Here is a 107,691-nt window from a genome sequence, read left to right on the forward strand (position 1 = left end):
GAAATGGAGCTAAAGTAAATAGCGGTAGTGCGGAAGCAAGGTGGGATGCATCAGTATGATCGCTTGCATATGAGTTACCTAAAATGCTGCTCCTACTCAAGGTACTACTGCGGCTATTTGGGAACATACTTGAAGACTTTTTCTCCCTAAGCTTGCCTGAGTGCGGTTGCCTTGGAGGCTGCTGAGCAAGAAACGTAGCTGTGTCAGATGGTTACTCTGGAGAGCATCTGGGATTTATTAAAACTTTAACAAAATGTATAGAGGAGAGAAGAGCATCTGCAAAGAAGAATTGGACACTGTGCAGCGTGTAGTAAAGAGCCTGCCATAACCCTGACTACATCCTTTGCAGAAAGGAGATGACTTGGCTCCCAATTCCTCTGCCTATGCCATGTGGCACAGTACAGGTTAGATAGTTTGAGGTGGCTCCAGAGAGCAACTGATTGGGATTTTTGGAAAGATTTCCATTAGGAAGCTTACAAATATCCTAGATCAGCTGGACTCGAGAGTAACCTTGAGTAACTTTCTTGAGTTTGCAGATGACAATAAATGGGGGAGGGGGTAAATAAGGAAGAAGTCACTGGTTCAGAGCAATCCAGATCACCTGGTAAACTGGACACAAGCGAACAATGTGTGTTAATACGGTGCAGAATAAATGTATACTAGGAACGAATGTAGACCATACTTACAGAATGGAGGAACACTATCCTGGGAAGCAGTGACTCTGAAAAAGATTTGGTGCAGGGCATGATGGATAATCAGCTGAACATGAGCTTGTGTGATTCTGTGGCCAAAAGAACTAATGCAATCTTGGGATGCAATAAACAGGAGACTCTTGAGTAGGAGTTAGGTAGGTTTTTACCTCAGTCTTTGGCACTGGTGTGACCATGGCTGCAGTACTATGTCCGGTTCTAGTGTCCACAATTCAATAAGTATGTTGATTTTTAAATTGGAGAGAGTTCAGGGAAGAACCACAAGGATGATTAGAAAAGATGCCTTCTAGTGATAGACCGATTGAACTCTGAGTTTAACAAAGAGAAGGTTCAAGGATGACTTGATTAGTCTGTAAGTACCTACATGGGGAACAAATATTTTATAATGTGCTCTTAGATCTAACAGAGAAAGATAGAGCATGATCCAATGGCTGGAAGTTGAACCTAGACAAATTTAGACTGGAAATAAGATGTACACTTTTAAAAGTGAGGGTAATTAACCACTGGAAAATTTACCAAGGGTCATGGTAGATTCTGCATTGCTGACAATTTTTGAAACAAGATAGGATGTTTTTTTAAGTGATCTGTTCTAGGAATTATTTTGGAGAAGTTCTCTGGCCTCTGTTAGAAAAGTGGTCAGACCAGGTGATCACAGTGATCCCTTCTGGCCTTGGAATCGATGAACCTCCAGTTCAATAGTCAGTTCTTTAAAAGTCTTCAATCATGGTTTGACTGCTGCCCATGATTAGGTAGTAGCACTTCAAACTGAATCTAAACAGACACAACAGGGTTTCTCACATGTAGCGGCTGGCATCTCAATAACCAAAGTTTAGACATGGACTGAGTCAATGTTCAGAAATCACTTAAGTGCTGAAAATGGCTAAGGGCGATTATTACTAATGTTGTTCTTCAGCAGTGCTGACCAGAAGTGATCCTCTATTCTGGTCCCGAAGTCACAGTGCATTGCCTTGACTGAGACCTTGTGGTCAAAACCTGTGTTCTGCCCTGAAAAAGGATGGGAAAGGTAAGTGCTCAAAGCATGGCATGCAATCTGAGCCTAATCCTTATCTCCGGCCTTATCGACAGCAGCAAAATTCAGATACTAACAAGCCTTCACCCTAGGCTGGCTCATCCTAGGGTTACTTTCTGCAAGCCCTTTTTACCCTTGCCTCTCCAACTTGTCTTTCTCTCTGAAGGGGGAAGAGAATGCTCCCCCACCTTCTTTACCCTGAATTGGAGCTAATGAGTAGAGATGCTCTAAAAATAAGGGGTAGAATCCAGTGTAAAATTGTTTGACCAGCTCAACTAATGTACGCCATCTGGACTTGGTTCAATATAGAGCAGAATGAATCAGCAGATGCTGTCCCCATGAGGTCCTAAAATCTGGAAGTCAATCATAAACACGTCATGGATATAGTCCCCTCAAGAGCATGTATCCATCTAATATCTCATAGTATGTTTGATCTTGCTGTTAAATACAGTGAATTTGTGATAAGGAACATCCAGAGGACTGGAAAGAGTCAGCCAGTAGAAAACTGCTCTGAGATGAGGGTACTTCAGTGGTTGTCTAAGATGGGATTGCAATATTTGGGGTGGGGAAGGAGGATGGGTTGTCTTGGGGCAGAATAAATGGTATTAACACTTCTTTCCCCCTTCCCCCCGGCCAAAAATTCCTAACTCCAAATAAAACTTTGGTGTGTGTTTTTGAACCTGGCCATAGCTCAAATGTCTTTGGCCTGGAAGTTGACTTTCAGCTGGAAAATATCTCCAGAGTGAATGTGGGAACACTGGCGGAAGACCTGCCATGTAAGTGCAGTGAGACCTGAGAATAGCCTCCTGTTGGCCAAACCCTTGTGTATCTAGTATCACTAACAATCCTGTGCCATTTTATATAAGCAGGCCAGAAGCAATGTGTCCTTTTGAGATGTAAAGGACTAGACCATACTCTACCAGAATACGAGTGGACGGTGTGGCTAATGTTTTCAAACATGAGTGTCTAAACTTTGATGCCTAAACAGGGACCTGGGTTAAATAAGTGGCCTAACTTTCAAAGGTGCTGTGAACCCTTAGCTCCCCTGGAGATCACTGAGTGCTGTGGGTGCTCAGCTCTGGAAAATGTGGCTGCTTATTTTAATGCCTCATTATGAAACAGGGTCCTTAACTTCAGGGAGTTGAGTTTTGCAATCATTGGCCTGTGATTCTGTGCAGTCTGGATTAGGCCCTGGTCATGCACATTTTTAAAAAGGTACAGAATTAACCAGATCACTTATTCAGTTGTCTCTCTCTAGCATTGTTGTGATTAACCAGTTCTCTAACCTGTTTTATTAGACCTAGCTGAATATTCTGAAGATGACACCAGTGATTGCACAAAGTGCTCTCACATATTTATTCTCAAAAAGTCATGTACATCAAGCTGGGAGCTTGCTTAACTGGTTGAACTTCTGATCACTTGCCAGCATGTGTGCACTGATGAAACCAACTTATGCCCAGATCATACTTAAGATTTATTCTTAGCAAATGCTATTTAAATTCCATTAAATGTATGTATTTAGCTGTAAATGTCTGCTGTAAATATCCAAGTGCAGCTGCTGGTGCACTCCTAAAGAAAGTGGTTTCATCTAAGATTTCCTTCTGTTATGTCAGAGCTGATTGACAAAATCCATGGAGTTATGGCTGAACTACTGATTTTAAAAATTCACAAAAAAGAAAAGGAGTACTTGTGGCACCTTAGAGACTAACAAATTTATTTGAGCATAAGCTTTCGTGAGTTACAGCTCACTTCATCGGATGCATTAGGTGGAAAATACAGTGGGGAGATTTTTATATATGTGTATACACATACACACACACACACACAGAGAGAGAGAGAGAACATGAAACAATGGATTTTATATACACACTGTTGTGCGTGTATAAATCTCCCCACTGTATTTTCCACTGAATGCATCCGATGAAGTGAGCTGTAGCTCACGAAAGCTGATGCTCAAATAAATTTTAGTCTCTAAGGTGCCACAAGTCCTCCTTTTCTTTTTTGCGAATACAGACTAACACGGCTGCTACTCTGAAACCTGTTAAAAATTTACAGTAAGAGTGAAGCACTTGTCCCTTCCCCCTGAGAGTGTTTTGGGTTTAAGTTTTATATACCCCTCTTCAACACCCCCCCCCCCATACACACACAGCTTTTTATAGTGAATTATTTATTCTGGTGCTTTTTGACATCCATCCATACTGTTGCCAGAAGAATAGCACCATTTCTGAAAAGGCTATTTGAAGTAATTGACTAACCTGAATAATACCAGTGGGCGCTTACTAGATCTCCAATTCTTGCACTGTCAAGGGCCGTGTGTATGCAGAAGGAGGGATGGAGATTAAGACAATTTTTGGATTCTTTGGTAACGGGATTTTTTTTATTTTTCTCCCCTTCTTGTGCATTCCCTTTCTCCGTACAGAAAGGGGCAGCAGGAACATTGCGATAGCCGGAAAATGCTCACTGCCAATTCACAACCATGTGACTGAACTCCATGCAGCCAGTGCATGGAAACATGGTATTTAGCTCAGCTGTCCAGAAGACAAGGGAAATACTTTTAGTTTCAGCCGTTCTGAATTCTCCTAAAAGGACACTGCCATGGGACTTCCATATAGCTGCCGACTCTTAACAGCCCTGTTACAGCTATGTTTCTCTACACACAAGCTTGTTGCTCGTGGTGACTGCTGGGCTTTAACGAGGTTCTCCTCTCTTTAATAATTTACCAGCATATTAACCTCTGTAAATCACAAAACTGTAAGGATTTTGATCTCGGTTGCTCATGTGTGTTTCCTTCGTCCCCAAGAAGGGGCAATATGCTCTGAGAAATCTATCAGTACAGTGCTGTATCTGTTCAGAGCTCTGAAACTACAGTAGAAAACCATACGTGATGGGAAATATTGTAGCATCTTGGTCCTTGAGGTTGCTTCTCTTCCCAGCTGTGTCCCGTGGTCCTGGCTGACAAGGGATATCGGTGCCAGAAGAGGGAGGAGGAGGTCTCACTAGTTGAGATCCGGGAACAAAAAATTAGCTTTGATGATCTTCCAATTTAGATGGAAGTAAAGAGTGTGTGTGTGTGTGTGTGTGTGTGTGTGTGTGTGGCTTTTTTTTTTGTTTTTTGTTTTTAAATAACAGGCCTCCCATATATTTGGGAACAGAGGCAGAGATAGATAGGCCTGGTGAAGTACACACTGGAGATCAATTTAGGCCATGTTTTGCAATGGTCTCTATAGTGTTGGACCCATGTGCCCCTGCTCAGCTCATTGCAGGATCAAGTGTAAATTATGCTCCCCATGCCCCCCTTGCTTGGGTGAAATGGCCCAAGAGTGAGACCTTTATAACTCTCTGGCATTCATTAATGTTACATTTCCTGAGCGAATAAGTCTGTCAGGTTTCCATCAGTTACTACTATGTCTATATATAGCTTTCCTTTATAAAAATAAAAGCTTATGGTACTTGAGCAGTGTTCTATTCCATGACCCCTGGCTTCATATGAAAAGGTACATAGGAAAAACTGCCAGAGGAGCGGGGAGCCATGCATGCAGGCACTAGGGACAAGTCATTCATGTGTGTAACTCTTCATGCAAATGGCTCTCTAAGAAATAAAAGCAGTTGAAATTACAATATTAATTTTTAGATTAGGTGGGAAGTCTGTTTCACTGCAGCTAAATAATTTCTTACCATCACTTTATGCTAAATGTGGAGCCTTGCACAGAATTTTTACTCACTAAAAGTATTTCTTGCTGTCATCTCTGGCTAGGAGATCAAATAAACAAAGCCTGTGACTGAGAGATAATGAAGCTTCAGTATTTCTGGTTTTGTTTATCTGATCTTATAGAAGAAAGGTACTCACAGCATTGCTATGAATAACTATGTGAAATGCATCAAATTATGAAAATATTTGTTTCTGAATGTAAAGTTACACACGCTACTCTAAAGCAAATGTAATGCTATTTTAATATTTCTCTAGCATCTTTAGGCAAGGAACTCAGTGTTTCCAGACTTAGGAACTGATCTTACCAGCTTGTCCATGCAGGCAGAGCCTATAGGGCTCTGCATGAGCAAGATTCCTGCCTGCGCAGAGCAGACCTCAGGAGTGGGGCTCAAGCACCTTAGGCAGTCCCACAATGCCCCTGTGAGGCAGGTAAAGTAGCTCGATGGTTAAAGAGAGGCACAGATTGTCGCTTGCCAAAGGCCAGACAAGGAGACGGTGGTAGAACTGAAGAGAGTGCTTGAGAGTCCTGCTCCCAGTGCTGTGCTTTAACCAAATGGCTCTGGAGGTATAATCACCCTAAGGCCGAGGGAGGCTCTCAAGGGCTGGAACATTGGGCCATGTCTGCATTTCTAAAACATTTTTCTCCTAAGGTCTGACTCAAAGATGCAACTAGCTGATGACTAGTCTGTAATCCTGTATGTAACTAGTGAGTGCTCTAACTGCAAGTCCTAACAGACAGGGCAGCACAAATAGCTTCCCCACCCTAATGGGCAAAGATGTGATGGAGACTGAACTTCCCCCTCATCTCTCCAGCATACAGAGCAGACTGGGGCACATGAGGAAGCTCTAGTGAATGTATTTCAGGGCTAAATAGAAGGCTTCAAGTTCCACTTCCCTGCATGTGGCACCTTTCCAAAGCAATCAGTAGATCTTATTTTTTAAAGATGATGATGTGCCGAGGAGTTTTGAAAATAGAGCTTGGCCCTTTTGATTCTGCGGTGTCTGAAAAAGGCTTGACAGGGTTTTGTTTAGGGTCGGGACTTCATTTGGTTTTTACTTTCAGGCAATGTCTAAACTATGCACTGGGGATACGATTCCCCTGCTCATGTACACGTATGCAAGCTGTCCTTGAACTAGTATGGGTATAAATAGTGACGCCGCAGCAGTGCGGGTAGCCGAAGGGGAACCATGGCTGAGCCAAACGGGTCTGTACTAGGCACAGCTCAGCTGTGCCTCCTTGCTACCACAGCTACGCTGCTGTTTATACTTGTGCTTGCTCCATGAGAGCTGGTGTCAGTGTGAATACATGAGCAGGGGCACAACATCCCTACCTCATAATGTAGACATAAGCCTCAGAAATATTGGGACTCTCAAAGCTGCTCTTCCCTTGTTTTGCTAGTGGACCTCTTGGGGAGGGGTGTGGGTGTGAGTGAGTGCATCTGTTCCGTGAGTTCTTGCACTTGAGAGGGGTGGGGCTGCTCAATCTGTGACATGTTTCCTCCAGAATGTATGTTAGTCATTGAAGTAAAGCAGGCATGAACAGAAACTAGCAAACCAGTGCGTTAAGCAGCCTGACTAACAATCCCTTGCCCCCTCAGCTGTTGTGGTGTGCATTTATCGAAATGCATCCGGTGAAGTGAGCTGTAGCTCACGAAAGCTTATGCTCAAATAAATGTTAGTCTCTACGGTGCCACAAGTACTCCTGTTCTTATTTCACTGTCATTCATTCATGACATTCAGGACTGATGAAACCTGAATTTCTAACACAAAAAACCCCCATGGGGCATGGGGGGAGACAACTGCCTGTCCAGACTTCTTTAGCCCCCAGAAGAAAGCATAAGCAAGGGATACAAACCCAATTTCCCACCCTTTGTGCAGGTCCCCTTTAAAGTAGGCTGTGTCTTGACAGTAAATGTAAATGCTGGGTGTGTCTTGCTAGCATTTGCCCAGCAGGGGGAGATGTACTAGAAGAGAGCAATGCATAGCAAGAGCAAAATAACATGCTGCTGCTAAATGCTAGCAGAGAAAAGTGATTGTTAGGGCCAAAGATGACAGGCAATGAATGGAACAAAAGTGAGCAGTGAGGTTAGGAAGTGATGCGTAGTTAGTCAGGGGAATAATCCCAAATGCACAAGGACAGGGCAGTTTCTCTCTCCTGTTGGACTATAATAGAGGACAAATGGCCCTAGACTGTATAAATGTCTAATGATCTGAATTAAATGATAAATTTAACTTCTGTAGCCTAGCTCATAACAAATTCATCCCTTTATATGTGTGTTTCTCTCTGTACACAGGCTGAAAAATTAGCAGTGCTATGAAGATGGTACTATTAGCTATTTTAAAACAAAGCCCTTAGAAACTCAGTCCTTAAACTAGCCCAGATTTGCCAGTGAAACAAAGAACTGAATGAAGTGTCTGGGGAAGTCTTGTAACAATGCCACTTAATACAAGGTACTTAAACTAACACAACAATATAAGGGATTGGATGCTGATTCAGCTGCATAAGGAAAATGGAAATTATACTGGCATGGTTACAGAGCTAACTGCCCCCTTGGCCCTGCTCCCCACATGCTCTACTCACCCCAGTATTTCTCATCAGTTGGGGCAGCCGTGAGGGGCTTGTCCCCCTGCAGAACAGGCCTTAGCCAAGCAATGCCTTTTGTAAATGAGGGGTCCCCAACTTTTGCTACGTGTGAAATCTCAAACCTTCCCCTGAGTTGAGTTCCATTCTCTGCCCCTCCCCTGAGTGGGGTCAGGATCCCCTCTGGCAACACCCCAGCTCCCCCAGTGAGGGGTGGCAGTGGACTAGCCCTTTGACTGCCTGGGCTTGCACCCCGCATGGAGGCTGTGGGGCCCCTTTGTTCCATATCTGCTGAGTAGAGGTGAGCCTGCTTCTTCTCCCATCTGACTCAAGGACGTTTCTATTGGGGATCTGGCTGTATTTTACTCACGGGGTGCAGCAGGATAGGTGCACAGATCTCTAAAGTATGAATTCAGTCACATGTGCATTTAACCTCCCCTTTGGGGCTATATCCTCATGATTAGCCTGCTGCATTGGAGGGCCAACATCCCAGCCCTCCTCTGGCCTGAATATCAATATGCTCACCTGCCAGGGCTCCATGCCAGTGTCTGAGCCCTGGGCAGTTGGCCTATTGGTGTCCTGATCCCTGGCAGCTAGAACACCTCAGATCTCTGGTCTGTTTCCTGCCACCTCAGTCCAGTGTTGGTCCTTGGTTCCTTTCCTGAGTGTCAGAATACATTGGATTAACTGATGTGGTCAGCTCTTGAGAATTGAGCTGCCTGTCAGCATAACTCCGCCTGCTGACTTTTCTTGAGTTGCTTGTAACTCATCCTTCATGTCCATCTTTTCCCTATTTTCTTCCTGGAAAAGAATATAGGGCTGTTTTTCTCTTTTCTTTTCTTCTGCAGTATTTGCTTTTACAGCTCTTGACACTTCACCACTGTCCCCATCTCACTGTTGCCTCCGAATATATCCCAGTTACGACACTAACTACACCTCTGGCCACTCCTGGTCCCTTGAAACAGCCCCCCCCCCCCCCCACACACACACCCACGCAAGGTCTTGGGCCTTTAGCCATCTGGAATCACACAATTCTCTCACGCTCAGAACGGCCTCTGGGTTGCAGTATATCAACAGAGATTATCTCAGCAGGTCTGACTTTGGTTCAGACCCTGCAGTTTTGTTCCCTCTAGAGCTAGGATGATAGTATCCAGATACCAAACAGCCCCCTTGGAGCAAAGTATTTATTTAGAACAAAAGCGTTTCAGAGAAAACAGACCTTAAAAATGATCAACCAGGCTATATGCATGACTGCCTTTCCCTAAGGCTTATCCTTCCCTGGATCTAGGAGCCAATGCTTTCCAACTCCTCCAGAGTCTCTCCCTGGGCAGCACCCAATTGACCTCATTTGTCCCAAGGAAGGTTTTTTAACGGTTTCCTTTTCTTTTGATGTCCAGTCTCCCAGTGTGGCAAAACAACTGTCACTTTGGCCTGGAGTCTGAAAGTAGGCCATTGTCATTGATGTGTATACTGGGGTGTTCTCATCTGGGGAGCCGTTTCATTGCCTTCCTGTTTGTTCTTCCCAGACCATCTATTAAACGAGATCAATGCATTTATACAGGCAAGTCTTACTACCCACTATACAATAACTTCACTGACCAGGTCACCTGCAGTGTTCATCAAATTATTACATCTCAGTATGCTTAGATTATTACGTGGCAGCTTCTCATCCATCTCATATACCCACCTTTGCTTATGGGATCAGATTCAGTTAAAACTTCCTTGTCTCTCTAATTATAAATTGTTCAATTACAAAATAAACACTGCAGTGGTATTCATCATTGTACCTACTGGACAGCACATGCATACATAGTTGCATACAATACACACAGTAAACCAGCTTATTTCTGGCTTTGGTAAAAGACTTGCCAAAGAAGAGTACATAAGATGCTATCAATCATTTTAGAAATTTCATTATAAAGGGTTGGTGTATTCTAGATGGTTGTATCTTGGTGAACAAGCAGATATTATTCAAATTAGGTTTGTATTATCACTACCATAATGACTCTTAACTCTGGATGTGCGTGATGGGCTAAATCTTCCAGTGCTTCATTGGGAGTTTTGACTATAAATGGACTGCAGGATTTGGGGACATAAGTCATACCTAGGGCACGGCCTAGGAAATAGCTGGGAACAAAATGGTAAAACGTGTCACATGATGTGACACTTGCATCTGAAATCAAAAGCATTTCACAGCTTCTCATGTGCAAAATGATCCTTAGGGTAGTTTCTCACGAAAAAAGACACTGTTTTAATCCTCCTTCATTTTAATGTCTGCTTAAGGAGTGATTTATCCATGGCAGGGTTTACCTAAAGCCTCCATTGTTAATGCTAAATCTCTCCCTTCATTATAACCGCTAATAAATATTTGATGGTGAAATTCACAAATTAGGTGACTGGGGCACAATAGATAACTTAGTTATTTCTCACCCTTGGGGGCAGAAATGTCAGATTGATGGAACCTATCCTGAACAGATGGCTGCTTGTCTCAGCTCAATTTGTGAGGGAGGGAATATAACCCACCATCCAGTATTATCAGGCTTTCCATCCATTCATCTGATGTTATTTGCATTTTATTTTTCTTTTCTCAAAGGAGATGGAGGACCAGGATTTCATGATTTAACATGCAAGACCTGCTGCCCTGAGCCCTGCACATGCAGTGGTTGGACAGTTGGTGTTGCCGGTCAGGTCCTGAATCACAAAGAAGGAAAGAGGTAGGTTTTACAGGTTATGACACATTTCTCTCCTCTTGGGCTGAGAGTCTCTAAGCAAAGGGAGAGGAGTAACCTTCACCGATGAACCAGTGTGTTGAGTGGCTGTCACTGTGGAACTGTTGGGAAGCCATCAATAGAGGTTGCTATGCTACCACCACTAGTAAGAGTCAGAGGAGGAAGGGTGTGCAAATAAAAGGACAATAATAGTAAGTGTTGATATCAACAAGGAGCTGGGATAAGCACCTGCCTCAGCCTGGTGCATAAAATCAAAAGCCCTTAGAGACCATCAGAAAACTTGGGGCCAAATGTAAATTTCATGGTTGGTTTTTTTTGTTTTTGTTTTTAAAAAGTGTTAACACATTCTTTTAAATTTAAGAAGAGAATCTTATGATTGGACTTATGGTTTTGCTATTCCCCTGTAACCAAGTATTGCAGCATTGTGCTAGTGCAGGAGAACCAGAAAGCAAAACTGAGTCTCTATGCACCATCCAACTTGAAGGTTGATTAAAAAGTCAAGCAAGTATTTAAAACTGTTTTGGTTGTTAACTAAAAGTAGTGCTGGTAACATAAGAATTTTAAAAATATCTTAATGGGTATATATCACATTGGCAAGAGAGAGAATTTGAGTTGCTAACTGACGAAGTCCTGTTCTTTTAGAGCGAACCTTAGCTTTTCTCATGAGTTCAATGTGTAATTTGTGTTTTACTTGCCTGACTTATCAGGCAACTATCACTGCAGTAATAACTTTCTTCACATGTTTAAAGACATGATTGTTTGTCTTAACATATTAACAGCACAGGGTTTCCTCTTTCTAGATGTATGGTAAATCTTAGTTACTTTTCCATCTAGTTTTAATCCTGTACGTTCATTTCCCTAGGCTCCAGAAGCCATCCCTTGTTTGAAAGACTAGAGAGGTGGTTGAGGCAACATGTTAATAACAACAAATTTCAAATTTATGATCTGACATGCATGCCTCGAACACCTGAAGCCTGATTTTTCTCATTGTCCTGCACCTTGGATCATCAGTTATATCGTGCAAAATGGGTGTGAAATGTACCAAAGTTAGCATGGTATTGTTTGTAAGTGATGTAGGGCAATTCAGAACCAGGCCCTCAAACTCTCTAGTTAATTGGAGCAAATGACAATTCCCTTGTCTGCCTGGGGAAATTTACCAGGATTACTACTAGTTTAATTATACCTGTATACATCCTTATGTGGACAGCTCAGAATATCAGTGACCTTTTCTTCTGTATAAGAAAAATCGATGAAGGGCCACTGTTCTTCTGGATAAGTGTGTCCATGTGGGAAGTAATTGTATTGGTATAGTAATGCTGGTAAATTTCCCCACGTAGACCAGCCCCTTTGTACAAGGAATGCAGAATTAGGCTTTAGACCTACAGAGAAAATAATCTGAGGCCATACAAGAAAGGTGCGTTTGTTTAACTAGATTGACTTAAAAATCGGTCCTGTTAGCACATTCAGCTGTGTTATTTGGAGACACTGGCCTGTCTGGAAGTAGGGATCAGCAAAATTCTAATTCGTGTAAATAAAACCTGCTTTGCAGCTAGATTTTTCTCCCCTAGGAGGATTCGGAGTTGTCTCCCTGTAAGCCTTCTAGTTTTAGGGTTTACATAAACTAAATCAAAGTAAGGTAAGGATTAAACTGATTTAAGCGTATCTGCATTGGGGGTTAGCACCAACAAGACTGATTTTTAAACTGATTTAGTTACTCCAGATGAGGCCTAAACCCACATGTAAGTGAGGAATTATTTTGGCTGGTGTTTTATGGTGGTCTCTCTCCCTGCTCCCCATTATAGTTAAATCAGACCAGTTTCAGTCGGGGGGCTTGAACAGAAGATCTCTCATGTCAGCAGGGCTCATATCCTGTCTGCTATGGAACTGCAGAGGCTGTACCATTTGGATCCCCCATCCTAAATTCTGCCATGGAAGTGGCCTTTTTACAGCAGATTGAAAATATCATCCTGAGGTCAGCTTTTGTCAAGGAACAAAGCAGAAATTTAAATGGATTCAGTTCTCAGCCCATCCTAATTATGCAGATGCACACAGAAAATAGAAGTACCCTCTCTGCTTCAGGAATTGGCTGGCAATCAAAATGTTACCCTGGGGGAAGAAAACAGAATTGAAATGTCTTCTTCAGACATAATGCTCTTACTTTAATGAGCAAGGGGGAAAAAAATCCCACCTAGCCACTTGCTGTTTTCATCCTGTCTTTACCGCAAGTGGAGGCAGAGGCACTTCTCTCCGCTTGAGCTCTTTGCTGTCTCGATTGTGGGTATAACATACACAGATTGCTCTGCCTGGAAATACTTCATCTCTCCCCCCCACCCTTCTTCTTCCCCCCACTTCTCTTGCTTTTTTGTGATGTCACGTTATAAAATGATCATGATTCATTTTGTGGTTGCCATGGTGATGCTTGCTATGCTGGTGTTCAGATCCACCACATTTGCAGCAGTCATTCACTGGGATGAGTCAGAGAATGTGGGTTGGAGGCCAAAGCCTGTGTCGGTGAGCAGCTGGGTGAAGCGCACGGACAGTGGCTGTGTTTGCTTCTGCAGGGAGTCATTTGAGCACCAGGTGATTTAAGGAGACTGCAAAGGTTCAGGAAGAAAAGGCCAAAAGTGCATTTACCTCCAGTAAGTTAATAGTATAGGTAAAATACCCTGCTACAGCGCTTTTCACCCAAGAGTCTTAAAGCACTCAGCTGTATATCTCCATGTGAGATGGGGAGTATTACCCACTTTTCGCAGATGGCAAAACAGGGCCAGGGAAGGTTGGGATGTGCCCCAGGTCTCTCAGATGGTCTGTGGCATAGCTGAAAGTAGAATACTGGTCTTGTGACTCCCAGTGCTGTCCTTCAGCCACAAGGCTACAGCTTGCGGTATCCCTGCTGCAAGAAAGAACAGGAAGCGGGAGAAGTGTGGTGCATGGAGAAATCTGTCGGTCAGGCCTTGATCCTTCATGGAAAGCCAGGCAGGTGGAAGACCTGTGAAGTCAGTCAGCCTCTGCAGGAGTGCTGGCCTCTGGCTGCCTGGTTCTCAATGCAGGATGAGGTGGTGACTTTGTACCTGATTTGCCTTCAAATCTTGACTTTTCGTCTCTAATCTTTCCCTGCCCTGTAGTTAAAATGAATAAATCAAAGGGGGGGGGATGGGAAGGGGCTATTCTGACTTGCTCAAAAGAAAAACTGTTCTTGTTTTTAAACTGTGGCTTAACCTTATACTCATGAAAGTGCAGGAGCTAATAACACGGGTTAGGGGAAGGCTTATCAGGAGTAGACGCTGTTACAGAATGTGGGGGAGTCAGGGCCCTGCAGCCCTCACTTCCTCCGATTCACCATCACTCCTGTCAGTCAATAAAACAGAAGGTTTATTAGATGACAGGAACACAGTCCAAAACAGATCTTGTAGATACAGAGAACAGGACCCCTCAGTCAGGTCCATATTGGGGGTGGGTAGGGAGCCAGGAGCCCAGACCTGGGTTCTGGGCCTCCCTCTGTTTCCCCAGCCAGCTCCAAACTGAAACCCCTGCAGCAGTATCCCCCAGCTACCCCCCCCCCCCCGGCGGCTCCTCCTCCAGTCTTTGTCCAGTTTCCTGGGCAGAAGGTGTCACCTGGCCCCAACCGTCTCCTGGGCTTAGGTTATGTGCTCAAGTATCATCTCTCAAGTGAAGTCACACCTTTGTATCCCACCATCATCTAGTATTAATGCAGACAGTAAACTAGTAAAACTCCCATGCAACATTACCAGGTTAATGCTCCCTATTCCATCACAGATGCCATTCTGTCTTCCTTCAGTATACATGAGCACCATCACTTTGCTGTGTAAAAGAGACTCTAAAACAAAATGGCCGGGGGGGGAGGGGAGGGGAGAAAAGAAAAGAAAAGCACAAGCAGGATCCAGCCACCAAGACTAAACATGTAGAGACAGTGATAAATGAAGAAGTAGGCTAAAAAAAGAACTCAGATTATTCCATATTTGGCCTCATTAGACAAATGTGCAGTGACCAAAAGACATTCAAATAAGCACTGAATGCATATCTGAAATGAACCTGAGGATATTGACTTGTTCTCTGTTTGGCACAGACCTGCCATTGTATAGTGCCATAAACACTTAGAGATGCAGTGGGTGAGGTAATAACTTCAGTTGGTAAAAGAGAGAAGCTATGGAGCTACACAGAGCTCTTCTTTAGGTCTCCTATATGTTTAAAGTACTTTATAAATGGTTGGTGATGAAAACCCAGGTGCAGTGAACCCAGAAGCTTTGCAGATATTTTTGGTTCCAAAACAAGTTACTTACCCAGAATGGAGGGGTCACAACTGACAATCAGGGCCAGACCTTGTTGTCCCAGTGCAGGCACAATTCTCAATCATTTTGATGGCAGTTTTGCCTGTATAAACCTCAGACTGTGCCATCTTGTTTATAACTGAGCAAAACTCATGCTATTTTTTTTACTGTGAAGTCTCCCCCAGTGAGGAGAATCCATCTATTCCATTGCACTTCAGTGGGGGTTAAAGTTATAAGCACCTCAGTAGTCTTCAAACATTGGCATCACTGTTTAAGGAGTGTTACAAATGCATCTTTTTATGGGCCTTTCCCTCAACCTCTTTATATATAATCTGGCTGTTTAAAGATGGGGAATGGCAGAACCATTGAGTTAAAAGATTTAGCTTCAGAATTGTATTTGTTCCTGGAGGTGTTCAGATCTGCAATATAATGTTTTTAAATACGGAGCAATATCTAAGTGTCCTATAACTAAGAAGGCTCTTGTACTACTCTGGACATAGACTTATCAGCCTTAGCTTGTCCTAGTCACTCAATGACTAATGTTGCAAATTAACATTTTCCTGTGGCAATAGATGTAACAGCGAAGGGCTCAGCCAGCAGCAAGCTGTCTATTGCAGTAAATGAATCTGCAAGCACCTAATAAAGGATGAAAATTCTGCCTTAGTGAATTAATGTGGTGGAGAGATGGCTTCAGAGTTGTCTTTGGTCTCCTATGAGGCAGTGTAACAGATGCAGCGTGGTTCCAGTAGGACATGTAAACTTCCTTACGTCATGCTTCCACTGAGTCTGCACTTCGTGTTGGAAGGATCTACCTCTAGGGGTTCATTCTCTGAGACTCCTTCAGTCCTTTTAGCTCAGATTGCCCATAAGGAAGAGTCAGCGCTTCTTTTGTGATGACAACATTCATCGAGTGGAAGCTGAGCTGACCCCATCAAACTCAATTCACCCAGCAAGCCATCAAACATCTGTCATATGGTTACTGCTAATCACTACTTGCCGGGGCTGAATTCAGACCCATCAAGTTAAGATGTAAGTTAAGGTTCTATCCAGTTACCCATCCCGGGAGCCAAGCCTGCCCTTCAGAGGAAAATATGTTGTTCGGTATTATATAACATGATCTGAAACATTGCAGCTCATCTTAGAGATCCTGCAGCAGCTAGGGCAGCTGCTGCCAAATACAGTAGTGTTTTTCATTAGGGTGTTCTCCCTTTTTATGTACTACCAAAAGATTTATTATATTAATAAATGGCCCCAGAGCAAGAGAAGGCTCAAATTCATTCTGAGGTCCTTGCTTATCTTTATAAACCACTTGAGCTAAACTCGCACACATTATGAAATCTATTGTTCCCCTGGAGTGAGCTCTAGTCTTATGCTCATGCTCCAGGGCCATTTGTTATCTACTATCTTATTCTCTGCTTAGGGAGTAATGCTATAGTGTAGAAATGGAACCCCATTCTTAGAAATACTGTATTGCATACATATCCCAGGCCATTATGGAAACTGATTACAAATGTAACAAATGTCTTGGTCAAATAAATCATCCATGTATCTTAGAGCATGTGCTTTCCCAAGATATGCCTGGAAAATTCTGTCTTCATTCATCCCACAGTAAGACTGGAACGTAGTGACCCCAGTTTTGTTCCCACGCTAACACCCACTTCTGTACAGAATTCTCCAGTGAATGCAAAATGTTTAAGTGAAAATAAATGTGGTACAAGCTTTAGAAAGATGTTGGTAGGAGACCACTCTTTCTAGATTAAGAAGAAGCAGAAAGCATACAGGGAGTGGAAGATGGGAGGGATCAGCAAGGAAAGCTACCTAATTGAGGTCAGAACATGTAGGGATAAAGTGAGACAGGCTAAAAGTCGAGTAGAGTTGGACCTTGCAAAGGGAATTAAAACCAATAGTAAAAGGTTCTATAGCCATATAAATAAGAAGAAAACTAAGAAAGAAGAAGTGGGGCCGCTTAACACTGAGGATGGAGTGGAGGTTAAAGATAATCTAGGCATGGCCCAATATCTAAACAAATACTTTGCCTCAGTCTTTAATAAGGCTAAAGAGGATCTTGGGGATAATGGTAGCATGACAAATGGGAAGGAGGATATAGAGGTAGATATTACCATATCTGAGGTAGAAGCAAAACTGAAACAGCTTAATGGGACTAAATCGGGGGGCCCAGATAATCTTCATCCAAGAATACTAAAGTAATTGGCACCTGAAATTGCAAGCCCATTAGCAAAAATTTTTAATGAATCTGTAAACTCAGGAGTAGTACCGAATGATTGGAGAATTGCTAATATAGTTCTTATTTTTAAGAAAGGAAAAAAAAGTGATCCGGGTAACTACAGGCCAGTTAGCTTGACATCTGTAGTATGCAAGGTCCTGGAAAAAATTTTGAAGGAGAAATTAGTTACGGACATTGAAGTCAATGGTGAATGGGACAAAATACAACATGGTTTTACAAAAGGTAGATCGTGCCAAACCAACCTAATCTCCTTTTTTGAAAAAGTAACAGATTTTTTAGATAAAGGAAATGCAGTGGATCTAATTTACCTAGATTTCAGTAAGGCATTTGATACTGTGCCACATGGGGAATTATTATTTAAATTGGAGAAGATGGGGATCAATATGAACATCAAAAGGTGGATAAGGAATTGGTTAAAGGGGAGACTGCAACGGGTCCTACTGAAAGGCGAACTGTCAGGTTGGAGGGAGGTTACCAGTGGAGTTCCTCAGGGATCGGTTTTGGGACCAATCTTATTTAATCTTTTTATTACTGACCTTGGCACAAAAAGTGGGAATGTGCTAATAAAGTTTGCAGATGATACAAAGCTGGGAGGTATTGCCAATTCGGAGAAGGATCGGGATATTATACAGGAGGATCTGGATTACCTTGTAAACTGGAGTAATAGTAATAGATGAAATTTAATAGTGAGAAGTGTAAGGTTATGCATTTAGGGATTAATAACAAGAATTTTAGCTATAAGTTGGGGACGCATCAATTAGAAGTAACGGAAGAGGAGAAGGACCTTGGAGTATTGGTTGATCATAGGATGACTGAGCTGCCAATGTGATATGGCTGTGAAAAAAGCTAATGCGGTTTTGGGATGCATCAGGAGAGGCATTTCCAGTAGGGATAAGGAGGTTTTAGTACTGTTATACAAGGCACTGGTGAGACCTCACCTAGAATACTGTGTGCAGTTCTGGTCTCCCATGTTTAAAAAGGATGAATTCAAACTGGAGCAGGTACAGAGAAGGGCTACTAGGATGATCCGAGGAATGGAAAACTTGTCTTATGAAAGGAGACTTAAGGAGCTTGGCTTGTTTAGCCTAACTAAAAGAAGGTTGAGGGGAGATATGATTGCTCTCTATAAATATATCAGAGGGATAAATACAGGAGAGGGAGAAGAATTATTTCAGCTCAGCACCAATGTGGACACAAGAACAAATGGGTATAAACTGGCCACCAGGAAGTTTAGACTTGAAATCAGACGAAGGTTTTTAACCATCAGAGGAGTGAAGTTTTGGAATAACCTTCCAAGGGAAGCAGTGGGGGCAAAAGATCTCTCTGGTTTTAAGATTCTACTCGATAAGTTTATGGAGGAGATGGTATGATGGGATAATGGGATTTTGGTAAGTAATTGATCTTTAAATATTCAGGGTAAATAGGCCAAATCCCCTGAGATGGGATATTAGATGGATGGGATCTGAGTTACTATAGAAAATTCTTTCCTGGGTATCTGGCTGGTGAATCTTGCCCATATGCTCAGGGTTTAGCTGATTGCCATATTTGGGGTTGGGAAGGAATTTTCCTCCAGGGCAGATTGGAGAGGCCCTGGAGGTTTTTCGCCTTCCTCTGTAGCATGGGGCATGGTTGACTTGAGGGAGGCTTCTCTGCTCCTTGAAGTCTTTGAACCATGATTTAAGGACTTCAATAGCTCAGACATGGGTGAGGTTTTTCATAGGAGTGGGTGGGTGAGATTCTGTGGCCTGCGCTGTGCAGGAGGTCGGACTAGATGATCAGAATGGTCCCTTCTGACCTTCGTATCTATGAATCTAAAGGTAATATTTTAGTGCAGTTTAGACCATTGTTGCTGAGAATACCAGGTATAAACATCTGATGCATGAGAGGGGTATGTGTTGTTTAACTGGAACTGAAATGTGCCAATGTCCTGAGACTTTTATACCTCTGTCCATGAAAGAGGTACTCCTAAATTGGCATGAAGATGCTGCTGTGTATATCAAAACATGCCAATTGTTATAATATGCCACCCAGATTGGAATGGACCTGAGCATGTGGGGGTTTAGCACTTCAGTGAGATTTTTCTTATTCATTTTTCTGCCCTTCCATTAATCATTGCATTCCAATAATATTTAAATAGTATAAAAGTTGGGAATAGTCATTTACAATATGGTGAAATTTTACTTTTCAAGGTATCTTTCAGGAAACAAGTGCTCTACAAGAAAACTATTTTTGTTTTTAAATATTGTGACAGGGCAGGGCCAGATGGCTACAGGAGAGTAATAGAAGGCAGATATATTAGCCCCAGGTAAAGTAGGTCCCTTTTTCCTTGGGTAAGGTAACAAGGAAGGTTCCTGATTGTTCTGGAACCTTCCGAGACAATTAAGACAGACAGGCTGATTGGCTGCAGGTGTTCTAATCAAGAAGCTGCTAGAATCAATTAAGGTAGGTTATCAGGGCACCTGGGTTTAAAAAGGAGCTCACTTCAGTTTGTGGGGCATGTGTAAGGAGCTGGGAGCAAGAGGCGCTAGGAGCTGAGAGAACGTGGACTGTTGGAGGACTGAGGAGTACAAGCATTATCAGACAGCAGGAGGAAGGCTCTATGATGAGGATAAAGAAGATGTTGGGAGGAGGCCATGGGGAAGTAGCCCAGGGAGTTGTAGCTGTCGCACAGCTGTTCCAGGAGGCTGTCTAGACAGCTGCATTCCACAGGGCCCTGGGCTGGAACCTGGAGTAGAGGGAGGGCCTGGGTTCCCCCCAAACCTCCCAACTCCTGGCCAGACACAGGATGAGTTGACCTGGACTGTGGGTTCACGAAAACGGCCAAACTGAGGGCTGCCGTGAAGCTCCAAGGCAAGCAAATCTGCCAATAAGCACAAGACCCACCAAGGTAGAGGAGGAACTTTGTCACAATATACAGTAAATGTAAAACAAATGAATAATTCCCACCAAAAAGCAGTTTGAAGTAGGTGGGATTTGTTTTCCCCATCTGAGAATTGTGTGTTTGATTTAATGTTTTTGATTAGATTGTGGCAACACCCAAAAAACTTTCCAAATGCCCTGTATCTCTGGGGCGGGACTGGAAAAACAAGAACAAAAGGCAAAGATAGGATGCTAAAAAATCTCTTATGGAAATCCAAACTAGTTTGTAAGTACTGTTGCACCATCATATCCCTGAAAAACATGATGTAACTCTGCAACTATAAGAAACACATGAACTGACTGTATGCAAGGTATTTTTATTTAATACTGTCCTATTTTAATTAAAAAAATTAAAACTCATGGACTTCACTAAAGCTCTAATTATTAAGTACTATCACAATTCTGAGTGAGAAATTGCAAATTCTTCATTTGGTAAATGAAACAGGAGAGGTGGAAGAACTGGGAGGCTTAAGAAAAGAATTAGAGGAAAAATAAGAAAAAGGACAGCCTCCCTGCCAATAACTGATTCATTCATGTTGGTTAAGCTCTTTGAAGATAAGTGCTTAGTAGTAATATTACTTTGAGTAAGATGACTATCATATTGGGGCAATGAGCAATAAATGGGTAAGATGCCCCTTTCTGTAACATGTTGGTAGTCAGCACCACACTCCGTATTCACTTACAAGTGAAGTCATCTCCCCTGATTTTCAATTAGAGTTAGCTTACAAGAGGAATGCTGGAGTGGGCCCATAGACTGCAACTTACAGACTGTTGGTGGGAAGTTCCACCAGCCTTAAAAACAGTGAAAATAGTTTTTTAAATAATACTGCTACTAGGATGACACTCTGAAATGCAACATATTTAAAGTGAGGGAAAATAGCATGCGTCTAGATAACTATATAGGTCCCATCAGTGTAGTTTCTGGGCTTTATTTACATTTTATATCAAAATTATTAAATGGATTAGGATACACTGTTTGTTTTGTCTTCATTATTAATAGAACATCACTTTATTTTTTCTGCAAAAGAATCTACTTGTTGCATGTGGCCTATTCTTATATCCCCAATGCATAAAGAAAACACGCGATCACGTATTTCTGATGCGTTATGGACCTGAAGCTAAGTAATCACTGATAATTGCATTACACTGTAGAAACTGTTCCTGTATTATTGATAATTGCACTATGACTGTTCCTGTATTACTAAGACTATTATTCTGATCTCTCTTCCTAAAGGATGGATACATAATGAACTGTCATGAGATAGGATTTTGTACCTGGGGGAGAAAAAGACATTTAAAAACTGTCCAGGCAACAGCTGAATTAAGGCCCTGCTTAATTCCTTATTTCATATTCACATCATATGGGATTATCAAGTCCCATTTCCCAATGTGCTGTCTTAAATACCATATTTTATTTATTTAAAATGTCCAGTAGGACAATATTACTGTATAATACTTTAATAACTATTTTTTAACTTGATTATGTTTTAGTTGCATTAAAACCTAAGGGCATGATGATGGAAAAAAATCTGTGGTTTTACTGGTTTCAGAGTAGCAGCCGTGTTAGTCTGTATTCGCAAAAAGAAAAGGAGTACTTTGTGGCACCTTAGAGACTAACAAATTTATTAGAGCATAAGCTTTCGTGAGCTACAGCTCACTTCATCGGATGCCTCTCCCATCCATCCATGACAGCATATAGGCAAGAACAATTGTGCAGAGATGAAGGCAGGGATACTGTTAAAACAACTTCCAGATAAAGCTAACTACCCTGGCATGCATAGGAGGATTGGCAGGCGGTCCCACAGAAATGCTAATGAGCCACACCAGCAGCAGACAGCTGATTTCCGGAAGAATGTGGGTTATAAATCAGCTGGAAGGAAGGGAGAGCTGGAGTATGAGACACCAACATGGTTTCTTCTTCTTTGCACTGTGGCCAAGCTGCCAGAAGCAAACCAACCTTTATACCATTTATAGCTTGGGTAGGGAAAACCTTGATATATTATGGACCATTTTTTTAAGGGATTAGGAGAGGAAAAACATCCCTACTCAGCCAGTGACTGGCTCTATTATTTTGGATTTCTTATCGTTCCTAATCCCTAAAATGGGGATAACACTTGCCTTTGGAGAAGTGTTTTGAGAGCTTCGTATAATAACCACACTTTATTAGCACTTTACATCAGTAGCTGTTAAAGCACTTTAAAAAGGAGATCAGTCTCGTTATCCTAATTTTACAGATAGGGAAATGGGCACAGAGCGGCAATGACTTACGCAAGGTCACTGAATAGAGCTGGTGGTGGAGCCAGGAGTAGAACCCAGGTGTCCCAGTCCAGTGTTCTGTCCTCCAGGCAACATGGCTTTAATATAGCCATAAAACAAAACCTGAATGAGAGCAGAGTGTTCTTATGAGGTGGTAGGCTATATGTGGTGCAGCTGCTATATTTACTAGCCAGAGTTACCCAGCATGACAAAATGCCCAAGTCACAAATCTTTCCTGCCCATTTTTGTGAATTTAGTGTTGGTGAAAGATGTGTGAGTGATAGCCCCAGCCACTGGAATCTTCTGCTTATCTATAGATCAGATGCTGGACAGACAGTGGCAGTATAAACTTTCCATGTCACCTTCCACCATAATGCTCCATCTCTGATCTGAAGCGATCTGTTTTAGAGCTGAGAGTTTTAATACCCCATTGCCTATTCGGTTTTTGGCTTCTCTAATGAGACTGCCAACAAAGATGCCGCTAGTGGGTGGGGTCAGTTCATTCTGTCTCTGCAGCTGAATGACCTATGACGGCAATATTGAAGATAGTCGCAGTGTGGCAGAATACCAATGTGTTGTATTGTGAATTTACCTCTGTGTGTCATTAGGCTGGTACGAGTTGATATTTTTGCCCTTTGGGAGAGCCAAACTGGTTTGTGTTTAAAAAAAGTAAAATTCCAAGCATTCTTCCAAAAAGGCAAGGAAATCAAGAGCATGGTTCTAGCTTTGCCATCTACAATATCACTGGGAAAGGTGCCATGTTTTGATACAAAGGTGGCACAGACTAGCTAATTATTTCAGAGTAGTCCTGAAAAAATGAGTTGCACAACAGTCCTCAGTGCATATTTACACCCACTCTGATGACAAAGAAATCAAGGAGAGCATCATAAAAATGATTTCATATGAAAAAGCAATAAACTAACACTTTTCAGCAACTAAGTCTTAACCAAAGTATTATAGCGCAGGATGGGGCTAGGAGCAATTGGTATGTGAATAATAACAGTTTGCTACTACTTAATACTGCAGAACACGGGATAGTCATTAACATTCTCATGGCAAAAGCAAACAAGTTTAACAACTCAGTGATATCCCTCCCATTTTAAATACAGGCTTTTCATCACTTATGTGGTTTTGAGGATGACAGTGTTACTAGAACATCAGGCAGTGTTGAGTGCCTGATAAGCCACTTAATCATCAGATCCAGAGCTTCTGCAAGCATCTATTTTTGTTTCCATGGTAGAACACAAGTTCCCTAAGTAAGGCAGTTACAAGATATTATCATGCAGGAAGAAGTCATAGTACATTTCGCATCAGGAGCAGAAGACAGCACAGGTAAAACTGCCTAGGCACTCAGAGCCCTACTGATTTCAACAGGGCTCCACATGAATGCAGGGATCTGTCCCTCAGATTGCAAGCTCTTCAGGACAAGAAATGGTATCTTTTTACTTGCCTTATGCTGCCTAAAAACTTACTGTAAAATAATAATTAATAAAATGGTAATTTTAGTGCAAGAAGCCAAAACACTATTCACCACTCCAAATTTTTGTAAAGCAATGAGATAACATTTTCTATCCCTGCTAGCAAAAGGCCTGTCACATAACAGGGCATAATCAATAAATTGTGATTGTTTTGCAGATCAAAACTATGTGTTTCTATATCCATGTCCAAACTGTAACAATGTTTGCATGATCTTGTTGGATTTTTCCAGTTTCTTGCTGCTAGTTTCATTTTTTAAATTCTCAATTCATAGTGACTGTAGGAGAAACCCAACTGCAATATAAGAATCAGCAGAAGACTCCATTTACCAAACCTCTCTCCCCTCCATGGCTTTGCGATGGAAACTCATGCTCAGGTGAACAAAATGCCTTTCTGCTAAGAAATGTGCAGAACGTGTTACCTAGTCACCATTAGGAAAAAACAAAGCCACCTTTGACATTGACAGATCATGCGCGTATTGGTAGTTGGAACATCCAAATAAAAAAAATTATTCTAGATAAATAACTTGATAATTCCAGTAGTTCTCTGTGTTCCATAAGAGGCAAGAGACCTTGAACTTGCAGTTAGGTACCTGATTTTACTTCAATGGGTCTATTCTTGTAGTTAGGTGTTTTCAGGTTCACTAGGTAAACCAAGGGTCAAAACTTTCAGAAACAGACACCTTGAAAACATATCCTGACATTAACAAACACGAAGTTATGATGACACTATAAGAATACGTGGAGATGTTTGAGTATAGCAGGCCTGTCAGACCAGCGGCCAAGCTCTCTCTGACTGGGTTAGGTTCCAGCACAAATCACCATTACAGCACAGATCCTGCAGTGGATCTACCAGAATGGATCCCTGAGCCCAGGCAAAACCCCAAAAGGTGCTAAAAGTACTGATTGAAGGACTGGGGCCTTAGTTACAGGTCACTTATGAAAATATACACAGGAGCAGAGGCACAAAATGATCAGTTCAACACTACTTTGAACCTATTTTAGCTTCCTGCTGGGCTTTGATACAATTATTGGCTATACTTTTTTAAACAAAACAATATTGGCAACACTAAATTCAAAAATCATGAGTCTGTTTCCAAAAGCCATAAGGTGGGCTTAAGAATCATTTTTTTTAAAAAAAAAATAAGATTTTTTATTGGCATTGGGGTTTTTGAGCAGGTAGAAATCACCTTTTGCAGCTTTACTCAGCAGCCACCATTTTCCTCCCTAGATAGGGAGCTAGGGCTTTAAGAAAAGCAGGGAATACTGATGGAGGAGGGTGACAGGGCCTGGCTGCAACCTGACCCACTTACTAGGCTGGGCACATTCAATCAAGTTTTGGGACAAGAATTTCCCAAAACCAACTTCCTTCTGGGTGCATCCATCCCTGCCGTGCCCATACAGCCCCAATGCTACCAGCCCCTGCTTGGGGTGGGGATGCCAGGACCTGGGTCCCAAGGTCACAGCAGACACACCCACCCAAAGACACCTGCTGGGACCCCGTATGTGCCCGGGAAGGCCGGAGACCTGAGCCGGCTCCTGGGGCACCTGCCCTGACACTCCACCCAGAGCCCTCCGCAGCACAGACGGCCCGGCGGGGGCCTGAGCAGGTCCTTATATATACAACGCCCCGCCCCTCTCATCGCTAGGGGACGGTTGGTGGGGGAAGACGAGGCGGCCAATGACAGGCTTTAGCCCTGGCGCCTGCGCAGGGCCCGACAGGCGGGGCGGTTGCCCACGCGAGAGCTGGAGCGCGAGCGCCGGTCCCGCTCCCTTTCCCCGAGCGCGGGCGCGAGCCGCCCCCGCCCCCGCCCCCGCCCCCCCCTTCCTCGCGAGCAGGCGGCGGGCAGCGCGCGCGCGATCTGGGGGGCTCGGGGCTGAGAGCGAGCGAGCGCGGGCGCGCGCCAGCCAGCCTCGGGCCGACGGCGGCTCATTCGTCCGTGTGAGCGGCGCACCCGGGACCCGGCCTTTTAGCCTCCCCGTCCCCTCAGCCCGCGCGCTGCGCCCGGGCCCGGGCATGAAGCTGCCGTAGCCCTGCGAGGTGAGCGCGGGCGGCCGGGCCTACAGGCCGCGGGGGCCGGGCCCAGGGCTCCATGGGGAGCAGCCTCCTGGCAGCCGGGTGGGTCGAAAGCCCCCGGGCCTCTCCGGCATCCCCGGGGCGCCTTCCTCATCCTCTGCCTGCCGGCGTCTGGGGCTGGTGGTGGCATCTCCTCGCGGGGAGGGGGAGAAATCTCAGCCCCTGACTCGGTGCCTGGCCTGGAAAGGAGCCTGCGGTGCCGCCCCCGGCCCCCCACCACAGCCCGGCAGGGATGCACGGGGGCCGCGAGCTAGGCGGCGGGACCAGCCTCCAGCAGCGGCTTGGTACCTGCTGGTGTTGTTAGGCTGTCACCGGGCCGGGGAGGACAGGGTGTCTGCGGCGGGCAGGAGCTGAAGGGTGCCTCGGGAGAGGGCTAGAGACTGAGCCTCAGCTTTTCTTTATCTGAACGGCTGTGATGGATATGGGAGTTGTGCCTCTGCCTTGCTGATCCTGGCTGGCAACAACTGCAAAGGGCTGTGGCTTTTTTAAGCAAAACTGAAATGCAGGGTTCAAAAGGAGAAGGTGGGCGTACGTGTCTTTCAGGCGTGGGTGAATTTTCAATTGCCAAATAGATGGAGCCAATACAAAATCTTTTGCGGGGCTAAAGGCCTGTGCTGTTCAGTCTACACTACGGTATTGTGCCTGGTGCGATGCATTTGAATGATCTGCTCAGGCAGCTAGTCTTTATGTGTGTGTTGTATTTTTTAAATGTAATGGAAACCATTGCATTGTTTTTGTTTTAGGTGGTGGATGTTGATGTTGATGCCATTGGAGATAGCACCAGAAGAAAAATGGATGCCCTGACAGATAGTGCAGTTGAGATTGTCCCTTTGGAGCTCTATGATTCAGCCAGAGCAAAAATAGCTGCTAATCTACAATGGATCTGTGCTAAAGCCTATGGAATAGGTAAAATCACTTTCATCGGGCGGTCGTTCTTGTCTCTATTTTTGCCCTTTCAATTTGCCCTGCCATCCCACAAGTAATTAAATCAGTCTTAAATAACCTTTGTTTTCATTATCAGTAATGTGTCAAACCTATTCCCATGAAATAATCCAGTATTTTATGATGCATCTAATAAGAATAAAACAAAGAATCAGAATAAACTGGTGTACCAGGAAACCTGACAGTGAACGCTCTCTATTGTCACTATGAATGATTTGTATTTCCAAAATCTTACTGCTTTTAGTAAATAGGATTTTCCTAAACCGAGCTTTTTTGTTACCACCTGCAAACCTTTAGCTCTTGTAGGCCTCAAAGGCTTTATCATGAATCCTTGTCTAGTCATCTTTGCAGATTGGTGCTAGGACCTTGATGCTGGTTTTTTAGCAGATTGTCATGTTAACTTAAAATTAAAATGAAAGAAGCTATGTCATTTATGAATCTGCTTGTAATGAGTAGCAGACTATTCCTTTTTTTTCAAAAATGCGAACAAATCTAATTTGAGTTACAAATGCATTTATCTACATTCTAAAGTACAGGGGAGGAGGTAGCATGTGATAAAGGAAGGGGAGATACTTCTATAAACTGGTCTTTGTCAGAAACCCTTGAAATCCAAAGAGTTTTCCTATGGCAATAACAAAGATTATGTTGGAACCTTGCAATACTTTCATAGGCATCTGTATCTACTGATTTTTTTGCATTGCAGTAGACCTGCTTGTATATTGTCTATTTTTGCTTGCTACCATTTGAACATAAATAGCCCTGCAGTCTATATAAACTTGACAGAATACTTGTCTTTTTAGACAAAACATATTGAAAAACATGCAAAATCTTGTTTTGGAAAATTAAATAGCCCTGTTAATCTAACTCTAATTTGCCAAACTGTAATATGCTTACTGGATTAACATTAGCTTATTTTGTGACAGGGCTGAGCAAAACAGTACATTCCTGCAATTAAATATTTTAGACTGTTTTCAACAAGAATATTGCTTTCTTCTAGTGTTTTCAGAACTGTCAACATTTTCTGTCACTTTTGCATATTTCTACAATGAAGAGTAGAAAGGGGATAGTGATCTTGTTACTTTAAAATGTATTTTCCTTTCTACAGAGTGTGAAGTTATTGCATTTTATGAGAGGAGTAAAGGGTAAAATAACAATAGTATAATTATCTAAACAAAAAAAATTCTGATGCAGCCTTTGGGGGTGTAGATGTAATATAAATGTTGACTACTGCTACCAATATTAATAATTGGAGACTCATGAAAACTAAACAGGCATTGTCCTGCATGAATATATTTCAAGTGCTTCAGTTGTTTGTAATGCCTCATTAAAGACATTTTTAGTGAGTAGAAATAAAGCATGCTTTGCAAGTTATAGAGGTTCATTGTTTATATTTTGGCTTTGTTTCAAAAGGCAGACCTAATCCTGCATTAGGATCCACTAGCATGTATCCTGTGGAGCAGAGGAAGGATGACTGACTGCCTCCCTCATGTTTACATTGGCATTAACCTCTGTGAGACTCCGTAGGCTCAAGGATCTGTGCTTATGCCTTAATCCTGCATCAATTTGCTAAATTTGTAGTGTATGCCAGTTAGAGAACTAGCTGCTGTTCAATCAGTTGCCCTTTTCTACACTAAAAACTTTGCCAAAAATTCTTATTTTTATTAAAAACAATACAGCATTGCCAGTGATAGACATAGCAGGAACACTTGTGTAGAGAAGACTCCTGTGGCTGCTGGCATTTTTTTCCTACTGTCATTTAGACCTGCTTGGATCAAATGTAAATAAGAGTTAAATGTCAGCAACAGCAGGAGCATTATTTTAACTAGGACTTTCATTGTTGCTACCATTGGTTGGCTTCAATGGGACTAGTTGCAGTGTGTAAAGTTAAGCACATGCAGAAATATTTGTAGGAGCTGGATCCGAGTGAATTTTAGTTAGGTTTTGCTGTGGTCTCTCCACACTGTAATGAAAATTAAGATCATTTTTCACAGAATTATAACTTGCATTTAAAAGAATAACTTGGTCTGAAATATAGCATGCAGAATCTTTGATCCAGGGACAAATGTGCTTTTTTTAACACTTCTGTGGGAGGATTATTAAAGTAGTAGTTTCAGGTGTGTCTCGTGTCTCTCTTAACTTAATATCCTTTAAAACTGAATATTTGCAGGCTATCCATCTATAATAGATCTGTGTCTTTTGGTTTCTGGTATTACTCGGTGGGTTTTTGAGGGGAGGTATAGAGAGGTCAAGATAATTTCATTTGGATTTTTGTTATGCTGACCTGATTTGTATATGCAGTATATTTTACATCATTCAGAGCAGTTTTGGTCAATTTGGTAGAAGAAATACACAGTTTCCAAACAGCTTTTTTATGGTCCTGAAATCACTCAGTAGACTTCCTTCATTTTTTTTTTTTAAAAAAATGAGTACTTAAGGAGAAGGTTTTTTTCTCACTTTTTCTGATCTTGCACATGCTTATGCAGGTGCTGAATTTTAATCACATGAGTAAAGTTTAAACACATGCTTAAATTTTTGCTGGATTGAAAATTTCAATTGGATTCCAATACTGATCATGTCATTTGTCAGCAGTATGCTCACAAATATCAATTTTAGTTTTTATTTTCTAATATATATTGCACTGGGTGTGTTTGAAGTGATTCTCATCATCTAAGTTTGTGGTGCTTATCAAAAATGATACTTATAAAAGAAGAAAATAACTTTGAGGGCATGACAGATAATCTGGAGTTCAACTGCACCTTTGTATCTCAGCACTGAAGTACACATGGATCCTAGATTACACCCTCTCATGAAAAGGGGGCGTGATTTCATGATGTACTTCCTCTGGAGTTTGCTTTTCACTGTTCCCCTTCAGTGGAGGGGTTTGGGTGGCCATAGATCATAGCAGCCTACTAATAACACTACACTAATACTATTACTAATAGGAGCCTCATTCTCCCCAACTCCATGCACCTGGAGCATTTGTGGGGAAAGGGCTCTCCTTTCTGCAGAGGAAGGAGTTGAGCTGTGTGGATTGTCTCTGCATTGCTGTCCCTCCTGTTTCTGACAGCACATCTCCTAGCTGCATCCCACAGTGAAATTTGGAAACAGCAGGGGATGGGGCTGTGGAGGGTAGCATTTCTCCTGTTCCAGTTGTCCCTGTTCTCTCTGCCCTCCTCACAATTTGGGAGCACTGTCTGAAAGAAGCCAGGATGTGGGTACAATAGTTTAGTAGTTCTCTGCAGAAATTCAGAGGTCTGTGTATGAATGTCTAGATGATTTCTGGCAACAGTCCTAAAGGATACCTTATTTAGGTGTAATTCAGTGGATCAAGGATGAAGTTTGACCTGAACTGAGCATCCTTTTTGTCAGCTGAAACCAAACATTAAAACTAAATTGTATTTTGTTCATCATGCCAATGATTTTATTGACATAGGTACTTTAACATTTCAGGATTAGAGTATGAAATCTGTTCATGGCCCTGCCAATCTGAAGATACTTAGAAATATTCTAAACAGTACAATTTGAAAAAGGTTTTATTTTTTAACCTGTTGTATTTCCCTATGCTTCTAACCAGATACTGTGCACAAAACTGACTAAGTGGTTAAGCCAACAATGGGACTTTGTCTCCATATAGTGATACAAAAAAAAGTTGCTTTGATGTATGTGTTTTTGTATTACTTTGCTTTTTTCTTTCCTAATCACGATCCATCTTTTTCTACATTGTCTTCAGTGACTGCTTTCCTCCATGGTTTTATCTCTTTCCTTACATGATGCTTGTTCTTTTTCTATTGTCTTCTTATAAAATCTGTATCATACTCCATTTCTAATTTTACGCCGTTCTCCTCTACTCCTCACTCCCACATGCTTATTATTTATTTTTGTTATGATGGCATCCAAGGGCCTCAATGAAAATTGACTCTACTCTGCTGGTGGTTTAGAGATACACAGGAGAACATCATCCTTGCCCCAAAGAGCTTAATTTTAGTTCTTGACTACACGATGGGGTAACGCGCATAACAGGCCTGTGATTTCTAAAGCACACTGATGTGCTGTGCATTAATTGGACTGTGTAGATCTTGCTGGTGCATTCTAAAGTTTACTTTGTTCACTTTAACATAATGCTGTTTGAAAAAGTACTACGTTAAAGCACACTAGGAACCTTCAGTGCACACCAGAATGGTCTACTCGGTTGAGTCAATGCACAGCACATCAGACCAATTACTGTGCTTTAGAAAACACAACCCTGCACTGCGCATTATCCTACCACATTGACAATACCTGATAAGTAAATGTAACAAAAAGTGGAGAGAGGGAAAATAACAGTGATAGGATTACACTGTTACCTAGGTTGACTGTATGCTTATGGTTCCAGATCAGTTAAACTTTTCACATTCACATAAATGGAGCTTAAAAATTTTCAAGACACCTACTTAAACAAACAGACATAATACAATGCACTAGGTGAGAGCCAAGCCCCACTGCTTGCAAGTAGCTGAGATTTCTACCACTGTGCTGTTGCAGTGGCTCCTACTTTGAGATTCTAAGTTTAGTGTTAGGCTGGCTAGTAGGTTTCAGAGTAGCAGCCGTGTTAGTCTGTATTCGCAAAAAGAAAAGGAGTACTTGTGGCACCTTAAAGACTAACAAATTTATTAGAGCATACGAAAGCTTATGCTCTAATAAATTTGTTAGTCTCTAAGGTGCCACAAGTACTCCTTTTCTTTTTGCTGGCTAGTAGATAACTGAGAAATAAGAAGTGCACCAACAGCCTCCTCTGGCTGCTGAAAGGAAGGACGTCTCTGGCTGTGGGGATGGATTTGTGAAAAAACAAGTTTTCACCGGGGGGGGGGGGAATAACCCCTTTTCTTTTTCCTTTTGAACAGCTATTTCACTGAAGTATTTACATGAATATAATATTTGAGAGCTGTCGATACTAAAAAAAAGTGTTCAGTTTTGTCTGAATATCAGCTGTAACTGTTTAAAAATGTTAAAAGGGAGATGTTGATAACATTAAGGTTCTTGTTATGCCTGTTCGTCTTGTTAGGAAACAATGAGAAAGTTGTCCAACTGTCTAGAAGCACAGAAGGAAAGGGGGAATGGGTGGAGTTGTTAGCCATTATAGGGATATGGCTAGTGGTTAGAATAAACTCTCATTGGATGTTGAAGAGGGGAGTAAATGGAGCTGTGAATTTTTATGTGGGCTTGGTTTACTAGAATCTAGAAAGGACTGGAAGGTGGGCAGAACATCTGACCACTTTTGTTTTATATATAAAGTTGTCAAGGTTATCTTATTGTTTCATGCTTCTGTGTTGAATTTACAAGGTGATGATTTCTCAGTCTAACTATGGTAAACGTGAAAGTCAATGATCAGTACTACAAATTGGTTAATGTTTAGTGATTACCAAATGTTAGCATATGAATTTATCTGAATTAGCATGGCTAAAGTTAAAAGAAATGGTAGGAGAAAAATTGAATGGACTAAAGTAATGAAAATCTAATTTGCAAGTAAAATGTACACACCATCAAGAGTTAGATGGATAACAAAGAGTTTTGCTCATTTGAAAGTGCAGGGAATTTTTTTTCGTATACTTCAAGATCAATTGGGCTGTTGAATGAAACTTTTCTGTTGAGAGTAGAAGAGCAGAAAGTTGATGAGATTGTTCTGTAAGTGAGATCTCTTTATGCCATTATCTTTAAAAACATAGCTGTGATCATTTAAGCCCCTATCTTGGGTTTATCATCATCATCATTCAGGAGCAGTCTGTGATGGTCTTTAGAACCTAAAATATAGTAAAGATCAATTTGTGATTATGCCTTAAACTGACAGGCAATACTCGAACTTGATAAGAAATTTTCAGCCTTTGTTCATGCTCGCACAAAATGAACAATTAAAAAAAAATTAGTGGAGCACTTTGCCCTTGATACATTCTTCCAGACTAATGTAAACTATCCGGACCATTACTAGAATAAGAAATAGGAAAAGCAAAAGCAAACTAATAGACTTTACATTGACATTCATTGGTGGAATGAGGAATAACCCAGTAATTGCTATATGCATCTATATAAGAAGAATACGTTGCTATTTAATGCTATCGATTCTTTATCTGACAAAAAGAAAAGGAGTACTTGTGGCACCTTAGAGACTAACAAATTAATTTGAGCATAAGCTAAGTGAGCTGTAGCTCATGAAAGCTTATGCTCAAATAAATTTGTTAGTCTCTAAGTTGCCACAAGTCCTCCTTTTCTTTTTGCGAATACAGACTAACACGGCTGCTACTCTACAAGTTTCTTGTCAGATAAATTTCAGAATACTGTTTCAGTTCCTGAAGATGTCATCACGAATGTAGAGTAGTATAATAATTAGATCTTTGCTATTTAACTCGAAGCATGTGAAGTTTGCAGTTGTCGTAAACTTCGATGTTTGAGTGTTCAACTGAAGTCACTCAAGTGCTTTTGAAAATCCCAACTTAACTTTCAAAAGCAATTGAAGGAACTTGGCAGTCTAAGGATGCTATTTTTGCAGACTCATTGCTTGATTTAAACAGTTGGCCCCATGCTGAAAAACACTTGCCAAACAGCAGAGTTAAATGGACCTGATCTTTGTCAGTTTTACTTTACTCTCAGGACTCTGAATAGCAGCAGTCAAAACTGACAAAATTGGTCAATTTTCATTTTGCTGAGTCTTGGAAAAACAAGGAGCAGCAATAAAGGTATTGGAGCTCTGCAGGTTTAGTAAGACAATATTACGTCACTTTACATTTGGAAAGTTATCTTCATAATCCTCAGGATGAGAAGCTTTAAATTCTTAAATGAAAACTCAGAATCTACAAAATAAATGGAAACTTTCCTTGGTGAGTGTCTACTTGCTAAAGCTAAGTGAATTTTTTTTTTTTCAAACTCTGGCCTATAAAAACATCATTGCCTCTGTTTAACCGATGGAGAAACAGAGCAAAAAAAAAAAAAAAGACTTGGTTGGAAACACTGTAGTCTGGTGGCTTACTCAGAGGACTTGTAGGGGAAGGGTCAGACCTGGTACCTAATTTTGGTTCTAGTACTAGTTGTTATGACCTTAGGCAAGTCAGATAGCCTCTGAGCCTTTGTTTTCCTGTCTGTGAAGTGGCAGTAATATTTACACACTAAATAATGTTTTATGGTGCTATATAGGGGCAAGTATTACAGGCAAACATGAAATGGAGCTTCTGGTTCCCAGTTCTATGCTAAATCCACTAGATCATTAGGCTTCAGAGGAGGTATCTTCAAAAATACAATTTTTTTTAAAGTAGCTCTTTGCTATTTTGCAAAGATTCTAAATTACAAAACATTTTTCTGAATATTTGTGAAATTACTACAATTTCATTGAAGTTTTACAATTTTAAAACATCCAAATTTCATGGAGGAAGGAAGTCCACAATTAATATTTTATGCACTTTACTTCTGTCTACATTTGTACTTTTTAGTTTGAGCACCAAATGCCATAAAAATTAACTTTTTTATTACATTTTGACAGTAAAATTGGATCTAGGTCCAGTCCACATCACTCTTGAGACTGCACACATCCGTGTATAAGGTTTCTAGCCTGGTTTCCCTGACTGAAGTGGGTAGGATTTTTTCCCTCCCAAATAACGTCATTATAGAAGACTTAGAGAAGTCTATAATATGGTTCTATAATACAATTATAAGGACAAAAATCTCTTCTAATTGGTCAGGGAAACATGCAGGAATGACTTCAGACCATCATGTGGACAAGGCCTTAATTGCAGAGCAGAAGTGATTAATGCTTTATTGCATTTTAATGCAGCTTAAAGTATACACATGCAGGGCTTACTTAAATTATTGTGTAGACTTACTAATCAATTAAAATTTGATATAAATGAAATTCTTGCTTGGATTTTGGTTCTCTATCCTGCCAGTTTTTCATGGTACCACACCTCAAACAGCATTATACTACTACCTGCTTTTGTAGTTTTAGATAAGTCAGATGTTTCAGACAGCTGCATTATTCCTTAACCATGGGGTGTGGGGGTAGGGGGTAGGGTAAGGAAATTGTATCTTGTGGGGATGGGAAGAACCTGGAAAATGCATAGCTGGCTGCTGTTAAATTTGAAGTTATTTTAAAAGTTAGTTAAGTAACTTTAAGTGATCTGTTGTATACCAAGTGATTGATTTACACTTAATACTGTTCACTTTTGGAAAAAAACAGAATTCATTAGCATGTGTTAGAATAAAAACTTTCTAATCAGGAATAATGCAGATTTACTTTTGAGTATTTCTTCTGTGAAAATAGCTCACCTATCTTTCTGCTATACTCACTCGAACAAGAGCACTTAAGATTCTATGCTGCTGAGACTTGAATGTTAAAATAGATTATTACCTCATTATAACTCTTACTTGCATATCAGATTAATTGAGAGAGATCAATTATCTTCTCTCCAGAGTGGGTTGTCTAGCAGCTTGTCCATGTAGTTACGCAGACAGGTATCTCCTTGTGAGATTTGCATAAAATCAACGTATGAGGGAAATTCAGCCATCTCTTACTTTTAATATAGTACATTGGATTTTTAGACAAAATAGTATTCACAGAACATGCTGAATAAGTGACTCACCCCCTCCCCATCTGATTTTGCAGATTGCACACTATAGATCTGCATATTTCTGTAAACAAACATGGTTTTTTGAGCACCTAAATTTGACTAAAACTAGCAATTGGAAGACTGTGAAATCCTCTGCCATTATATTATTAGGAACAACTGATCAAAAAGTTTGATATACAAAACAAGTTATTTGTGCAAAATTTTATGTGTAGCATTGCTTGTTACTTGAAAACTGGCAACTTTGGAGATTAATATGGTAGTATAGTGTTTTTTGTTTTTTTGTTTTGTTTTTTTAAAATATACTAAGTGTTTAGGGCTTCTTGTTTTACAAGGGTATAGATTAGTTATTAAACTAATGAGTTCAAATTAGGATTTTTATACTGTATCTTAGATGTAATTAACAGTTTTAGAGTTAACATTTTTTTTTTTTCCAGAGAAGTCAAAGGCTTTGTCTGCACTACCATTTATGCCGGCAAATTTTATGTTTGTTGGGTGTGGAAAAAAACACACCCCTGAGCAACATAAGTTTCGCAGCATAAGTGCTAGAGTGCACAGTGCTATGTCGGTGGGAGAACTTCTCCCACCGACATAGCTACCACAACTCATTGGGGTGGTTTTATTATGCTGATGGGAAAGCGGCTTTTAGTGGTGTAGCTGCATTGGTACAGCTGTACTTCTGTAAGCTCGCTAGTGTAGACGTAGCCTAAATGCATTCACAGTTTAAAAATGCTAATATGTGTAAAAGGACACTTACAAAAAGTGAAGTGGACTGTTTGGTTATCTAACTTGACTATTGTGTGTTATTAAAAAGCTGCTTATGAGCACTGGAGCACACTTTTTATTTAAAAAAAACATTGAATTTTTTAATGGGGAGGCAGAGTAAATACATATATGGTATTTTAAAGTTTATGCCATATATGAGGGGTTGTGATGGGAAAAGGTACCCTAAAATTTTAGAATGTTTTTTGTGTTGTTTAAGACTGTACCAGTAGGCTAATTCAATTGATCTAATTCTGTTAGCATATTCCCCACATTTGGGAGGTGTATGAATTTTTGAATCCATAAATATTGTGTGTGGGCGGGGGAGAAGGGGACAGGAGGTGTTTTTGTTGTTGTATATGGCTGTGTGCTACTTATAGAGATAATTGGCAGTTCAAGATGTAAGATTTTGACTTGTTAGGTGATCTGGCCAAGAGGACGCACTGCGTAAGGGTAAGGAGAAGAAGGAAAAGCAGGTCATCAGCTTGGGACTGCAGGTTGCCGAAGGGGAAAACATGTTTGGCGTCTGCCATATCTTCGCTTCCTTCAGTGACACTTTTGTCCATGTAACTGATCTCTCTGGCAAGGAAACCATCTGCCGAGTGACTGGTGGTATTCAGGTGAAGGCCGACAGAGACGAGTCTTCGCCCTATGCTGCCATGTTGGCAGCCCAGGATGTTGTCCAGCGGTGCAAGGAGCTGTACATCACAGCCCTTCACATCAAGTTGTGAGCTACAGGTAGAAATAGGACCAAGGCTCCTGGACCTGCTGCCCAGTCAGCCCTCGGAGCTCTCACTCATTCTGAAATGAAGATTGGGAGCATTGAGGATATCGCCCCCATCTCCTCTGACAGCACTCGCAGAAAGGGTGGTCACCAGGGTCATCATCTGTAAACCGTGGCTGGCTTTTGTTTCATCATTAAATCTCTCAAAGAAAGAAAAAAGGGCGGTGGGGGGGGAAGGTTGGACCTTAGCAGTGATGTTTGCTAAGGAAGACAGTCTCTTAGACCAAGGGATAACCTAAATTTGTAATAGTGTGATGATGCTAGGAAAGCTTTTATTGCCACATGTTTGAGATTAATACTTTACATGGTGCAGAGCAACAAGGGTATTATTCGAGTTTTCTGAAACTCGTGATAGTAAACATTATACCATTCATTCTGCATCACATTTTGTCCCACTTAAGTTTTTTTAGTTTCCAAATTTTCTGCTTCATTAATCAAGCTAGTTACTAAGGTTCCAGTATTCTTCCAATGGGTTTATTTTTATGATATCCACAAGAACAGTATAAAGTAAATCTGTATTATAAATACAAAAGCTTATATTGTTACAATTCTTAGTCGTTGACTCTAGCTATGAGAGTTGCCAAACAGATCCTGTAAAATTGGTTTAAATTTATAAAATAGCTTGAGAGACTTTGCTTCCAAATCTGTTATTACTAGAATCAGTGATTAAAAATCCTGTTGAGTTGAATGAGTGTAATATTAAGTCTATCAGGAGTTAAAGTTGCCTATTGTGAATATATGTTGTATGTTTCTATGTGTAATTTGTTAAAACTGTGATACGCCTTAGCATTTAGGCATTAAATCGATTAAACTTCCTTGCATTTTTTTCTGAAGGAATATTCTTACTTCTAACTCTGATATATATGGTACAAAAAATCCTAGAAAACTAGACTGGACAAACATTGCTATGAAATTAATCTAACATTAGAGAACAGCAGTAAACCTCAAATGATTTTGGTAGTATGTGCAGATTGAAATTATTTCTAGCTTTGACCTTCATGTTAATTGTTCAGAACAGCAGACAGTGATGTTTTTGAATGGGTTGTAGACTGCGTACTATACTACCCATCATAAACTGAGGCAAACTAATTGTTCAATTAGCTTTAAAATATTTTTCTTAAATTCAAACCAAAAATCTTAGGATAGCATTATAGAAAGCTAGGTAAACAGTGCTGCTATACCTTAAATTGCTGAATATGCAGTCTCTTTATTCAGATGGGGACTTGAAGGGATAGCATCAAATTGAAAACTACTCAGTTTCAAAAGTGAAGTGAAAAGTAGTTTCAAGTGCTACATTTATTGTGGGCCCTTCTGCCAGTTTTTGTAGTTGTACAATCACATTTTCATGTCTTTGAAATGTTTTTCTCTTCTATTGCCCTGTCAAAACCCACCAAAATTGTGAAGCTATATAAGGGAATCAGTGAAAAGAACTATACATAAAGTGCATTCAAATGCATAAAGAGAAAACAAGCAGAATTTTCTGCAATCTTTTATAGTAATCTTAGATGTTACTTGTAATGATGTTATAAAATAATATTAGGAAACTATTTGAACTGTCTGAATGAGACTTAACAACTAGAAACAAGGAGAGCCAGCACTACGTGACCAGCCAAAATGGTCTGTGGACCATATTTTGAGAAATGCTGATTTACTGTATATTTTTATTTCAGCACTGGATATCGGATGCAGTTTTGTTTACACACAGCACAAATATTCATTTTTTTAAACAGTGTACATGTTATGGATCATAGATAATTTGTGAAATCAAAATGGTTTATAATTTAATATTTAGTAAAGATAAAAACTATAGATAGCATTGGGGGGAAGTGTGAGTTAGTTCTTAAGAACTGGAAGAGTTCAGTGAATGTAAATACGTGTGAACAAAGTACAGAAATTCTGGAAACTCTAAGGGTATACATTTTTAAAATTGTTGAAGTTAATATAGGGAACAGTCTTCAGGGTGATTAAAAGTAACATGAAATGCAATCTATATTTAAAATAATAGAATGCCCGAGTTTTTATTTATAAAAACAAAACCAAAAAACTTTAAAATTTAGAAATTGTCTTCTCTGGGGCTGGAGGCAATCCCTGTTACTGGTGGGCTATTTAAAAGTTGTTAGCATCTGATTCAGTGAGCCAGATTTAAATTGCATGGATTAAAATGGCATATGTATCAAAAAATAATCTGTTTACTGCTATTACAGTAGCATAACTAAGGCTGGGTATACTTTAGAAATTTTTTTCCTAAAATTTTCCCCTATTGGTGTAACTGATTCAAATCTATCATTGGTAGCAGCATCATTGAGCATTAGCGTAGGCAGGGTTCCAGGTGGCTGCAAGGATTTTAAACACTGTCATGTAACCCTGCCTAGACACAGTGATGATGATATAGGTGATCACTGGTGCTTTGTCTATACTAGCACTGCTACTGTGGAGCTGCACTGATAGTAGCAAATGTAGGAATTTTAAGGGAAAAAATCCTACTGTAGACAAGGCTGAAGTCTTCTGCGTTCATAATTTAAAATGTATGTAAACTACTGTGCTCGGGGTCTCGTGTTCAAGTTTATAAAAACATTAAGATGTGGAAACTGTTTTCCATGCTGAAGGCAATGAGGTGATCATTGGCAATCCCAGTTAAATAACTTTTCCTTCACATATTAATAAAAAGGGCTTCAAGAGTAGTATAGTTTTAGCTTCCATGCCTTCATTATGTTGGAAAAAAAGTTATTTTAAAAAAAAAAAACAAGTACAAAAACTACTCTGTAAAGCAGCTGAGACCTTTTCTTTTTTTTAAAAAATCAGATTCTGGGCTTTCTTGTAACTGGTGCTATTTAAGCTTTACATATGTTTCCTGTCACATAACCCTTAATCCTGGGTTAAAGATTTTTTGATCCTCCTTTTTCATGTGATTGTGTTTACCCAACCCCTCTTAATAATTGAGCACTAAAATAATTTAGAATAAAGTGGAAGCATCTTTACTATGAGCAGATGCTTGTGGATGCTACTTGAATTAACCTACAGTTTTGCTTTGAAACTGTATTTTGTATATCTGTGATAAACTGCATCTATAGGCTGGATGCTCTGAATAAATGATTAACAATATTATTCTTAATTTTAATTGTAAATCTATCATGCACTACCCACCACGTACATAGACCTTGGTTCAGAAGAACCTTCCTATTCAGGAAGTACTTAAGCATGTGTTTAAGTCTAAATTAAATCATTGGGACTTAAATATGTGCTTAGGTGCTTTCCTGAATTGAGGCCCTTGTGATTTAAGAGAGAGAACTAGAAGTGCATTGGTTTTTAATGTAACAGTACTGTGTATAGAAGGAGGGAATTATGTATGTTGCTACTTTAATCAAGCGCATGCGGTTAAATATAATTGAAAACTATTCGGCATATAAAACCACAGACTTAATTTTTTTTCCCATTCAGTATTTTTATATACCCAGTTTGTTTTTAATGTATATGTGTTTTCTCTCTTTCTCGTGTTAGTTTTAAATTCAGGTACAAAGATTACACAAAGTTTACTTTTGCTTACAACTGAATCCACTTGTTTGAGACTCTTCATCTTTGTTTCAGATAATATCCCAGAAGAGCTGAAGGACCCATTTTACATAGACCAGTATGAGCAAGAACATATTAAACCACCTGTCATCAAGCTGTTGCAGTCCAGTGAGCTATATTGTCGTGTCTGTAGCCTCATTCTAAAAGGGGATCAGGTGGCTGCTCTGCAGGGACACCAGTCAGTGATTCAGGCTCTGTCTCGGAAAGGGATTTATGTCATGGAGAGTGATGATACCCCTGTGTCTGAATCTGATCTTGCCTGTGCACCAATCAAAATGGTTAGTTTAAAGTTCAAAGATGGATTTAATCATTAAATCTCACCCTTGACTTTGGGGATAGACAATGGAGTAAAGCGCATTTCACCTCTAGGTGGCTAGTCTCAGCAGTTTTTCATGCAAATATATTGTAAATACAGTTAGAATATGTAAAGGTGTTTATTTCTTGATGTATGTTTGACTGCAAATACTTTTTGGTTTGCTCCTTAGAGTTCTCATATGGCAATGATTGATGCTCTAATGATGGCATACACTGTAGAAATGATCAGCATTGAAAAGGTGGTTGCTAGTGTCAAACGTTTTTCTACGTTCAGTGCCTCGAAAGAACTACCCTATGATCTGGAAGATGCAATGGTTTTCTGGATTAATAAGGTAAAACTGATATTTAGAAAGGTTTGCTTACTTCTAGAAAATTGTAACTTCTAAAACTGATTGTTAAAAAGGGCTTGAACAGTGCTTTCTCCATCTTTTGTTAGGCTTCCATTGCTGGAAATGCCCTCTTCTGGTATGGAAGAAAACTATTTTTAATTACTTTAGAAGGTCTTGGCTCTGCACAATGGCAGTGAGCCAACTACCTGTATTCCTAGAGTTATATTGATACTAGTTATTGCTTCCTTTTTTTGCACCTGCAGCTTTTTTAGATTTCTTCCTTCTTGGCTTCCTCATCCCCTCTCAAAAGGCAAATCAATATTTGCCAAGAGGAAAAGGACAAGACTAGTAGGGGAAATGCATTTCCTTTTTTTCTTAGTGGCACAATGGTAGATTTTGTTATCTTTTCAATATAAATTTAAAATTCACAGGATGTTTACTAATCAAATTAGAAAATAGTGCAGTTGGTCTGTTTCCGCCTAAGCTACTTGACAACTCTTTCAGGAACACTGTGGGTAAATATATTTTTTTTTAAACATTTGTGGATTAAAATTGTAAATGGAAGTTGAACCAATATTTATTATCAGGTTAGAATCTGCCAAATAGGAGTTGGAAATAAAATTGATTGTAGATACTAATATACCAGATGATTTTTAGTAGTGGAAACTGTTGCTATTAAAAATACTGCTAATAATGCAATTTTTAAAAGTGTTAGGAGAGAGGGGTTTGGAAGAGATGGCTTATGTTTGTTTAATTTTTAAATCTGGAAGTAGTATATGCAACGTAAAAATAAAAATCACTTTTCTGAAGGGAATCTGGTAACTTTATGATGTTATATTTGTTTGGTAGATGAGGAAAGCATATGGTTTCATGTTCACTAGCCAGTTAGATTTGATTTTGAATATATTCTACTTCAACCACTTATGAAACTTTTCAGAGGCTATCAGTTTAGAGTTTATGCATGAAACCTTTGAATAGTAGTTTCCTTTACATTCCACACTTCTTCCTCCCACAGATTTTAGTGCAGTACTATAAATCTTGTATTGGATAGAAAGTTAATAGTAAATCTGTCTAGCAATGTGTTTTTGTTTTTTTTTTATTTTAATAAAAACAAATTTTCAAGAAATCGGGAAGCTGGTCTACATAACTGTTAAAGCAAAATTAGTTCTCAGATGTTTTTATTTGCACAAAACTTTTATTGAAAAGTAACTTCTCAGGTTATTAATCTGCAACTTATTCTAATAACCTTTGCATTCTGTCAGAATTGTGCTCTATTGCCAATGAGTAAAAAGTTCAGCTATATAGAGGAGTGGGAAGAGACCGTTTATTTAAGAGATTTGGGGACTATTCATTGAACTAACTGACCCTTGCTTTTGTTCTTGAACAACTAGTCTGTCTATGGCGGCACTGAAAGTATTTACAGAGAGTCAGTTTCTACAGTGCCAATTTTATAGTACAGACAACCCCAACACAACTAGAGGAGAATAGACTCCTTTATTGTGTAACAGTGGTATACACAATGAAAGATGAAAGATTAATTGAATTATTATAGTTTTATGTTGTAGAAACATACCTGCCTCTCGCAGGAGAACTAAGAATGTAAATTTACACTTACAACATTTTCATTTCCAAGTATTTATTTTAAATACATTTGAACATTTTTTGGAAGAAATTACTATGTTATGGCTATATTACTAATTAAGCAATTGTATTTGCAACGTGGTACCTTATGTCGCTGCAAAACTTAACTGTATCAGTGGAATGTCAGTTGAATTCAGAAGCAGAGTTTAAAAAAACCCAAAATCATGGGTATTATGAGTCGTATTTCTACAATGGTAGGAAATAAAGATTGATCATTATGTTAAGTGATGACTTCTGGAAATTGGTATGCAATTGCATTTTTATTATCTTTTCCCAACTATTTTAGGTGAACCTTAAAATGAGAGAGATAACAGAGAAAGAGGTCAAATTAAAACAGCAATTACTGGAAAGCCCAGGTCACCAAAAGGTAAAATATATTTAATTTTCTTAGTAGCTGAATTATGAATATTGTCAGTTAAAACTGAAATCATGCTGTGGAATCGGATATAAATGAGTTTCAGTACTTTTTTTATAAAATTCATATGAGGCATCTTCCCCAGTGAAATTCATTTGAGATTTTGTGTATACAGTTTGTTTTCTATTTATCTGCAATGCCCTTACTTCCCTTTAATCCTGTTAGTGCCTTTTGACTTATCTTAACTTATCTTAAGTTCTGGTTAGAATTGAAATAGCTTGTCCAAACTTTGAATGCTGTGATTTTGATAAATACAGTTCAGTTTCAATACCACAAAACATACAGCGTATGTTTTTTAAGTCCTTTCAGGCACAGAGTCTTTGTGCATAAAATGACTATAGCAAGGAAATTCAGGAGGTTAACCTAACTAATAAGTATGTTCTAAGCATTTGAATGGTATATTTGTGTGTGTGCAATTTTTATCCTGTTCCCCCCTTAACTTATGTCACAATGCACTAATGTTGCAAAGATATAGTACACTTTCATTACTGGAGAACGTAAAATGGATTTTCCTCAAATATAAATAAATATAATACTGATAAATTGAGATTGTCTTAATGAATCCTAAAAATAGCTTTCCCATACTTATCCCTCAAATTGGTACTGCTGAGTAAAGGGATACAATTGTAATATGCATAAATGAGGCAAAGATGTTTTACTTTCCATATTGAGGAAGAGTTACTATTTTTTTCAGATCCTTTGACACGATAACATGCTTCAATTTTGAAGGTTTATGTGGTTTTTTTAACTTACAAGTGGTCTTGAGGATCCTGTTACAATTTGGCTATCAGTTGAACATCTTGGATTTCACTGTAATACTTTAAAACTGATCTTTTGGATAAAATCCCTCTAAAATATGAAAGTGTTCATTGCTTAAGTGCGTTTAAGTATTGCTGTGTATAACTTGCTCTGGTGATGATCCTCTCCTATTCCTACATTCCTTTCCTTGCTTCCTGAGCAGTCTCCTTCCAAATGGTATTGGAAATTAGTACCTGTAAGTGAACTACTTTTTACACCAGTTGTCTTCCACAAAACCATTGCTTTTAAACTTTTTCAGAGTGCTTGCTTCCATTAAAATGCTGGTTAGACAAAAAAGTTAAAAACCTTTCTAGCTAAGGTTTTTGGAAATAAAGTTTAGTTTCCATAACATGATTTTACATACTGTATATACAGCATAATCATCACTATACAGCATTTCAGAACTTCAGAATTGTGTTAAAAATACAAGAGTGAGGGATGGGGTGAAATAAAATTACAGTAAGAGGAAAATTAGAATTAGGAATTGTGCTTTTTGCTCATGGTAGACAATTATTTATTACAGCACTAAGGTGATATAAAAACTGGTCAGTTTAAATGTAATAGGTACTTAAATTTTGTAAAAAGAAAAGGAGTACTTGTGGCACCTTAGAGACTAACAAATTTATTAGAGCATAAGCTTTAGTGAGCTACAGCTCACTTCATCGAAATGCATCCGATGAAGTGAGCTGTAGCTCACGAAAGCTTATGCTCTAATAAATTTGTTAGTCTCTAAGGTGCCACAAGTACTCCTTTTCTTTTTGTGAATACAGACTAACACGGCTGCTGCTCTGAAACCTTAAATTTTGTAGTAATTAATTAGATGCATTGCTTGCACTCCCTCATATAATGCTTTGTAGCTACAACTTTGCTAAAAAAAAAAAAATTCAAACTATTTATTAATTTTCTATGTATTTAACAATAACACCCTTAGAATCCTAACCCAGTTAACAGAAGGCTTGAGCCTTCCCTTGCCGGTGTTTACTCCGTTGGTAACCCAGCAAATGTAGGACACCATTGTCCAGTGAGGTGGGTTAGAAGACATGATGGTAAAACATTTGAACACTAAGTTACTGCAGCTGGTGGAAGTGCATCCTTGATGACTTAATGAAAGTAGAGGTAACATACTAGGGAGAAACATAATTAACATATTTTTAGGCCTGATCCAGGGAGACCTTCCTTCCACCTGTTGGCAGAAGTATCTGTGAAAAGAGAGTTTTTAATGGAATTGAACTTACATTGTACAAATCTACTTGCTTTTGGCTGGGGTAGCAAGCTATATGAATAGGCCCCTACCAAATTCACGGTCATGAAAAATGCATCATAGACTGTGAAATCTGGTCTCTTACCCCCCCTTCCCCCCATGAAATCTGTGTTTTGTGTGCTCTTACCCTATACTATACAGATTTCACAGGGGAGACCAGCGTTTCTCAGACTGGGGGTCCTGACCCAAAAGGGAGTTGAAGGGGGTCACAAGGTTTTTTAGGGGGGTCATATTATTGCCACTCTGACTTCTGCATTGACTTCAGAGCTGGGTGGCCAGAGAGCAGTGGCTGTTGGCTGGGCATCCAGCTCTGCAGGCAGTGCCCCGCCAGCGGCATCACAGAAGTAAGGGTGGCAATACCATACCATGTCATCCTTACTTCTGCGCTGCTGCCTTCAGAGCCAGGTAGCTGGAGAGTAGCAGCTGCTGACTGGGTGCCCAGCTCTGGAGGCAGTAGCGCAGAAGGGTGGCAGTATTATATCTTGCCATCCTCACTTCTGCACTGCTGCCTTCAGAGTTGGGCTCCCAGCCAGCAGTGGCTGCTCTCCAGCTGCTCAGCTCTGAAGGCAGCAGCACTGCCAGCAGCAGCACAGAAGTAAGGGTAGCAGTACCGCAACCTCCCCCCAATAACCTTGCGACCTTCTCTTCCCCCTCCCCTCCCATTCCTTTTTAGGTCAGGACCCCTACAATTACAACACCGTGAAATTTCAGATTTAAATAGTTGAATTTGTGAAATTTATGATTTTTAAAATCCCGTGACCATGAAATTTACCAAAATGGACTGTGAATTTGGTAGGGCTCTGTTTGTTAACATTCTGTGTTCTCCTGTTCCTCAGTTCCTCCTTGGCTGCAATATCCCTTCCCTGTCTCTTACAGTATTTGCTTTGTTCATCATTTTCATCATCTAGGGAGAATGGGAACCATCATCTTGGTTGTAAACTGGAAAGAGTGCCAAATTTGGGAGGGGCGGGCACAGTAAATGCAGTTGCTCATCCCTCAGTCATTCTTGTATTTCTGCAAAGAACTGCTGGTTTGCTCAGTCCCACACACACAATTCCCATATTTTATTTGTTTGAGCCAAATATGAGGTCCAAATTAAATTATTTAAATATCTAAAATAAAGAATTGTGTCATTCTTTGGTCAAATCTGTACTTTTACCCTCACACCCATGACTTGTCTGTCTGTACCACAAGTGACACTGTAGCCAGGTGTTTACCTAGTGCTTCATACCCAGACTAAAACAATGGTACTTCACACTAATGGCTCTTTGTTGAGAAGTGGCCTGAAAAGTAAAATAATTTGAAAGATCCTAAAACAGGAAAAAGTATGAAACTTTTAAAACCTAGTGCTGATCATGTCTATAGACTATCCTTAGCTTTCCCTGAACCTAAGTAATGTGTCCAGAAGACTTTCTGAGCTATATTCTCTGGTCTGGACCAGAAGGGTTTGGTGCAGGTCCAAAGGGATATACAAAGGTGGCTGTAAGTTGTCTTTTCCCCTTCCCAAGCCTCGGTCTACCAGGCTAGTTGCTGACAAATTAGAATGGCCTTTAGGATCAGCTGGATTCAGGGATAGGTGGCATAGGAGGGGCAGTGGCAACCCTGAATTCCCATACACTGTGGGAATTCTCCAGTGGCTGGATATGCTGCTTTTAGTGTTGCTTTATGCTACCAGACTTCATTAAACAGACGGATTTCATAGGAGAGTTAGGGGCCCCTATTTTTTCTGCCATAATGATGTTGCAGTCACCAAAAAATAGATTGAAAAACCCGTTTCAATTAATTATTTTATAAATATTTTCATTTTAGGATATAATATTTTATGCTTAATATCAGTCCAAACACGTGTTTGAATTTGACTTTGCTTATCTGAGATCTGTGCTCTGTGCTGCATCAAGAGAGCAGTCAAAATAACTATTGGTATCTCATTAATACCTAAAGGCACCAACTGAGATTGGGGCCCTATTGTGCAAGGCATTGTACAAACACACAGCAAGGAACAATCCCTGCCCAAAGAACTTGCAGTTTAAATATCAAGACATGCAAAAGGTGTGAAAAGAAACGGGCACAGAGAATGGAAGTGACTTGCCCAAAGTTTCAAAGCAAGTCAGTGGCAAAGTGAGGAATAGAATCTCCTTGACTACCAGTCCAGTGCCCTGTAGATCACCCTGGACTGTGAGACCTCCATTATGTAACTTTCAATGCTTTAATTTTATAGCAGGGATACTCCACTTTATACTGAAATTAAACAGTCATTTCAGCATGGAAGGCACGGGTTTAAGAGAATAATGGATTGAAAATAACAATTTAGAATGGAGTGGATTGTTCAGACTCTATTTTTTATTGTGAATGTAATGTCTTTCACTCCAGTAAAGGAAATGAGGAAGCCTATAGTTTGGAATGCTAAGGACTGCTAATGACTGGCTCAAATATAATAAAAATATATATATTGGCACTATATTTAAAATTGATATAAAACTTCTCCATTTTAGTAACCTTAGGTTTAAAGAGAAATCTTTGAAGTTCACCATTAAACTGTTTAAATCTACTGAATAATGTGTAAATAATACACTTTTTAAACTAACCAGATCACCTTAGTATAGGTACTCATTTTATTTGATTTAGCAACTACATTTCCAGTGCATAATAGATTTGATTGTTTCATGATTCTGATTCTTCATCATCATCATCATCATCATCTTACTATTTCTTTTTGTGTAAGCCTGATCTGATGCATGCCCTATCGCACTGCATGCTGGAACCAGTGGAGTATGCGCGTGTGGTACAGTATGATTAACATTATATTACATATGTATGGAGAGCTCCAGGCTGGGGAAAAAAACAAATCTGCACCTGGTAAAGAAAACAAATGGTCTGCCAAAAAAATTAAGATGGCTTTGCCTACAGTGTAGCAAATATTGTTTACCTCTCTCTTCATACAATATAGATATTATTTAACAGACTTAAAGAGCTATATATCTTTTGCAATGGAGACTTAAAGCTAAACTTTATGTATTAAATAACGTAACTTGAAATATGCTGTCACCTAGTTAATTTCTTGCATTTTAATTTTTTATTGAGTGACCTTTGTTCCATTGAACAGAATTTTTCTCAGCCGGTGCCATCCTCAAAAATATATATATTTGTAGAACGGCACACCTTTCCTGAGCTGTCTTGCAGAATGTATAGTATCATTCAGAAAAAAATGCATTTTATGTATATATTTAGAGTAGAATATAGTGGCATAGTAGACCAGATTATAGTAGTAGTCAAAATAGTTTCTCAAATGCAGATTTTTTTTTTCATGTATAAATGAATATTTTCATTCTAAAAAGGATTTCTGCTAGGATTCATAGTGTAATCACTTGTGATATCATTCCATTAATTAACTAGAACTTAAACAGCACACTCTTAAACTGATGAGGTACCTTACTAACCAGCAGGTGATTTCTTAATAATATTAACATTAAATAATTTTTAGATTAGAAAATTACCTAGCAGGAGTTCCAAATGATTTTACTTTCTGTAGTTAGATGACTTTGAGTAGTCAGCTCCTACTTCCCAAAATCTTTAGGGTGAGGTTTTCAGAAGTGCTCAGTATTGACTTGACTTGCTCATGCTGAAATCTTTGGGAGTTTTGCCATTAACTTCTGTGGCCTCTAATTTTGCTGTCATTTCTGAGCACTTTTGAAAATCCCACCCCAAATTTGTTTTTCTGCTGCATAAAACTCTGTTGATGAAATTTTCTGTGGTATTCAGTATCAATTCAAGAGAAGTTTGATCCAGATAACTCATTGCCTGTGAGGTCTGGGTTGATATTAGTAGGGGACAAATGAGAATCTGACACCCTTGCCATGACTAAGTTTTGCATTGGCTTTTCAAGTTTTAAGTGGGTTTGGCCTAGTAGTCTTTGTCTTTTGTATTTGATCGGTTGCACTCACACCTCTAAGTGGGTGGAGCTTGACTTAATCTGCTTTTAGTTTAGGTTAGATTTAGTGTTGGGGAGTGCTTCCAATTGTTACGGAAAAATGTTAAAAAGTAAGTATAATAGTATTCAAACTTGACTTCCATTGGGGTAAGAGGCTAACATTCTAAATGATTCAGGGTAGATATAACCAATTAAAACTAAAGATGCACCATCAGATATTTCAGTAATTATGCAATAAAACATTGTACCTCTTATTAGCATAATATGACTGTGTCTTTTATTTAGGTACGTTATCGACGAGACCATCTTTCAAGCAGGCAATTACCTTATTTTCCATTACTTGAAGACCTGATGAAGGATGGCAGTGATGGTGCTGCTCTTCTAGCTGTGATACACTATTATTGCCCAGAACAAATGAAGTTAGATGGTATGTGAAGAAACTTTTTTTAAAATTACTTTTAATTAAAAAAATTCAACTAGAAACATGGTCAGATATAAAAATATACAATTGATATATACAGTTGGTCATTTTTTGTGCTGCATTGTAGTATTTGTTAAAATATAGCATAACCCAATATTTAATCTGTTGTCCAAAATTAACTTCACATCAGGCAAATACAAATTTTTCATAAGATCAATATTTGGTGTTTCTAAAACAGCCTTTTGATTCATTACTTTGCATCCAAAGGCATTCTGAAGAATATAACAACTGTAGTTCCATATCTAATAAATTCTGATGTACATCTTTATTTTGTTTTACAAATCTAGGAATATCTGAGAATGTTTTTTGTTAAAAGGAGTTATTTTAGTAATTTGCCTTCGAACTTAGTCTTAGGAGAAGGAATAAGTATACAACTGTCCATTTATCTTTAATATTTTTGCCATTCATACATAATTTGGTAACATAATTTGTATATGTGGAGAAAATTTAATCAAACTTAAAAATATAAACTTTTTTGAAATGTTTCGGAATATACAAATCATAAACTTGTATATTTACCCTGAGATTTATTTTCCAGGTATTGTTTTCCTGTGTGATTCATTTTCTTTATTGAACTATACATATTTCTAAGTTTAACTCCTTTATTAAATTTTCTGCTCTCCTACCATGCAGAGTTATTTACATATGTGCAGATTGGCTTAAAATGCCAGCTGTTCAATTGATTCTTACATTTTAATAATCCAAGTCCTGGAGTTATCTCAATTTCATTCCTTTTGATCAATTTGTTCAAAGTAAAGAGTAATATCTTAATAGATAATGGCATATAAATACCAGATATTTAAAAGCCAGACAGCAGAATGTATTCCATTTTTTTAAACTCTAAATAAGTTCTGGAAAGAAAATGATAAAGATGATGTGATGGTAGCTCTTTTTTGTTTAATAATTGTCAGAGTATACACAGTTATTTAGCTAACAATTTGTAAAGTCTGACAGTGGATGGTGATGCACTAATCTGACACTCAAATACATAGTTTTTAAATGTTCTACTGCTTTAATACAATATCAGAGATTTTGTAGCTTTATAATGGAAACAATGGTTTTTTTCTTTGCAATAAAGTTTGCTGCTTCAGAACAAACAGCTTTTTATTCAGTTGGCATGGTTGTGTGTGTTCTGCTTACATTATTTTACCATGCCTGTCACTGCGGTTTACAAGCCCTTGTTTGAATCGGTGTTGCAAATTGAATACAAAACCATTTGTTATGCCCATGTTTGTTCCTTCCTCCTTTCATGTATATATGACTTCATTATGATGGTTGATTTCAATTTAGGACCAGTTCAGAGCGTCACCAAGGATTCCTCAACTTTTCATTCTGGAAACTGTTTTCTTCCAGTTAAATCCGTCTCCAAAGATGATTGTAGCTACCAGGGTGCTTAAAGTCCATCTGCCTGGTAGATAAATGTCATTACTAGTCCATAGGTTGGTCAAGGGGTTCAAGCAGTTTTCTGTATTGGAGTCTCCTATATCCCTATGCTGAAGCTGAGGGTTCTTTTTTTTTTTTTTCCCCCTCCATGTATTGTTTACAGTAGCTATGAAATAAACTGTGAAGCCAGTATTCAATTCACTAGGATAGTTTCAATAATACTTGACTTTATTTTTCCACACCAGATATCTGTTTGAAGGAGGTAACCTCAATTGCAGACAGCCTCTATAATATTCAGCTTCTGAGAGAATTCTCAAATGAGTATCTAAACAAATGTTTTTACCTTACATTGGAGGACATGCTATATGCTCCTTTAGTTCTGAAGGTAAGACATGTAATGGAAACACATTTTTAAGCAAAATGTAGGTAAGGCACTAACCTAAACTATTTTTTTTTTTTTTTTTAAAGCCTAATGTTATGGTTTTCATTGCGGAACTATTCTGGTGGTTTGAGAATGTCAAGCCAGACTTTGTACAGCCCAGGGACATTCAAGAAATAAAAGATGGTGAGATATTTTGACTTGTCGGTAAATATTAAGTCTATTCTATTTGTTTAAGCAAATATAAACTAATGAAATTGGTTGTTTTTACTGCATTGCTCTCTCCATTGATCGATTTCCACCAAAATATTTTGTTGTTTGAAGTTTCTTGAAAACGTGTACATTTTCAAAAAAAATTTGCCTTGAGATCCAGCTGTGGATTGAAAGATATGTGATTGTATCATGTGCTGTCATGTTTCACATTCTTTTAAATAGTTCTCTAGCAACTTCCAGTCTTTGAATGGAGAAGGATGTTAAAATTTTTCCTCATTATTAATTTTAATAATTAAAACTTCATAGACTCACCATCAAATCAGATACAATGAAGATAAGTCGACCACTAGATCATTTCCACTTATTATTATGAGTTTACATATAACTTTCTCCAGCTTTGGGAGTTTTTTGCTTGCTTTTGTTATAGAAGTGCTAATGGCTCACTTCCCTTCTTTTTGAAACTTTGGAGGGCGTTAAACTGTAGTATAATACAGTTTTGCTAAAGTGTAGTTGAGGATTTATTTCTGTCCTCTTGAGATGTTTTTCAAAGGGCAAAGATGAATTACTTTCTTTCATCATATCACGGATCCTCTGTAACTAAAGACCTAAAGCCTCACTTCTTTACCAGACTAATCTGAACTTCTGAATTCATCTGTTAGGTCTCTCTCATGTAATCTTAACTTCAGTTGGACTACTAAATTGAGACTACTTACACCATCTGCTTATGCCCGCAGAAATGAGGCAAGAGTGCTTGCTTAGGTCATTTCTTCTGCAGCATTGGAATCTTTTCCATTAAACATCTGTTGTTCTTGCTTGAATGTTCAGATGATACAGCCCTTTTAAAAACAAGTGTAGTAATTCAAAATACTTAAATTATTAAAAGAACAGGAGTACTTGTGGCACCTTAAAGACTAACAAATTTATTAGAGCATAAGCTTTCGTGGGCTACAGCCCACTTCATCGGATGCATAGAATGGAAAATCTAGTAAGAAGATATATACACTCACATATACAGATAAGTTGGAAGTTGCCATACAAACTGTGAGAGGTTAATTAGAAATGAGCTATTATCAGCAGGAGAAAAAAACTTTTGTAGTGATGATCAAGATGGCCCATTTAGACAGTTAACAAGAAAGTGTGAGGGTACTTAACTTAGGGAAATAGATTCAATATGTGTAATGACCCAGCCACTCCCAGTCTCTATTCAAACCCAAGTTAATGGTATCTAGTTTGCATATTAATTCAAGCTCAGCAGTTTCTCATTGAAGTATGTTTCTGAAGCTTTTCTGTTGCAAAATTGCCACCCTTAGATCTTTTACTGAGTGGCCAGAGAGGTTGAAGTGTTCTACTGGTTTTTGAATGTTATGATTCCTGATGTCAGATTTGTGTCCATTTATTCTTTTGCTTAGAGACTGTCCGGTTTGGCCAATGTACATGGCAGAGGGGCATCGTTGGCACATGGTGGCATATATCACATTGGTAGATGCGCAGGTGAATGAGCCCTAATGGCGTGGCTAATGTAATTAGGTTCTATGATGGTGTCACTTGAATAAATATATGGACAGAATTGGCATCAAGCTTTGTTGCAAGGATAGGTTCCTGGGTTAGTATTTTTGTTGTGTTGTTGCTGGAAAGTATTTGCTTCAGGTTGGGGGGCTGTCTGTAAGCGAGGACTGGTTTGTCTCCCAGAATCTGTGAAAGTGAGGGATTGGTTTTCAGGATAGGTTGTAAATCTGTGATGATGCGCTGGAGAGGTTTTAGTTGGGGGCTGAAGGTGACAGGTAGTGGCGTTCTGTTGTTTTCTTTGTTGGGCCTGTTCTGTAGTAGGTGACTTCTGGGTACTCTTCTGGCTCTGTCAGTCTGTTTTTTCACTTCAGCAGGTGGGTATTGTAGTTGTAAGAATGCTTGATAGAGACTTTGAGGCATTTGTCTCTGTGTGAGGGGTTGGAGCAAACGCGGTTGTATCTTAGAGCTTGGCTGTAGAAAATGGATCGTGTGGTGTGTCCTGGATGGAAGCTGGAGGCATGTACGTAAGTATAGCGGTCAGTAGGTTTCCGATATAGGGTGGTGGTTATGTGATCATCGCTTATTAGCACAGTAGTGTCCAGGAAATGGACTGCTTGTGTGGATTGGTCTAGGCTGAGGTTGATGATCCCACCAATGACTCTGCTTTCACTCCCCCTGCAGTTTGTTGGGTACAGTATTCACATCTGTTTCTTATCTATTGTGCAGTGTTCATGTGTACTCTTGAATAAGTGATACTCTTCATCTTGAAAATGGCTACATTTCAGTAAGAAGTGGAATTATTACTGTGTACGAGGAGTGTCAAACACATGACCCATGGGCAAGATCCAGCCCACAAGACACATGGGGATTGTGCAGAATCTCAGCTTTCATTTTAAAACAAAAATAAGTTCTTAGTACTTATGGCTGCAGAGATCTTCCAGATGTGAACAGAATGTAACCAATGTAGTCATGGCGAACTGAATCTGAAGACAACCTGAAACAGTGTCTCAGAATTGAACTCCCCATCCTCTAGTAATCTGATTGAAGTGTCAGCTATAAAGCCCACTGGTGACCTTTAATTGCCAACATAACCATGTCATTGTTGGTAACTTCAGCAGAAGGAATGGGGAAGGAGGTAGTGGGATTGCAGTTTATGGGGGTTGGGAACTGGGAGTTGCTGCAGGGAAGGAAATGCAGAGCAGAGAACACGGGAGACTCAAAAACAGGGCAGGGGGAAAGAGAAACAAAACAAAGGTACGAATAACAGTGGGCCTAAAAAAAAGCAGCATAGTTTCTGAATGAGTCAATGCGGCAATAGGGCACTGAACAAATAACTTAAGTTCTTTTACTACATAAAAGCCATATTCTCCCTTTGAAATAGAGAGCATTCTGCTGTGCATTGCATGAAATATATAGCCCTGAATTTATTTTCCAGCCCCATGGATTGTAATTCAAACATGGAATTCGACACTTTCTTCCGAATGAGTTTGACACCCTGGTATACGTATGTGAGTTTTAAAGCATTTTGGGATGAAATGTACTATGTAAATGGAAGGTATTTTAATTTAAAATGTTCAATCATCTTCCTATCAGTGACAGACTTGGATACAGTGCTGATTTGAGTCCCATCTTTATTGAAAGGCACTACAATTTTTTTTGTAATACAGCTTTTTAGCACGAAACCTTGTTCTCAAAAGTGCTATTTTAAAATAAATTTAGAAAGTTTGTCATTAGTAACTTCCACATATAGTAATTAAGGTAGAGCGCAGGAAGTAGTGGAGCTCTATCTTGGTTTTTTATTTTGTTGGACCGTTACGTAAAGTGCTTTAGAATCACGTCACATTATAAAATGCTGCTTCTGAATCTCATAACTTATTACTCATGTGGGCTTGTCTTCACTGAAATATAACTTCAGGTATAATCAAGTGTTGCTCACAACCCAACTCATGTCCACACAAAAATCTATAGCTTGAATTAAGTGGTGCTTTAAACTTTAACTAGCTGGCGCATCAGGTGGCATTGGTTGAAGATCTAGTGCTGCTGATGGTCAAGCTAGTAATGCAGTGGGGATGCAGCTTCAGGCTATTATATGAGTTAGCACAGTTCATCAACTGCTAATCAGATTACTCTGTAGTTTGAATGTTTCACAGTGTGGCAGGGCTCACTTGAGCTAACTTGCAGTGAAACTGAGATGAAAAATGTGTAAGGAAATGAGAATTATGGTGAAGTTTTTTTTTATTTATATGCTTAATACTTAATAGAATCATCAATTCTTTTGCTGAAACTATTGAAATTGATACCAATTTTCTCATTCTCAAACTTTGTTGCATTAGTCTAATTTTTAGATTTTGTAATAGTCTTTGACACTCGGAGCATAAAGGAAAATGAAGTAGGTAACTGTATAGTACTATTGCCTCTGAAGACCTGGATTCAACTTCACATGTGTCTCATGTATAGTAAATTAGGTAATTCATCCGCAGACAGATATTTTTAATTAAAAAGCCACTATTGAAGTTTGCTCTAACTAATCTGACTTTCATGATTGCTCATTACAGTGTGAGTTTTCCCATCTGTGTTCTATATTTGATTATTCTGTATTTTAACTATTTTGCATCATAAATGTTGCAAAATTAAAGTGAAATTTAAAGTATCCTGATGTTCTAATTCTGAGCTTCTGCAGTGAAGCTATATGATTTTTTTGTACTACTTTCTAGTATTGTTGTTGTAATTTGAAGTAGGCTGACACTTGTATAAATATGTGCAGCTAAAACAGTGTTGCAGCAGAAGAGCTGTCGTCCACCTGTTCCTATTTCCAATGCAACTAAACGAAGTTTCATGGCTAGTCCAGCTAGTACAAGTCCAGCAGACCTGCAGCCTTCAATTCAACTACCCCCAGAAGCTTGCAACAGGTATTACCTGCACCCTGAAGAATCTGACTGTCTGTAAGTCTGTCTTTCTGTCTCTAGATTCATCGTCTTGCTTCTATTTCCAGTTGGGTAATCCAGGAATTTCTCTTACTGCTAAATTATCTGGTTTTGTTATATATGTGAGTTTAAGGTCTTTGCACTCAGTCTCTAAAACGTGCACAAGTCTCAAGTTTAAGGAAATATTTGACAGTGGTATATGTGATTTTTATAGCATGAGTGGAAAAACTCTAATCGTGATAGCAATAAATTAAAAGCTGGACTAATTCTCTGTTAGGCAAAATTTTAAAAAGGAAAGCTATTCTGGAATGGCAATGTTACTGGTAATTTCTTATGAATGACCATACAGAAAACAAAACAAAAACCCAAACTGAAATCAGTCTACTGTATGGACAGAAGAAGAAGAAGAGAACAGTAAGCAAGAGAAATGTTTGAGGGGAAAAAAGACTAGTTTGGATCTCCGTTCTAATGTTGCTTTCCATGCTGATAACTGTAAGTCTTCTAATGGTTACTGGCAATTCTGGGGTAGAGAAGCCTTTTTCCCTCAAAAATGGTAGCATACCTAGCTGTTCTTCTTCGAGTGACGGTACGGCTTCATGATTCCTATTCTTTGTAGAGGATGGAGATGCACCTTCTGGTGGACTGTTCTTATGAGAGGTAGTAGCATTATTCAGTACAGAGGAAAGTGGACTGAGAGAAGGAACTTATCTATGCTAAAGCCTAGAAAACCATTAGCTAGACCAAGTCAAGGACTACCATCTCTTCAGATGATGTTGATCAGGACACAAATAGGGGCGTGTAAAAATTGCCTTACTGGATCAGACCATTGATTCATTTAGCACATTATCATGCCTCAATGACCATACAAGCTGCCAGGAAAAAAATGGTGAAGAACCCTGAGGTGGACAGTTTGCAATAACCTGCCCACTGGGGACATTCCTTCCTAATCTCCTCAGAAATTGGTTTGTGCCCTGAAGCACGGGTGTTTATATGCCTTCAAATCTTTTTTTTAAATAATCCTATCTAATGTAGCCATGGATGTTCTGAGTATTCATATAAATGTCCAATCCTTTTATGAATTCTGTTAAGGTTTTGGCCTCAATGATACCTTATGGCAATGAATCCCACAAATTAATTGTTGTGTAAATTTTTCCTTTTCAATTTTAAAGTTGCAGCCTTTCAAATTCATCAACATTTACCTTTTCATATATTATGAAAGGGGGTAAATAGGACCAACTAGTTTATCTTCTCTTTATTTTATACATTATGACCCCCCTTTTTTTTGTTTCCCCTAAACTAAATGGTCCCAGTCTTTTCAGTCTCTCTTCATACGGACACTTTCTTTTCTTGCTTCTAATACGTTTTATTACTGTCTCTGAACCTTGTTTGTTACTACTATATCTCTTGTCAGGGAATGTGAAAGGTGGGGACATACCAATGGCATATTATTTTCAGTATTACTTTCCATTATAATCCTTACGCAGTCTAACATTTTAACTTTTTTCACAACTGTTGCATGTAAAGCAAAGGGATTGGTTGAACTATCCATAGTGACAAGCAGGTCTTTCCCCTGAGTTGTTAGTTAACTTAGAACCCACTAAATTGTATGAAAGTTCAAGCTGTTATTTTAGAGAGAACTATTGATTAAGAAGTTGAGGTAGCAGAACTGTGGATGGTAGCACTTTAGGAGCCAGTCTGTTAGTCATTTTGTCTTTTGATGCAACAACCACAAAAATCTGCTACAGCATGGCATTTTGGTTTTGCCTTGTAACCCTGTAGCTTTCATGACAACATGTATATTATTTTCACATACTCATGACAATATATTTAGCTTTGGCACCCATCATATTGCAGATGGTTGCTTCAGTTTAACAGCCTATTCTGGATATGTAAAATCTCTCTAACTGATTTGGGTTAAAACTCTCTGGATTTCTTTTCGAATATTCTATTCTCTATCAGATTTAATCATAAGATTAAACTAAAATCTTAACTCTAGGTTACTTTTGAAGAGGTGTAAGAATATAAAATTACTCAATCTTCCCTTGGTCCTCTTTCTATTAGTCATACATGTATTTGTCTCAAGTGTATTGTTAAATGAGTTGCATAGTAAGATCACTGCATGTGAATAAGTAAAACATGTCAATTTGATTTCCAGTAGTAGACTGAAATGTATAATACTGTAACTGAAATACTGATTTTAATTTTTCATATGCGGCTTAGAATAACTTTCACCAGTTCTTTTATTCAGTGATACGTTTTTGCTTGGCAAGAATGGTAGGCTATCAGGTAACTTTCCTAGTATGTCACTTTCCTTCTACCTTTCTAGAAAAGGTTTTCTCATGGAAGTGATTAAGTTTTTTGTTTCTTTCCTTAGTGGCAAAGGAAGCCCTGCCTTTAGCCCATCCCATCCATTACTGCCTTTGAGACAGAAGCAACAGAAATCACTGCAAGGGGAGGATAGCTCCGGTAAGCCTTCCATCTCAAATTTGTATGACAATGTCCAGTGAGTTTTCTACACTGGATCACATCTATCCCTTAACATGTGACACTGTCAGAAATTTTTTTTCCTGGATTTAGAGACTCTGACTTAAACCTTTTTATGAACATACATATTTTTAGAGTTGATATAATCCTTTGTATACTGCAGTATTTGCCTTAAAGATGGATAAATAGAGGCCATATTGGTTATTGTATTTTTAAAAGGCTTAATAATGATCTGTAATACAGTATTCAGAGAATCCATCTGAATTTTCAGAGGCTTTTAAAAACATAGGCATACTGAGAACATAATGAATTATAAATGCAGACCTCTTTTTGGCAGGAATTAGGCTGCGTGTTCATCTAGTGAATATAAAGGTGACAAGGAGTCAGGATTCCTCCTATTCCCAGTGCTCTCACAGACTTGCTGCGTGAGTCTGGCAACTCACTTTATCATTCTGCAATATTGTGTATGTTGTTAAGCAGAACTGACTTTTGAGGATGGATTCATCAATCTGGAAGATGTTGAACAAGAAGTAGCCAAGGTTGGAAGGGACCTCAGGAGGTCATCTAGTCCAAACCCCTGCTCAAAGCAGGACCAATCCCCAATTTTTGCCCCGATCCCTAAATGGCCCCCTCAAGGATTGAACTCACAACCCTGGGTTTAGCAGGCCAATTCTCAAACCACTGAGCTATCCCTCCCCCCTTAATTCAGGGGAAAGGTGGGGAGATGAGTTGCATTTGTTGCTATATGTGGTTCATAAGTGAACAATCTAAAATTGAATTAAGCAACAGTCAATCAATATGCAGTCAAATATGTATCTATTGTGGTTAAAGATTGCTTCAGAATTTAATATTGACCATATAAATTTCTTGATATGAAAGGGATTTTTAAGATGTCTTCAAGAAAAATATTGTAAGAGTGCAAAGTATTATCAATATAATTTGTTTCAAAAGTGAGTGTGCTTCTTAATTAAATGTATAAGAAATGAACACACACAATTTGAGTTTCTTGGACAAAAAAAGCAGCAGCTTATCTGAAAGGTGTGGAGAACTTTGACAAAAGGGTTAGGAAATAAGATGGTTGTCAGTAAAAGCATATTTACTCAATGTTCCAATATGTTTTGCATGTCTTTATATTGAGAATTATTTTTTAAAAATGGCTGTATGAAAGGATCATATTCATATTCAAGGAATGGAAAGAACTTGCAGCCAGAGGGAACAGGGGACAGACTGGAGAATAGCACTGTCACCAGGAAAAGGCAGGTCTATGTGATCGGGGACTCTTTATTGAGAAGAATAGACAGGCCTGTAACTAGAGCTGATCCTGAGAATAGAAGGGTGTGCTGTCTTCCGGGTGCTAAGATACGGGATGTAGACCTGAGGTTGAAAAGGATCCTAAAGGGAGCAGGAAAGAATCCCCTAATTATCCTTCATGTGGGAACAAATGATACAGCTAGATTCTCGCTGGAAAGTATTAAGGGAGACTATGCTAGGCTGGGGAAGACGCTTAAGGAAATTGAGGCTCAGGTGATCTTTAGCGGGATCCTTCCTGTTCCTAGAGAAGGGCAACAAAGGTGTGACAAGATTATGACTGTCAACAGATGGCTTAGGCAGTGGTGCTATAAGGAGGGCTTTGGGATGTATGGCCACTGGGAGGCATTCACGGACAGAGGACAGTTCTCTCGGGATGGACTTCATCTGAGTAGGGAAGGAAATAGACTTCTAGGATCGAGGCTGGCACAACTGATAAAGAGAGCTTTAAACTAGGAATTGGGGGGAGATGGATGGGAGATGTCCAGAAAATCTCCACGCCAGATTTTAGCATTGAGAGGGAAGAAGATGAAGTAAGAAAGGATACAGCCGCGGGTAGGAGAATGTATATAAGGAGCGAGGGCAGTGTGGATACTAGTCTAATAGGTTATACTGGCTGTAGAATGACTGTGCCTAATAGGGTACAAAATGTGAGCGAGGCCAAACAACAAAAAATTAAGATGTTTGTACACCAATGCGAGGAGTCTAGGTAACAAAATGGAGGAACTAGAGCTACTGGTGCAGGAAGTGAAACCAGATATTATAGGGATAACAGAAACATGGTGGAATAGTAGTCATGACTGGACTACAGGTATTGAAGGGTATGTGCTCTTTAGGAAAGACAGAAACAAAGGTAAAGGGGGTGGAGTAGAATTGTATATCAATGATGAGGTAGAATGTAAAGAAATAAGAAGCGATGCAATGGATAAGACAGAGTCCGTCTGGGCAAAAATTATATTGGGGAAGAAAACTAGTAAAGCCTCTCCTACGATAGTGCTTGGGGTGTGCTATAGACTTCCGGGATCTAATTTGGATATGGATAGAGCCCTTTTTAATGTCTTTAATAAAGTAAATACTAATGGAAACTGCATGATCATGGGAGACTTTAACTTTCCAGAAATAGACTGGAGGACCAGTGCTAGTAATAATAATAGGGCTCAGATTTTCCTAGATGCGATAGCTGATGGATTCCTTCATCAAGTAGTTGCTGAACCGACTAGAGGGGATGCCATTTTAGATTTAATTTTGGTGAGTAGTGAGGACCTCATAGAAGAAATGGTTGTAGGGGACAATCTTGGCACAAGTGATCATGAGCTAATTCAGTTCAAACTAAATGGAAGGATTAACAAAAATAAATCTGCAACTAGGGTTTTTGATTTCAAAAGGGCTGACTTTCAAAAATTAAGGAAATTAGTTAGGGAAGTGGATTGGACTGAAGAACTTATGGATCTAAAGGTAGAGGAGGCCTGGGATTACTTTAAATCAAAACTGCAGAAGCTATCGGAAGCCTGTATCCCAAGAAAGGGGAAAAAATTCATAGGAAGGAGTTGTAGACCAAGCTGGATGAGCAAGCATCTTAGAGAGGTGATTAAGAAGAAGCAGAAAGCATACAGGGAGTGGAAGATGGGAGGGATCAGCAAGGAAAGCTACCTAATTGAGGTCAGAACATGTAGGGATCAAGTGAGACAGGCTAAAAGTCGAGTAGGGTTGGACCTTGCAAAGGGAATTAAAACCAATAGTAAAAGGTTCTATAGCCATATAAATAAGAAGAAAACTAAGAAGGAAGAAGTGGGGCCGCTCCACACTGAGGATGGAGTGGAGGTTAAAGATAATCTAGGCATGGCCCAATATCTAAACAAATACTTTGCCTCAGTCTTTAATAAGGCTAAAGAGGATCTTGGGGATAATGGTAGCATGACAAATGGGAAGGAGGATATAGAGGTAGATATTACCATATCAGAGGTAGAAGCGAAACTGAAACAGCTTAATGGGACTAAATCGGGGGGCCCAGATAATCTTCATCCAAGAATATTAAAGGAATTGGCACCTGAAATTACAAGCCCATTAGCAAGAATTTTTAATGAATCTGTAAACTCAGGAATAGTACCGAATGATTGGAGAATTGCTAATATAGTTCCTATTTTTAAGAAAGGAAAAAAAAGTGATCCGGGTAACTACAGGCCAGTTAGTTTGACATCTGTAGTATGCAAGGTCCTGGAAAAAATTTTGAAGGAGAAATTGTTAAGGACATTGAAGTCAATGGTAAATGGGACAAAATACAACATGGTTTTACAAAAGGTAGATCGTGCCAAACCAACCTAATCTCCTTTTTTGAAAAAGTAACAGATTTTTTTTAGATAAAGGAAATGCAGTGGATCTAATTTACCTAGATTTCAGTAAGGCATTTGATACCGTGCCACATGGGGAATTATTATTTAAATTGGAGAAGATGGGGATCAATATGAACATCAAAAGGTGGATAAGGAATTGGTTAAAGGGGAGACTGCAACGGGTCCTACTGAAAGGCGAACTGTCAGGTTGGAGGGAGGTTACCAGTGGAGTTCCTCAGGGATCGGTTTTGGGACGAGTCTTGTTTAATCTTTTTATTACTGACCTTGGCACAAAAAGTGGGAGTGTGCTAATAAAGTTTGCAGATGATACAAAGCTGGGAGGTATTGCCAATTCGGAGAAGGATCGGGATATTATACAGGAGGATCTGGATGACCTTGTAAACTGGAGTAATAGTAATCGGATGAAATTTAATAGTGAGAAGTGTAAGGTTATGCATTTAGGGATTAATAACAAGAATTTTAGTTATAAATTGGGGACGCATCAATTAGAAGTAACGGAAGAGGAGAAGGACCTTGGAGTATTGGTTGATCATAGGATGACTATGAGCTGCCAATGTGATATGACTGTGAAAAAAGCTAATGCGGTTTTGGGATGCATCAGGAGAGGCATTTCCAGTAGGGATAAGGAGGTTTTAGTACCGTTATACAAGGCACTGGTGAGACCTCACCTAGAATACTGTGTGCAGTTCTGGTCTCCCATGTTTAAAAAGGATGAATTCAAACTGGAGCAGGTACAGAGAAGGGCTACTAGGATGATCCGAGGAATGGAAAACTTGTCTTATGAAAGGAGACTTAAGGAGCTTGGCTTGTTTAGCCTAACTAAAAGAAGGTTGAGGGGAGATATGATTACTCTCTCTAAATATATCAGAGGGATAAATATAGGAGAGGGAGAGGAATTATTTAAGCTCAGCACCAATGTGGACACAAGAACAAATGGGTATAAACTGGCCACCAGGAAGTTTAGACTTGAAATCAGACGAAGGTTTTTAACCATCAGAGGAGTGAAGTTTTGGAATAACCTTCCAAGGGAAGCAGTGGGGGCAAAAGATCTCTCTGGTTTTAAGATTCTACTCGATAAGTTTATGGAGGAGATGGTATGATGGGATAATGGGATTTTGGTAAGTAATTGATCTTTAAATATTCAGGGTAAATAGGCCAAATCCCCTGAGATGGGATATTAGATGGATGGGATCTGAGTTACTATAGAAAATTCTTTCCTGGGTATCTGGCTGGTGAATCTTGCCCATATGCTCAGGGTTTAGCTGATTGTCATATTTGGGGTCGGGAAGGAATTTTCCTCCAGGGCAGATTGGAGAGGCCCTGGAGGTTTTTTGCCTTCCTCTGTAGCATGGGGCATGGTTGACTTGAGGGAGGCTTCTCTGCTCCTTGAAGTCTTTGAACCATGATTTAAGGACTTCAATAGCTCAGACATGGGTGAGGTTTTTCATAGGAGTGGGTGGGTGAGATTCTGTGGCCTGCGTTGTGCAGGAGGTCAGACTAGATGATCAGAATGGTCCCTTCTGACCTTAGTATCTATGAATCTATAAGTTTTGTGTTTATAATTAAAATAAATGCTAGATGACTTGTTTTATACTTGATATTAAGGATTTCTTTATACCTGTATTGTCTACAGTCCTCCTAAAACACATCCATTTATTGCAGGTTAGCTTTTACTTTTCATATCTGTTTTAAATATTGAATTTGGCTTTATTTCATTTTTTCCTGCTTAAGTGTACTAAGGTTTACCTGTTTTATGCTGCCATCTCTTGGTGATGTTGTTTATTGTGTTTAATGTTTTAAAATGATGATATAAAAACGCCATTTCCAAAGCTTTCAGTAAACATTTAAAAAATATTATAGGTCATAGACATCGTTCTAATTCTTTGACACGAGTTGATGGGCAGCCACGAGGTTCAGTTCTTGCATGGCCAGAGAAAAAACCCAGGTAATTGCTCTGTTTGATGTAAGAACTTCCTTTGTTCAGAAAGGGGGGTTAGATTATATGGCAAGTTGACTGCAGTAGTGTAGTCTGAATTGTTGGGAGCCAGGCATATGTAGTATATTTAACTTTATTTAAACACACTGGCCTACATGTTCAGAGGTGATTGGTGATTTGGGTGCCTCAATCTTTGGGTGACAATTTGAGATGCCTAAAGGGATGTGATTTTTTTTCAGAAAGTAGCAAACACTGCCCAGGCTCTCAAGGTCAAGGCATCTCAAATTGCCACCTGGTATCACTAGTCACTCTTGATGTAGGCCAGATTTTTATATGTTGTAGTCGCTGCAAATTTTTTACTTTTGCATCAGTAGATTCTCTTTAATGGCTCTGTCTCTTCTAGGCCTCTGTCTCAGCCAACACCATTTGCTCTTCATCATGCCACAAGTAGCGATGTGGACCCTGGATCTGGTGATAGTATTAGCTTGGCTAGATCAATCAGTAAAGACAGCCTAGCTTCAAATATTGTCAATCTAACTCCAAAACACCAGTCTTATCCTTCATCAATGAAAACGAATGGAAAAAGCTTGCTGAATAATGTTGAAATTGAGGATGAAGATGAAGAACTTATTGCAATAATCAGATCTGATGAACTTCCAGACCGGGGTGATCTCGACCTGAAGACTGTATCATCCAGGGCACCTAGCCTAGTTGCAACCGCATGGTCTTCAAAAACACAAAGTGAGGCCATAGAAAGCAAACCAGATAGTTTTTATTTAGAACCTTTAATGCCTGCAGTCCTAAAACCAGCAAAGGAAAAACAAATGATCAATAAAGAGGATGAGTGTGGCGAGGGGAAACAAAGGGGCTTCATAACAAAAAGACTAAATGAGGGGCACGTCCCTATGGTCCGTAAAAAAGCAAATAGCAGTCATGGGGATCATGATATTAATAGGACTTTTACTCCAATTTCTAGTTCTGATTTCACCGCAGTTGCAGCTCCTTGTACTGCAGATTCAATGACGCTCTTCGAGGCAGGATTAGAAGCTCCTAGTCTGTTAGCTAGTAGCAGTTTAGAGCCTTCATCTCAGGAGCAATCCACTGGAGGATTCTTCCTTCATACTGCCAAAGTTGATGAAGATGTAACAAGCAAAGTCAATGTCAGCTATGTGAAAAGTACTAATCCACATGTTCCCAGTACCACATGGACTATGGTGAGACAAGATTCTGATTCAGATCTCGATGCAGAGGTGGCTGAACAAGATTTGGTGGTGGTAGGTGACCATCCAGTAGCCACTAAATATATAGGTGAAGAAGAATCGGCAAAGTTACAAGAGGATATGAAGGTAAAGGAACACGAAGATAAGGATGATGCCAGTGGACGTTCAAGTCCATGTCTGAGTACAATTTCTCAAGTTAGCAGTGTGTCCATGACTAGTGGGAGTGTCAGAATGACTAACTTTGCAGAACGGAAGCTCCAAAGACTTAATAGCTATGAAACAAAGTCCAGTACAAGTAGTTCCCAAAAGACCACGCCAGATGGGTCAGAGAGCTGCCCAGCACCATTAACGACATGGAAACAAAAGCGAGAGCAAAGCCCCACCAGACAAAATAAAGATAACGTCAATCTCTTGGCTTCTGAACTGGTACAGCTCCACATGCAGTTGGAGGAGAAGCGAAGAGCAATAGAAGCTCAAAAGAAAAAAATGGAGGCTCTATCTGCTAGGCAGCGACTAAAGCTGGGTAAGGCAGCTTTCTTGCATGTTGTTAAAAAAGGGAAAGCTGTTGATGTTCCACAGCCACTTAAACCAGAACACTTTGCAAAAGAATACTCTCGGAAAAGTGGTGAAGATTTAGATGATGTGTCTTTGAGTTCAAAGTCTGAGGAATTTCTCATAAGAGAGGAAGAGAGAGAAGAAATGCTTTATGATTCACAAGAAGTAACAAAAGTGAAAATGCAAGAAAACATAGCTTTTGTTGAGCTACACAAACCAAAAGACTCTGCTGCTATGCATGAAATAGAAAAAAGCAAGATTATTTCTGCTGCTCTTCTAGAAGATAATGGTGCTGAAGTGGTGGATATAAATGAATGTGATCTTTCCATTGAAAAACTAAATGAAACAATCAGTACACTTCAGCAGGCTATATTAAAGATTTCTCACCAGCAAGAACTTCTTATGAAATCTCCAACGGTACCATCACCAAGTACAAGAAATAACTCACAGGACCAAAAGGTAAAACCATCAATTCATTTTGTTGAACCCCTCTCTCCAACTGGAATGAACAATCTTCGTAAACCACCTCGACTTGTTCAAGGACGGAGTCCTCGCTCTGGAAGACCAGTTGAATTGAAAATTGCTAAAGACAGACATCAAAACTCAACACGTATTAAAACCCCAACACAAAGTGTAGAAACCTTACCACATTTAAGACCATTTCCATCTAATAATCCATTCAAGACACCAACAGAAACTGGTTTTGAAAATAGTCCAGATAATGGAAGTGGTTCTCTAGATAAGTTTTTCTTTGATAGCTATAGATGCCATGATGAGAGTAATCAACGGGCATGTGTTCTTTCCACTTCCAAAGATGCAAATATTATCTCTGAAATGAGCAAAGATATGAACAGCAGTTTAAAAGAAGGATTAAATTCTTCCGATGGCTCAGGAAAAGAAAACGTCCCATTGGATGAACCACTGAGAAGCAAGGTTAATCTCATAGAAGTAGACCTGTCTGACTTAAAAGCCCCGGATGAAGAAGGAGAAATTGAAAGTCAGGATAGCTCTACAGACATAATTAATGAAGGTGATCAGAAGTCTGGGGTAGGGTTTTTCTTCAAGGTAAGCATAGGACATTTTCATATATATGAAGCATCATTAGACATTTGTTTAATATTAGAATCTAGTGTGTCTGTTTATTCCTCAAACTCCTTTGGCCCAACTCACCACAGTATGGATGCACTTTTATGATAAAACTTGAATCTGAAAAAAGCTTTTTGTATAGGAAAGAGTTTTTTAAACCCATGGGTGAAATCCTGGCCTAATTGAAGTCAATGGCAAAGCTCCTGTTGATTTCAAAGGCACCAGGAATTCACTCCATATTTTCTTTTTTTTAACTAATACGGACAAAGGGATTTATTTTCTATATTCAGAAGATAAATGCAATGGGAAGAATACATTTCTTGTATTACATGTATATTTTATGAAAGTAACTTACTATTGCTCATTTACCATCCTGCTCTCAAAAGTTGGGATAAGGAAAAAAGAATTGGCTGCAATACACATTTCATTTTCACTATCCAGTTATTAGATCGGGTGGGCAAACTTTTTGGCCCAAGGGCCACATTGGGGTTCCAAAACTATATGGAGGGCTGGGTAGGGAAGGCTGTGTTTTCCCCAAACAGCCACCCCCATCCGCTCCCTCCCACTTTCTGCCCCGACTGCCCCGCTCTGAACCCCTGACCCATCCAACCCCTCTTGCACTTTGTCCCCTGACCCCCCCCCAGGATCCCACCCCCTATCCAACCACCCCTTCTCTCTGTGCCCTGACCCCTATCCACATCCCCACCCCTTAACAGGCCCCCTGGGACTTCCATGCCAATCCAGCCCCCCCGTACCTCCTTCCCTGACTGCCCCCCCAAACCTCCACCCCATCCAACCGCCCCCTGCTCTCTGTCCCCTGACTGCCCCCTGGGACGCCCCGCCTCCTTACCATGCTGGAGCCAGCCACGCCGCTGCGCTGGCAGGCAGGAGCAGTGGGCCGGAGTGCTGGCGGCGCAGCGCGCTGGGGCTGCAGGGGAAGGGCTGGGGACTAGCCTCCGCAGCCAGGAGCTTAGGGGCCGGGCAGGATGGTCCCATGGGCCGGATGTGGCCTGTGGGCCATAGTTTGCCCACCTCTGCATTAGATGGATTTTCATCATGTGATGTATGAAGCTGGATATAATTTCAACAATCTGTTAACTTCATGACTAAATTCCATGCTACTGGAGGCGTATTAAATGGTCATTTACTTCTGGTGATTCAGTTTCCAGACATCATCTGATACTCTTCAATCTGTATAACGTGAGCCATGGTGGTAGAAATAATGGAAACAATATTAAAATATTTTAAAAGCCTGTTAAAGGTATATACCTTCCAGATACATAAACTGCATTCTGTTATTTTAAGGTTTGTTGTGGGATACATGAAACTGTCTGAGGTAAATAATTAAAAATAACTGTTTTTTGTTCATTTAAACATCCCGTCAAACAAATAATTGGGTTCCCCATGAGATGATTTAAGACTAATCTGTCACTACCATTTTGTCTTGCATCCCGGGAACTCTAAGAAGCATCTTCAAGGTTGCAGAAATACTTCATCTGCAATTTTGGAATTGTTTGACTCTCCATTTGGTGTTCTGAGGTAACTGTAGCTTGAAATATTTACCTAACACCAGGAAGTTGCAAACATACAAAAGATGGATGTTGTGACTGGTAGTTCCTGGCAGATGTAAACGCATGCACTGGTGAAAAATTTGTGTGACGTATGCCCAGCTGCTGGAAAATGAGAATTTTGATATTATCTGACAAACTTCTTGTATCTACCTCCTATTTCCAGTGAGTTGAGGAGGAGAGGGAGCTCTACATCTTTTTCTCTTTCTTGCTCTCTTGCCCAGGCTGCTGGAAGGGGCTGGAAGGTTTCTTTCCTCCATCCACTGGCTGATATTAAGAAAAAACTTTTTCCTTTATTGATCTCTTCCATCCTACATTTTCTGGAGGCTTTTTTCCCCCAAATGTGTGCCTTTTTGAAAACATAAATTCTGTCTTTTGTGTATTGAAATCGTTTCTCTGCTGCTCATCTGTTGAGCTGGACAGGGTATAGAATTATTTGTATAACTGGTCATAAAAATTTCAGCAAAGCATTTTTGATCAGCATTAGCCTATTCATCAAAATTAAAACATTTGGCAGGACCACATCAATTGTGACAAAATTTTGACAGAACCGTACCTCCAAGGCAGGTTTCAAAACCTGCCTGGTTTCCTTTTAGCTTACCTGCCCAACATGTCAGCCGCCCTCGTTATGGGCTGGGTTTTCAGGCTCCTAGCTCCTTGGCAGCCTAGACTTCTATTCTCCTTGCTCAACAGCTGCCTGAGCTCCCAGAGCTTCCATGACCGTATGGGCTGCCTCAGAGTTGGGACTGCCAGGGTCCCCAACACCCAGTAGAGGTGTGCAGAGAATGGTAATTTTGTTACATGGAGAATTTAGAAATTTCCAGGTTTTTCTCCAGATTGGCACAAAACCATATCTTGAAATCCTCTGCTAAAGGGAATTACTGTTTCCCAGCCAGCTCTAATTATCTATACTGTAAAAGACTTAACACGGCTGCTACTCTGAAACCTGTCTATATTGTGGTACTGCATAGGAGCCTAGGTCCTGGACCAGGAGCCCATTGTGTAAGGCACTGTACAAACATATAACAAAAGGATGCTTCTTGCTCCAAGGATATTAAATCTAAGTAATGTACTAACAGGCCTTCTTTATTTCATCACTAGCTCTAGAATGTGTAAGGGCAAGTTATTAGAGCTGAATTATATTAATGCTATGATATTTATAGAAGCACTAAATATTTTTCAAATGTAATATTCTTTGCAGCTGTTAAAATTTAAAGAAGCTACTAGGATATTGTGTATGCTTGCGTTTCTCTATAATATTAATTATAGTGAGTATAACAAGCATGGCAACTTCACAATGTCTTTTAAATTCTAATTAAATTAGTTTGAAAGAGAAGCTGTTTAAACTTCAGTGAATTTGATTTTTGCCTTGGTATAGTATAGTTTGGTAGTAATTCACTCCAGTAAGTACATTTGTAGAATAGAATTACTGATACAGGATATCCTGGCCAATGTGAAAATTACATTGCACAGTGTAGTTTGCAGTTTAAGATATGCTTCCTGCATTATGTATGTTTTGATAATGAAATTATAGTGGACTATGAGGCTGATTTTCCCCCTTGGATCTCCATGAACACTAGATGTGTATTTTTCACAAGATTTTCTTATTGAACAAAAATGCTGAAAACTACTTATGTAGTGCACAACTCCTTAACTTACTATATTGTGAAATCTGGAAAAGTATAGACTTCACTGGATATTTGGAAACTATTTTATACCAGGAGAGTAGATTATTGGAATGTAGCTTATACATTCCTCGAGGTACTCACAGAATAAAAATGAGCTTTTTGAAGTTTTCACTTCTGACCTCAAGTATTTGTTGATCTCCAGTGTCATTTCTCTTCTCTTACCTCCAAAGCTTTGTATCTTATGTGGAATTTCAATTCTGCAGGATGAACAGAAAGCAGAAGACGAACTAGCAAAAAAGCGCGCAGCATTCCTTTTAAAACAGCAGCGGAAAGCTGAAGAGGCTCGGATCCGAAAACAGCAGCTTGAGGCAGAAGTTGAACAAAAAAGAGACGAAGCCCGGTAAATGTAACATTTACACTGTGCTATGGAAAGGAATAATTTTACAGCCTATCTTTTTCCTTGAGAAAATGGGAAGTTACTGGATTCTGAAAACCATGTTTGCTTTTCAGTCGCAAAGCTGAAGAAGACCGAATACGAAAAGAGGAAGAGAAGGCCCGAAGAGAACTCATCAAACAAGAATACTTGAGAAAAAAACAGCAGCAAATTTTGGAAGAGCAAGGACTTGGAAAACCCAAATCAAAACCCAAGAAACCTAGGCCAAAGTCTGTCCATCGAGAAGAGTCGTACAGTGATTCAGGAACAAAGTGTTCTTCTACACGTAAGTGTTTTTTCATTCCCACTTGAGTCTGCAATCTGTTTTAGCAAAATCGTATTTCATGTCGTCTTTTTTTCCTATAGCTGATAATCTAAGTAGTGCTCAGTCTGGTTCCAGCCTGTCTTTGGCCTCAGCAGCAACTACTGAACCTGAAAGCGTACACTCTGGTGGCACTCCTTCCCAACGGTAAAGACAATTAAAAATAAATCGCATATTATGAAATAGGACTGGGATGAAATGTTGATGATGTAATGAATAATTCTTAATTTATTTTATAAAATTATTAATAGGCATAAAATGGCATATGGATGGGATTCTTCATCTGTTCTATTTGGATCTAAATTTTTTTATAATACACATTACCTTGTATTCATCTTTTAAAAATAGGGATGATAGAAACTGGCCATCTTTTGGGAGGGACAGTTATGCTGGAGAAGAATTGCTTTTCTCATTTGAGAGAAAATGCCTGGTGAATGTGAAATAATTTATTTAACAAAAAACTCAAACTGGTGATCCCTGCTTTGCTCCAGCAGAGTAGAGTCAATGGAATCCTTACCAATATTGAGGAATCCAAGCAGAAACACAGAGAGAGATTGGGAAAATGCGTCAACAGCATCTTCAATTGCTTCAGTGGCAGAGTACACAGGTAAATGCTTCCATTTTAGGTTAATAATTTCTAAGTAGCAAGTATTAAATAATGTCAAACAAATAATAAAGGTTATGGTGTGATGAGTTCTTGTTTCTGGAAGCTCAGGTGTGTTAGAATGCTTGAATGTTTCAAAAGTGCCAGTGATCTAATTTAAATAGTGAATATTAGATATAGAAAATGCTTCAGATGTGTTTCATTTTAAATGTATTACTTTTTGCTATAATCAGAGCAAAATCCTTCAATATTTGGAGTTGCTGCAATAGGTAGGTAAAATCAACATTGTTGTAATAAATTTGGGAGAAACTTTTTGCTAATTTGTTCCATAAACACAATGCTTATAGTCTTGGTGGCTACTTGTGAGCTTCCTAGTTGTTAGCTGCTGAGCCAGAATGTTAGTTGCCTGATGTAGCTGCTGAGGGAATGGGGAAAGGATTTTAAAGTAGAAAATGGTTGCTCGGAAAGAGGGGATTCCCCAGAAGCCTAAAATTCCCACTAGAACTTTGCCAGCTTCTAATACAGATTCAGGTACATATGGAGGAATGAGGAACCCATCTGGGTTTATGCACTGGAAAGAGAATCCATCCATGACTGTGTTGAGCCCTTCAGTACATACAGGATAAACTTTTATTTAAAGTTACTTTTCACTTAGTTTTTTTAAATCCATGATGCTTCCTTAATGAAGTGATATTTTGCATCATAAACATGTAAGCCATTGTTCCCATCAATTTGAAACTGCAGCTCTTAGCTTTACGTATTTATTTAATAGAATTAAAATTTAAGAACCACTATTAAATTTACCTAGTTATAATATTTAGTAAATAACTTGTTTCTTATCTTTCTTAGGTCCAAAATTATTTAAAGAACCCAGCAGCAAGTCAAACAAACCAATTATTCACAACGCTATATCCCATTGCTGTCTTGCTGGAAAAGTGAATGAACCACATAAGAATTCAATATTAGAGGCAAGTAGTTATTTATTAAAACTGTGGTGTTAGTTTACTGCAGGTGCATTCATATAACCCGTAACGCTTATTTCATAATTTTGTTTAATAGCATGTTATCTTGAATGATCTTCCCATAACGTGCCTATGAAGTCAAGCATTTTGTTGTTTTCATTAACACAGCAGACTGATGTTCTTCTTTCTTCCTCCCTCCTTATTCCTCCCTTCCCCAAATCTGCATTTGGAAGAATTTTCTGCATGCTCCTATTTAAACTATTAGGAAAGTTGAAAATTAAGTTAAATTTTATTTGTTAAAATGTGGACGTTTCCATTTGGCAACATATGTATTCTGTGTAAAACGCATTCATTTACTTGGAGGTGGTCAGTGATGCAAAGTTAGGCAGAAGTAGGCTTTAAGGAAAGAAAAATGAACTTTAGTGTTTAAATGCTACAATGATGATATTAAAAAGCTAGATAGATGTGAAGGATGAGGCAAAAGGATAACCATTAAAAATTTTGAGGCAATTTCTTTTTATCACTGAGAAAAAAGACTTTGTCCCAGTTTGTGGAAATGATGTGTACTAAGATACTGTTATGAGCGGGGTTCGCTTGCATCAAAAAAGGATTTCATTTGTGATTTCTGAGATTTCTCAAATAAACTCAGTTTTGTTTCAGAACTATGTATAGTCTTACACCATCACAAACAATAATTTGCAAAAATTAAAAACAATATTTTATGTGAAGCAAGTAAATATAAATGCCCAAGGACTGCATTTCCAGAAGTCCTGATGTGATGTACATATGAGACTAACTGTACCATAACCCAAGGAAGGGCAGCTCTGCTTTGTGGTGGGGAGGAAGGAGGTCAGAAACCACTGTAACAAGGTGCTTGGTGGTCAGTTTTGCAGCAATGTCTCTCTCTTGCGCACGCGTGCACACACACACACTGGAGTGTGCATAACGGTATGCAACCTGAGTGGGGCAAGGCTCTTTGTTCCATGCAGTGAGGAAGCAGCACTCACCCTCCCTCCCTCCCCTACTGGAGGCGAATGGCAGGTTGGGTTAGGACTTGCTCTAGTCGCCCCTTTTTTCCACGCCACCGGAATTGGCTTCAGTGGCGTATGGTTTTTTCACCTTTCCCACAGTGGGTGTGAGGGAGGACCTTTTCTGGTGAATAGAAAAGGTGGTAGGCCATATGTCGCAACTTATTTTGTGAGGTTGGGTGGATGTTCAGTGCAGGTACTCCATAGGGAGGGCAGCCAGTGATCAGATAAATGGCCTGGTGAAGGACTTAAAAGGAGGTACTGGATAAAGGAGCAGATCAGGGGAGGGGGTTGGGGCGGCCGGTAAAAGCTTAGTGATCCTCTATGTGTTAGTCACCAGGAGATGCTCATATAGCAAGAGACTGTCAAGTTTTCATCCCTGTAGCCTAATGTAATTAGTGTATCCAATCCCTGTATTTTAAGCAATATATTATCATTGCAGGGTAGGATTTCTATGCTGTTAATATCAAATACAGAAGAAATTCAGTTAATTAGATCACTGTTTGTATATTGGATGGTACTGGTTTTTCCCTTTTGTCTCGCCCTTCCGTGTAATAATTTTTTTCAGAAGTTTATTCTAAACTTATTTTTAAATTTGACAACATTTAAAATAAGCAGAAGCGTAACAAAAATTGTTGACAAGAAAGTGTGCTGTCCCAATCTGATGAGGTTTTTGCATCCCATTGTTTTTAGCTTGGAGATTCCTCTTTTAATAGTTAAGTTCTTTCTGTGTCATGAGTTCTCCTTGTCTTCAGTATTACATTATATTGTTACATGGCAGATCAGCATCTCTTGTGCTCTGTATTAGTGTTATATCTGGAAAATCCAGCTTCTGATGTTAGAGGTCATGGGGAAAACATTATTTTAAATGTTTAACTTTTCAAAAATTCCAAATTAAGCAACTTTTAGTCTTCATATCTTTAATTTACTGAGTACCCAGTATTGTTTCATAGTCTTCTTTATGAATAGTCGTCCTAAGCATTTTTCTTTTTTAAAATATAGGAACTAGAGAAGTGTGATGCCAACCACTACATTATTTTGTTCCGTGATGCTGGCTGCCAGTTTAGAGCACTTTACTGCTACTACCCTGACACTGAAGAAATCTACAAGCTGACTGGAACAGGGCCAAAGAGCATCAATAAGAAAATGATTGACAAGCTTTATAAATATAGCTCCGACAGAAAACAGTTTAATGTAATTCCAGCCAAAACCATGTCTGTCAGCGTGGATGCTCTTACTATTCATAACTATTTGTGGCAAGCCAAGCGACCTGCAGTGCCAAAGAAGACTCAGACTCGTAAATGACACTGAATTTTTGGGGTGAAGATTACTGAATGGGATTACATTGAAAGAAAAAACGGTTATCGTTTTCCTCCAGTTGGGTATGAAATGTGCAGAACCGTAAACATTTTTGAGAGGCTTCTAAACAAAAACGATGGATGCAAGTAAATCAGAATGAAGGAGCAATGCCAGTGTTTTTTATGAATGATAAATCTGCTGTTACACCCAATGCTAACTACTGAGGCTTTCAAATGAGAGACTGCATGTAGCAAGATCTTTAATCAGTGGATTTCCTTTTACTTGAAGTTCTTCGTCGGTACAAATTGGGAATAATTTAGTTTGTTTTTCTCTCCACCTCTTTTCCCCATCACTCTTAAAGTTGGCAAGCTCTGAACTTCAGTAGAAGAATTGAAAACAGATCTTGGGTGGTAAGAGGGTTGTTGTTGGTTTTTTTTTTTTTTTAATGTTCTTTAGGGAAAATCATCTCGTGAGAATTTTTTTTGAGGAACTGTATAATATATCAGATTTTTGTACTGTATCTGCTGCCAACATTAAGTTCAGTGCTCAGATTTCTGAAAAAGCCCCAGCCCATGCTGCTCAGAACAAAGTTTACATACAGTATCTGTTCACTATAAGCACTGAAAGATTGCAAAGTCTGTCTTTTTTTAAAAAATAAAGTTTGCAAATTTAAAGATGAATATTTCTGGAACACAATCATGAAGAGGCATACAGGTGCTAATAGCTGGAATATGCCTGATCTGAAACTTGAGGCAAGCTGAGTGGAGCACAGTTACCATTATTTCAGTTTCAGGTAGTGTCCTAAAGATTTGTTTGCTTTAACAAAGACAGATTCTGGTAGATGTAGAACATTTCCACTGAGCACGTTATTCCTGTACGATGGTGCACTTAAAGATCACAAATTTTAATGTTTTTATTATGTCATGAAATGTAATTCTACTTTCTTTGTCCTGTCTTTATTCTGAATGAGCAGCATGCTCTAAAATGAAGAGTGTGTACATTTTTTTTTATTTGGGGTGATATATTAATATATATTGGTTTGTTTTCTCATTTAAAAGCAATTTTTGAACAGAAATTTGCATTTGTTTCAAAAGCCCAAATAAGTCAAATGGCTTTGATTTCTTTTCATGTTGAAATATTAAATCTTGAGTTATGACCTTAAAAATCTTTGTGGTGTTCAGCAGATGAAATTTTTATTTGGGGGGGCAACAGGGCATATTTGCAGTTTTATTTGTTAATGCTCTCATTTCCCTTTACTATCCATGCTTTAAAGTAACTAGAGTGCTGTAGCTACAACATAACTTATCCATTAGCAGCATGTTCCTACTACATCATACTTTGACACTACTACCTGAGGATTTTGTAGGTTTATAACTTTGGTTTGCACATGTTTACTTTATTTGAGGTGTTACTTGAATATATGTCTTTTAGCGCAGAGGGCACTATTCAAATCCTAGATATAAAACTGAAGCTCTAAAATACAATATAGTGTAATTATTAAACTTTACAAAGAATGGGAGTTATAAACTGAGTCGTGTACATAAGGGGGAAAATAGGGTACGTGATAAAATGCTAGCTAGAGCAAAGTGAAGGTCTTCCATTGCAGTCTTCTCAGTTCCTCTCCCCCTCCCCCCAATACTTTTTAAATAGGCTGCTGCAACTTTGTAAATTTTGTTGGATAGCTGGTTGCGTGTAAATATCTAAAGGCTTTATGATTTCTAAAGTGCTAAGTATTAAACACTATTATGAGTGTAATTTTTCAGTTACCATGCTTTTCATGCTTGTGCTTTATTTCTCACTGTTTGATATTATATACCATATTTATTTTATGAAGCACTGAAATTTAATAAAAATCATTAACTGATTTCCTTTTTTATTTCATGTGTACATTTTGTTGCAACATCCTGTCAAAGAACTAATAATAAGCTTTAAAGATGTGCTATTCTATGTTTACATATAGATGAAGATTATTATAAGGCAGAAGTTGCTATAGTGGTTGGCATAGTATCATCCTCTTGACCTTTTTCTAAACAATAACATTTGACCAAAATCATGTAGGGGATTCCAGCAAAGCATACAACAGTTTTTAAAAAAAATTCATACTCGTAGTATGTTTCATTCAAAGCACTTTGTAAATTAGTTTAACTATTTTAACACCAGTTTACATATAGAAAAACTAAGACACAGACTCTGAAGTTACACAGTGAGTCAGTGATAAAGCTAGAAATGAAATCCCAGGTCTCCTGTCTGAGTCTTGTCCCCTGTCTACTGGACCTTGTTGCTTCCCCGAGTCATTTAGTTTAGTTTATTATCATCGTACAGAATTTCAAAAGCACTAACATTTTCCCAAACTGGGCATCAGTGTTAATCTGTGAGATTATTTTGAGGCACCAGTTACGGCTCCATAGGTAAAGTTGAATTCACCCTGTTTTGTATGAAAAGTAAAGCAGATCCCCCCCAAAAACCACAGCCCTTATTTTTGGGGCATAGAATGAATTTTCTGAGCCTGAACAGTAAATCCATTCATTAGTTTAGGAGTTGAAATTAATTTTAAAATGGGTCCTTTCTGAACTTTAGCATCCAATGTCCCACCTTTTTCTTCCTCATTATTTTAACAGAATAATGCAAACTCCTGTTCATTGAAGAAATTCTTTTTAGGATTAATGACCATTTTTCCCATTCTTCTTCATACCTCAAAGTTTCTTCTTCAACAGAGACGGAAAAATAATCTTCAGAGAATTCCATGAAGAGCTGCCCTCCTTCAGAATGGCTGTCATCTCCTATTGTTTTCAGTGAGTCTGAGACTTCGCTGCCAATAGTAAAGATGACCACTGCCTTCACTCTCCTCATTCTCCATGTCTTCCAGTCTGCCTCATGGCAGCATACATAGCCACCATTTTTCCTGATGGCAGCTTGGTTTCACTTTCAATTGGGAATAATGGAAGGCACTGGCAGTGGCCGTTTTGGAGAAGTGGTTTTTGTTTTGTTTTGTTTTTAACTAAAAGGAGCATGTAACCTCAATACTATTAAGAAAAACAGGAAAAGGTGGCCATTTTGAAAGAGAGCTGTTCTTGATGAACCTCTCAGAAAATGTCAGCCTCTCAAACTTTCAGTTATGAAAAAATCAAATTGTCATTAATCCTAAATATTTTCAAAAGCTTACCTATTGCATCAGATCCACTCAATATAGAGAGAGCAGGAAGAAAGGAGAAACTAGTTTGGGTTGGTGTATACAAGGAATGTAAGGGGTACAGGTAGGAGATAGAATTTGAGGGGCATGTATGCAAGGGCACAGGAAGTAAGGAAAGCCTAGTGAGGAATGTACAAGGGAATGTGAATGCCATGTTTGGAGGTGGGGGGGGCAGAATACATTTCTTTATGTGAAACTTCTTCTTCTTCTTTTTTTTTTTTTTTTTTTAAATCTGGGACCATAAGCTCTTAAAAATCAAAACAGCGCCCCCTTCACAAAAACTCCTTAATCATGTGGCTATTGCATGGTGCTACACAGGGCACAGTTAAGGTTGCTTGGGTGCTCTGGCTGCATTTCTGTACTTTTTAGCATGTTTGAATTTCTTTAAGTTTAACCTTTAAGTCTAAATTTCCTGAGTTTCTAACATTTTGTGTTAATTACAGTATCCTTAGAAAGTATGTGACACCCTAAATTACTTACATTTATTCTTAAACTTAACTCTATTTTCAACATAGTCTTTTGTCTGGGAACATACACTTGACTTTCATTTTTATCTAATAGTCATGGAAAAATTAAATTTTTAAAACCCCACTTTTTGTATATCAGGAGGGTCATTCCTCCTGAGCAGCTTTTTCAAAATTGTACTAAAGTCTTCCATTTACACACCTACCCACTGAATCATCAACTGGATTGGAGACCAGGTTAAAATTCTGTTACATTTGAAGTTTTGCCATTGACTTCAGTGGCAAGATTTGGCCTTATAGTGTGTGTCTGTGGAAGTCCTACAACTCAGCTGTTCTGTCCAGTGATCAGCTCTTCTGTACTTTGGGGCCATATTCTGCTCTGTTACACCAAGGCCAACTAAAGCCAATAAAGCCACTCTTACCAATGTAACTATAAGTAGAATTCGCCCTTGCTAAGGAGGAAAAGCCTTAGGCATCCTTTTAGAGGTTCCAACCATGCTTCCATTAAGAGTTTGTCCATAGGAATATGCCAGTGACATCAGTGGGAGTAGCTTCAGAGCTGTAGCTGTAGTTATGGTGTTTTCAATTTAGGTACTTTCCTTCCAAGGAATGGTAAAGCATGCAATAGCTGTCACCAAATTTTAAAAGAAGCTAACACCTAAAATAGAACAATGTTCAATGCCTGTTTTGTAAGTGTCTTCTAAGTTTAGGTTCCTACTTTCTCACATTTTGCATTGTCAGGAAAGACTGGAGATGCAATGGACTAGACTCTTTCCCTCCCCCCCTCCGCCCTTTGGCTGCATCATAGAGATGCCAAATGTCCTGAAGGTTCCTCCCAGACCTATATTTACATCTTACTAGTTTTGTTAAAATGTGCAGATAAAAGTATGGACCCTGAGAATACGTCAAATGAGACTCACTAAAATATTCACTATACACTAATAAAACACAAAACTGCTTTGCTCATATGACAAAAGTGGTCACTTATTTGTAAAAGATTTAAGCTTCAATCTTGGCCCTAAAATAATTTTAAATAGCTTATAATTGGATCTCCGACTTTAAGTTTAATATCCATACTTGTCAATTTGTATTGGGCCTGGGTTGCGTGAAGAAGAGAGTAGATACTATAAAATAACTTAAAACTACAGCCCGCTTGTATTTTTGGTTAATATAATGCAGTACAAGTTGCTATAATTCTTTGAAAATACATATTTAGTCTTGCAGTTTTGTAAACAATAGGAATGTACATCTTTACAGTGGTAATTTTTTCATGCCTTGATTTTTTTCAAACTTTATCATTGGTGCATTATGCATTTGCATATACTGTCACATTTGTAGTTGATGTCCTATGGTTATCCCATTTCCATAATGCATTTCCAGTAAAATAACAGTTTACTGCAGAATAACTGCAGCAATGAAAATATTGGTGTATAATTTTGAGAAATTTAACATACAATATAGTCTAATTACACACTAGACAGCAGAATGATGAAGTGTACAAACTGGAAGTTCAGAATAATTTTTTTTTTTAACCTTGACATCATGTAACCCAGAGTGTCTGTTCCTCAGATCTTTGGGAGCTCTGGCCTTCCAGGGACAATGATTCTGGAAATACAATAATCCAAGAATGCTCTGAATAACTTCCTGGGATTTAAATTATCCATTCATTCCCATTTGCAGTGGTTTTCATCTTCATAATCCCATCTTTCCCACTCCCTCTAAGTAGCCATTTTGAAACTATAATAATCTATAGCCAGTACCCAAAAGATATGTAATACAAAAAAACTGCACCTCCCTTCAACCCTAATTACTACCCTGAGAATATAGCATCCATGGTACTTCCTTGCCATAGGACCAAGCACACGTCTCTGCATCTCAGTCTCATATCTGATTCTTCCGAAACCATCACCCCATGGCTGAATGCTGAATTGCCAGCCAACCATCCAGTTCAACAGCCGTCAACACTTTAAGATATCTTAAATTTTAATGCATACTTAAGCAGTCTTGTGAAATGTAAATATGTTTATGGTATGGTTGAAGATGAGAAGGAGAAATTGCTGTGTGAAGGTACTGTATCCACAGCTAATTTTGGCATTGTATGGTTAAGAAGGCAATAGGTAAATTACAAGACTTGAAAGGAGGGACACACATTTAAAAAAAAAAAAAAAGCTAAAATGTTTTGTCTATTAACATCCAGACCTTGTCATCAGATGCGTAAAACTAACATGAAGGTGACCTGCAAAGGATTTTTTAAAAGATTGACTTGTGCCATTTTTTGCTGCTTCATAATATACAGAAAGCCTGAAAGACTTTCATTTAAAGTTGCTTTTTCTGCTTCTGATGAGTGGTCATTTTTATGCACTTTTCATGAGAATTGTTTTAAGTGACTTGATTAATTTGTGTAGTTGAGTACTGCTGTAGGGTATAAACATTGCATCTCTTCTATGTTAATCCCAAAAGGAGTTAAGATCGTCATTATGTTATGCTTTTGGTACAAATCTACCTCAGAAAGTTTGCTTGTGTTCACAAGCTACAGTGAATTTTGGTTAACTATACAAAGAATTTTTCTTAAAAATGAATAATGGTTAACAAACCAACTGATCCCAAATAGGTTCTTTTCATACTGCACCTTTCTGATGTTTTGTTTAAAACTTCAGTGGATTAGAAGAATAGACATGGTTACTATATTATACCATGAAATGGTTAAATATTATTGCCAGTGTGACAGAACCATGGAGATACCATGCAGATACACACTACTGGTCATCCATATGACTGCACTTTTAGCCCACCACTGTGGTACCGGAGGGAAAGTAAGAAACAAAGATAATCTAACAGGTCTTGGCTTGTCTTTTGACAGAAAAATGCCACATGCATTCTTATGCTCGTTTATCTCATGCAAGCTTTCAGGCAAAAGTTATTAGCGTTTCAACAGGCAAAAGTTGACCAGACCTTTTTAAATTAAAGGAAGAATTTGTACATCATGAAATGTAAGTAAATTCCTCATCCTACATTTAAAATTTTGCATTATAAACTTAAAGCAGCATTCAAATAAAGGACTTTCATACTAGATATACTTACTGGTAAAATGTTGAAATAGCTGACTGTGAATCAAACTCAGCAAGAAGTGCCTAATGAACTCAATAGTGTAAAGCTTTCTTGGTATTATTCTATGAAGCCAAACTTTTGGTTCTGCAAGTGGAAGGATTGGAGTTTGCCTTAAATATAAGCAAGGATATTTTAAGTCTTCATCCTTTTTTTATGGTCAAAGTATTTAAAGAATTTTGAACTAGCTTCTGCTGAATTTCTTAATCCATTAAGTCTGCAAAAACTTTAAAACAAAGCAAAAGTATCAGCTTGAGTTTCTTGGGGGATTATGTATGTAGGTAATCAGTTATATAAGTGTGTCTTAATTTTAAAAAAAATTGAAACATTTCCTTCATGATTTTGTTTAAGCATATGTGTCTTTGCAGTGATTTTTGAGCTTATTTTGATTTGGGGACTAATGAAGACTTCAAGATTCCAGTGTGTGTTAGAAAAGGAGTATTTCTGCTCTTCCATTCCAAACGGTATGTTAGAGGTTTGTATCTTGATTACTGAGAAGGTGAAAGTCACTCCAAAAATTATATTTGTGTTGCAATGTTTACTGCTTAAAATTTCTTGGATAGGAAGGCGTTTCACTTCTAATTTATGTTCTAGACTCAAAAGTTGATATGTTATTTATCAGCTTGAGTTTCTTTGATTAGTTTAATAGTGATGAGGTGGGATATGCTCCTTAGTCCTAATAAATGTCTGGTCACAGAATGATTGTGCTTAGTTCTGGATGGAATTTTTTGTTCAAGAAACTTAATTGGGGGAAAAAGTGAATAATAGTATTGTTTTTAAAGTTAATAATCTGTATTGCACCTTTAGCCTATATTTGAGTTATTTTACTTCTGAATTAATTCATACCACTATATCTTTAAAATATTTCAAAAGAAATCCACTTAGTCGCCCTATGTTCTATTTAATTTGCTTTAGAACTTTTTACTGCTACTTGAGGAACGATGACTTGTGCACAGTTATCAAATCAGTGATTACCAGTTAGTACAATATGTAAGCATATAACTTCATTTTTGTGTGTGAGAACTATGTATACATAGCACAGGTCATTTGACATTAATGTCCGACAAACTTTGTACTATACATACTGTTGTGCTATCTATATGCCACATTTTATGGAAAATATTTTACAAACATTTTAGGACCTGATACAAAGACCACTGAGGTGAATTGGAATCTTTCCATTTATTTCATTGTCACTATCTCTTCTACCTCTCCACCTTGTAAAGCCAGTTGCCTTAGTTACTAAGCATCTAACTGCAGAATACTCAGAGAAAAATTAAATGAAAAATTTAAAACAATAATAAAAATAATCCAGAATGATTTTTCTGTACATAAAAATGACCTGACTTTTAGAGACTAATCTCAGGGTTCAGGATTAGTAGCAAGTATTGTGTCCTGTTAGAAAAAGCTGGGAAACTCCTCTTTCCAGCAGTCTAAATTCTGTCAACTCTCTGCAGTGTTGTAATATCAGACTTTAAACTGGTTGTTGGTTCACAACTGAACATTGCCAGTCCTAAATCTCAAACCAGTGTAATTTTGTTTGTTTAGCTAGTGGGAGTGGAAACGAAAAAATGACTGAAGCTGCTAAGAGGTTTGGAATGTTAGAATAAGTTTCCATTGGATATATCAATGCCAAGAGGGCAGATGAGTTGGTCAGAGAAAGATAAATATAGTTCATTACATGGCTTTGCAGTTTATCACATTGATGTCACTGATATTTTACTATAATTGTTGAGTAAGAGCAACATGTAGCCTTCGTTTTCCAACTCCTGAAGTTTTTGTCCTGTGGAAGCCTTCCCTTTATTTATAGATAGTCCTAAAATAAATATTTTATTCTTATTAAAAGGATTTAAATTTTTCAAATATGTACCACTTTTAGGATCACACGTTGAGATCAAATTAGAGTTTCGTCACTCATCCTCCTTTCAAATATTGAAGAGGGGGGAAAATCTTGGAATATGAATTGGTATTGTCCTTGGGTATTCAAGCACATTTTTCTGTTTTATTCTCTAGATTTTCCAGAAGGCCTGACGTCCGTTCTATTTGTTGTAACGAAGATTGGGGTTATCAACTCAAGTGTCTTCAACAGCCCAAACTTGAAATCTGTCACCAGTCTAGCTCTAGCAAACAGTGGCATCACAAGAATTGAACCTGGAGCCTTTTACGCTTTCCATAGTCTCACCAAACTCAGTTTATATAAAAATAATCTGACTACAGTTATGGGTTCTTGGCTTTCCAAACCAGGACACTTAGAAAACCTTACAGTGTCTCAGAACATCATTCAGGAAATAGGCCCCCATATGTTGTCCAGTTTCTCTAACCTGACAACCCTTAATTTAGCTAACAACAGAATTCATATGATTGTGGCTGGAAGTTTGAAGAATCTGTCTAAGTTAACTTTTATTGATCTGTCTGGTAATAACTTATCTACCTTAACAAGAAATTTGTTCAGTGGGCTGATGTCTCCAGTAATGAAATTGGGGGACAATCCATGGAACTGTTCCTGTGAACTTCAAGATTTTGGATTTTTTTTGCAAGGTAATGTAAAGCGTAATTTCCATCACCCAGAACACTTGGGCAACTCCAAATACATTCAGATAACTGGGAGTCTGTAGCCAGATAGCTAACTGAAGTGTGAAACTTGTTAGAAGTACTTTAGAATGTAAGGTCTGGCTAGTAGAGATTTGGGTGTTCAGGATTTCACTGTATTTATAATAATTTGATACACCTTAAAGTACCCTTACCATAATTTATTTCCTTACTATATTATTATTTATAGTACTAAGTATCAAAGTTTGAGCTATATTCTGTTGGGCATCATACTGTAGATCTATTTCTAAGCATGTCACCTATAGTAATGATTTTTTTTTTAAAGAGTAGGAGGAATAATTCCACAATCCAAGATTATACCATGAAAACCTAACAAACCTGAGAGAGATCTGAATTGCATAGTGATGGTAATTTGTTTCATAGTGTCAGAAGTATGTAAAAGGGGGATTGTGAGAAACTGGTAGTATAATATTGGGTCAGTGTATGGAACAAAAGATGGCATTTTCAATGAAAGTTGAATCAATTTGCAAAAATATTTTACACAGTTAAAATATTATCATCTTTCAGTTATTTCATACACTATTCCATACCTTCTGACTACTGGTTCTTCTTGGCCAACAGCTTAGAGAAACAAAATTCTTAAATGTTTGGATGGACCTAATCAGCAAACACTCCAGTGTTCTAATAGTTCAGCTGAATTATGTCTAATGCAGGTGGAAATAGTGTAGTGGACAACAACAGAAACAATGCATTGTATCATAGAAATTCGAGATGGGAAAGACTTACTAGGTGATCTAGACCATCCCCCTTTGTCAGTGAAGGATTATTTCCTTATGATACACTTGAGATCAAAATCAGAGGCCAAAATGTTAAAACTTGAGTGCATTAAGTTAGGTACCTGAATCATATTTAGTCACTTAAATAAGTGGCCTGGTTTTCAAAGGTGCTAAGCCCCTGCAGCTCTGTGGGTACTTTAGCAAGCAATGGTGCGAGCCCGGGATCTTAAGTAGTCACAGGTTAGTCATGCACATTTGTTTTTACAGAGCTGATGAATGCGTCTGTGTTGGAAGATGCTTCATCTGTGGTGTGTCAGAGCCCACAAGCCCTGAAGGGAATTCCAGTTTGGAACATCTCTGACTTTAACTGCCCACCGAGTCTCATATCACCATCACTTGAGAATGACTTCTATAAAGTTGGATTGCCAGTGATGCTTCTATGTTTAGGTGTGTTACGGTGCAATTTTCAGCATCTTATTTCATACTGTGAAATGAATTTCAAATACAGGCTCTTGAAAGTGTTTCCCCTCCTTCCCCCCCCCCCCATTACAGCAAGGGGTTATGCCCACAAAATGTGCACCTCTTTTCAAAAAAGAGATTGCCTTGTTCAATGGAATGTTAATATGCAAGACAAACCCTCAAAACAGTCACAGTTCCATTGCAGAAATAATGACAGGCTGTTGTTTATTTTAATTTAAATTTTCTCTTCAGAAAAAATAATTACTTTCAAATGTACTTTGAATGTATTTCAGTACTTAATGCTGTAATGTATACATTATTAGTATACTTAATTATGTAGTATAAGGGTACTCATCAAGTAAGAATTGTATTATTCCAGAAGCAGATAGTTTGGGTAATAATAAGCCATTCGCCATATTACCCAAAGAGATAATGAATAAAGCATATTTATTATTCCAGATAAAAAGCAGCTGGGGGAAGTTTTTAAATATGAAACCTGCTGCAGGTGCAACTTAATATTTAATATATTGTGTAAGTTAAAAAGAACATGCAAATAAACCACTTGGAAGATTGGTTCAATAGAGGATGTGCATAAAAGCAGAATTTTATGTTTAAAATAAAGTTTTTAAAAAATACAACTTTTGGTCAGGGAAACTTACAAAAGAAATACATTTTCTTTGCTTTAGATCAGTGGTTCTCAAACTTTTGTATTGGCGTCCCCTTTCACACAGCAAGCCTCTGAGTGCGCCCCCCCCTTATAAATTAAAAAAATGTTTTGATCTATTTAACACCATTATAAATGCTGGATGAAGAGTGGGGTTTAGGGTAGAGGCTAACAGCTTGGGATCCCCCCATGTAATAAACTCACGATCCCCTGAGGGGTCCTGACCCCCAGTTTGAGAACCCCTGCTTTAGATTATTAACTTTGGAGAAACGGTTCCATTTGTATTAACACAAATGGATGTACAATTAAACACAAAAACATTCTTAGTAAGTTTTCTTTAAGTTTTGCCACTAAATCAGTGTGTGCATTTATAAACCACATCAATACCATCCTTTCTCAATCTGGAATGAATTGATTATACAATTCAGCTCTGTCTTTAGGAATTTTTTGTCCTTTCCACAAATTCTCCACTAATTTTTATTTGATGTTTTTTGAAAATTGTAACTGTCTCTCCGTTTTGATGAACTGTAAAATTATTTGTTTGAACTATTTTTGCAGTGTTTTTTTCATTTCTTTTGCTGCTTCTCCTGCTCTGGAAGGTGAAACAAGATAAAAAGCAAGTGCAGCCAGATAAAGACGCTACTGTTGAAAATAACCATGAAACACTAACAGGCCACCTTAACAGAATGACAGACAGACTGAGGAGCAGAGGACTGTCAGATGAAAAGGTACAGACAACCGTGAAAACTGACAAAACCCAACAAAATAGAATGCAGAAAACTCGTGCAAAATCTGCCTCACCAATTATGTTGAGAACTGAGTTTCAACACAGTAGTTTTCAACACCATAGACCAACTGATGGGAACCAGGAGGAACCCAAAACCTCTTGTACAGTAATAAATGAACAAGCCTGCATGAAAAATGAAGACTGCGACAATGTTATGGAACTGTGGTATTTTAATAGTTTGCAAGATTGCAATAAGACGATTATATGTAGTCACAATGCAAACACTTCACCAACTGAACTAAGCATAGAAACCCCCAAAAAGGATCGTTCAGAACTGTTAAAGCAGTCATTGCAGGACCATGGAATTTCAGAAGTGTGTTGGAATGATGAAATTAAAGGAAGTGGTAATACAGAGAACGCTGAACCTCTGTTGTATTTAAGTGTTGCTAGTACAACTGAAGAGTCACCCAGTGTACCTGGCACTGAACAAAAAGGTGCTGTGAGTAGAAATGTAAATATGAGGCTATGTTCTTTGAGAAGAGTTCTTACTTGGCCATATGAAAAATGCAAAAGGGACAAAAGTCAAAACACTTTAAATTATGAGGATTTTTTCAAGGCACATTTCTGTATGCCCGCTAGTGATCCTGGTGTCCCAGCAGCAGTCAGGAAAACAGAATTCAAAGATGAACAAAATCAGTATAATCACCTACATACTGTAAAGGAACAAAAGGCAATTCATGATTACAGCAGTGGTAAACCTGACTTAAAAAGAGAAGCAAAACCAGAAAACAAATTAGTATCTCCACTTAAGAAAGGAGCCAAGCAAATAGCCACAAGGGAAAAGGCATGCATCTCAGTGTCTGGAAAAGGATTCAGAGGCTCTGAGACTGTAAAAAAAAATAAGAATAACAAAGACGTACCTTCGCAGGCTGGATTCTGCAATGACAATCTTGACTCACCAGCATCTTCAGACAAATCTGATCACGCCTCCTCCCCATGTGATAATACATTACTCAAAGATAATGAATACACCTTCATTGATCTTTTGCATGAAGTCGTGGAAAATCATGGGAGGTGGACCAGGCAGAGGTGGAAACAGACCCATCAAGTGCGAATTGCTAGCCTCTCCCCAATGAAATCAACGTAAGCTCATTGCACTCCATCAAAAAATGTTCCATGTGCTATAGGCTGCCTGTTTAACCAAAATTGTTGTATAACATTTCAGTCGTGGTGAAATATGCCAGACTTGACAGTTCTGGAAGCTGAAATCCTCTATTATACATACTTCAGGAGCAATGCAGACTGCTCCATACTGCCCTTCCGGAATGCCTTAACCATGTTTTGGAAAAGCAACTTCTAAGGATGAGAGGGGACTTTTCTCCATGGCCCAGTCAATTAGTGGTGCCAAAAAAGGGTGACACATGTCATCAAGGTTTTTGTGATGTGATCATTTATTTACAGGGAGCTTGACTGAGACCCACCAAACTCATTTCATCTAGGCAATCAAACCGCTTTCAGATGAGTAACGAGTTTTGATCATTAATCATCTAAGGTAAATTTTCCAGAAATGCCCAAGAGATTTACAAACTGAAGTAGATATGACTTAGGTACCTAAAACACTTAGCACTTTTGAAATTTTTATCTCTAGGATGGTTTTGCACCAGGGATGTAGAAAACTCCAAATCCCATTACTCACCTCCCTGAAATAACCCATATCGTTATGGTTTTGATTCAAGCATTGCACTAAGTAGGCAAATTTATAAATTAGCCCTAGAATTTTCCAGCTGCCTAGAAACGGATAGTTCATGGGTTATTTACTAGCTGTACTCATTGGTAGAGACCGTTAGTAGCCAGGATTGTCAATCTGGCATATTCAAGAGCACTAAAAAGTAATGTAAAATTTTCAATTTACTTGCACAAAAAATGAAATGTTAACATGTATCATGTCATACTAATGGGTTATACCCCCTTAAATGGATTGCTAATTGTGTGCGCTCTCTCTCTCTCTCTCTCTCTCTCTTTCTATATATATATATATATATATATATATATATATTCATTCTGATGGGACAAGGCCAGATGGCTATAGAAAAGTAGTGGGAGATAGATATAGTAGCTCCAGCCTAAACAAATCCCTGGTACCAGGATAAGTGAAATGGCAGCTGCTCCAGGTCAATTAAGACACCTCAGGCCAATTAAGAACTTTCCAGAAGGCAGGGAGAAGGCTAGGTTGATTGGGACACCTGAAGCCAATTAGGGGCTAGCTGAAACTAGTTGAAAGCCTCCTAGTTAGTCAGGTGGGCGTGCATGTCAGGAGCTGTGGGAGGAAGTTGTGCGGTTGGAGAGGCTGAGTAGTACACATCATATCAGGCACAAGGAAGGAGGCCCTGAGGTAAGGGTGAAGTGGAGCTTGAGGAAGTGAGGGCTGCTGTGGGGGAAGTAGCCCAGGGAATTGTACATGTCATGCTTCTAAAAGGTCAGCTACCATAGCTGATACTATTAGGGTCCCTGGGCTGGAGCCCGGAGTAGAGGGTGGGCCTGGGCTCCCCCCACACCTTTGCCCCCTGATTAATCACTGAGACTGGGAGACAACAGAGACTGTGCAAGGAAGGATAACTTCTCCTCACCTCCCTCGCTGGCTCATGATGAAAATGGCTCAGTAGACTGTGACCCTTGTCTCTAGAGAGAGAGAGAAGGGTTACGTGCAGGGTCACGGTGAGCCTCTGAGGCTAGCGAAATCCGCCAGGAAATGCAGGACCGACGGAGGCAAGGACAGAGCTTTGTCACAATATATAAAATGTAAAAAATCCTTACTACTAATCATGCAAAGATATCTCGTGAGCTACAGTGGTATTTTATATGCACAACACAGTCTTTTTGGTAGGCTTTGCTAGGTTTTACACACTGTATTTTCAATAATAATTTATAATATGACTAATAAACCATGTAACTAGAAATGTTTGTCTACAGTGAGCCATTATCTATGGCTGATCTTCTGTAACATTAGATCTTGTTCCGCAGTCTCTCATGGATTTTCATGTGAGAACTGCTAGTTGTTAGTCTGTTTGCAATTACATCCAACAGACACTTGCTCCATTTTTATGCTTATATTTGTTCTGATTTAGGGCTGATGGCAAATCACAAAGAAATTATTCTGCCTGTTTGGATTTGTTTAGAAATATTGTAATTCCTTCTTGTTATACAGCTGGCACCTACCTTCCCCCAGCTCGAAACACACACACACCCCTTTTTTTTTTTTTTTTTTTTGCGGAGTAAGGATTTTGCTGAGAGTAGATTTAAAGTAAATATGTTTTGCTGTTAGGCTCACAAATACCATTCACTCACTTAAATTTATCAGTCTCTTTTCATTATTTAATAAACATTATTTCTGTTATATTTACATTTTAATTAATGCAAATTCAGTTTGTTGTAATCTCCTAGAATGTGAATTTAATACAAAAAACATAGGAACCACCATTTGCATGCTGCTTACATGACCCCAAATGTAAAATGCATCCTTGTACAAACAATTTATTCATAATGTAAAAGCATTAACTTCCACCACTATTTATTAAATATGGGTAATCTCTAGTTGTAAACATCTCTTTCCCAAGGCAGGGGTTTTCCTGTACTGTTGGGTTATGGATGAAGTATGGAGTGTCATCTCTGCGTTTTTGTATTGTTTTTTCTAATTCTTTTAAAATGTTACCACTAAGCTTTTTAATGTTAGTTTTGTAACAGTCTTATTAATTCAGGAGATTACCTGTTTGGACCTGCCTCATTTTTTGTTAATCTGTAATGAATCTTAACATGGATGACTGGTCCAATTAGTGAACCATGTTTTCATGAAGCATAAATACTCTGACAAGTGACAGCTTTTTGTACTCAAGGGAAGCTGAAGTTTTTAACAGAAAAGTCCAATGCATTTCTGAAGATGAATTGTAAGTTCCAACTTTTATTAATTCTAGCAACAAACATTTGGATTTAAATTGTGCTAGGAATTCAATGGGAAACTAGACTTGTCAGAAATCAAATATTGCATAAATATTTTCAGGCAGTGATCAAAATGTATTCAGGTGTAATTTCTGTAAAGTAATAAAATATGAAATGAGAAAGGAATGCTCTTGTGTATAAATGGTGTGTCATATGAGCTGAAATTATCAGGAAAAAATAACATTGAAATATTACTGTAAAATGTGAACTCAGAAGTAATCCAAAAGGTTGCATGTCATATTTATGGAAATATTGCAATTGTAGTGAATTCATTCTTGAGTTTCCCAAGTGTTCTGGGTAGGAAAAACCTCTTCTCCCGTTCAGGAAAGGCATTCCTGTTAGTCATAGAAGGGGTATATTTTTTTTAAAGTAGGCCATACAATTCAATACACAATTACTGTGCTAATGCTTGTAATCTGGGTAATTGTGCACATAAACCATAATGTATCCTTTTATTTGTGGAGCTGTAGTAACTGTCAATTCAAATTTGGCATTCAGTTGCCAGCCCAACTTTTTAAAAATTAGGTTGAGAGTGTAATCAACTTTTTTAATGAAAGAATACATACATTTGCAGCTGCCTGAAACTAAAATCTACTTTCCACAAGACACTTTTCCTTCTTCCTTTATAGTTACCCAAAATTACTACAGTAAAGTAAATATCAGAATCAACCTTCCTCTGAAAAATACATTGAAGATTAGAAATATTTTCAAAGGTATGTGCGTCTAACGAGCTGTTTGAAAAAAACATGCAAGTATTAAACCTGACTATAGCATTTTTTTGTTTTTGCTAATAATAGTCATATTTTTACTTATAATATTTTTGAACAAGTTAAAAGATGAGTTTATAACCAGTGCAAATAAATCCCATGCCTGGAGTTATTCCAAAATGTAGTCAGGGTATACAACACAAATGTAATTGTTTATATGATGCTGAGAAAATGCCAGCAGTATGCTTTGGGAAGAACATTAATTGGCAGAATTTATATAGCCCAAGATATGTGCTGGAACAGGGAATGACTGGTGATATAGAAAACAATTCAGGAAATAAGTTAACAAAATAACATGTTAAGATACATCATCTAAATATTTTCATGTTTAGTGATATGGTATCTGAATGTTTTCTACATCAAATGAGAAAATAACAAATTTTTAAAGAAAAATGATGTAATATTAGTGTATATACAATCCCCATTTATGATACATGGCAACAGCGGTCCACACAGAGATTGGCCAGTTACAGAGTGCTCTTTTCCGTTTTACTAGCTGTTACATTGCCTCAAGAGAGTTAAAAATACCCAAAATATTTCCTTAATATTGATTTTCCATATAAGCAATTATTGTAGTTGCCATGGGGATGTTATGAGATGGTGAATGGGATTACAAATGGGGCGGGGTAGTGGTCAGCAAGGCAACTGCTCTATTAAGATATGGTGCACTCTATGAAATAATTTGAAAACCCCTGCTCTGTGTGCACATCAGTTAATAAACTGCCTATGAAGAGTGGTGATATTTACTGAATTAATAAATACCATATGGTATTCTACAATATGAATGCAGAAACTTTACTAGAAACAATCACCATCTAACTTGTATTATCACAATGTGTCAGTCAGTAGTGTGTATGGCACTTAATGTTGCAGAAAGTTGTACTAATTTCAGAGCAATGTTAAAAAGAACCTTTGTTTTTAAATTTTCAATACCCAAGGGCCCTTTTTAATTAAATTACTTTTGTAAGCAGTAATTGATATTAAGGGAGACTAAAACATTGTTACAGTGAAATGAAAAGATGCCAAATACTCCTCTTGATGCATAGCCTACTAATCTATAGTATCCCAATAGATATAGAGCAACTATAGGAAATAAGTCAGAATACTGCAGGTTTAAGAAGATCCTCAAAAAGAACTTTTTCTAGAATATGTGTGTATGTAACTGGATTTTGTGTGTGTAAATAGGTATTTTGGCTCTTGCTAGTTTTCTTCTTCTGATTTTCCTGGAAGTAGCCCAGTCTTGTCCTCCAATCTGTAAATACTGCTCCACGGGGCTAGCAGAATGTGAGCATGTCTCGTCGCTTCAGGAAGGTAAGCCTTTATTCCTCTCCTGCGTTCCTGTTGCTACCAATTCATAGACGAGAATAGTAGTTAGTGGAATTCTGAAATTACATGTTGCTTTTGAACAGTGGTGTTTTATATTTATAAGAAATAGGTCTAGAAGTAAAAATATATTCACTTGAAAAACAATAAAAAGGAAAAAGCAATTGCCATATAAAAGACACATTATCCAGTCCAGGTTGCAATGGGACCTATGAATACAGTAATAGGCCATATGCCAAGTACAAAAGGACGGATATTTAGGAGAGCAGCACAGCAAGGTCTGTCTTTGAGTAGATCAGTTTCAGTCATTGTGGTCTGATTCTCAGCTGTAGTCCTTTGTACTTGTCCAATGTAGTCTCATCCCAGGGCTGGTACCCAACTTAAATTAGAGCAGTCTCTTGTCTTCCTGTAGTTTAATTCCTAACACCTTTTTTGTACCTCAGTCTTACCAGGTTTGCCAAACTCCACAGAGAAAATACTATTACGGCATGGAAACCTCAGTAAGATACCACCACTGTCTTTTCAGAACTTCCCCAGACTTCATTTGCTCTCCATAACTGGATTTCTGTTCTCTTCACTTGCAAACCTGACCTTTGTTGTAAAGAACATCAGCAGCCTGAGGAGTTTGGATCTCAGCAGTAACTGCCTGCGGAGCTGTGGGATTGAGCCTTTGGCTTTCTCTGGTCTTGGAATCCTTGAGGAGTTGATTCTTACAAACAATGCCTTGGATATGCTGAAAAGTTCTTGGTTCTTGGAGATGACCCTGCTCACCAAACTCCTCCTTTCTGACAACAAAATTACATATCTTCCTCCAAGAACTTTTGAGAGTTTGGCTAAGCTGAACGAACTCATTGTGTCTTCCAATTTCATTCAGTATCTTTCCATGGACACTTTTTATGGGCTAGCATCATTGACCAAACTGGACTTATCAAGCAATGAAATCCTGTTTATTAATAACGATGTTTTCCAACCTTTGCAGGCCTTGACGCATCTATGGTTGTTTAAGAATAAGATGACTGCACTGGCCAGCATGCCAGACTCTCTTACCTCCTTGTCTCTTAATGAAAATCCTTGGACCTGCAACTGTCATCTGGTGAGCTCCATGCAGTTACTGAAGGAGAAAGTTCAGACACCTAGTGGCCTGGTTTGCAATAGTCCGCCGAGCCTGAGGGGACGCCATATGTTGAGTGTCGGGCCTGAAGTCTGTGCTTTTTCAACTCTCACAGGAAATCTACCACAGGAAAGCACTTCAAAATTTAACTCGCTCTATGGCTTCACAGGTAAACTCTAGCAGTGCAACATAGTTTGGAAGCTGTTTGTTTGCATTGTTCATACTTCACATTAATCTAAAGGTGTAAATATTATACAAAAATATTCCATTTTTATTTTCTTAGCCTGCTTTGTGGGGCCTTTCTCATGAGCACCAAGTTGGCAGTCCTTGGGCAGGAGATCCCCAAGCCAGGAATGGGATGCATTGTGGAACAGCGGGGAAGGGGAGCTAAAGGCTTGGAAGGGGATGATGCAGATCCTTACTGAAAGTTCAGGGGGTGTGGATGGACTATCAGGTGGAGCTGCAGAGCAGGTGCTTTGAGTGAGCTGTGTGGTGAAAAACTTGCATGAAATCTGCCTGTATCATGCTTGGCACTTGTGGATACTATTATTATGATTAAGCACCAAGTTCACATATAAGCTTAAAAAATATAGCCATGAACGTGGTCTGACTTTCATCCTGTCTCCTGCAGGAGGACTTTTCTTCAGTTTCATCATGTGCCTGATTGTCTATTTTGTCACAAAACACTGGAAATATAGCAGAGTTGCTAATCAGGCAGAGGATGGACACATCTTACAGAAGGACTCTGTGGAAGAGTTCCCAAGGAGCATGACCAATGCCCCTTCAGTATCCTCACTTCCTCATAGCTGTGTGATAAAAGCAAATACGACAAGGGGCTTTCAGAAGGAAAGTGAAGCTGACACAACAGAAAAAACCCTGTGTGACCATTTGAACAACACGTCCAAATCCAGCAGAGAACATTCAGAAACAAGCTCCCCAGTGAAGATGCCTGGAGTGGCCCTGCTGCCGGCTCACAGTCCCACAGGTAAAAAGATCATGACGATCTGTAAAGATGGAATGGAAATTGAAAGATTAACTGAAAATCCAGACAAAACCACAAGCCCAGCACTCCAGCAAGTGGACAGCAAAAATGTGGAGAGAGCAATTGAAATCCCCAGATGTGTCAGTGCACCGGGCTTACTTCCTAATGTGGAGAAACAACCTTCTCCAAAAAGGGACCATGGTTTGCATTGCTCATCGTTGAGCCATGAAAAAACAATCCCGATGAGGGAGTGGATGGAGAATAGGGAACCTGGTAAGTTCAAATAAAGAGTAACAATGATTACTCAAAAAGAAAAGGAGGACTTGTGCCACCTTAGAGACTAACAAATTTATTTGAGCATAAGCTTTCGTGAGCTTATGCTCAAATTTGTTAGTCTCTAAGGCGCCACAAGTCCTCCTTTTCTTTTTGCGGATACAGACTAACACGGCTGCTACTCTGAAACCAGTGATTACTCAGAAATGGTAGTGGGGAGGCTGGGCGTTTGTCACTTTGGAACCGGAAGAGGATAGGTAGCAATAGCTTTCATGTGTGTATTTTGCTATAGTAGCCATTGCTCAGATGCCCATTGCTCTGCCGAGTCTCAAGGGGCCTGATGTTGAATGAGGAGGCCCATTATAATTGAGACTGCTGCAAGGAATCTGCTACAGCTGCAGAACCAGCAAGAATTCTCAGTGATGGCTACTGTACAATGGGAATACTGATTCACTGAGCATCTTCATCCACCAGGATTTGTATATTTCCCTATACAGTATTAGGGTAAAGTGCTTTCAGCTCCACTGGTGAGGCATCACTGGAAGAAAATTTTTCACTTTTAGAATTATGTCCTTATTTAAAAGAACATGACCTTTTTATAAATAAATTATTAAAATATTGCATGGCGCACACATACTTCAATCCCTATAACAAATCTAATGTGCTTTCTGCATTTAGTTCGTGGGCTCCATTTCCAGTTCAAGTAAGGGGTTGGAGGGGTGCATGTGTTCAGTCTACCTAGTTGTGAAGAAATGCCTTTTCGTCGGTATGCAGAGGTGTTTTGTGTATTTCTGTGTTACCACTCGGAGAGAAGTGAAATTTGTGCATATGATTAAAATATGTATTTTCAATGTAGATAACTGCAGTAAGTCAACTTTGTTCCCTCTGTTTTACAGCCTTGGTGAAATATTTTGAAACCCAGTGGGAAGAGCAGGCTTTGAGTCCCATTACCTGGTTTTCTGGTTCTCAGTGTTCCGGGACTTTGGTAAATGTAGTTTCTCCAGCAGGAAGTGCTACACATATACAAACAGGCAGAGACAGAATTCACATCGCCTCTAACAAGAGAAGTAAATCCTGGAGCCCCTTTCACTTCAGCATCTCCAGTCATTTAACAGAGGCTCATGGAGATGGTGCATCTAGAAGAAATGCTGAGAATGGATTTGAGGCCAACTCTGTGCATTCAAGAAGAGACACAGACTGCGAGACTTTATGTCAAGAACATTTTATAAAGAGTGAGTCCACAGATACTACTGAGGACAGATCCAAAGATCAAGGAATGAAAGAACCAGACTTGCAGAAAAACATCTATCTTAAGAACTGTTGCATTGCACAGAGTGAAAGCAACCATCAGAGAGAGACTACAAACACAGGGGACGTCAACCTCACTCCAGAACCTGAAGCACGAGCCAACTCCCCACTTTCAGATTTAGCCAGCCCTAGAGAACATGTTTGTGCCAGCAACCCAGATAATAAAAGCATTAAGCCTGCAGTGCAGGGCAAATTAGTTAGCCCCTTTCTTGGAAAAGAAGGTATCCATCCCCAGTCTTTCTATAATAATGATAGACTGGGAGAAGAGAGGCCCAGCTGTAGAATACCCAGGAGTGAGAAATCTGACAAAGAATCTTCCTTAAAGAATAATAAATTAACAAGAGAGAGATTTTGGAAATACCATACAAATTGCTGCAATGAATACCAGCCCTGCCCAACTGCTCAGAAAGTATTAAAGGAGCTGAAGACTGCACTTCTGACTTCAAGAGAGCAATTAGATCTGTCCACGCAGGCTCCTCCCTCTGACATGGATCTTCTGAAAGGTAATGATAGACTCACCATTAACCTTTTAGTTAAACTTTCCCAGAGAAGGGAAAAGCAGAGGGCAAAGAAGCAGCCATGGAAATGACTGAAGATTAGTCACTACTATAAAGTGTAGCAATGCTGCAATACCGTATATTCTATGCACTGCTGATTTGGATTAAATTTACACCCAATTTTATGAAGAGGTTTTGCCTTCCACAGCTAACGAACATCAGTCTGTGGGACTGCTCTTGTGGCAAGGGGAAACTGTGTGAGCTAATGCTAAGAAACAGTCTATGCCCTGTGCTGATGCTTGTGGCTGCTGACAAATGAAGCATATTGCATAATAAAAGCCCTGGGAAGCAATGAGACCTTGCAGGGTCTCTCTGCTTAGCATTATGCCTCAACTCACCGCTGGCAGCAGTGTGCGCTGCAGGCCAGCAAGTGCTTGGATGCTACTTGCCATGTATAATGTCAAGAGCAACAGAAATCAATTTTAAAATACAAGATTTTAAAAATTTTCATGCCATTCAATAGGTGTTTTCCCCTTTCCGTTCTCCTTAGATCTGTCCATCAGCTATACAAATGAGTTAATGTTTGTTTTAGCACCTTGAAAACATAAAGCACCACCACGAAGGGAATTTAGAAGTATTTCACCTGTAAGTGTTTTTAATAAAAGACAATATATTTTCAGTTATTCAGTATATAATTAATTTTTGGAAATAACTGCCAAATGATGGCCAGCAAACAACTTTGTGAAACTCAACTATGAAGTATACAGGTAAGGATAGCTTCAGTTGTGATCTATTGTAAGACAACAGGGGCTACTCATCGCTATATTTCAGCTACAATAATCATCAGCTAGACTCAGGCAGAAAGAGTATTTTAACACACAACTTGAAAGGGTTTTATATCTCCTTCTGAAGCATCTCACTCCATCTACCACCAGAATATTTGTGTGCAGACTACTTGTTTGTTGCTATGAATTGGGACATATATTCAGACACTTGGTAACAACCTGTAGAAACTGTGATAAGGAATTTTTAGCAGAATTTATAATGTGTCATGGTGTTTTGTATTTAACCTAAATCTTACAGAACAAGAAGTGACCACAACTTTCCTTGCCCAGTGTATAAACAGTGAGGAGCCACTAACAAACAAACGGGAAAAGGGAAACTATAGCACTTTGCCAGATGTACACGCTTCCTTTGCTCCTGATGGAATTTGCCATCAAGAGTTGCCTGGAGATGACAATAAATTTTTTTGTGGACTTCCTCAGACAATAACTCTGCAGCTGGGCCAACAAACCAATATATCTCACCAAGAAGCTGGTGCTGAATGCCAGTCTTTGAGTAAGGCAATTGTTGAACCCATCAATGAATTTCAAAGGAGCACTGAAAAATGCATTGTAAAAGATCAGAGCAGGATGGTGGATAGTTTGGAGCAACTGCAGTTAGGAAATGCCTCTGTTGGTGCCAATAATCTTATATTCAGAAGATGCGAGAATGCACATAATGAACATGTTGCCCAGGACTGGAAGTCTTTGGATACAGAAACCGATTCGGATGCACTGACACAAACATATAATACCATCAATGAGCATTTTGCAGGAGGTGAAGAAGGTTGTGTTCCTGTATCTCCAAGTGTTTTAGACAGAGAACTCTGCCGTGTTAAATCTCTACAACTCAGCGCTATGGCATCTGTCTATACTTGCCTCCCTCTCGGTGCAGATGAAAGCACCCTGATGCCTGACTCTAAAACTTCCAATCCGAATATTAGTAAAGTTTCTTTATTGGACATTCACGAAGGTATAGCAGACAGGCAGTCCAACTGTTATTTGTCAAATGAGGTTATTTCGGTGCAGAAAACGCACATTTCTCCAAGTGAAGAGAAAAGTGTAGACAGACTGACAGATGAAAGTACTGATGCTGAATTCATGCTTAATGAAAATGAGGGAGCTCAGTTTGATATTGACCAGGAGAAAACAAAGGCATTTCAATCTGACTGTACTGAGCACAATTCATATGAGTTAGTGAAAGTTATTAGCTCAAATGACACGGACGACCAAAAGAATACTAGGGAGCTGTTAGCCCCTAGTGACAATATGAGGATTGAAAATAAAACCTGGCATAATACTGACAACAGTCCTTGTAGAAGCTGCTTGGAAAATGCCTGTAGTTCTATAGCAGCCGATCGTAATGAATGTGACGATGTTGAATGCAAAAAGGAAACTGGCCATGAATATCTCTACCAACCTGCTGTATCAAAAGGGAGCAGATCCTTTACAAATCCTTCTCTTACTGTTTATGAAAGTCAAGCAGAAGAAATCAGTGTTGCAGGCTATGATGGTACTTTTTCTCACTCATGCCAGGCCTCCAGGAATACAGGAATTCAGCAATTTACTTGTAATAAAAAGGACGAGTTTCAGCTCCAGAATATACAGGTAAATCCAAAAATGGAGAATGAACCAGATATGAAATATTCTAACTCTAAATACCACATGTTAGTGGCTGGCAACACAGATGCTAAGCTTTGTGTGGCAGGAGACAACCCCTCTGCCAGTCCATATTTAGAAAGCAGACAGCCCCTGGAGATTGGACTACATTCTAAGACCATTTGTCTGCCAGAGCAGTCTCACAGGTCTCTTCTGCAACAAGGTTCTGCGCTTTCCAATCCATGGAAGAAGGAATTAGAGCAAAACTGGAATAAAAGTCCATCAGGAAAACAACTCAAGAAAACATATTGTTCTGTTTTCAGACTACCTACCGAAGGCTCATCTTTTGGGAAACTTTGCCAGAATTTAGACTGTACCATTAAGCCTCCTGATCTGAGCAAGGGAACATCCCCCACTACCCTACTGACGCCAAATCCATATTTATTGGGACAAGAAACTGAAATACATGCAAATGGAGAGTCTTGGGCATTCAACCCTCAAGTGACGGATAAAGCCACATATTTAAGTTGCCTTTATAATCCAAAGGCACCAAGGAAACAAGCAAATGAACTAAGTATACTTTCTAATCTCCGCTATTGTAAAATTTCAGCAAAAGTATCCTTTGGTGTGAAGGAGGAGGAATGGAGGTCAGTGTCTCAAAAAAAAGAAAATGACCCAGACCAATTAATGAGTGACCATCAGTATGAACCTCCTCCTAAAAAAGAAGTCACCACAGATAATGACTGATGTAAGTATACTACCTGACTTGAGGCACTCGACTTTGGTAGAGCTTTGCATGGCTAAAATGTAATCAGCTTGTAAAATGAATGGGTTTGTGTATGTAAATGAGGACAGTCAAAGATGACTCAAAAATACCACTACTGTATTGGTCTGTAGAGATACATGTAATGCTTTCCTATTACACAGTGATCTTGTACATCACCCTAGCCCTGTTTTTTCAGTCTGTTGTCTGTCTTTCAGAAATGTAGTTTCAAGATACCCGTGTATATAATTTTTGATCTTGAACTAATCAGAAGTGTTAAACATCCCATGAAAAACATTTAGTGGTATGCAAGTTTAGGCCTTACATTTGATGTACTCAGTGTAGTAATGTCTCTCAGCCAGGTGCAACCTATTCATAGATGTTTTGGAATTAACAAAGCTTACCTGCTTTAAAGAAGGAAAGGGTAATGTTTAAAGATGATGGTGTTTTTTTCTTAATTTTTAAACATTTTTGGAAGCCTGTGATTGTAAATGTTTCCACCTAGTTTTTTCCCTCTCTTCCACTGTGAGTAGACAATGTTTGAATGTTCTGGGAGATGGACTTTTCTCTTGATTTTTGAACAATGAGTGGTTTCTTTGGGTGACAAAGACTTTACCTATTGTATATAGGGGGGAAATATAGGGCAAATTGGATTGGACCATCTAATATTGATGGTGCAATGAAGCATCTCTGTATCAAATGACTGGGGTAAAATCTTTTTTCTGCAAGTAAGGATTAGATATTGCCCTTTCTATCCTTGCTTTAAGGATTTTAATATTGTTGGTATTAGATTGATTTGGGCTGACATTTGACTGGAACACAACATTCATACAAAACATCTTTAAGTTAAGGGAGGGCGTTTTGAAAAGATCTGAATTTTTAAAAAAAAAATCACAAAACATATCGCACAATTTTAGAGTGCTGCAAAATGGGTTTGGTGGCCTATCTGAGCTTTGGGATTTCCAATTGACTTTAAAATTACAGCTCACTTCCCCTTTCCAACCCCTTCAAAAACATTTACAAAAGTCTATGATGTTGCTGCATGCAGCTGTTTTATTTTAACTTTATTTTTTACATACCAGTGTGAAGCATCTTCACATATATTTGTACAAAAAAAAAATCTCCAGTTGGCTGTCTAAAGTGTATTTCAGAACATTTCACAAAAGAGGGTCCCATATGTGGAAAAACCTGGAATTGTACTTTGTAATTGCTAATAAAAATGCATGCACTTGCTGACCTGGAGGAGTGTGAATTCCCTTCTGGGAAATGAAAATGTGACAGGTTTTTCTTACATATTTTACAAATGTCAAGAGACAACACAAGTATGTCCACACAATGGAAGCAAGCCCCCCAGCCCAGGTCGATAGACTCAAGAGCTTTGAAGTTACATGGTGCAACCTGGCGGTCTCGCTTCTGCACGCTGTGTGGACCGGCAGGTCTACACTAGAGCTTACTTTAATATAACGTAAGTTGCTCAGGGGTGTGGAAAAGCCACCTCCCCGAGTGACATAAATTACAGTGACCTAAGTGCCGGTGTGTCAAAAGGGGTTTTTAATGGGAAGTACATATGTTCTGTACACATTTTTGGCTATTCAGATTTCCCTTTAAATGTTCATCTACAAATTTAGTCCATATTTGCAGTATAAAACAGTAAATGGACAGGGAACATGCAAGGAATTAATTTGTCAGTAAATCTGTATATATCTTTTCCGTCTCTTATTTTGCTTATTTCTGCATTTTCCCCAGACTCTCTGGTTTGTTTAAGCACAAACGTACTCTTCAGAAAGTATGTTTGGTGATTATTTGCTAGAGATTAGCCATACTAGTTCAATCAACTTCAGAGACTTTCCTTCTCACTCAGTAACTTTTGGACAACTGATGGGTAACCAAACGTGCATAAAACTCATATCCTGCAGTGTGTCTGGCAATATTTTATATATGTGTGGTTACCACAGTAGCGATGCTATCCCCGGAAGTGCCTGCCTTCTGGAGTTCATGGCATGTAATGTTGAAAGTTCCCGTCTATATCATCTGACTCTTTTCTATTAATTTTTCTGAAATATCAAGCAACTAGACTTGCCCTACTCAGGCAATTATTCCTGATCACTCCTGGCACATTTCTTAGACCTGAGCTATTGAGGAAAAGAAAATTAACAAGCTATCCTTCTGAAGACATTTGTATTTTCCTAAAGACTGACAATATTACAGCCTTCATTATAGGATATAAATTATGTATAAGAAAATTAACTGCTTTCTAAAACATAGGTTGGTTACTTCCTCATTAATCATGCAGGCATCTTTCCCTGTTTAGTATTTTTAAAGAGATGGGCTTTATATAACATTGTGCCTGTGGCTGCTGACAACAGAAGTCAATACTGTACTTACTGGCTGTTGGATAAGCTATTTTTTCTTTCCTGAATACTTAGTTTTATGTCTTCCAAATAAGAACAAAAATGAAAATAAACATCTGAAGCAATTCTATGTAGCCGTGCTGTTTCATGCCTCAGACACTGGTTTGTGGCCAAGACCACTGTCAGTAGGTTTGTCAGTTTTATATTTACTGTATGCCATAGACCATACTGCTGTTTCTTGCTTTCTGGACAACTGAAAAGCATTTGGAGCATTACAACTACATACGGAGGTGGGACTTTGCCCATGATCCCCTTCTAAAACAGCGATTTATAAGTGGACACATAATTTTCCCTTTGATGCCATAACGTTTTCAGGAGCATTACAAAAATAAAATATTTTGTTTTTACATTAGTCTTGTAACCAATTCTAAAGAAATAGAAAATTAAACATTTGATCTTAGAATTTCATCAGCTGTAGCTAAATATCTACAAGAGATTTTTTTTACATCTCATTAGAATGTTTACCATAAATTTACACCATAGAAATTTGTAAGATTTTAATTTGTAAAAGCGCCATTCTTTTTTAAAATACATGTATATATTAAACAAAATGAAGCATTGTCAAAGTACCACAGAACACTGTTAAGGTTTTTGGTATTATAATAAATCATGCATATTCTATATGTGTGTGTTTGGGTTTTTTCTTATGTTAAGCATTATTATTAGTATATTATATTTATAATTTTTGCCAACCTAACTTACTGTTCTGCTACTCAGCTGGGTTAGCCTTAACGCTTTGCCTTTTAGCACCCTTAAAATGTGATCTTTGATTTGGACGCGATCACTCAAACAAATACAGTACATCTTTTTTCAGTGTGCATCGTGAATTCCTGTGCAATTAATTGATCATTCATTCTGAAAATGTACAGTATAATAAACCCTTACTTTATAACAGCACACCCACAAATTTGCATGCAGCAGTAAATAACCCCTAGTACTAAGCGCCTGATTTGTGATGGCTGTTTGGCACTTCCAACTAGATTTTAACATTAAAAACATGTATGGCTGCAGGAAGTGCACTTTGTTGCACTGTCCCCACATAAACTATATATTACTTCTCTCTACTTATAGAATCACTTCCTATTTACACACCTTGTCAGCCCAGGGAGCCAGTCAAATGAAAAGGAGCATTCATCTTGCATGTCCAATAAGCAGAACATATGCAGGCAATGTGCCTAGGCTTGGAAGGATTCAATTTTTATCGGTAAATGTCAGTAAACATCAATTTCAGACAAAATATTTCCATCGGTGGTAACAGAAATTTATAGATAGGCAAAAGAAGAAAAGTGCTGCTTGAGAACTTACTATAGTTTGATTTAAGTACATTTACTTTATATATAGTGATGGGATATTAATAACTTGTATTTTAACAGCAGCAAAGATTTAACTTTTTGAATCTGAATGTCTACTGTCATTAAACAATTGTCTGCTCCCTTAGTTGCCTGCAACCGTGAACATTTAAATCATTCAAAATTTTAAACAATGCTTAAAAACAAACATGGATATTTACCATCAAAATTATTAAAAAAAAATAAAAATCAAATTCTGCCAAGCCTAAAAACACATAGCAAGGCATACCAAGTCAAGAGTATATAGAGTTGACCTGTAACAACTTTTACAAATAGATATTTCTGTGTCTATTATGGCTTTGTTTCACTATAACCTGAGTGAAAAATAGAGATTGGGAACCCTCCAGAAGTTTGTAACTTAGACTTGGTTTAACATATTCACAGTTTTAGAGGATTATCAAAACTATCTGAATCTCTTAAGTCTGCAAAATGACTTGTAAATCTCAAGAGAACAGGTGTACTTGTGAGACTTCTGTTACTTCCCCTCAGATATCCTGCAAGAACATATTTTCTCATGATACTTTGACAGTTCTCGTCCCAGTGTGAAATACATGGGAAGAAGAAAAACCTTTTTTACCCAAACATTTCAAAACTTCAAAAATGGTTATTTTTGAGTCTGGGTCTACAAATGGCTGAAGGTTGAGAGCTGCTTCCTTTTACTTGCTGTAGATCCTACAGACCTTTCCTTCTAACTGAAAATTAACTCTCTTCACCATTGTGTGGATGAACAATTGAAATCTGCTGAAAACAACCAGAGTGTACCCGTGGGCACATATCTAGATACTCCAATGAACGTAACCCCCTTCATTGCCCAACATTAGTCACATCATGTGTTTATTTGTAGGCTTGTTTTTCTCCAAAGACGTACAACATTGTACTGAGGGAACTCCAACCAGGAGATGAAGTTTGTTACTTTCTTCCCTGTGTCTGGGAAACACAAGGCTTGCAACATATTAAACGTTGCTGTGTGATCCATACACAAGTCTGTCTCATTCCAATTTTGATATGACAATTTAATTGAATTAAGAAACTGTATTAAAAGCTTTTTTGATTGGCAGCACCAACTACAAAGAACCTAGTCCAGGTTTTAGTCTTCCTACATGATGCCTATTGATCTGCCTCTTTCTTTTCTCTTATATTTTAAGCCTCAACAATCTTTGAGAAGGTGGGAAGATTTCAATTTTAGAAGGAAGGCCTTAAAAACACTTAAGTGCATGGAATAAACCGCATGACTGAGGTGTGTGGCTGGAGAGAAAGAAAGCAGTGGTGCTGCCTAGTACAAGCAACTCTAACCACAAGGACACAGAGATGGGTAAAATGTATAGAGAATGCATAACCCAGCAAACATTCCTTCCCACCAGGATGCTACAGGGAGGGGTGCCGTATGCAAACTGGAATTGAGGATGATATAAAATTGGCACTTTAAAGTTTTGCATGCCAAAATATATCTTTCCTTGATATCTGCTCATGTCTACAAGCTTTGGCGTCTTGTGGCAGTAGTCTGAAAAACTGGGCTGAAAAAGCCTTTTTCTTCATTGGCATGTTTCTAGGCCACACCAATGAGAGAAGAAAAGGAGGACTTGTGGCACCTTAGAGACTAACAAATTTATTTGAGCATAAGCTTTCGTGAGCTACAGCTCACGTCATCTGATGCAATGAGAGAGAGTGAATTTGAACTACAGTGCTTGTCCCCATGATATTAAATTTCAGGGTCAGGAAGGCATTTAAGCAGGGACCTCCAGCCAAACCTTTTCTTCCTTTCGTAATGTATTATTTAATATGTGTCAATAGCCACTTGAGAATAGCCTTTCAAGCTGAGTGTCTCTAGAATGAAAGCTTAGGTGCCATTGGAATTCCTAGATGAAATAGTTTACTGATAATAATACAAAACTATCACAGAGTCAGGAGTGGAAGGCAGAGCTGGAGGAATTGTCTCATCTGTAAGGGAGAAATAGGTTTCTATATTGGTTACCCCATGATTGCAAACGCCTGATATTAGGATTTTTCAGGAAATGAATCATAGGTTAACACTTTATTGATTATTTTGACTTTGGACACAGATATTGCTGGTTTTGCAGAATTCTCTAAGCACTAAATTGTATTTTTACTGGCTGATTAAAACTGTAATTTTAAACAACACAACTTTTATTATGTGTACTTGTGGCACTTTAGAGACTAACAAATTTATTTGAGCATAGGCTTTCGTGAGCTACAGCTCACTTCATCGAAAGCTTATGCTCAAATAAATTTGTTAGTCTCTAAGGTGCCACAAGTACTCCTTTTCTTTTTGTGAATACAGACTAACACGGCTGCTACTCTGAAACCTTTTATTATGTGTGTGTCATTGGGAACGAATGGCAGATGTTTGTGAAAATAAACAAAGCTGCTGCATCCATTCATCTTTCAATTACTGCTGTCAATGATGTCCAGTGGAACTTCATGACATTGTCATTGTGCTTTACAGGATTTTCACAAAAATCTCTTGTTTTAATATACTAATTTAAAAGTATATAAAGTCAACAACTTTGTTAGTCACTTGGCATTCAAATAAACCATTTACACATCAACAGTTTAAAGTGTGCAAAAATAGGTTAAAAATACATTGTTTTTCTGCTATAGAAAGTTCTCTACCATTTAGTCAATGCAATGTTAATAAGAGTTGGCCGGATTGTGCTATACTGATTAGTACTGTAAGGTTATACTGTACATTCACATCTTTACTGTAGGCAAAAGCTACTCGTACATATAGTTTTACCCAGTTATAAAACTCTATAAAAGAACTTTGTCTCTGAGGCTTATAACAAAGATGTTGGTACCTCAAAGGTTGAAATAGCCTGAACAAAGTCTCTTACTGTCAAAGGTTGAGCTTGCAGTTAATCAGTAAATGAGTTAAGGGGAATGACTGGAAAGACCCTTCTCAAACTTAAGGTTATTTTGCTGTTAAGAAATTGCTATTTAAACTAGGGCAGAGATTTTTAGATAAGATACTTGTCCCTTAATAAGAGCAAAGGCCACAATGAGCATAGAAACAGCATAGAAAATAAGCGACGGGTGTAGCCACAGCAAGACTAAATTCAAACTAATTGTTGCATTTTGGCTTTCATGAGATTAAGCTTCAGCTTAATTCAAAAGCTGTGGCCCAGGAGCATTTAATGCAACTTACGGGGAAACCAAAGGAAAGAGGAGGGCGGTATGTGGATGCATGTATTGAGGTGCAGGATCTTTGCATCTCCCCTGGGGGAGTCTCCCAGCATCGAGGCCAGGCCCTGGGTCAGTTAGAGCAGTTTTAGGGGGGAAATGAAGGACCCAAGAGGTGAATAGCCCTGCTTTGCTGAAGCCTTAGTAGCACAGCTGGCCTGGTCTTCCATGGCTGCTGCAAGTGGCCTGCACCATTGAAAATCAGGCCCCGTTTACCGAGGTGTCTGACTATGGACATGGGAGACTGACTCTCGGCCCCAGTCTTCGACCTCGGGGGCTAGTCGGCATAAACTCTGTTGTTTTTTTTTTTAATCTTCCTTTTTAAAATGACTAAAGGGCAA

At 38.8% G+C, this 107,691-nt stretch overlaps 4 protein-coding genes and 1 long non-coding RNA gene across 9 annotated transcripts; all 5 read left to right on the plus strand.

Annotated features, from left to right (window-relative positions):
- The first annotated feature begins 4,843 nt into the window (after positions 1–4,843).
- LOC122456924 lies at positions 4,844–16,619 on the plus strand. The gene is made up of 2 exons (XR_006276100.1): positions 4,844–10,744; positions 11,622–16,619. It is a non-coding gene; the product is annotated as an uncharacterized LOC122456924 (long non-coding RNA).
- Positions 16,620–24,287: 7,668 nt separating this feature from the next.
- CAMSAP1 (calmodulin regulated spectrin associated protein 1) lies at positions 24,288–76,888 on the plus strand. 4 transcript variants are annotated; one of them, XM_043499027.1, is made up of 18 exons: positions 24,288–24,320; positions 26,764–26,926; positions 40,679–40,941; positions 41,149–41,310; positions 43,235–43,315; positions 49,636–49,777; positions 51,460–51,599; positions 51,683–51,779; positions 56,077–56,254; positions 58,611–58,702; positions 64,240–64,324; positions 64,719–67,155; positions 70,636–70,772; positions 70,883–71,091; positions 71,172–71,274; positions 71,622–71,734; positions 72,581–72,699; positions 74,724–76,888. In XM_043499027.1, exons 1-18 carry the CDS (start codon positions 24,303–24,305, stop codon positions 75,024–75,026), a joined length of 4,842 nt encoding a protein of 1,613 aa, XP_043354962.1. In that variant the 5' UTR covers positions 24,288–24,302; the 3' UTR covers positions 75,027–76,888. The 4 variants fall into 4 exon arrangements, with proteins under 4 accessions (XP_043354962.1, XP_043354963.1, XP_043354964.1 ...); XM_043499028.1 differs by having other exon boundaries at positions 56,077–56,221; XM_038375114.2 differs by lacking the exon at positions 24,288–24,320 and adding an exon at positions 25,670–25,984.
- On the plus strand, positions 36,735–37,252 carry LOC119844127 (40S ribosomal protein S14-like; the record flags this gene model as incomplete). The annotated part of the gene is given in 1 exon segment (XM_043499032.1): positions 36,735–37,252. A coding segment is annotated over 1 exon segment (468 nt), but the record flags the coding sequence as incomplete, so codon positions are not given.
- Positions 76,889–77,196: 308 nt separating the features above from the next.
- On the plus strand, positions 77,197–88,988 carry LOC119844298. Its single transcript, XM_038374951.2, has 5 exons — positions 77,197–81,664; positions 82,148–82,243; positions 83,793–84,317; positions 85,373–85,552; positions 86,787–88,988. Exons 1-5 carry the CDS (start codon positions 81,658–81,660, stop codon positions 88,100–88,102), a joined length of 2,124 nt encoding a protein of 707 aa, XP_038230879.2. The 5' UTR covers positions 77,197–81,657; the 3' UTR covers positions 88,103–88,988.
- Positions 88,989–89,648: 660 nt separating this feature from the next.
- Positions 89,649–101,570, plus strand: LOC119844355. 2 transcript variants are annotated; one of them, XM_038375049.2, is made up of 6 exons: positions 89,649–90,896; positions 92,901–93,026; positions 93,482–94,318; positions 94,781–95,404; positions 96,301–97,215; positions 98,293–101,570. In XM_038375049.2, exons 1-6 carry the CDS (start codon positions 90,890–90,892, stop codon positions 100,374–100,376), a joined length of 4,593 nt encoding a protein of 1,530 aa, XP_038230977.2. In that variant the 5' UTR covers positions 89,649–90,889; the 3' UTR covers positions 100,377–101,570. The 2 variants fall into 2 exon arrangements, with proteins under 2 accessions (XP_038230977.2, XP_043354965.1); XM_043499030.1 differs by having other exon boundaries at positions 94,781–95,134.
- The last annotated feature ends 6,121 nt before the right edge of the window (positions 101,571–107,691 follow it).

The sequence above is a fragment of the Dermochelys coriacea genome, chromosome 16 (assembly GCF_009764565.3).
Source record: "Dermochelys coriacea isolate rDerCor1 chromosome 16, rDerCor1.pri.v4, whole genome shotgun sequence".
Lineage (NCBI taxonomy): Eukaryota > Metazoa > Chordata > Testudines > Dermochelyidae > Dermochelys > Dermochelys coriacea.

Bases quoted from the DNA above. Each gene is read 5' to 3' on its own strand.
- CAMSAP1 (XM_043499027.1), top strand. The intron at 71,092-71,171 runs GTAAGTGTTTTT...TTTTTCCTATAG, and splicing joins AACAAAGTGTTCTTCTACAC to CTGATAATCTAAGTAGTGCT. The intron at 71,275-71,621 runs GTAAAGACAATT...TTGCTCCAGCAG, and splicing joins GGTGGCACTCCTTCCCAACG to AGTAGAGTCAATGGAATCCT.
- LOC119844298 (XM_038374951.2), top strand. The intron at 82,244-83,792 runs GTATGTTAGAGG...TTTATTCTCTAG, and splicing joins CTGCTCTTCCATTCCAAACG to ATTTTCCAGAAGGCCTGACG. The intron at 84,318-85,372 runs GTAATGTAAAGC...TTGTTTTTACAG, and splicing joins TTTTGGATTTTTTTTGCAAG to AGCTGATGAATGCGTCTGTG.
- LOC119844355 (XM_038375049.2), top strand. The intron at 95,405-96,300 runs GTAAGTTCAAAT...TCTGTTTTACAG, and splicing joins GATGGAGAATAGGGAACCTG to CCTTGGTGAAATATTTTGAA. The intron at 97,216-98,292 runs GTAATGATAGAC...TAAATCTTACAG, and splicing joins TGACATGGATCTTCTGAAAG to AACAAGAAGTGACCACAACT.